At 38.5% G+C, this 144179-nt stretch overlaps 11 protein-coding genes across 12 annotated transcripts in view; 5 read left to right on the top strand and 6 right to left on the bottom strand.

Moving 5' to 3' along the window:
• kdm6ba (lysine (K)-specific demethylase 6B, a) overlaps window positions 1-1676 on the top strand; it is a gene marked incomplete at its 5' end in the record, with an annotated part of 12737 nt that extends 11061 nt beyond the window's left edge. The window contains 3 exons of the mRNA XM_083910405.1: window positions 1-125; window positions 1251-1421; window positions 1558-1676. The exon at window positions 1-125 is cut by the window's left edge and continues 2 nt beyond it. Coding sequence (XP_083766531.1) covers window positions 1-125; window positions 1251-1421; window positions 1558-1575 — 314 coding nt within the window. The 3' untranslated portion in view covers window positions 1576-1676. The remainder of the gene's footprint in view (window positions 126-1250; window positions 1422-1557) is intronic.
• Window positions 1677-24739: 23063 nt separating this feature from the next.
• On the top strand, window positions 24740-28293 carry tmem88b (transmembrane protein 88 b; the record flags this gene model as incomplete). Its single annotated transcript, XM_083885808.1, has 2 exons — window positions 24740-25153; window positions 28009-28293. The coding sequence occupies exons 1-2, from the start codon at window positions 24746-24748 to the stop codon at window positions 28291-28293; spliced, it is 693 nt and encodes a 230-aa protein (XP_083741934.1). The 5' UTR covers window positions 24740-24745.
• Window positions 28294-31158: 2865 nt separating this feature from the next.
• On the top strand, window positions 31159-33003 carry LOC310941785 (calcium-binding protein 2-like; the record flags this gene model as incomplete). The annotated part of the gene is made up of 6 exons (XM_083907028.1): window positions 31159-31287; window positions 31881-31911; window positions 32046-32189; window positions 32404-32513; window positions 32731-32878; window positions 32975-33003. 6 exons carry the CDS (start codon window positions 31159-31161, stop codon window positions 33001-33003), a joined length of 591 nt encoding a protein of 196 aa, XP_083763154.1.
• Window positions 33004-35037: 2034 nt separating this feature from the next.
• On the bottom strand, window positions 35038-46427 carry tdrd7b (tudor domain containing 7 b; the record flags this gene model as incomplete). The annotated part of the gene is made up of 19 exons (XM_083910635.1): window positions 35038-35258; window positions 35512-35672; window positions 35761-35944; window positions 36136-36368; window positions 36464-36612; window positions 37145-37255; window positions 37394-37528; window positions 37808-37891; window positions 38815-38949; window positions 39028-39230; window positions 39347-39458; window positions 39749-39941; window positions 40022-40329; window positions 40428-40808; window positions 40969-41177; window positions 41832-41914; window positions 43456-43663; window positions 45832-45976; window positions 46221-46427. 19 exons carry the CDS (start codon window positions 46425-46427, stop codon window positions 35038-35040), a joined length of 3462 nt encoding a protein of 1153 aa, XP_083766761.1.
• A 2101-nt stretch (window positions 46428-48528) lies between these two features.
• LOC310942796 (dynactin subunit 1-like) lies at window positions 48529-60029 on the top strand. Of its 2 annotated transcripts, none has more exons than XM_083908235.1 (30): window positions 48529-48655; window positions 50323-50388; window positions 50489-50683; window positions 51160-51241; window positions 51339-51370; window positions 51606-51626; window positions 53021-53164; window positions 53409-53432; window positions 53937-54134; window positions 54245-54449; window positions 54542-54620; window positions 54876-55035; window positions 55137-55241; window positions 55396-55587; window positions 55702-55818; window positions 55911-56063; window positions 56155-56315; window positions 56428-56596; window positions 56722-56790; window positions 56901-57113; window positions 57278-57439; window positions 57612-57743; window positions 57831-57956; window positions 58054-58196; window positions 58279-58442; window positions 58708-58826; window positions 58909-59104; window positions 59224-59297; window positions 59381-59470; window positions 59557-60029. In XM_083908235.1, the coding sequence occupies exons 2-30, from the start codon at window positions 50347-50349 to the stop codon at window positions 59692-59694; spliced, it is 3705 nt and encodes a 1234-aa protein (XP_083764361.1). In that variant the 5' UTR covers window positions 48529-48655; window positions 50323-50346; the 3' UTR covers window positions 59695-60029. The 2 variants fall into 2 exon arrangements, with proteins under 2 accessions (XP_083764361.1, XP_083764360.1); XM_083908234.1 differs by having other exon boundaries at window positions 58705-58826.
• Window positions 60030-60774: 745 nt separating this feature from the next.
• Window positions 60775-64526, bottom strand: fam113 (family with sequence similarity 113; the record flags this gene model as incomplete). Its single annotated transcript, XM_083907017.1, has 6 exons — window positions 60775-60923; window positions 62253-62499; window positions 63145-63295; window positions 63622-63854; window positions 64057-64136; window positions 64454-64526. 6 exons carry the CDS (start codon window positions 64524-64526, stop codon window positions 60775-60777), a joined length of 933 nt encoding a protein of 310 aa, XP_083763143.1.
• A 1261-nt stretch (window positions 64527-65787) lies between these two features.
• On the bottom strand, window positions 65788-74702 carry rpgrip1 (RPGR interacting protein 1; the record flags this gene model as incomplete). Its single annotated transcript, XM_083907006.1, has 29 exons — window positions 65788-66017; window positions 66581-66708; window positions 66812-66896; window positions 66982-67171; window positions 67371-67465; window positions 67581-67647; window positions 67722-67791; window positions 68261-68334; window positions 68490-68692; window positions 68878-68993; window positions 69300-69532; window positions 69650-69810; window positions 69904-70252; window positions 70331-70494; window positions 70589-70706; window positions 70791-70970; window positions 71054-71104; window positions 71219-71325; window positions 71465-71667; window positions 71891-71964; window positions 72065-72211; window positions 72323-72346; window positions 72437-72542; window positions 72709-72840; window positions 73009-73111; window positions 73368-73573; window positions 73814-73931; window positions 74084-74137; window positions 74615-74702. The coding sequence occupies 29 exons, from the start codon at window positions 74700-74702 to the stop codon at window positions 65788-65790; spliced, it is 3876 nt and encodes a 1291-aa protein (XP_083763132.1).
• A 1114-nt stretch (window positions 74703-75816) lies between these two features.
• On the bottom strand, window positions 75817-78842 carry LOC310938762 (E3 ubiquitin-protein ligase TRIM39-like; the record flags this gene model as incomplete). The annotated part of the gene is made up of 8 exons (XM_083903350.1): window positions 78750-78842; window positions 77818-78390; window positions 77632-77727; window positions 77287-77520; window positions 77059-77200; window positions 76899-76925; window positions 76336-76481; window positions 75817-76248 (listed from the first exon to the last, which is right to left on the bottom strand). The coding sequence occupies exons 2-8, from the start codon at window positions 78385-78387 to the stop codon at window positions 75817-75819; spliced, it is 1647 nt and encodes a 548-aa protein (XP_083759476.1). The 5' UTR covers window positions 78388-78390; window positions 78750-78842.
• A 7143-nt stretch (window positions 78843-85985) lies between these two features.
• LOC310938040 (protein O-GlcNAcase) lies at window positions 85986-97993 on the top strand (the record flags this gene model as incomplete). The annotated part of the gene is made up of 17 exons (XM_083902435.1): window positions 85986-86025; window positions 88059-88110; window positions 89391-89488; window positions 89897-90027; window positions 90118-90289; window positions 90398-90496; window positions 91437-91706; window positions 92886-92972; window positions 93397-93857; window positions 93956-94130; window positions 94590-94646; window positions 95030-95115; window positions 95245-95349; window positions 95609-95700; window positions 96185-96374; window positions 97562-97721; window positions 97857-97993. The coding sequence occupies 17 exons, from the start codon at window positions 85986-85988 to the stop codon at window positions 97991-97993; spliced, it is 2412 nt and encodes an 803-aa protein (XP_083758561.1).
• Window positions 97994-101442: 3449 nt separating this feature from the next.
• LOC310941756 (urea transporter 1) lies at window positions 101443-112163 on the bottom strand (the record flags this gene model as incomplete). Its single annotated transcript, XM_083906994.1, has 8 exons — window positions 101443-101631; window positions 102136-102185; window positions 103196-103330; window positions 107400-107547; window positions 109902-110091; window positions 110647-110775; window positions 111551-111740; window positions 112061-112163. 8 exons carry the CDS (start codon window positions 112161-112163, stop codon window positions 101443-101445), a joined length of 1134 nt encoding a protein of 377 aa, XP_083763120.1.
• A 13230-nt stretch (window positions 112164-125393) lies between these two features.
• On the bottom strand, window positions 125394-132139 carry syt4 (synaptotagmin IV; the record flags this gene model as incomplete). Its single annotated transcript, XM_083903703.1, has 5 exons — window positions 125394-125713; window positions 126511-126631; window positions 128975-129298; window positions 129404-130023; window positions 132106-132139. The coding sequence occupies 5 exons, from the start codon at window positions 132137-132139 to the stop codon at window positions 125394-125396; spliced, it is 1419 nt and encodes a 472-aa protein (XP_083759829.1).
• Window positions 132140-144179: the final 12040 nt, after the last annotated feature.

Raw genomic sequence — 144179 nt, 5'->3', positions numbered from 1 at the left:
ACTGCCTGCTGCAGTCCATGAAGCACATCCAGATCCTCAGAGACCAACTGGTGGCTGAAGGCAAGAAGATTTCATATCAGAGTCGGGTCAAGGACGAGCCTGCCTACTACTGCAATGAATGTGATGTAAGTTCATTAGGTACACTTTACACAGGAGACAGGCAGGCACACACAGTACAAATATGGCTGCCAGCTGGGAACATGAGGAAAGACTAATTTTAGCCATTTAACAAAAGTAATTCATTCCATTCAGGAGCTGCTGATCCCTCCATCAGTACGTTCAAATGTGTTCATTAGTGACCTTGGTGTTTTAAATCCTTTGGGTTCACCAAAGTCACATAATCCTACATAATCTTTACAGGTTATTTTTAATGCAGACAAAAGTTTGGGACAGGCTGTCTAACGGCAAGATAAAGTGGTGAATAATCGGGCTGAAATTATGTTCTCTCCAGTAGCCATGTTTTCACTGAGCATGTGCTTATCGGCTGCATCGTTTGAAGCGGCACCGTCTTGGTTTAAGTCCGCTGTGTGAGATCATTTAGGATTCAGTGTAGACTACGGTGAGAATGAGAAAATGAATGTCAACAAACAAACCACAGTGTGCAAGCATCTGTTATGCAGCACAGGGAAGTTGGATGTTCGACAGACACTCGCTCCCTGAGCGTGTGATGAGCAAGTGTCATCTCATGTCTCTTTCACTTGCATGGTGTATTTGTAGTTGTAGTTTCTGTGAGTGGGGTAAAATGTTGTTTATTTTTATTGGATAGCACTAAACTTTATCTATTTTTAATTTGTGTGGTTTCATGTTTGCCGTTTCATTTGATCTGATAGTGCACTATTGTTTAAATGAAGTTTGTGGTGTGATTATATCTGTGCTTTTAATTATTTTTACAATGTAATATTGCCTTTCCTAGCCTGAGCAGTTTTATATTAAGATATTGAAACCGTACCGTTAACGTGGCCCAAAAACCGTGATGTATACCAAGCCGTGGGAGAACTGTACCGTTGCATCCTTAAATGTAGTCTTAATATATGTATTAGGAAAGACTAATTACATACATTGAGAAATAGCCAAAGTCTGACTTAAGTATAGGATTGACTGTATGATCAGTAGTCAACCTACCGACAGGACTGTTTCAAGGAAATTTAGGGGTCGATGGCTCAAGAGGCAATGCAAATACTTAAACTTAGTGTCGTTATTTGTAACAAAAAAAAAAAAATTCTGAGAATGTTGTCTCCTCTGCTATATAGGTGGAGGTGTTCGATTTGTTGTTTGTGACGAGCGAGAGCAGCAGCAGGAAATCATATGTGGTTCACTGTGTGGACTGTGCACGTCAGCGTAGCCCCCACCTGACCAACGTCGTGGTGCTGGAGCAATACCGCATAGAAGAACTCATGAGTGCATACGACTCCTTCAGCCAGGTGAGGAAACACTTACCTCTTCCATTTGTTTGCAGTTGTCATTGAAGTTTTCTCTCCAACCTAAAACAAAAATGCTTTGTTAATCATGTAATTCACACATTAATTTAAAACCCTATTGTGTTTCTCATCTTACCAGGCCTCCTCCTCCCAGTGATGGAGCTACCCTCCTGCATCTTCTCAGCCATAACCAAAATTCCTGCAAGACAGGACAAAAAAGAGACAGTCTTCAACTTAACCATTCATTATTTAAGATCCTTTTTGCTACTACTGCTACTACTTGCTGAACAGCCAGTTGAATAAGTTTACTCATCCTTACTGTTTACAAAAAGGAAATACCAAGCCGCCAATACAATACCAGTTTACTCTCAGATGGTGCTTTCAAATTGAAACCCTGGCAGTGACAGTGATGTTGGGAACCAGGGGGCAGTTGGTGCTGCCATTGAACAAACTGTGGAGGCTCGGTGATGATTTCAATGGCGTGTTTCTGTCAGTACCAGAAAGAACTTTGTTGTTGTTGTTGTCTTGAATACTGAAATTTGTACAAGCTGTTTGCAATTTTTGTGAGGTGCTGTCCTTTTTTAAGTAATTTATTTTATTTTTTTTCTAAACTAGATCAGCCTAGATATATACCACATTGGCCTTGTATTTAGAAAAGAGACAAAATAAAAAAATACTAATAATAGAGATATGAACATTTTTCTAAAGCATTAAGAATTTTAAAAAAATAAAATAAAATTGTTTGGAAAGCTTCAAAACATACGGGTTTAATGACTTTGGTTGTTTTGGGGGGAATTGAGTTTTGTTCTTGTTGTAAAAATGTTTTTTATCAATTATACTTTTTTTTCCTTTGGAGATTAATTTTCACATGTCACACATCATCAGGTCTTTTAGTTCATTTCTTCAATCTCTGTATGAACTCTTGCTCTTTAAACAAAAAAAATCATCTGGTGTTAATGTGTTGTACCTCCGATTGTTTTTGTTCTAATATGCAGATTTTTTTTAAACTTTTTGGCATTGTACATTTAATTTAAAAAAAGTTTTCTCTATTTATTGGATATCAATGTTCTCCTTTTTTAAAAATAGGTTTGTACAAGTTTGCGACATTTTCCTTTTTTTATGGTGACTGATTGCTCTGCAAGAACTGAAGTGTGGGGGTTGTGTGTCAGCAGAAGTGGAGGCTGCTGTTTTTCTGGTGCTCGCCTTTCACAACTCTTGTCTTTTTCTCCTGATATATATTAAATGATATCTTTATCTTGAATATAACACCACCTTTCCTGTAGACGATAGGCACACTGCTCACGTAGACGAGATGACTAATGGAATGCTGTGTTTGTATGCTCATTAAGGAAAACAAAACTACTTTTTCCAAAGTGTTTTGAGAAATGGTGATTTTTTTTTATTATGATGTAGGGGGCTTTTTAACGAGATTTTAATGATTTTATGGTGTCTGTTAAATATGACGACGGGATAGATGGTGCTAAATGTTCTCTTTGAACAACCTTTTTTGTTTTTCTTCTTAAAATGAGAATTCTATTTTTCCTGTTGCAATATTACCTTAACCCTTTCCTTCTTTTGTGGTCATTTATTTATAACTGCACTGTTTAGAGGATTCACACATACTTGCAGACACACACACACACACACACACCAAACTGAGCCAGACATGTCTTAAACACTTGTGAATTTGTGTGACATTACTATGACTATTAATAAACGCTTTTTGATAAATCCAGAGGCAAAGTAGAATTTATTTTTGTTGCTGTATTGCTTTGTCACATCTCATCTGAACTTCTATTCTGTTGGAGGAGGATGTGGCCATCATAACCTCTATATTAGATTAATGTTAAAAACAACTAAACAATAAAAAGAGGTTTTACTAGAGCCTAGTATAGTGCATAGAGTGCCATCTGCTGGCAGGAATAAAATTATCAAATACAAAATGTTTATTGGGAGTTTAGAATGTGACAAATCCTTTAGTGCCCAGTGCTTGGTCGATAGTCCTACAACTTTACTTTTTAAACTTCAGCTGATAAGAAGAACTAGAAACCCAACATGTCATTTGTCATTTATTGTTATTTCGTGCCAAATGATTGAAATAAACTAGCTTTAAAAAGTCAGTTATCACTAAAAATAATGCTCAACTGTCTCCATCTCTCTTGATACAGGTGCTTGAGACTGGGAGTGAGACAGAGGCAGGGTCAGTATGTAGGGACAGGTGAGTGATGAAAGCTGCTGGGCAGCTATGAATAAAATGTGATGTGGATGGTCTCAATTTTAGGCAGCTTTCAAAACTCGCTCTCATCTAAAAATTTATCAATATTTATTTTGAGTGCATTGGAGTCGGTTGTATAAATGTTGTGAAAGCCACTAGTAACAAGTAAAATAATAAGTAAATTGCACAGTTGGCGATACATTAATAGCATCTTAGCCATGGCGGTGGGTTTAAGTTGAATGAGGACTTATTATTGAATCTGGAATACAAAAAGCCTTTACTATGTCATAGTAAAAATATAAAAGACTGTCAGTATATTTAGGCAAAAAACAAGGCATATCCTCAGTTTGGCACCACATAGTCATTCATACTGCCATCCCAGACTTTGCTATTGTAAGACGTGTGTGACAAAATAAGGCTCACATCAATAGAAACGTTTCCAGTTCGAGAACAGCATCCAGGTTCATACTAAGGAAGGAGATTGTTATTTCCTGCTCTGTTATCTGTGAAGTTCTGCTGCTTGAACAGAGAGCAGTACCAACACTGTCCACTCGCTATTTTCCACTGTGAAGTTTCAATGGACAAAGGTTGCAAGGGTACGAGTTAGTACACAACCACAGATTATTGGGTAAGAAATTAATTGGCAAAGGATTTCATTAAACAAAACATTAGGTGTTTTTTTTTGTCAGCATTAGCTACTCAATGCATGCTTCATGTCAAACTCTGTATTCAAAAGCCAAAACAATACCTGATAGTTTGGGATTATGTAAAGCATGCATTACTTAATCCTGTATTTTTTTATATTTAAAGTATGCATGCAAATGAAAGAATACTTTTGTTTACATTGTTTCCACTCCATCCGAGGTTTTTCTTGAGATTGTTCACTGAGCTATGTTGAGTTACTGACTGAACACATACAGTTGTCCTCAGGTCAAGCTGAAGACCATAAGGTCAGGAGAGGGACAAACTGAAGGAAATCCTGCTTCAAACCACACAGGAAGTCGACCTCCGTCTGCCTGTCTGTCTGTCGTCCACCCTGCTGTAAGTCAGGTGGCTGAGGAACGCTTTCCTTTGCCAAGACAAAACACGACAGCAGTCCAACCACAACCACATGGTGTAATCATGATGAAACCTTGAAGTGTATTTAAGCTGCACTTGCAGAGCCGACGATTGAGGTAACTATTTGATCAGGTCCTCAAAGGACAAGAAGATAGGAGTCCACATGAACTCTTCTGTCAACAGTGACAGAACAGCAACACATCAAAGTCTGCTGTGATGCCAATGACAAAATCATCACAAAACCATTTCATGAAAGACTTATATGTCATCGAGGTCTTCGTCCTTTATTGTAAACCATCATGTTATAATTTTAAAACCTGCATGCTGTGAGATGATGGAACAATCTGTTTAGTTTCTACACGTGTGCCTGGAAAAAAGAAAGAGCGCTGCATTGAGACGAAAGAAGGAATCGAAGTAAATAAACACTACAAGCTCAAAGCAGAGGAAAATGGGCAGAAAATCAGGATAAGACGAGACCAATTATTCAGCTTGTGCTCTGATCTTCTCTTATCATTAAACTGATAAACATCTTCCTTGGTCTTTGTTCTCCTTATTCATCCTGTTTTCCTGTATTCCAGAGGATGTAACCTTCTATCTCTTCACATGGCCTTATAATTCATGTTTATTTCCTCAAACGGTGTAAACAGAGCTGAACGACATCTCCCTGCTCAACATTACATCAATTTGTATAGAAATGATTTTGGTTGATTTTGGACGACATCTTATAATTTGACTTTTTGTCCAATCTTGGACCAATTTTTTTTTCTAACAAAATGGTCACATTTTCGATGATATGCATGACTTTTTGGTTACATTTTGGATGACATGCTATATTATGACTTTTTGGTCACATTTTGGACGACATGTTATAGTATGACTTTTGGTCACATTTCTGATGATATGTATAGTATGACTTTTTGTTCAAGTTTTGGATGACATGCTATACTATGACTTTTTGGTCCAATTTTAGACGACAAATTTTTTTTTCCAAAAAATGGTCACATGTTGGACGAAAGTATAGTATGACGTACTACATAGTATAGTATGACGTTTTTGTCAAGTTTTGGACCCAAAAATTTTTTTCAAAAATATTGTCCGATTTTGGACGACATAGTATAGTATGACGTTTTTGTCAAATTTTGGACCCCAATTTTTTTTTTTTTTAATGGTCACATTTTGGACGACATAGTATAGTATGATGTTTTTGTCAAGATTTGGACCAAAAAAATGTTTTTCAAAAAAATGGTCTGATTTTGGACGACATAGTATAGTATGATGTTTTTGTCAAATTTTGGACCCCAATTTTTAATTGTTTTAAATGGTCACATTTTGGATGACAGTATAGTATGACGTACTACATAGTTTAGTATGACGTTTTTGTCAAGTTTTGGACCAAAAAAATGTTATTCAAAAAAATGGTCTGATTTTGGACGACATAGTATAGTATGATGTTTTTGTCAAATTTTGGACCCCAATTTTTAATTGTTTTAAATGGTCACATTTTGGACAACATAGTATAGTATGACGTACTACATAGTTTAGTATGAAGTTTTTGTCAAGTTTTGGACCAAAAAAATGTTATTCAAAAAAATGGTCTGATTTTGGACGACATAGTATAGTATGATGTTTTTGTCAAATTTTGGACCCCAATTTTTAATTGTTTCAAATGATCACATTTTGGACGACATAGTATAGTATGACGTACTACATAGTTTAGTATGACGTTTTTGTCAAGTTTTGGACCAAAAAAATGTTATTCAAAAAAATGGTCTGATTTTGGACGACATAGTATAGTATGATGTTTTTGTCAAATTTTGGACCCCAATTTTTAATTGTTTTAAATGGTCACATTTTGGACAACATAGTATAGTATGACGTACTACATAGTTTAGTATGAAGTTTTTGTCAAGTTTTGGACCAAAAAAATGTTTTTCAAAAAAATGGTCTGATTTTGGACGACATAGTATAGTATGATGTTTTTGTCAAATTTTGGACCCCAATTTTTAATTGTTTCAAATGATCACATTTTGGACGACATAGTATAGTATGACGTACTACATAGTTTAGTATGACGTTTTTGTCAAGTTTTGGACCAAAAAAATGTTATTCAAAAAAATGGTCTGATTTTGGACGACATAGTATAGTATGATGTTTTTGTCAAATTTTGGACCCCAATTTTTTAATTGTTTCAAATGGTCACATTTTGGACGACATAGTATAGTATGACGTACTACATAGTAAAGTATGATGTTTTTGTCAAGATTTGGACCAAAAAAATGTTTTTCAAAAAAATGGTCTGATTTTGGACGACATAGTATAGTATGATGTTTTTGTCAAATTTTGGACCCCAATTTTTAATTGTATTAAATGTTCACATTTTGGACGACATAGTATAGTATGACGTACTACATAGTTTAGTATGACGTTTTTGTCAAGTTTTGGACCAAAAAAATGTTATAAAAAAAAATGGTCTGATTTTGGACGACATGTTATAGTATGACTTTTGGTCACATTTCTGATGATATGTATAGTATGACTTTTTGTTCAAGTTTTGGATGACATGCTATACTATGACTTTTTGGTCCAATTTTAGACGACAAATTTTTTTTTCCAAAAAATGGTCACATGTTGGACGAAAGTATAGTATGACGTACTACATAGTATAGTATGATGTTTTTGTCAAGTTTTGGACCAAAAAAATGGTTTTCAAAAATATTGTCCGATTTTGGACGACATAGTATAGTATGACGTTTTTGTCAAATTTTGGACCCCAATTTTTTTTTTTTTTAATGGTCACTTTTGGACAACATAGTATAGTATGACGTACTACATAGTATAGTATGATGTTTTTGTCAAGATTTGGACCAAAAAAATGTTTTTCAAAAAAATGGTCTGATTTTGGACGACATAGTATAGTATGATGTTTTTGTCAAATTTTGGACCCCGATTTTTAATTGTTTTAAATGGTCACATTTTGGACGACATAGTATAGTATGACGTACTACATAGTAAAGTATGATGTTTTTGTCAAGATTTGGACCAAAAAAATGTTTTTCAAAAAAATGGTCTGATTTTGGACGACATAGTATAGTATGATGTTTTTGTCAAATTTTGGACCCCAATTTTTAATTGTATTAAATGTTCACATTTTGGACGACATAGTATAGTATGACGTACTACATAGTTTAGTATGAAGTCTTTGTCAAGTTTTGGACCAAAAAAATGTTATTCAAAAAAATGGTCTGATTTTGGACGACATAGTATAGTATGATGTTTTTGTCAAATTTTGGACCCCAATTTTTAATTGTTTTAAATGGTCACATTTTGGACGACAGTATAGTATGACGTACTACATAGTTTAGTATGACGTTTTTGTCAAGTTTTGGACCAAAAAAATGTTATTCAAAAAAATTGTCTGATTTTGGACGACATAGTATATAGTATGATGTTTTTGTCAAATTTTGGACCCCAATTTTTAATTGTTTTAAATGGTCACATTTTGGACGACAGTATAGTATGACGTACTACATAGTTTAGTATGACGTTTTTGTCAAGTTTTGGACCAAAAAAAATGTATTCAAAAAAATGGTCTGATTTTGGACGACATAGTATAGTATGATGTTTTTGTCAAATTTTGGGCCCCAATTTTTAATTGTTTTAAATGGTCACATTTTGGACGACATAGTATAGTATGACGTACTACATAGTTTAGTATGAAGTTTTGTCAAGTTTTGGACCAAAAAAATGTTATTCAAAAAAATGGTCTGATTTTGGACGACATAGTATAGTATGATGTTTTTGTCAAATTTTGGACCCCAATTTTTAATTGTTTCAAATGGTCACATTTTGGACGACATAGTATAGTATGACGTACTACATAGTATAGTATGATGTTTTTGTCAAGTTTTGGACCAAAAAAATGTTATTCAAAAACATGGTCTGATTTTGGACGACATAGTATAGTATGATGTTTTTGTCAAATTTTGGACCCCAATTTTTAATTGTTTCAAATGATGACATTTTGGACGACATAGTATAGTATGACGTACTACATAGTTTAGTATGACGTTTTTGTCAAGTTTTGGACCAAAAAAATGTTATTCAAAAAAATGGTCTGATTTTGGACGACATAGTATAGTATGATGTTTTTGTCAAATTTTGGACCCCAATTTTTAATTGTTTTAAATGGTCACATTTTGGACGACAGTATAGTATGACGTACTACATAGTTTAGTATGACATTTTTGTCAAGTTTTGGACCAAAAAAATGTTATTCAAAAAAATGGTCTGATTTTGGACGACATAGTATAGTATGATGTTTTTGTCAAATTTTGGACCCCAATTTTTTAATTGTTTCAAATGGTCACATTTTGGACGACATAGTATAGTATTACGTACTACATAGTAAAGTATGATGTTTTTGTCAAGATTTGGACCAAAAAAATGTTTTTCAAAAAAATGGTCTGATTTTGGACGACAGTATAGTATGATGTTTTTGTCAAATTTTGGACCCCAATTTTTAATTGTATTAAATGTTCACATTTTGGACGACATAGTATAGTATGACGTACTACATAGTTTAGTATGACGTTTTTGTCAAGTTTTGGACCAAAAAAATTTTATAAAAAAAAATGGTCTGATTTTGGACGACATGTTATAGTATGACTTTTGGTCACATTTCTGATGATATGTATAGTATGACTTTTTGTTCAAGTTTTGGATGACATGCTATACTATGACTTTTTGGTCCAATTTTAGACGACAAATTTTTTTTTCCAAAAAATGGTCACATGTTGGACGAAAGTATAGTATGACGTACTACATAGTATAGTATGATGTTTTTGTCAAGTTTTGGACCAAAAAAATGGTTTTCAAAAATATTGTCCGATTTTGGACGACATAGTATAGTATGACGTTTTTGTCAAATTTTGGACCCCAATTTTTTTTTTTTTAATGGTCACTTTTGGACAACATAGTATAGTATGACGTACTACATAGTATAGTATGATGTTTTTGTCAAATTTTGGACCCCAATTTTTAATTGTTTTAAATGGTCACATTGTGGACGACATAGTATAGTATGACATACTACATAGTTTAGTATGACGTTTTTGTCAAGTTTTGGACCAAAAAAATGTTATTCAAAAAAATGGTCTGATTTTGGACGACATAGTATAGTATGATGTTTTTGTCAAATTTTGGACCCCAATTTTTAATTGTTTTAAATGGTCACATTTTGGACGACAGTATAGTATGACGTACTACATAGTTTAGTATGACGTTTTTGTAAAGTTTTGGACCAAAAAAAATTTATTCAAAAAAATGGTCTGATTTTGGACGACATAGTATAGTATGATGTTTTTGTCAAATTTTGGACCCCAATTTTTAATTGTTTTAAATGGTCACATTTTGGACGACATAGTATAGTATGACGTACTACATAGTTTAGTATGACGTTTTTGTCAAGTTTTGGACCAAAAAAATGTTATTCAAAAAAATGGTCTGATTTTGGACGACATAGTATAGTATGATGTTTTTGTCAAATTTTGGACCCCAATTTTTAATTGTTTTAAATGGTCACATTTTGGACGACAGTATAGTATGACGTACTACATAGTTTAGTATGACATTTTTGTCAAGTTTTGGACCAAAAAAATGTTATTCAAAAAAATGGTCTGATTTTGGACGACATAGTATAGTATGATGTTTTTGTCAAATTTTGGACCCCAATTTTTTAATTGTTTCAAATGGTCACATTTTGGACGACATAGTATAGTATTACGTACTACATAGTAAAGTATGATGTTTTTGTCAAGATTTGGACCAAAAAAATGTTTTTCAAAAAAATGGTCTGATTTTGGACGACAGTATAGTATGATGTTTTTGTCAAATTTTGGACCCCAATTTTTAATTGTATTAAATGTTCACATTTTGGACGACATAGTATAGTATGACGTACTACATAGTTTAGTATGACGTTTTTGTCAAGTTTTGGACCAAAAAAATTTTATAAAAAAAAATGGTCTGATTTTGGACGACATGTTATAGTATGACTTTTGGTCACATTTCTGATGATATGTATAGTATGACTTTTTGTTCAAGTTTTGGATGACATGCTATACTATGACTTTTTGGTCCAATTTTAGACGACAAATTTTTTTTTCCAAAAAATGGTCACATGTTGGACGAAAGTATAGTATGACGTACTACATAGTATAGTATGATGTTTTTGTCAAGTTTTGGACCAAAAAAATGGTTTTCAAAAATATTGTCCGATTTTGGACGACATAGTATAGTATGACGTTTTTGTCAAATTTTGGACCCCAATTTTTTTTTTTTTTAATGGTCACTTTTGGACAACATAGTATAGTATGACGTACTACATAGTATAGTATGATGTTTTTGTCAAATTTTGGACCCCAATTTTTAATTGTTTTAAATGGTCACATTGTGGACGACATAGTATAGTATGACATACTACATAGTTTAGTATGACGTTTTTGTCAAGTTTTGGACCAAAAAAATGTTATTCAAAAAAATGGTCTGATTTTGGACGACATAGTATAGTATGATGTTTTTGTCAAATTTTGGACCCCAATTTTTAATTGTTTTAAATGGTCACATTTTGGACGACATAGTATAGTATGACGTACTACATAGTTTAGTATGACGTTTTTGTAAAGTTTTGGACCAAAAAAAATTTATTCAAAAAAATGGTCTGATTTTGGACGACATAGTATAGTATGATGTTTTTGTCAAATTTTGGACCCCAATTTTTAATTGTTTTAAATGGTCACATTTTGGACGACATAGTATAGTATGACGTACTACATAGTTTAGTATGAAGTTTTGTCAAGTTTTGGACCAAAAAAATGTTATTCAAAAAAATGGTCTGATTTTGGACGACATAGTATAGTATGATGTTTTTGTCAAATTTTGGACCCCAATTTTTAATTGTTTCAAATGGTCACATTTTGGACGACATAGTATAGTATGACGTACTACATAGTATAGCATGATGTTTTTGTCAAGATTTGGACCAAAAAAATGTTTTTCAAAAAAATGGTCTGATTTTGGACGACATAGTATAGTCTGATGTTTTTGTCAAATTTTGGACCCCAATTTTTAATTGTTTTAAATGTTCACATTTTGGATGACATAGTATAGTATGACGTACTACATAGTTTAGTATGACGTTTTTGTCAAGTTTTGGACCAAAAAAATGTTATTCAAAAAATGGTCTGATTTTGGACGACATAGTATAGTATGATGTTTTTGTCAAATTTTGGACCCCAATTTTTAATTGTATTAAATGTTCACATTTTGGACAACATAGTATAGTATGACGTACTACATAGTTTAGTATGACGTTTTTGTCAAGTTTTGGACCAAAAAAATGTTATTCAAAAAAATGGTCTGATTTTGGACGACATAGTATAGTATGATGTTTTTGTCAAATTTTGGACCCCAATTTTTAATTGTTTTAAATGGTCACATTTTGGACGACAGTATAGTACGACGTACGACATAGTTTATTATGACGTTTTTGTCAAGTTTTGGACCAAAAAAATGTTATTCAAAAAAATTGTCTGATTTTGGACGACATAGTATAGTATGATGTTTTTGTCAAATTTTGGACCCCAATTTTTAATTGTTTCAAATGGTCACATTTTGGACGACATAGTATAGTATGACGTACTACATAGTATAGTATGATGTTTTTGTCAAGATTTGGACCAAAAAAATGTTTTTCAAAAAAATGGTCTGATTTTGGACGACATAGTATAGTATGATGTTTTTGTCAAATTTTGGACCCCAATTTTTAATTGTTTTAAATGTTCACATTTTGGATGACATAGTATAGTATGACGTACTACATAGTTTAGTATGACGTTTTTGTCAAGTTTTGGACCAAAAAAATGTTATTCAAAAAAATGGTCTGATTTTGGACGACATAGTATAGTATGATGTTTTTGTCAAATTTTGGACCCCAATTTTTAATTGTTTCAAATGATCACATTTTGGACGACATAGTATAGTATGACGTACTACATAGTTTAGTATGACGTTTTTGTCAAGTTTTGGACCAAAAAAATGTTATTCAAAAAAATGGTCTGATTTTGGACGACATAGTAAAGTATGATGTTTTTGTCAAATTTTGGACCCCAATTTTTAATTGTTTTAAATGGTCACATTTTGGACGACAGTATAGTACGACGTACTACATAGTTTATTATGACGTTTTTGTCAAGTTTTGGACCAAAAAAATGTTATTCAAAAAAATTGTCTGATTTTGGACGACATAGTATAGTATGATGTTTTTGTCAAATTTTGGACCCCAATTTTTAATTGTTTCAAATGATCACATTTTGGACGACATAGTATAGTATGACGTACTACATAGTTTAGTATGACGTTTTTGTCAAGTTTTGGACCAAAAAAATGTTATTCAAAAAAATGGTCTGATTTTGGACGACATAGTATAGTATGATGTTTTTGTCAAATTTTGGACCCCAATTTTTAATTGTTTTAAATGGTCACATTTTGGACGACAAAGTATAGTATGACGTACTACATAGTCTAGTATGACGTTTTTGTCAAGTTTTGGACCAAAAAAATGTTATTCAAAAAAATGGTCTGATTTTGGACGACATAGTATAGTATGATGTTTTTGTCAAGTTTTGGACCAAAAAAAAGTTTTTTCAAAAAAATTGTCAGATTTTGGACGACATAGTATAGTATGTCGTTTTTGTCAATTTTGGACCAAATTTTTTTCCCCAAAAATGGTCACATTGTGGACGACATAGCGTAGTATGACGTACTACATAGTATAGTATGATGTTTTTGTCAAGTTTTGGACCAAAAAAAAGTTTTTCAAAAAAAAATTCAGAATTTGGACGACATAGTATCGTATGTCGTTTTTGTCAAATTTTGGACCAAATTTGTTTCCCCAAAAATGGTCACATTTTGCACGACATAGTGTAGTATGACGTACTACATAGTATAGTATGACGTTTTTGTCTCATTTGGACCAAAAAAACGTTTTTCAATAAAATTATCAGATTTTGGACGACATAGTATAGTATGTCGTTTTTGTCAAATTTTGGACCAATTTTTTTTTCAAAAAATGGTCACATTGTGGACGACATAGTGTAGTATGACGTACTACATAGTATAGTATGATGTTTTTGTCAAGTTTTGGACCAAAAAAAAGTTTTTTCAAAAAAATTGTCAGATTTTGGACGACATAGTATAGTATGATGTTTTTGTCAAGTTTTGGACCAAAAAAAAGTTTTTTCAAAAAAATTGTCAGATTTTGGACGACATAGTATAGTATGTCGTTTTTGTCAAATTTTGGACAAAATTTTTTTCCCCAAAAATGGTCACATTGTGGACGACATAGTGTAGTATGACGTACTACATAGTATAGTATGATGTTTTTGTCAAGTTTTGGACCAAAAAAAAGTTTTTTCACAAAAATTGTCAGATTTTGGACGACATAGTATAGTATGTCGTTTTTGTCAAATTTTGGACAAAAATTTTTTCCCCAAAAATTGTCACATTTTGCACGACATAGTGTAGTATGACGGACTACATAGTATAGTATGACGTTTTTGTCTCATTTGGACCAAAAAAAGTTTTTCAAAAAAAAATTCAGATTTTGGACGACATAGTATAGTATGTCGTTTTTGTCAAATTTTGGACCAATTTTTTTTTTCAAAAAATGGTCACATTGTGGACGACATAGTGTAGTATGACGTACTACATAGTATAGTATGACGTTTTTGTCTGATTTCGACCAAAAAAAACGTTTTTAAAAAAAAAATTCAGAATTTGGACGACATAGTATAGTATGTCGTTTTTGTCAAATTTTGGACCAAATTTGTTTCCCCAAAAATGGTCACATTTTGCACGACATAGTGTAGTATGACGTACTACATAGTATAGTATGACGTTTTTGTCTCATTTGGACCAAAAAAACGTTTTTCAAAAAAAATTGTCAGATTTTGGACGACATAGTATAGTATGTCGTTTTTGTCAAATTTTGGACCAAATTTTTTTCCCCAAAAATGGTCACATTTTGCACGACATAGTGTAGTATGACGTACTACATAGTATAGTATGACGTTTTTGTCTCATTTGGACCAAAAAAAGTTTTTCAAAAAAATTGTCAGATTTTGGACGACATAGTATATAGTATGTCGTTTTTGTCAAATTTTGGACCAATTTTTTTTTCAAAAAATGGTCACATTGTGGACGACATAGTGTAGTATGACGTACTACATAGTATAGTATGACGTTTTTCTCTCATTTGGACCAAAAAAAAGTTTTTCAAAAAAAAATTCAGAATTTGGACGACATAGTATAGTATGTCGTTTTTGTCAAATTTTGGACCAATTTTTTTTTTCAAAAAATGGTCACATTGTGGACGACATAGTGTAGTATGACGTACTACATAGTATAGTATGATGTTTTTGTCAAGTTTTGGACCAAAAAAAAGTTTTTTCAAAAAAATTGTCAGATTTTGGACGACATAGTATAGTATGTCGTTTTTGTCAAATTTTGAACCAAATTTTTTTCCCCAAAAATGGTCACATTGTGGACGACATAGCGTAGTATGACGTACTACATAGTATAGTATGATGTTTTTGTCAAGTTTTGGACCAAAAAAAAGTTTTTCAAAAAAAAATTCAGAATTTGGACGACATAGTATCGTATGTCGTTTTTGTCAAATTTTGGACCAAATTTGTTTCCCCAAAAATGGTCACATTTTGCACGACATAGTGTAGTATGACGTACTACATAGTATAGTATGACGTTTTTGTCTCATTTGGACCAAAAAAACGTTTTTCAATAAAATTATCAGATTTTGGACGACATAGTATAGTATGTCGTTTTTGTCAAATTTTGGACCAATTTTTTTTTTCAAAAAATGGTCACATTGTGGACGACATAGTGTAGTATGACGTACTACATAGTATAGTATGATGTTTTTGTCAAGTTTTGGACCAAAAAAAAGTTTTTTCAAAAAAATTGTCAGATTTTGGACGACATAGTATAGTATGATGTTTTTGTCAAGTTTTGGACCAAAAAAAAGTTTTTTCAAAAAAATTGTCAGATTTTGGACGACATAGTATAGTATGTCGTTTTTGTCAAATTTTGGACAAAATTTTTTTCCCCAAAAATGGTCACATTGTGGACGACATAGTGTAGTATGACGTACTACATAGTATAGTATGATGTTTTTGTCAAGTTTTGGACCAAAAAAAAGTTTTTTCACAAAAATTGTCAGATTTTGGACGACATAGTATAGTATGTCGTTTTTGTCAAATTTGGACAAAAATTTTTCCCCCAAAAATGGTCACATTTTGCACGACATAGTGTAGTATGACGGACTACATAGTATAGTATGACGTTTTTGTCTCATTTCGACCAAAAAAAAACGTTTTTAAAAAAAAAATTCAGAATTTGGACGACATAGTATAGTATGTCGTTTTTGTCAAATTTTGGACCAAATTTGTTTCCCCAAAAATGGTCACATTTTGCACGACATAGTGTAGTATGACGTACTACATAGTATAGTATGACGTTTTTGTCTCATTTGGACCAAAAAAACGTTTTTCAAAAAAATTGTCAGATTTTGGACGACATAGTATAGTATGTCGTTTTTGTCAAATTTTGGACCAAATTTTTTTCCCCAAAAATGGTCACATTTTGCACGACATAGTGTAGTATGACGTACTACATAGTATAGTATGACGTTTTTGTCTCATTTGGACCAAAAAAAAGTTTTACAAAAAAAAACTTAAGAATTTGGACGACATAGTATAGTATGTCGTTTTTGTCAAATTTTGGACCAAATTTGTTTCCCCAAAAATGGTCACATTTTGCACGACATAGTGTAGTATGACGTACTACATAGTATAGTATGACGTTTTTGTCTCATTTGGACCAAAAAAACGTTTTTCAAAAAAATTGTCAGATTTTGGACGACATAGTATAGTATGTCGTTTTTGTCAAATTTTGGACCAAATTTTTTTCCCCAAAAATGGTCACATTTTGCACGACATAGTGTAGTATGACGTACTACATAGTATAGTATGACGTTTTTGTCTCATTTGGACCAAAAAAACGTTTTTCAAAAAAATTGTCAGATTTTGGACGACATAGTATAGTATGTCGTTTTTGTCAAATTTTGGACCAAATTTTTTTCCCCAAAAATGGTCACATTTTGCACGACATAGTGTAGTATGACGTACTACATAGTATAGTATGACGTTTTGTCTCATTTGGACCAAAAAAAGTTTTTCAAAAAAATTGTCAGATTTTGGACGACATAGTATAGTATGTCGTTTTTGTCAAATTTTGGACCAATTTTTTTTTTCAAAAAATGGTCACATTGTGGACGACATAGTGTAGTATGACGTACTACATAGTATAGTATGACGTTTTTGTCTCATTTGGACCAAAAAAAAGTTTTTCAAAAAAAAATTCAGAATTTGGACGACATAGTATAGTATGTCGTTTTTGTCAAATTTTGGACCAATTTTTTTTTTCAAAAAATGGTCACATTGTGGACGACAGTGTAGTATGACGTACTACATAGTATAGTATGATGTTTTTGTCAAGTTTTGGACCAAAAAAAAGTTTTTTCAAAAAAATTGTCAGATTTTGGACGACATAGTATAGTATGTCGTTTTTGTCAAATTTTGGACAAAAAATGTTTCCCCAAAAATGGTCACATTTTGCACGACATAGTGTAGTATGACGGACTACATAGTATAGTATGACGTTTTTGTCTCATTTCGACCAAAAAAAAACGTTTTTAAAAAAAAAATTCAGAATTTGGACGACATAGTATAGTATGTCGTTTTTGTCAAATTTTGGACCAAATTTGTTTCCCCAAAAATGGTCACATTTTGCACGACATAGTGTAGTATGACGTACTACATAGTATAGTATGACGTTTTTGTCTCATTTGGACCAAAAAAACGTTTTTCAAAAAAATTGTCAGATTTTGGACGACATAGTATAGTATGTCGTTTTTGTCAAATTTTGGACCAAATTTTTTTCCCCAAAAATGGTCACATTTTGCACGACATAGTGTAGTATGACGTACTACATAGTATAGTATGACGTTTTTGTCTCATTTGGACCAAAAAAAGTTTTTCAAAAAAATTGTCAGATTTTGGACGACATAGTATAGTATGTCGTTTTTGTCAAATTTTGGACCAATTTTTTTTTCAAAAAATGGTCACATTGTGGACGACATAGTGTAGTATGACGTACTACATAGTATAGTATGACGTTTTTGTCTCATTTGGACCAAAAAAAAGTTTTTCAAAAAAAAATTCAGAATTTGGACGACATAGTATAGTATGTCGTTTTTGTCAAATTTTGGACCAATTTTTTTTTTCAAAAAATGGTCACATTGTGGACGACATAGTGTAGTATGACGTACTACATAGTATAGTATGATGTTTTTGTCAAGTTTTGGACCAAAAAAAAGTTTTTTCAAAAAAATTGTCAGATTTTGGACGACATAGTATAGTATGTCGTTTTTGTCAAATTTTGGACCAAATTTGTTTCCCCAAAAATGGTCACATTTTGCACGACATAGTGTAGTATGACGTACTACATAGTATAGTATGATGTTTTTGTCAAGGTTTGGGCCAAAAAAAAGTTTTTTCAAAAAAATTGTCAGATTTTGGACGACATAGTATAGTATGTCGTTTTTGTCAAATTTTGGACCAAATTTTTTTCCCCAAAAATGGTCACATTGTGGACGACATAGCGTAGTATGACGTACTACATAGTATAGTATGATGTTTTTGTCAAGTTTTGGACCAAAAAACAGTTTTTCAAAAAAAAATTCAGAATTTGGACGACATAGTATCGTATGTCGTTTTTGTCAAATTTTGGACCAAATTTGTTTCCCAAAAATGGTCACATTTTGCACGACATAGTGTAGTATGACGTACTACATAGTATAGTATGACGTTTTTGTCTCATTTGGACCAAAAAAAGTTTTTCAATAAAATTGTCAGATTTTGGACGACATAGTACAGTATGTCGTTTTTGTCAAATTTTGGACCAATTTTTTTTTTCAAAAAATGGTCACATTGTGGACGACATAGTGTAGTATGACGTACTACATAGTATAGTATGACGTTTTTGTCTCATTTGGACCAAAAAAAAGTTTTTCAAAAAAATTGTCAGATTTTGGACGACATAGTATAGTATGTCGTTTTTGTCAAATTTTGGATCAAATTTTTTTCCCCAAAAATGGTCACATTTTGCACGACATAGTGTAGTATGACGTACTACATAGTATAGTATGACGTTTTTGTCTCATTTGGACAAAAAAAACGTTTTTAAAAAAAAATTGTCAGATTTTGGACGACATAGTATAGTATGTCGTTTTTGTCAAATTTTGGACCAAATTTTTTTCCCCAAAAATTGTCACATTTTGGACGACATAGTATAGTATGGCGTACTCTATAGTATAGTATGACGTTTTTGTCTCATTTGGACCAAAAAAAAAGAGTTTCTCAAAAAAAAATTCAGAATTTGGACGACATAGTATAGTATGTCGTTTTTGTCAAATTTTGGACCAAATTTTTTTCCCCAAAAATGGTCACATTTTGCACGACAGTGTAGTATGACGTACTACATAGTATAGTATGACGTTTTTGTCTCATTTGGACCAAAAAAAACGTTTTTCAATAAAATTGTCAGATTTTGGACGACATGGTATAGTATGTCGTTTTGGACGACATAGTGTAGTACGACGTACTCTATAGTATAGTATGACGTTTTTGTCTCATTTGGACCAAAAAAAACGTTTTTTCAAAAAAATTGTCAGATTTTGGACGACATAGTATAGTATGTCGTTTTTGTCAAATTTTGGACCAAATTTTTTTCCCCAAAAATGGTCACATTTTGGACGACATAGTGTAGTATGACGTACTACATAGTATAGTATGACGTTTTTGTCTCATTTGGACCAAAAAAAAGTTTTTCAAAAAAAATTCAGAATTTGGACGACATAGTATAGTATGTCGTTTTTGTCAAATTTTGGACCAAATTTTTTTCCCCAAAAATGGTCACATTTTGCACGACATAGTGTAGTATGACGTACTACATAGTATAGTATGACGTTTTTGTCTCATTTGGACCAAAAAAAAACGTTTTTCAAAAAAAAAATCAGAATTTGGACGACATAGTATAGTATGTCGTTTTTGTCAAATTTTGGACCAAATTTTTTTCCCCAAAAATGGTCACATTTTGCACGACAGTGTAGTATGACGTACTACATAGTATAGTATGACGTTTTTGTCTCATTTGGACCAAAAAAAAGTTTTTCAAAAAAATGGTCAGATTTTGGACGACATAGTATAGTATGTCGTTTTTGTCAAATTTTGGACCAATTTTTTTTTTCAAAAAATGGTCACATTTTGGACGACATAGTGTAGTATGACGTACTACATAGTATAGTATGACGTTTTTGTCTCATTTGGACCAAAAAAAAGTTTTTCAAAAAAATTGTCAGATTTTGGACGACATAGTATAGTATGTCGTTTTTGTCAAATTTTGGATCAAATTTTTTCCCCCAAAAATGGTCACATTTTGCACGACATAGTGTAGTATGACGTACTACATAGTATAGTATGACGTTTTTGTCTCATTTGGACAAAAAAAAACGTTTTTAAAAAAAAATTGTCAGATTTTGGACGACATAGTATAGTATGTCGTTTTTGTCAAATTTTGGACCAAATTTTTTTCCCCAAAAATTGTCACATTTTGGACGACATAGTATAGTATGGCGTACTCTATAGTATAGTATGACGTTTTTGTCTCATTTGGACCAAAAAAAAAAGTTTCTCAAAAAAAAATTCAGAATTTGGACGACATAGTATAGTATGTCGTTTTTGTCAAATTTTGGATCAAATTTTTTTTCCCCAAAAATGGTCACATTTTGCACGACAGTGTAGTATGACGTACTACATAGTATAGTATGACGTTTTTGTCTCATTTGGACCAAAAAAAAGTTTTTCAAAAAAATGGTCAGATTTTGGACGACATAGTATAGTATGTCGTTTTTGTCAAATTTTGGACCAATTTTTTTTTTCAAAAAATGGTCACATTTTGGACGACATAGTATAGTATGATGTACTACATAGTTTAGTATGACGTTTTTGTCAAGTTTTGGACCAAAAAAATGTTATTCAAAAAAATGGTCTGATTTTGGACGACATAGTATAGTATGATGTTTTTGTCAAATTTTGGACCCCAATTTTTAATTGTTTTAAATGGTCACATTTTGGACGACATAGTATAGTTTGACGTACTACATAGTTAAGTATGAAGTTTTTGTCAAGTTTTGGACCAAAAAATGTTATTCAAAAAAATGGTCTGATTTTGGACGACATAGTATAGTATGATGTTTTTGTCAAATTTTGGACCCCAATTTTTAATTGTTTTAAATGGTCACATTTTGGACGACATAGAATAGTATGACGTACTACATAGTTTAGTATGAAGTTTTTGTCAAGTTTTGGACCAAAAAAATGTTATTCAAAAAAATGGTCTGATTTTGGACAACATAGTATAGTATGATGTTTTTGTCAAATTTTGGACCCCAATTTTTAATTGTTTTAAATGGTCACATTTTGGACGACATAGTATAGTTTGACGTACTACATAGTTAAGTATGAAGTTTTTGTCAAGTTTTGGACCAAAAAATGTTATTCAAAAAAATGGTCTGATTTTGGACGACATAGTATAGTATGATGTTTTTGTCAAATTTTGGACCCCAATTTTTAATTGTTTTAAATGGTCACATTTTGGACGACATAGAATAGTATGACGTACTACATAGTTTAGTATGAAGTTTTTGTCAAGTTTTGGACCAAAAAAATGTTATTCAAAAAAATGGTCTGATTTTGGACGACATAGTATAGTATGATGTTTTTGTCAAATTTTGGACCCCAATTTTTAATTGTTTTAAATGGTCACATTTTGGACGACATAGTATAGTATGACGTACTACATAGTTTAGTATGAAGTTTTTGTCAAGTTTTGGACCAAAAAAATGTTATTCAAAAAAATGGTCTGATTTTGGACGACATAGTATAGTATGACGTTTTTGTCAAATTTTGGATGACATAGTATAGTATGACATGATTCTTTTGTGAAATTCAGTTTGTCTTCACGTTGTCTCTGAAGTTCACCCCAGATGGGACTCGAACCTACAATTCCTGGCTCTGGAGGCCATGCCTTCTCCATTAGGCCACTTGAGTTTTTGGTGTCTTTCAGGACAACATACTAAGGTATGACGTTTTTGTCAAATTTAGGACCAATATTTTTTTTAATTGTTCAGTTTTCAATGTTATAGTACGACTTTTTGGTCACATTTTGGATGACATTCTATACTATGACTTTTTGTTCAAATTTTGGACGACATGCTATACTATATATATTATGCTATAAAATTTCTCAGTATAGAAGCACAAAATATCACAGTATAGTAAGGTTTAAATGTCACAGTGTAGTAAATCATAAAAAATATCACAGTATAGTCAGGTATAAAAATATATTATATAGTATTTAAGTATTGAATTAGTATATTATGACTTGTTGTACTTCAACTGATCTGAATTTAGGATGATAAGTCAGAAATCTAACTCTTGCGTTTCCTGGAATTTCACTTTGAAAAGAGGAACTAAAAGACGGTATCACCAATATCCCCACAGTTCATGCCACGAGTGCAGGAGCCTATGTACATCAGAGCGTGCAGTGTGGCATCAGTTACTTCAAGTAAAATATGTTAGACTACTAAATAGTAGCAATTCACTGCATGTTTTACTCTGTAATCTCTGTGCATATGACAATAAAAATTCCAGAATCCTTATCCATTATTGACATGTATATGTCATGTTTGTTTGTTTAGTTTCAAAATGAAGCTTGAATGTCAAAAAAGGCATTCTGGACTCTTGTAAAATAAAATATAACAAAATAAACAACCTGTAAAATGTGTTCAACACCATATCAGTGGTCCGTTCCTTCAAACACATACCACGTGTTTCTGCTACCCTTCCCCCTCATTCTCTGCTCTCCTGAACCTCAACTTATCAGACAAACCGCCTCACTCTCTAACCCCTAACATGCAACACCCAGCCCCCACTGCAACCAGGACGGGGTGAACCGGGGTAGAACTTGCCTTGGATAAGAGCAGTGGAATTACTGAGAGTTGCTGGAGAAAGGTAGGGGGTGGAGAGAAAGTGGGATGGATGGAGGAGGGAGGGAGTTAGGGAGGGAAAGAGAGAACGCACTGAGGACACAGTTTGATGAAGGGGGTAAAAAGAGGAGGAGAGACAGGATTTTGACATACATAAGACAAAGACCACAAAAATTGCAAGTGGAATCGTCACCAGCAGCTGAGGAGAAACATCTTCTGTGCTACCACTTCCTCACACAAGGGCAGGAATTCAATGCTGCATGTGGGACAGACAAGTGAGACTATCAGTTCCACTGACAACTCTGGATAGTGGCGAGAAGAAGCAGGAGGAAAGCGGAGCTGCAGGAAGCCAACATACCAGCATACCACCACCACCAAATAGATAAGAGCTACAAAAACAGTGAAAGCTCTTTCAACTTCAGACAGGAAAAAATATTTATTTCTGCTCGACCAGCCGAGTTCTTTCTTTTAGTGTGAGGGGAGAACGTGTGTGTGTGGACAGGGTGGACAGGATTGTTCCTGAGAAGTGGTAAGAAAAGCAGCAACAATCTGGAGGAGGAACAGCAAGAGGTCCACCAGGCCCCACAACACAACGTGAGTAGAAGATGCAGCGGCATCACACACAAACTTTTAAAATATATTATATATAAAATTTCCAAAACACATGGACACCTTGCGCCATGCGCCTGACTACATTTAAAATGAGTTACAAGAGCTTATATTCAGGATGAATGAACACATTGATTTTCAAAGACGTCTGTCTGAGACACGGAACTAATTGCAGCTGCTGCTTTGTTCTAGACAACAGAGCAATAGAATGACAGAACAAAAGCATAATAACAATGTATGAACTAACTGAGCATGGACAATAGCATGAATTCTATAAGAGGAGTCTATAATGAATCAAGACAATGACCCGTTACATCTACATTTACTTCACAGTCCAACATTTGCTGATTTAAATTTAAGAATGTCTCAAGTAAGGACATGAGGTGCAATTTAAAAAAAGAAACAATGATGAGAACAGTGAGAAAAATGGGTGGGGCATGTATTGAATGTATTTTAGGTAAGGGTCTCGCCAAGACACACGCCATACACATACACTTTCCTGCCAGTCCTTCCTGTGTGACCTTCCACCTTAGAACAACACTTGTGACAACAATGGGAGACGCACACTAAAACAAACAACCAAGTAACAAAGTCATAAATCACGATTTGCACTGTTAATGTAGATTTCCAGCAACTGTAACATAGATTATTCAATGTCACCCCCGAGACCCAATAAATACAGATTGTTATAATTTAACCAGTGAAAGATCTACCACTAAAAGCAAAGACTGACATGTTGATCTCACTGGGATTTTTCCACTGCTGTAATTTTTTTAGCAGCTGACCTGGCCCCTGCTACTCATCGTTACTCACCCCGCACATCCCCGTCCCCCTGCAGCATCACTGTCACATGACCTTTGAGAAGCGAGGATATCCTGTACCAGACACAGCTGTGCACCACCTAATGTGGAAATCTGTCTGACACAGGATTATTAACTTATTTAACTGAACATATGTGAAGGAACTGGAATTTTGAAATTGTGAATTTGATGGTGTAAAGACACACTTTTAAATAGTTTGTTTTGTCAAGGCAGCTTTAAATATTATTCATATTTATTATTATAATTATAATAATAGACTGTATGCACTTAAATGCATCACATAGATAGAGATATTATCAAATAAAATGTGAGGAAAAGAAGTGTGGAAAAAAGGAATGTGAAGAAAAATAAATGTACCTTATTTTTCTGCCCACAGTTCACTATGAGTATGAGTGGTACTCTAGAGAAGGGGGCCCACCATCAGGCTTTAGACCTGTCTGAGGAACTGCCACCTCATCACCACCATCATCATCAACAACACGCCATTCACCCACACCATCTCCACCACTCCAACTCTCTGGCCTCCACCACTGCGGTGGGTGGAGGCAGAGAAACACCTTCACGTGTGGTCGTACCTCCTCCGTATTCTGCTGCAGAGACTGGTGGTGGTACCAGTGAGGCTGGGCTGGAGCTGAGGGGATCCCTGGACTGCTGGGCCTGCTCTGTACTGGTGACGGCTCAGAACCTGGTGATCGCTGCCATCAACGCGTGCCTGGCTGCACTGGTGTTTGGTACCATCCTGACGCCAGCCACCACCATGGTGGTGTTTGGCTTCCTCTGCCACTCTACAGTAAGATGGGCGAGAGAGAATGAGTGAGAGTGAGTGAGTGAGCGAGCGATGTATAATGTCGGACTTTTATGGAAGTAAATCTGTCTTGTCAGATTAAATATTTTAAACTTACTAGCAGTGGAAAGTTTTGCATTGAAATTATATACTAAAAAAAGGGAACATATCAAAACCTTTACTGATATAAAAGTTCAATAAAAATCACACAAAATAAAGCAAAGACAAATAAAGGATCAAGTGTACCCTTTCACTTCTATTTTCCAAAATAAAAATAAAAATATATATATAAAATATATAAAAAAAGAAATATATTCAGCATGCACAAATTTAGTAGTAGACAAAATGCACATTTTTATATCCGAATTTAGAATTAACATCTGGAATACCAAGGAGTAAATTGAGCACAGTGCATAAATATTATTTTAAAACCTTGAATCTCTAACTCCATATGTTTGACCCTGGAAAATAAAAGTGATAATAGCATATTGAACATATTATATTATATTATATTATTTTATATTGATCTCCACGGCTGTGAGAGAGTTGTTAACAAGACTAAATCTTTCTGCACACGTGTTTCTTCTACACACATGATGGACATGGAGATAACTGCATTCATCTTTCTATGAAAGACCTGAAAGTCCTAATCTCACAACTGTGATCAAAAAGTTTGAAAACGTGGAGCCTGGGGCTCTGGGTGGAGTTTGGCTCCATCGGTGATGAGAGGTTTCATAATCAGACAAATCTGATGTCTCTCAGATGTTGAGAGACGGATGATCTTAGGGGGGCGAGGGGTCAGGAGTCTACATAGTCCAACACTTTTAAAGGCTGATTTGTAGAGCACTCAGAAAGAGACGATCTGTGAAAGTGTACAGATGTGTGTGATGAAAACAACAAGGCACGTATACGTAATGAGTGCATGTGTACGTCAAACAGCGTGGGCCACTAAACATTATCCTGGACAAGCCCAAACAAAGTCATCATGGTTCACAGCCGTTTAATACATACCAATGGCATTTTCTCCTTAATGACCAGAGAGTTCAGGATTCTCTGTGTTCTCCTGCTCTCATGTGACAGCAGCTTAGAAAGGGATTAACCAGGACCTGGGAGCATCGACAAAGGGGGAGAAATCCAAAATGAAAAAGGGGATGACAAGAAAAGTAGAGACAGAAATGTGGGTAAAGCATTTCCACAACTTGAGCTGTCTACATTGTGAGCACCATATTTCTGTTCACATCCAACAAAACAGTTCACACTTCTTAAGGCGTGTTGTTGTAAAGCCTGGCTCAGAACTAGAGCCAAATACAAGGCCTCACTAAGTACAAACAAACACGCAAGTTTTCTATTACAACTCCCTCCACTCTGCACTCTCCTTTTTTCGACGCTTTATTTTTTTAAACCATGCATCTCTCCCCCCTTTACTCCCTCTGATGTTTTACTTTCTCTCTGTGGCTGGTATTTCTTCCTGAACAGCTGGAACTCTACATCTCTCAGGACATCTACAGACAACAGCTCTGTATTTGTGTAACTACGAAAAAATACAATTATTTTATCCCCAAAAAAAGTTCACAAATCAAAACATAGCTTTGACCTCATCTCAGCAATTCTTCAAAGATAATAGATATTTAGCTACATGCTTGTCAACATGCACCCTACTTTGATGAATTCACTTCTCCCTCTAGAGCTTTCTCAGTCCTGCAACCCCCTTTTTTAAATTATTTATTCCCTGTACTTTTCTTTTCTCATGCATTCGAATGTTCACTTCACCCTTCATGGGGAGATAAGGATGATTCAGGACTGCTGTCTCCCATTCCTCTCCTACACTCAAATCCTGACCCCTTCACCTCGTCTCCCACTCCCTCAGTGTTATTGCTCAGCAACAAATACAAATACCTTGACGATAATGACTGCATGTTTGATTCTGCTTGACAGTGCTAGAATTGAATGTTCCCTGCAGTTTCATTAAGTATTTAAGTATTCTAATGCTTACCCTGTCATTAAAAAAAAAAAAATCACATATCATAAATGTTGCTTTGCAAGATGAAAGTAAACTGTGAAAAACTAAATATTTGTACTGTGGAAGTAGAAACACTAGCTGTACCCCATACAACAGATAAAATTAATGATATTATATCACAGTTTCAGTGAATTCTTGTACTTCAGGCTCTGATTGTTTAAAACTGACTTATCTAGAATTTTTAAATATTTAATTATGGTAAAGCTAAATTAATATTTATTATAGGAACCCAAGATCCAGGTAGTTGTCTGTATATTAATACCATACTTTTGTAACATTTTTAAAATGTCAACATAATCTAATTGTTGGTTAATCCAATATAGCATTAATTTCTCAATGTACTAACTTGGTCTAGTCTTAGTTTAAGTTTTTTTTGAGATTTTATTCATATTGTGTTTTTTTGTTTTATTTTGTTTTGTAACTTTATTACATAGTGTTCTTATCATGCTTGTATTTCTTATATACGTGTGTGTGTGTGTGTGTGTGTGTGTGTGTTGGTGTGTTTCTACATTTTCTGTATGAAAATGCTATACAAATAAAGTTAATTAATATGACCAGCATGGATAATAATAATAATAATAATAATAATAATAATAATAATAGAAGTTTCAGTTTCAGGATTCCATATACGAAAAAGTCTGAATCCAAGGGTTTGTAACGGAACAGTTTGATACCTGATTTGTAAAATGAGGGAAATTGTCCGTCATTACTGAAGAGAGATGCACTTGAGCAACGTCTTCATTACAGGACTGGTGTTTATCTGGGCAACTCCCAGATGTGAGTGTGTGTAAGTGTGAATAAAAAGTGTTGACATACCAATCTCTGTGTCTGGTCTCTGCAGGTCCGCCCTCATGGAACAACCCCGTACTGTTCAGAGCTGCTGACTGATGGCGGCTGTGTGGCTCTTCTGGTCGTGGGCTTCCTCTTGGTGACCCCTCTGCTGGTCCTGGCTCTGGCAGCGTACTGTCGCCTGGCCCGACACCTGCAGCTGGGCCTGTGCTTCATTCCCTACAGCCGAGCTGTGTACAAGAACCTGCCCGCCACACAGCACCGCGGCCTGGGCACTGGCTGCTGCGGAGGCCGAGAGGGCGCTGATGGCAGCGGGAAGGGAAAGGTGTGGGTCTGAGAAGAAAAGTAATGCGAAGATGACCATTAGATGAAGTTTATACAGGGACTGGATACACTGTTGATTTTAGGGGGCGAGTATCACAGAGCAGACGATAAAAACACAAAAAAAGAGACGTTGTAAATGGCTGTAACTACAACAACTACCTTAATATTCAGGAAGACAAATTACATTTACAGTATATCATTACCATTTACTTATTCACATGTGAGTGAACTAAAGGATTTTATCTGCTGGTACATTCCACTGGACACATAATTCCACTGCACACAGTGGCCATTTCATTAACTCCTCAGTCAGACTGGAACAAGAATCAATGGTGTTTAACAAAGTTTTAAACAAAACAGCTCAGCTTATTTACTCAAGTTAACATGATGAAAAGAAAAAAACCTCATCGGCATTACTCAGCGAAGCAAATGGTAAAACTGAAAGCACAGCACACCTCACAAACGATTGTACTGACACTGAAAATAACTGTATCCTTACATGCATTTTATCGTTGAAAATATATTTTTCTAGCGTAGCTCTCTGTAAGGCAAACTGTAACTGAAATTTCTTGCAACGTTTTATTTTCTACAAATAAAGTTTTTTTTTTAAATTGCGCTGGAGTCACGTCTGCCCTGTTGTGAGGTTGAGAGCACAAGTGGAAGGAAGGAAATGATGAAGAGCAGCAACAGGCTGGCCTCACTGTGACTGTACACACAGTTACACACACACACACATACAAAAACATAGTGCCAGACAAACTACACACATTCTGACAATAGTGATTGTGTAGAGAATATGTCCCTGTTTATAATGGGTTTCAATTGGAACACATTATGCATGTAAATATTTGTTTTACAGTGTATTTTAGATATGTCAGTTATACCGGCTAATACCTCAAAGTGTTTATAATATATGAATATCACAAAACAAGAAAGATTGGCATGGCATTTGCATTAACACAGACAAATCATCCAAAAATAAAATATGTAAAGCTGTAGAAAAAAAAAAAAAATAGCCAATATATATTATATAAGTCAATAGGCAGTGTATAAGTCAGTAATAATATTCAATCACTAGTTGGTGATTGACTGTTTTACCACGCATGTCCTCACTGAGGTATTGTGCCATCTAGTGGACAAATACACCAATTGCACTGTTTCAATTCTTCACTCGTTTTCACTTTTCAACCAGCGACTGTTCTAGAAAATACTGGCTAACGTTACTTAAACAACCTCACATGTGGGATAAAAACTTTACTATATACGTCGCTTTATGTTTATACAGAGGGTTTTCATCGTTTAATTATTAACGGTCAGCATTATTTTCCCAAACCTGTCGGGGTTTGAAGAATATTTCAGAAGCGCTAATAAAGCGCTTTTTCACGTACGTTCATGTGCAACAGTGCGTCAATAGACAACTTGGTAACTTATCGGTGACACTAATTCGCTCTGAAAACGAATTTCAGCAGAAAAAAACAACACGTTTTTAGAGGGTGATTTCAGCAGAAACTTACCCGAGAGACGAACGGTTGACGTGACGTCACAGAAATACCACAGCAAGACAACTTAGTACAGTTATAAGTCATAAAACAGGCTATTTTCCCTACATATTACCCTCATATTCTATTAATGTTTAAATAAATCACAAATATTCATATTGTAGCGCTGCGGAGGACAGGAGACACAGTCAGGTGTGTTGATTGGGTAACTACCTGCAGGTGCGTCGTTGTACTGACAGACTGGAGTACCCGGATGTGAGTTAAACAACAGTTATAATATGACTGTATTCACAATAATAAACACATTTCCTGAAGAGGTTATAAACATATAATATTAACACTGGTGATGAAAGTGCATGTACATTGAAAATGAGTAGAAGTTAATAAATTAATAACAACATTATTTATGGTAAGTTATCAATTTTAAGATCTCTACAATGAGGAGTGCAGTCAACATGCATTAAGATGGTGAAACTTTGAATTGCAAACTTTATTAAATGATGTATTTGATTTAAAATGAAAACTATGAAAATAAAACATGTTATTTACAAAATAGAGGGGGGTGGGTGTGATCCAAACACCTTGGAGCTCTGGAGATTTGCTTACATCATTCATAATGAACATGTGCATCATTTCATTTCATAGGGTGGAAGTGACAACAAATAAGCAGGGGGGAAATATCTCGAATGAAAAATGCATTCAGTGAAATAGTGAATTATAAGATTTTATGGTTGACTAAGCCCAGAAGGTGAAAAGGGTTACAGAGTTGACTCGTTGGGATTGAACTAAATAAATAATGATTAAATTACCTCTCAGAGGTCACGTCAGGCACACTGCTTCTCCACGTTTTGCTTCCTAATCGCTGGCTGGCTTCTCACTGAGCTGGGCAGTTACCTGTTAAGCCTCTCTGATGGAAGAAGGTCAAGAGAGGAGAAGGAAACCAGAGAGTGAGCAACACAAGAAGAGGAAGCTCTGACCGAGGAGGACCAGACAGCAACTGTGGTTTTCTTTTCTCAACATTTAGGAGAATGTAAGTATAAGAAGTGGATTCACCTGGTAATACTGGTCAAAATAAGTTGGTTGTTACCTTTGGAAACACAGCGTCTGCCTCGTCAACAGCATGTCAACTTCAGGAGAGAGGACACCTTCTACAACCTCTGTCAACTCAACAGAAAGGTACACGTAAAAAAGTATTTCACTGTATTGTCTGGAAAAGTAATATATTATTATAATAATAAATATAAATACCGTAATAATAATATTCTAAATATGATATTCTCCTTTTTTATGGGTATTTTTATAATGCAATTGTGTGTCAGGGATTTTTGAGATTAGATGCATTATTGTTTGTTTTACCTGATTTCAGCAAAGATGTTGACATGGCTAATGATTCCCCATCGGGTTCAGTCTCTGAAAAACCCAAGAAGGCATCAAAGAAGTCGTCCAAGAAAAACACAGAGAGTAAGAACAAAGTCTACACCTCCGTGCTCAACAGTGTGTTTGGCGCTGTAAGTAGCTGACTGGTGCATTTGCATGTGAAATCTACACATACAGGTGAACAGGAATGTCTTTCTCCACGGTCATGTTGAAGCTGTAACTGAAAAAAAAAAAAGTATTGTCCATAACATTTGTTTTTGACAGTCTAACGCACCATGATGTTTTTCCCCACAGGCCCATATTTAGAGAAGCTTGAAGCTTGTTTTTTGTTTTTCCAACTGAAAATGTTCAAATCACTTTCACGAGGGAGGTGGAAGTCAGACAGTGAACTTAAAGTTTTGTTCCTGATCTTTCTACCGCTAAGCTCCGTGTGCACACAGTATTAGCAGCTGATTAGTTGGGCGTTAATGTCACGTTTCATTAGGGTCATCCAGTTAAAGAGCACCGACAAACCAATTGGCCAATTCAGCTTGAACGTGTTTTTCATTGTTTATAGTAGTGTGCGTACAAAGTGTACAGATTCTCCCCTGCACACTTGGGTTTTTGTCAAATAAATACTTTCTGATATTCAAAATTGTACCATGGGTAAAACAAAATATTTTTTTCTCATGTAAAAAAAAAAAAAAAAAAAAATATTAAATGTGTTCCATTACTGTTCCTGCAGGAGAGAGAATTGGCTCAGGCTGAATTAGATGGTAAGTGTCACTGTCACAGCAGAATCATATAGCCTTATAAATATTAACATGATAGTAGCTGCATCTCAAGTAAAAAAAGAATCATACTCCTGTAAAATTCTAATAATCAATGATATAAACAAACAATCTCACAGAGTTACAAGAGGCCTTCAAGGAGTTTGACTACGACCAAGATGGCTACCTGAACTACAAGGACGTGGCCGAGTGCATGAGGACGATGGGATACATGCCAACAGAAATGGAGCTGCTGGAGATCGTACAACAGATAAAGATGAGAAGTGAGCCCTCTTTTGAAACTTATGGAATACCAGACTATTCCAGTTAAAGGTTGTCTCAGTCCAGATGCTTTAGTGAAGTGAAGGCTATAGGTTCTCCAACACATGGAGGTGAGGGCTGATGTGAAGGATATTCAGCTGCAGCATGACATTTTACACACTGAACTTTTAATTAAAAATGTAAAATAACAAGGCACACTATCCTTCATGTCCACAGTGGGAGGATTGATGGACTTTGAGGACTTTACTGAACTGATGGGACCCAGGATGATGGGAGAAACCGCCGACATGCTGGGACTCAAAGAGCTCCAGTCTGCCTTTGTACAGGTCAGCCAGTTCATAATGAAACTGTTATTATTCAGTAGAACGTATAAATTGCGTGCGATTTATTTTGTTTCAGTCCACATGTGAAAAAAAGTGTTTGTCTTTTAAAAATTGCAATTCATAAAGGGGTAAATAAAATGTCTAATTTTGAGAACAAACAGAAGAGAATTTATCTTTCATGCACTGTGATAAGGTTCAATTTACTTTTTTTTTTGGACAGTTTGACCTGGATGGTGATGGAAAGATCACCCAGGAAGAGATGAAGGAGGCTGTCAAGACGCTGTTGGGAGAGAAACTGAAGAAAGGAGAGCTGGAGGAAATCCTGAAGGAGCTGGACATCAATGCAGACGGAAACATTGACTTTGAAGGTGGGGATGAGCAGTCTGTTTCACAGTGTGGATCTTGATATGGATAACATGTAAAGTGCTGACTGAACTTTCTTTGCTTTGTCTCCTTTTGCTCAGAGTTTGTGATGATGCTCTCCATTCACTAAAATACTGACCACATGGACAAACGCTGAATCCTGCAGCAGAGAACAAATACAATATTCACATTTTGGTAACAGCTACTGACAACAAGGATACTGTATGGTAGCACACACAGTTTAGATATATGCATATTTTGAATAAAAATTGTGTAAATAAGACTGAATTGCTTTGTTATTTTAATAAAATAATCAAATTGAAACCAAGTCTTGTCTTTCACAAAGAACATGAACACACAGACTCTATTCCAAAACCTTTTATTAACTCCTGGTCACTGTTAAATGAAATAGAAAGGATAAAGTGACTATTATCAACATGGAAATATAAGTTAAATATAAATTAAATTCATGTCACTTTTCATGTGTTAACAACAATGCAGCTGTGAGCTTTGTCAGGCTTTTTGTCACACGATTGGAGAAGGATTTGCACAAATCCAAAAATACGGTGTAGTTTCATCAGAAAAAAAGGTCACATTTTTAGAATCAAATCCCACATCAGAACAACATTTCATTTGAGGATGGAATGACAAGAACCAACCATGAGCAGAAAATCTAATAATCCTCTAAATGAAAATCTACTAGTATAACACTACTGGCAAGTTGACATTCTTATTACTGAAACATCAAATATAGGCGCACACAATTTAGATCTGCAACATGCAGCACAAATACTTTCTGAAATTTAAGCTTTGTTTTTGTGGAATAATTGACTTCAAAACACTTTAAATGCCACAATCACTGTGTCAGTGATTCACAGGTGAAGAGGAGATGCATGACATACTGCCTTCACAGGAGCCAGGGTCTGATTTTCAACACATGCCTTTCACTCTAGTGTTTAGTTTTACTTTTTTTTTTTTTTCATCAAAAAAACCCACACATTTGGTAAAGTCACAACCTTCATTTCAGTCTATGAGTTACCGGTAAAATCCTAAATCAGCATGTATTTAGATGAACCACTAAAAGAAAAATCAATGTTATGTATTAATATTAGTCCTCATTAACTTCTGTGTAAAAAGAGACTATATTAGCACACATCTGCTAAAAGAGCCAAGTAACCGTTTGTCATGACAATTAAGACACTGCCATCATTGCAAAAACCAAAAACGTATTCATTTCACTTTGTTTTCATATTTTAAATATATGTATTCCAAAATAAAAAAAATTTGTGTCAACTCCTTCTGCTCTCTCTATCTCTACACCTGTCTCACATAACTCCTCCATGTTATGTCTGTTTTAATCCAAAAAGCAGATTTTGTAAACAAACTTCACTTGGACATTTTATGCATCCTTTGCATAGCGGGCAGCCCATAGCCAAAGCCAGAAAGGGAACTTGGCTTGTAACTGAAGGGTTGTCTGTCAGAGTTCCTGCCAGGTCAAGGACCAGGTACCCAATCCCCATTGCACATTGTTAACTGAAGACTCTAAATTGACCCCACGGGGGATAAATGGAAGGGTTGTGTCAGAAAGGGCATCAGGTGTCAAAAACCCCTGTAGTGGGAGCGGCCGCAAAAAGCAAAAATCATTCTTTGCATGGTGCTCACATTGGCAGGGTTAAAGGTATTCAGGTATTCCAAGTATGACACTCACTTAAACTGAAGTAAAATTAGAGCTCATACCAAACCATGTGCGGCAAATCACTGCTGATTATGGATATAGATAAAAGTTTTTTTTTAAACTGCATTTGTATTTGTAGCAAGTTTGGACTTCAGCACAACATTGTATATGGGCGTATTAACCAATGGTCACACTGTGGTCGTTAGAAGTCACAGCACATTATTTAGTGAACACGCCAAACCTAACAAGCAAGTTGCTGCACCATCAGCACCTCTTATCTTTCTGCCAACGCCAGTCTCCTCATAATATTAAACCTCTCAGTTTCCTTTCACCTGACAGCTGCTCCTTGACTTATTCATCACTTTCTTCTTTCTACTTTTCGATTCCTGAAATGGTAGATAGATCAAGATTGATAAGCTTCTCCTTTCTTCATATATTCATATCCCAACTGCTTGCCTCGTATGATCTGCAAACAATCCTGCTTTTCACCTACAACTCATTGGTAAGCTCTTCAGCAAACTCAGCCATGATGTCATGCACCCAGATGTCTCTTTCTTCCTGTGAAGTGTCGACCAGGAAGACCATCAGCTTCCGGTCCCACGGGTTAGTGGCTTCATGGAGGCTCTCCAGCTGGGCCACTAGTGGTTTCTTCTCCACGTGGTTCCTGAAAACGATGGAAGCTTCCTCTGACCACTGCCTCGGTTTCACTCCTGTGGCGGGGGACACAGAGATAACAGAGATATATATATACAATATAAAGACAAAAATATTTGGACTCCTGAGCATTACACCTACAGGGAATGTAATGACGTATTTAAATTCATATACAGTACTCTAATGTTAAGATTTATGCCTTACACCTCACAGAGAGTTATGAGTAAATACAGCAATTCATAATTATTAGATTATTAGAAAATTGACATGCAATTATGGTCATCCATGTGTGGCTCCTGCTCCACTCACCAGCCAGCTGAGCAGTGATTCCCTGGAATGGCAGCTGTCTGAACTCCTTGATCAGAGGTCTGAGATGGGTGCAGCTGACCAGCTCATGCTTACCATAGTCCAACTCATAGACTGACACCAAACCATTGGTCAGCACCCCCTTCACTAACACACGGTACCAGCTGAAAGAAGAAGATAAATACCCTGTGCTGTGAGTCACCACAAATACTCGCAGTCAGAGTTTAAAAGCACAATCAACACTGAACTCACTTGTTCTCCACTTTAGCAGCATATATCTGATTCTTCTCAATGTTGAGTGTTTTCTCTTCAGTTTTGTTATAATACAGAATCATTTCTCCCATCAACACCACCAATTTGTACATGTCTCTCCAGGGTTGCAGCACAAAGTGGCCTGGATGGCACGCCACTGATACATATACGTCCATGTTGTTTCCTGAGAAGAGGCAGATTAAATTAATTTCTCAATTTACAGTTTAAGGGTTACAGTTAAATCAAATACTGGACTGACTTTGGATTTTTTTGGTCTTTAATATGACATATGACATGTAAAACAAAGAAAACTATACTTTAACTCACTTTAATGAATTTGGATTGGTTTGGACAACAGTTAAATAACAGCATTACCAGCTAGGGGCAGCTCCATCAATGGTGGCAGCTGGGGAAAAGATGAGGGGGAAGATGGTGTTTTTGGTTGAATGGTGCTGGCCAGGTTTCCTCCTCCACATCCTCTGTTTCCTGGCAGAGTCATTCTGGGATGAGGCTTGGCAGTGACAGTGGTAGATGTTGGGTTGTCATTAGTTGAGTCACTGGTACTGGGTGTTTTGGAGGATAAAGCGGCTGTGGAGATTTTAGCAGGGCTGTAAAGTGGAAAGAACAAGCAAGGAAATTTAGTGTTGGAAGTATAAGACTCGCTGTGAAGCAAACACTGAGGTAGACAGAAAGCCACAGAAACCTGTGGCTCGTCAGGAAAACATCTGGCTGCTGTTTTAAGAGGTTAGACTGTGCCATCTGGCGGTTGAGGCTGCGGGCCGGGTCTTGGAAGTTCTTATCAGTGAAAAGGTAGATGTAGATGCAGGATGTGGTTTCATCAACTTTGGCAACCTTGAGGGCAATAAAAAGATGAATACATGAGAAAAGATCGGCAGAAGGAGAGAAGAGAGCAAACACAAGGACATAAACTTTCCAACAATGTCTAACACATGTAAATCTGATAATGTTTGAAGATGTGGCCATTTAAATGTAGGCACTCCTCAAACTGCTTTAAGGATCAAACAACCCTTATTCAAATACAAAGGTTATGGTTTTAAGACCCACAATACTGTGATTTAAAGTATGTATTGGCTTCTTTGAAACTTCAACTTGCATGATTTAAAAATATAATATATATAAAATAACAATAATAATAATAATTAAACAATTGAACAATGAAATGAAAACAAAAAAACGATTAAACATATTTTATTTGTTTAATCGGTTTGCACTGGGCCGACTTGTTACTACTTTTCACATTTTGTTCTGAAGGAATAATTTGTTGATTTTGAAATTGAAATTGATTTGCGGGTGTTAGGTCAAAATCATGCTTTTGACAGTAGGAGTAAGTCACATTTAAAAAAAAAGTCTGACAGTCATTTACCTTCATGCTACAGTCAGGGATGTTGAGCACTTTCTCTCGAAGCCACTGGACAGCATCTGGAGTCCATGATCCAACACTGACAGTCAAGTCTGATAGACAGCACTTTACAGCCTGAACACAGGGTGTTGGGAGGATGTGCAGTTCCAGGAAGTACAGACAACTATGTTAGTACATAACTTAAAATGTTTGATTGGTTAACTGTCTCTTTAGACTTTTCAGCATGAGTCTGACAATGACACTGGTGCTGACCTGTGGTGGGATTGCCATTAGGTCACACAGGAATATCGGTGGGATCTCTCTCAGCTCAAACACTTCTACAGAAGCCTGGACACCCACATCGATAAAAATGATGTCCAGCACTCTACTGCCATGCAGGTTGGTGATCTATAGATCAAACATAAATGCAGAGAAAATAAAATATATAGCCAGGCAGTGAGATTTGTGGTTTTAAATGTTTTTACATAATTCACTGCATAAACTACTTCACAACAGTAGAGCACAGGATGATACAGGAGTTTATGTAGCACTTCATTTTGTTAAGTTACCCTTTTTATCTCAGCTCCAGGCAGTCTGCCTCTGCTGTGTGATAATTCATTCTGTTAGGCAAACATCAAGTAAATGTGGACAGTATTAGTATGCACAGTCTATGCTGTGGCATCTTACCTCCACACGAGACCATTTGCCTTTGTAGCGAGCCATGCATCGCTTGCCACAGAAGGGTCGAGATACCAGGAAGTCTGATGTCACCTAGAATAAAATCAAAATGGAATAAACATAATTTGTCAACCCACAGTTGGCATCAGTAATACATTTCACCATACTTCTGCTGAACTACTGAGGTTACAGAGTACAGTGAGTAATTAATTAGTTATGGCTTGCGATAAAAATTATATTGTTGAAGCTCACATAAAATTTTAACTAGTCTGCTGCAACAATGACCTAATTCAAAGAGCACATGTCTGAATAGTTAATTCAATGCTATTGCCACAGCTCTGTCTGCAGTGGATAAAACTTTGAATCTTTTTAAAAACATTTGTGTTACACTAGCAGGGCGGGTTTCCGTAAAAAAATAACAATAATAATACACATTTTTATGGTTCCAGCAATAAATTACCAAATGATTAAACTGATAAAACTGATTATTTTATCAGTTAACCGTGTTTCCCTCAGGTTGTTAAACAGTTAAGGGATGACACAGTTATTACTTGGCTGCACACTTAATGGTTGTTTCTTAAATAAGATCATCAGACTGGTAAATGGCCTTACACTGTGTCCTAAACTCAACCATGAAGTGTTACCGACTTCCAGCTCCAGGCTTTAAAGGACAACAGAGGCAGTCTAGAAAAAGCATGTGCTCCACTGTGCTGTCAACAGATTGAGAGGCTTGGCTTGTCTTAACTGCAGATTATCAACCTAATCTCAATCTGTCCACAACTCTACCTGACAGAAGTAACACAGACTACATTCGCAAAAGGCTTACTACGTTGACTTCTTTATAATGTGTCTAAAGTTACTTGTACAATACATAAGCACAGATATGTAAATACTCCAGTCAGGAGTATGCAACAATAAATTAGACAGAATACTGATGTAAATACTAAACCTAATGATGCATTATTTAGAAAAGGCTGACGAGAAAGAAGTCAAATATAGCATAGCATGGTGCTGACCTGTGAGTGGAAGTATGTTTCAATTTTCTCCAGTATCTCATTCAGCTTGGCAAGACCTCTGGAGGGCAGTTGACAGTAGATGGTCCCATCTGAGCAGACGCTGCAGACAGTCACATTCATATAAACACTGTTCACCTGAGGAGAAGGACAAACAGATGTTAAGATGTTAAGGCTCACACATGGAAACAGTGTACACAAACTTGTCTCCTGTACCTGCAATGGGCTTGCTAGCATCTTGTCCTGCAAAGCTTTCATGCAGGCTGCATTGATGTTGATGTCATCATCCTGCGACGTGTCGTACAGGACCACCAGAGGAGCCTGACCTCTCTCTAGGATTTCAGCCAGTAAGATCCTACCACTGGCCATCATCTCAAACTTCTTAAGCACTGCAGGCTCCTGACAGAACGGCTCCAGACCTAGACACATGTTAACTAAGTTACATCATATGAACTAGATACAAAATTATCTTGAAGGTAAAAGACAAAAATGGAGAAATAAGGAGGATTGGACTTTTGGATTGATTCAGACTCACCTGCTAGTTTACATTTTGTCGCCTGGAAAGGCAGTTTGAAAAACCTCTCGTGCAGCTCACACATTTTGGTTTTGGTGATCACTTCTGAGAACCCATGATCCACATAGTACACCTACAGAGGCAAAGGATAAGGACCTTAAAATCCTTAAAATGTTCCTTTCGCCAAAGAATATTATTATCATTATATATTTCACAGTGGAGGCCTGAAATGTGAAAGTTAGATGTAGCTGAATGGTGGTTGCTTAAATAGTTTGTGCATCACTGTTCATTAGTTCACTGCTAATCATTCCCATATCTGAAGTCATCCTCATCATTATATTTATTTGTGCACTTTAATGGCAAACATTTCTGTCCTGGATCATCACCGGTACCCTTAATTGTAGTCTGTTTTTGCAGTCTCACCTTGACCTTGTCCGCCATGACCTCACAAATCTGCGCTCTCAGAATCTCCTCTTCCTCTTCAGCTCTGACAGCAACAAGTTGTCCTGAACATGGAGATGCTAAAGGAGTTGGAGTGCTTTGGTCCAGACTGTAAAACTCCCTCATCTCATCCTCCATGGACTCCTGAGCCTGGGAATAATTTTCACCAACGTACCTGACAGAAGATGAGGGACAGTTTGAGATTGAAGAACTGTCATACCTCACAGCACTTTCATCCTCAAAACTCCCTCCTACCTGAGCACAACTGCATTGGTGTTGGTAGCCTCCACCACCAACACAGAGGGGTACTCCTCTTTGGGGATTTGCAGAGAAGGCACTGTTTGTTTACTGAGCCTCCTCTCCAGCTCCTGTCTCACCTTCAGCTCCTCTTCACTGATTGAAGAATCCCTCCTGTTGCAGTTCTCATCCTCTCCTCCTCCATCTCCTTTGCTGCTCCTCCTGTACAGGATGGCCCTCTTGGGGTTGTCAGGCATTGGGTAGTCAATAGTACAGATGTCAGAAAGGAGATGAAGGTTCTCCAGGACATGTTTGGGTAGTTTGGTCTTGAATGAATAAAAAAAAAGTAATTAAAAATATATTAAATGCACCTTGCTCCAAAATTGACACGTACTATATGACAGTGTTTTAAAGTGTTACTGACTTTGTAGGTGTCCTGAAAGAGTTTAGGCAGTGCATGTGCCCACAGGCCATTAGAGTACTTCACTAGCAACTCTTCCAATTTCATCCTCAGGTCGGGACTGAGGGAGGCAGGTGAGGAAGGTGGGCTGGGGGACGAGGAAGATGATGGAGTAGACTGAGGGGAGAGAGAGCCAGAGCGAGACAGAAGGGTAGTGCGTGGTTTCTGTTGGGCAGGAGAATGCAAGGCTTTTTCTGTCGTGGTGTCTGAATGTGGCACAGGGGTAGTGGGAGAGTCTGGGTTGAAGGTGGGTGAAGGGGTGGGTGAAGGGGAGGATGTGGGGCTCTGCTCCTTAGCTGGGTAGAGGAGCAACTCTGATGGGTTGCTGCTGCAGGTTTTCTCTACCTAAACAAAGAATCAGGAAAAATAACTATTACATACATTCATTATTTTATAAAAAATAATGAATTTAGTATCACTAAATTAAATTAAAATATTTTAGTGTATCAATATTTTCTTATTAAATAAGAATAAAAATAACCACTGTGACAGTGGGAGTCCATACAGTGCATATGTGTGTCCACGTCTCCAAGTCTTTGATGGCCTCAGCGGGCAGGTCCTGTGTGTAGAGCTCTCTGTAGATCTGAGGCAGCTTGGACACCCAGAACCCATTACTGTACTTCCCCAGGATCTCCTTGATTCGACCCTGGACCTGCTGAGGGTTGTAGGTTTTTCCTTTCCCGGAGCTGAGGCTCTCGTTCAGATTCATGGGTGCTGGAAAATCAGTGAAGAAAGAAAACAGACGAAAAATTATCCATGTGGAAGTGGGTACAAGTACCAAAAGAAAATAAAGTCCTTCTGTAACTAATGGACTGCGTTGAAGGACCATGATGATTTGTAGCGAAGAAAGGAAGATTTTAGAATGGCGATGATGACATATTCTTCTTTATGGTATTGAATATGCCTATACTAAGCCTGGAATTCCTCCTCATGTTCAAATGAGCAACATAATAGCAGGAGATCACAGGGTTGTAAACTAGTTGATGCTTCTAATCAAGGCTTCCAGTTGATGTTTTAATAGCTTCTACTCTATTTGATCCAGATAATCATTTTAAATGATGTGCCTCAAAACTGTACTTTTTCCCAGGCTATGGCCGTTCTTCAAACATGAAGAAAACAAGCACGTCTTCAGTAAAAGATTGATTACACAGGAAACACAGATACAAACAGGCTTAAATAACTTCAAAAATGAACAAAAAGCTGTTCCTCCCATGGTTAAATCTTTAATTTTAAGGTCTACTGATGGTGCAGTTGGTCAACACTCTTATTGTATATACAGGGCTTAGCAACATTTCAGTTTATTTAGAGAATGTAAAAGTAACATTGAATGTATTATGAGTGCAAGGAAGAGCAGCCTGTCCTACTTACAACCAGTCTGTTGGGAGTTTCTGGAAAGGTGAGTGAGCACCTCCTTATGAAACCGTGACGGCACCATCATTCTCTTGTCTGATCTGGAAACAAGAATAAGCAGAAGGAGTTTGGAAGAGAAGAGCATTTTAAAGAACACAATCAAAACATTCCAAATCCTGTGACATATTTAAGAACATTTACGTATTGGCTAAATTTGTCTTTGTGCAGCATGTCAGCATGGCCCCTTCTCCTTTTACTTTAAAGTCTAATAAGATAAAGTGCTAAAGGTCATAGTCTTTTTTGGTTTCGTCTTCATTAAAACATCCCATTAATCAAACTGTCTCCACCCCCCTTGGTTTAGAACAATGGATTGTGGAATACTGCATACTGGGTACAATATTACACTGTAGGTGCTATGGTATTATGCTCCTCCCCAAACATAGACAGCCAAAAAAATGGATCTTTATATTATGCAAAGTACCAGTCTATTTTTGTGCACTTAATTACGTGAATGCAAGTTTTAAACGTTTAGGTTAAAACTCAATCTGCTATCTTACAGTTTTGGCAGTTCTAACATTAGGGTCTTTATTTTTTTATTTTCAATTAGTTGTGCAGTGGTACACAAACTGTCAATATTATTCATTTAAAACCACAACAGGTGGTCATAAGAAACTGCTGCAGGATCAAAAAACACCACAAATGACTCCCTGGACTGAACATAAATGCATTATTGCTTATGTTACTTACTGTTAATCAATGTGACTAAATTAAATCATCACTAAGGCTTCCTATCTATTCTTCTAAACGTATATATCTATCTAATCATGTGCCTGTGCTGTATACACACAAACACATACAAAGTCCCATGGAAGTTTCAGAGGGAGGGACACAGAGAGATGTGCTGATTCACTCTGTGTCGGTTTAGAAACGTTAATCTACCAGAGAATAGAGCAGGGATTAGAAAGGGCTCATATCCCCCCTGCTTTGGGTTTGTGTCCTCTGCCAACACACCAGGCCTCCCACCTTGTTGCCATATTGTGCTGCAGTGAGCCAATGGACCACTGACACCCATGGTGACACAGACAGAGGACTGATGTCAGATATTTTCATAGCATGCAGGCAAACCAAGCCATGGACGGATGGACTTTAGAGAACAAGCTAATGAGTCAAACTAATCTTGATTCACTATTAAAGAAATTGGCCCATCTAATCATTTTCTCATAATGAATCACTATAACATCTAGTTTTCCCCAATGAAGCAGTGGTGTGCAGAGGTGTTTTACAACCTGTTTGCTTCACAAAACCCAACCCACTCCCACCAAAAAAACAGTAATTGTTTTGAACCCATGTTCCGTTACACTGGTACGAGAGCTGGCTTTTCTAAGGATGTGGATATTCTCCTTAACTTGGATTACCAAAGCAGTGTGGGAGCCTGGTCAGTGACTTCCACACATGATTGCACTGTAAAATTTTGAAAATGCAACATGTAGATTGACTTGTATATTCTTCAGCACCAAAAAATTGTATCCTGAAATAATTGACACTGTCCAAACCTAAACATCGTAAAAAACAAATACATATATGCTTTTAAATGAATGTCTCAAATTACAAATCTAAATTCTGAAACCTCTTCAACACTCACTTCTCCATCGGTGTGTTCCCTTTCTTGTTGGGTGTGTTTTGATTGAAGAGCTTGTTCTGTTGTGGCCCAGTTTTAGTCTCTGCCTGGCCATTCCTCATATCTCTGGCTTGTCGGAAGTCCCCATGTCCCGATCCTCGGCCGCCACCTCCTCCTCTACCCCCACCTCGTCCTCGGTAGTTTGGTTGCCTCAGTGAGGTTTGAGGTTTGGCTGCAGTGAGAGAAAGATAACAAACCTAAGGTCTTGGTCAGGATTCCACTGCACCCAGGTTTAGTAAAGCAAATAACTATGTTTATGTTATGGTTTTTGATTGGGTGAACATCATTAGAAGAGCTAGATTGATCATTAACCAGAAGATAACAATTGTGTTTTTGTGAGTGGATCTTCTATCATGCAGTCGATCAGATTACACAGCCATGTCTCTATATGGCCCAGAACAGACACACCAACTACTGGCTCTAGTGCAGTCACAAATATGGATTTATTTTGAGTCACCATGTAAGTTTGTATCAAAAACATATCTTGGAAGTGGCTGATTTAGCTATTTAAATAATATTAGGTGTTACAGAAATGGCAGTAAGAGCAAGGGTTGCAATGGTATCTCATCTCATCTAAAAAGTGGGTTGTCATAAATAAGATTTGGGAAACACTGGCTCTTGATAAGCGATATGCGGAAAGTTGTTGTTTACTACTGTCGCTAGGCAGCGAACGTTTATCCGGCAGCACAGGTTGAATATTTTGGTTGTACGCCCCCTGCCTCCATACATGCCTGTAGGTCGCACGCCGTCTGTGGAGCCCCGCGCCACGGGCGTTACGCGAGAGTATAAACAAGGCTGGAGTCTATTACCTGAAGGCACTGTAGAAAAGATGAAGTAAGTATTCCTCTGACTGCAATATGCATCTTCATCACTAAATGCTGCTAGGTCCTATAAACCTAACATTTCTGATTAGTTCTGTTTCAAAGGTGCCAGCAGATGCCGGTGGTATCAAATTTAACATTAAAACTTAGTAACCAAATAAGTGTTTCCCAAAAATGTTATATAATCTTATTTTTCTACACTTTCTTATATTTGTATATTCTAAATGTACGTCACCTTTATACCTTGTTGTGCAAAGTCCTTAGTCATTTAAACTCTCACTCCCTCATACATTATTTTTCAAATTCCCATCTTGCATCATTTCTCGTTTTCTCAGCAAGGTCTGGAACTTTCTCATGCCTCTCATCCTCTCTCTCCTTGTTGAATCTCCTTAACAACAAGAGGCTAACTCATCAGTCAAAGGCTTCAAGACTCAAACAAGGAATTTTAATTACTATGTTATGCTTTGCTTACCGAGTAGGTTTGCTATTTATGTCCTATGAGATACTGGCACTGGCTGTCAATGAAGTTAATATATCACTCCAGACAATTAATCAACAAATATTCCACAGACACAAATAAGTTACAGATGTTCAGCCGTTGCACACACAAACAGACACAAGCTTACATTGACAAGCAAATACAGGCAAGGACTAGTAGCCACGCACTCACACACACAGACATCAGAGCAGACGCCGCGTCACCTCACCGGCGGCGTGGATAAACAATCCCTGGTCTGTCTCTGCCTGAATAACAATATCCACAGACAGTGAAGGAGAGAACAAGGAGGAGTAAGGGGGAGAGCAATGGAGAGACTGATTTCCTAATCAGCTGCTTTTCGAGTCTCAGCTGCTATAGGCTTCTGTAGCCTGAAATGTCTGTACCCCACTCCACTTCCCCCTCTTTCTCTGTCATCTGTCCACTCCCTCCCTCCTTACCATTTCACCATCCCACTGCCTTTCTTTCCCTCTAGCCTTCTTACAGCTACTGTATCTCTTCTTTTCTCTCCTCTCTCTCTCTTCCTACCATCTCTCCTGCATCCTCTTCTGACTCTGAGAATATTCTGCAACGTCACAGTTCAGCAGAGGTGTATGCACTGCAGAGGAAATGTGTGTATAAACACATTTATATATGTGTGGAGGTGTGTGTATATGTGTGTGTGTGTGTGTGTGTGTGTGTGTGTGTGTGTGTGTTGACATATCTGAATACATAGCACTTTGTCTGCTTGTGTGAGAGAGATATTCCTAGTGCCAAATAAAATGCAGGTCTCCACAGAGCAACAGTTAAACCAGGTCAGCCATTTATCTCTTACAGCATTTTGCAAATGCTGCATTGTCACATCACAGATACACACACCGACTTGGACACTCTAAATCTCTCTAGCATCAGCTCCAACAGGAGCCTGGAAAAGGTTCTCAAAAAACTGAATGGTGTTTTGAATACCAGAGAAATTACTCTACTACAGCAGTGTCGCTGTGCTACTGCTTCCACATTATCTATGATGGTGCCTTAAAATCTTACCATTCAGGACAAATGGTGCTGCTGGTTTGACTCTCATCTGGGTGTTGACCAGGTGGGGTCGACCTGTCTTCTTGGATGTGCGCTGGCGGGCCACCACCTTGGCTACATGGGCTGTCTCGTTGGCTCCTGAGGCTAAATAGACCACCTGAACAAGGACAGGTGATTACAAACTAAAAAATACTGTGAATAAAGACTGAGGAGATGAGAGAGAATATGACTGACTGGGTAGTGTAGGAGTTTTCTAATTCTAAAACATAGCAGTCAAGCAACATCATGGATGCAAGCTGCTGTCATTACTCTCGGGATTTAATCTGGATTTCATATATTTAGTTATGTCAGCTATTTATCTCTGAAACACTAAATGTGAAAGGGATAACACAGACACACACCTCTCCAGAGCGATTGCGCTCCATGCGTACAACAGCGGTCATGCTCCCAAGCAGTGAGTCCAGGTGGTTGTGTCCCAGTTGTTTATGTGGTATCTGCTCCCCAGTGAGCTCCCTGTACTCTGATTGTAGACGTGACAGTGACACTCCACTCTTGTTGGCCAGGAGTATGGCCCAGAGCATCTTCTTCACCAGCTCCCTGTCAGCCATCTGGAAAAATACACATGCACATAAAATAAACTTAAATGGCTACAGAAATAAAACAGTTTACAAGTGGAAAATAGAGAGAGTCACATTTGGCTTTAAGATATACTACATAGAGCAAAAAACAACAACAAATTGAACAAAAATTAATTTCAAAATAAGGTGATCATTTGAACAATGCTGAGAGTTAAAAGAACATTTAACACTACACAAAGCATGTAAAATATATATATATATATATATATATAAAAATGCATGAAACAAACAAAATAATTTCCAGAATCTAACTTTATCTTCCATCAGCTTGCACTTTCAGAAGATTAAGACCGACAGCTAACTGGAGTTTTTACTAACTGTTACAAGCCCAAATATGACCACAGGGCAACAAGTGATACAGAAATTTAAGATCCATTGTGCAGGAAATGACATTCAACCATATTTCCAGTTTAACACTTTCAGTTTTGATTCTGCCAAAAAAACACACACAAGGGAATTAGTAAGGATAGTGAATAGTAAGGTACAAATCCGACTCATTATTAAAAATACCCAAGTCTGTGCACATTTTTTCTCTTTTTGAAGACAATTTTGTATTCAGTCGATGTTTTGAACGTGACCATTAAAGTTGATAAGTTATCATGTAGTTCTGCGCACAATGAAAACAACTTTGGCATAATGTTTGCACTAGATACCTGTTTTTTTTAAGGCTCCAACTGAGTTGAAGTTTGGGGCCACTTTGGTTGATTTGACAGTCCCTGTCGACAGCTCGGCGGAAGTGTGAATGACGTAACACGTCACACTTCGACTCCACACCCTCCATCGGCTCTAAACTAGTTGTATTTCCACTCCCCTTTTTCTTTTCTTCAAAACCTGTCACTAAATGGGCCCGAGGGATACAATAACTCCTACAGACGGCACCGGACTCTATGTGACACGCATGGTGAAACGATACCGCGTGTGTCATCGAGTTAAATCCCCTTGGCACCACCGAAGCTGCGGGTCATTAAGCTAGCAACAGAACGGGCATCAGCGGACCGGAAGTACTTGCACCTTACCTACACAGTAAAAGCACAGCTACTCCACAAATTATGGTTCAATACAACACGTAGCGGTCCCAATTTTAATCTTGAATGTCCCACAGGAAGTAAAGGGCTGTGTCCTCTCTAGCTTGAGTGTTTTCGAGTCATTCCATCTTGGGAATAATGAAAGAAAGAAGATATAATCACCCGGCAAAACTTTGCTAGCTCTGAAAAGTCAAAGTAAACACTTTAAAGACATTCTACCTTGCTCTGAATAGACGGGATGGTGGAATTGGGGTCTGGTCCAACTGCTTTCGGTGCTGTCACCGCCCGCGGCAGGGTTGGGCTGAGACCGGAGCTCTGTCCCCGGTGCGTCTGTCTACCAGCCGGTTCAGAGACAGCCTCTCCTCCGCCACCTGATTGGTCAACTGTGCGTGGGCCTCTGCTTAATTACACGCTTATATGAATACAGAGGACACGTCTCCTTTCCAACCCAACACAATATTTATTATCTCTTTTGACATTTTTAATATGCACGAGTTCACATGTTGCATTCTCAGTCTTTAATTAATAATTGACTAATTTAAGTCCAACAAGCAACTACTGGACTGCTTAGAGACTAACATTCTGTTTTTATCTGAATATTATTACATGTATAATTTATACTATATATTTGTCATCGTCAGGTTATTGCACGACACCCATCACAGCTGTAACAATAGTAAGCCAAAAGAAAACAACTTCCAATGTTGTATTTTCTTTCAGAGGAATAATACGGCTAAATGAAATGAAATCATAAATAATATAAACCAAATCTGTATAAACTGATGTGAATATGGCTCTTTACTAATATGTACGTGTACAAATACACATGCATGAATTGATATTTTGTTGAAAAGTATCAAAAGTGCAACTCAAACGGGAGGAAACGAAAGTCAAAAACGTTGTAGTATGTATAAATGTTCTCTCATTGTGTATGTTGTTGGTGGGTCCCCACGTAAAGGTTTGGTAAACACTTAAAGTAAAACCATCCACTAGGGGCGCAAACGTTATTGTTCCTCTTATATTTGGGCTGTCAGGTCACCGGAAGTGACTTGTCAAAACGGAATAAGCCAGAGGAGCTAGGTAGCCCAAAAATAACAACAGAAAAAATAGCGTTTGTCTGCATGATCACCTCAAGGATCTGTACTTAAAGACAGGAGCCTCTGTATATGCCAGGTACGCTAAATAACGAACCGCTGCTTTTTTGTTAGCTTTTCATTATACGATTCCTCCTTACTTTAGCATTTTTGCTAACAGTCTAAGCCCAGTTGGCCAGTTGTTAAGCGTTAATTCCAGCCACAATGTTAATCTTGCTGTTGACTAAATGCTGATGTTAATCTAAACGTACAAGGTAAAGTAAAGAAAAGCGCAAGCCGAATTTATTCCGTGTTTCGATGGTCGCTATATCTCATGTCATTGTATACTGCTCACTATTTACTAGTTTTGTTTACCTTCTTCTGCCATGAAGCTGCTATAAACTAGTGGCACATTATGAACATGTCTTGTTTCATGAATGAAATATAACAATATATTTATTAGTTCCCAGTCTTCTAATATCGGTGTAGGGAAGGAAACATTGGCCAACGAAAGCCATTATTTGTTTGACAGTAACCGTATGTTTAGTGGTTCAGTATTAATATAATTTTAAACACAGCAAGCTGTATAAACATAGCTAGCTGTAGGATATAACTGAAAGATATCAGTAATTATTAGTTAATCTATTGTTGTTTGTCATTTGTACTTCGTGCAGCCCCTCTAGTAGGTTATTAGAAGTCTCTATTGTTAGCTGTGGAGCTAACATCCATCTGTAGGTATTATGGGAGAGGCATCGACGAGATTACCCCTCCCTCCCCTTTCACTTTCTTGTCAGATGTGACGTTGATGATGATAATAAACCACTAGGATCCCTCCCCAAAATCATACTCCTGTACTTTTGCTAAGTCAGAAAAGAGGAATGAATGTCAGAGTGGATGAAAAGTAGCATTTGGGTTCTGTCTTTGTCCTGGAGGTGAAATCGAAGTAATTTTTTAAAATTATGGCTTTAAATAGGCGACACTCCTATACCCCCAGGGTGAGTAACTTATTAACATTAAACATGTACTAAATAACTAATATTTAATTTTTATTGACAAAATGTAAAGAGTAGGGTTTTGTTACGCTCACCATGAAGTGGATGTTGAGTTGACCATGTTGCATTTTCCAGCTCCATTAGGAAAAAAACCTGTAAGAACACAGTTACGATAAGCCTCAATTATCCTTTATTGAAAGTAAATTGGCTGAGGCAAGATGTTGCTTCCATTAATCAAATTGTATTTATTCTAAAGGAGGATTCTGCTAAACTATATCTGCTTCTCTCGAACGAACAAACTCTTTTGTGACAGCTTCCATTATAAGAGCCGTTATAAACCTGTTCTGTCCTGTTTTCTGCCTTGTAGTTTGAAACTCTGAGCCAGCATGAATTCACATGATTCTGCTGCAGTCTTTGTTTATCCTGAATGAGCATCTTTGTGCGAACCAGGCAGAGATATGGTTTGTTTATTAGAATATCAGTTGTGGTTCAGGACATATGACTGGGCGAATGAATGTGTTTTTGTGCTATGTGGCCTTAGGAAACTCACTGAATGTTGTTGAAAGTGCTCTTAATAACTTGAGGTGGGATACTTATGCATATTGTGGCATTCACATAAAATAACGCCGTTTAGTAATTTTGCAAGATTAATTAAGATGTAAAACCATAAACAATTAGGTATTTGATATTTTATGACTTTATCTTTGTCTCTCCCAGTCCTCCACCATTCATTGTTCTCAGTGATAAGTAACCTTCTACTTTGTCCTCACTCCAGCTGACCAGCCCACTGATCAGCAAAATGAGCAGTGCAGGAACAGTGGAGAGTGGTAAACCTCCAAAGGTAGGTCACCTTTCAATACAGAGACTATACGTTAAATGAATAAAGAAGTACATCAGTAATCACCCACAAGCATCACCTCTTGTATCCTTCCCTCTTCTAGATTGGCTCTATAGTAGAGGTGACAGGTAAGGGTCAGCGTGGCACTGTTGCCTACATTGGAGCCACACTCTTTGCCTCCGGGAAATGGGTGGGTGTCATACTAGATGAACCTAAAGGCAAAAATGATGGCACCGTGCAGGGAAAACGCTACTTCACCTGTCCGGAAAATCATGGGATATTTGTCAGACAGTCACAGGTAAGTCCTACATAATACAAGATTTATATATGTTCAAATGAAAAGTATTTATTATAAAACAAACAATGTAGATGAATTTAGGGTAAAGAATGACAATGGTACTGTACACTACCAGTTTTTTGATCTATTGAAACAATGTTGCAATTTTCCACTGTTAATGTTGTGAATGTTAATTTATGTACTGTACCTTTTAGAGAAAATGAGCACTGTTAATTATGGTCTAGATTCATTCACTTATAAATAACACAAATATGAGATCTATAAATGTAAAGTTATTTAAAATTATTAGTACTGTCAAAAACATTTTTCTATTTGTATTTAATGCCAGTGATGAAGGTACAGCAGTTTCATACTATATTTTGAGAATATATTTATTCAGTAATTCCTCCTAATTTCAAAGGAACATGTTCTTGTTTCTGCCTCCACCCTTGTAAAAAATATTACCTGATCGAACTCCTGTGTGTCTATGTGTACAGATTCAAGTGGTGGAAGAAGGCTCAAGTGCCACCTCACCAGATATTCCTGAGTCTGGCGCTGCCAAGACACTCAGGCAAAGAGGTGAGTCTCAACCACAGCAGAAAGTAGCAACTCAAAGTAAATAATAGCAACCATAAATAATAATAAAGATTATTAACACAGAATTTGTTTCCTGCAGACATTCAAGAGACTCCTAAAACATCCAAGCAGGTAACAACCAACACTTGCATCCGGCTTTGTTAAATTTCAGTATAATCATTTTACACTGGTCCACTTAATAATGTTTGGATTCCTTTGGAACACTTGAAGCTCACACCATAAACACTGACATGATATACTTTGTGTCTGAACTTTAATCATTCTCTTTTTACAGAACTAGAATTAATGTATTTTTTGGTTCTCATTGTTTGGTTTGATGCCTCTGTTTCTGAATAATTTTTTGCAGACTCCAATGACTATTAAGAAGGTAGACGTATTTAAATTTAAAAAAAGTTCAGCTTTGGTTGTTGCTAATCATACTAATGTGTCAACTCATCCCTTTGCTTTTAAATTACCCTTTCACATGTTGCACGTCACTTCTGTTTTTTTTTTTTCGTTTTGTAGATGAGATGATCTTTCACTTACATTTTCACTTTTTTATTTGGGTGAGGTCAATCCTCTGTTAACATTAGGACACCAATGCTGTGACAGTTTTAAGGTCATTATAATGGTGTCTTTGACATTTCACTCACAACTCACTGACATTTAGCCATGGTTTTGACATTGTTGCATGAACCTACACTTGTCCTGCATCTTTGGTCATTAAGAATAACCTTAAACATGTATATGAAATGGTGCATGCAGCTATCAAACCTATGCTAAATGGATTATAAACTAACAGTGAGTTTGCTTCTTTTGTGCTGCTTATCTCTTATCTCACGTCATCACTGGATGCGTGTGTGTTTATCTGTGTGCGTGTTCTGTGTGCGTGTCTGCGTTCATCCCTCTCTCTGCAACTCACCTCCTCCTCTCCTCCAGTCTTCTACCCGCCGCTCTACCAAGGTGAGCTTACCTGCAGTGGACAGGGATCTGATGGGATCAAAACAGAACCATTTAAAACCGTTGTTCATTCAGAATTTATTTATGTTTCAAACTATTGAGGGAGTCAATGACACACTTTTACATGTCTTGAATGCTTCATGCACTTGTATCTATAATGATTAGTTTGTACTTAATAGAAGACTGTCACTCAATAGTAATTTTTTTTAGCTTTTTAGGTCACTTTTCTTTCAAGCTGGTGATTGTAGAGTATTTGTATAAATGACACGTACTGCATATTATGAGAGTAATCCAAACACTGAATCAGTAATATTCAAGTAAACCGTGCCACAGGATTGTAATTTGAATCCTAACACATTCTTGATGATCACACTGGCAGTGGAGTACACCACGCCTTGCACCTGCCACCTCCCTCCCCTCCCTCTTGGTACGTCCCTCCGGCCGCTACAGCCTTCCAATGATGGTACACGGTTATATTTGAGTACTTTACCTATTGCCTTACAGGGAGTGGTGAAATGTTTGGGCACTGAAAATGGGTGACTCTTTTGTCCGTCCTTGCACAAATACTGTATAAGGCAGCACCAGTTCTGCAAACTTGGTTTTGTCTTTCTGACTTTCTTGGAGACCAATTCCTGTGGTGGACTATGGGGTTACAGTTGTGTGGTGGTTACTGTTGTAGAAATTCTAATGTAAACTTGAATGTGAATTAACATCCTTAACACTTGCATTTATTTAACTCGCTCCTCCAACTCTTTTCCTTCCTCTCTTCTTTTATCTGTCAATTGTAACTAGTGTCTGACTCTTACCATCATTTGTCAATAGGCATCTCGAGAGAGCCTGTCGACCTCTCTGTCTGATATCAGTGAGGTGAGCCTGTCCTCCCACCAGGGTGCACTGGGAGCTCCCGTCGTGCCTCAGCTCAGTGGGTCACCTGCGGCAGGCCCAGTCCCAGCTACTCACAGTAAGGTAGGTCACTGTCGATGAGAAGAGGTAATTTTAATGCCAGCACAATTGGAATGATAAAGTCCTAAAAGCAAACATTTCATATTTGAAAGGGTAGTTATTATTGCCATGAAAAAAACCACCATGTGTGCTCTTTTAAAGATTACTTTCAGTATTGCCAGGATGTTACATCTCCATCATTTTGTTTCTATTTTCCGTTATATAATGAACTTGTCCCATTTCATCTATGTTGTCATTGTTTGACCAGGAGGAACCTGCCATTTCAAAACAGGTAGAGTGCCTTAATGCATGCTGGTGATACCAGGCATGAGTTTACTAACAAACTCACTGCAGTGTGCAAAAGGACCCTTGGTTAAATTTTTCAATAATTTATGTCTTTTTGTTTTTGTAATCTCCTCACAGTGAATTATATGGTGATGATGCTGCATGGTTGGTTTAACCTCAGGATACACTAAATTAAATATTAAATTCTACCGTTGTGTTTGTAGGGAATAAGTAAAAATTTACACATTGTGCATCACTTTCGTTTTACGACATTTAATTCCTAATTTATTTGAGGGAATATATGCAAGTAATTTGGGAAAGTAAATTTTGCATTTGTCATCTTGTCCTGAGTTTTTGGTGATGGGACTTGATCACGTGATCACTTTTTTTTTACTACTTCCAAAAACAAAATCTTGGGAAATGAATGAAACCCTTTTAAACTTCATGAAGGCAGCACATTGAGCTCTGACCACCCCGCTGTTCCACTCTCCTCTCCTGTGTTTCCACTCAGGAGGAGGAATCACTGCGAGCTCAGGTCAAAGACCTGGAGGAGAAACTGGAGACACTGAAGATGAAGCGGACAGAGGACAAAGCCAAACTAAAGGAGCTTGAAAAACACAAAATTCAGCTGGAGCAGCTTCAGGAATGGAAGAACAAAATGCAGGAACAGCAGACTGAGCTGCAGAAACAACTCAAAGAAGCCAAGAAGGTACCGTGTCTGCAATATGTTGTGATCGGTATTAAATTAAGTCATATTTGTCGAATGCAGGTCCACTGTCATCAGGGATTCATAAGCTTCTTTTAAACTTTCAACTCCAGGAAGCCCGTGAAGCACAGGAGGCCAAGGACCACTACATGGAAGAAATGTCAGACACAGCAGATGCCATTGAGATGGCAACACTGGACAAAGAGATGGCTGAGGAGCGAGCAGAATCGCTGCAAGTAGAGGTGGAAACACTGAAAGAGAAAGTGGAGGAGCTTTCCATGGACCTGGAGATCCTCAGACATGAGATTTCAGAAAAAGGTTTAAACAGTATTCAAATCAAAAAGGCATTTTTTGCAAATCAACCCTCCCACCATTGACATGTCCCTGTATTTCCCGGTTTTTTCTTCCAGGTTCAGATGGAGCTGCCTCAAGCTACCATGTCAAACAGCTGGAGGAGCAGAACAGTAGACTGAAGGAGGCGCTAGTCAGGTTTGTCTAATTATTCTCTAGTAGTACATTTTGGTGACAGATGACATACTCCTAGTATTCAGCCTCACCAGTTTGCTATAATTGTAAAAATGATGTACAGAAATCATGGAACTTCACATGTAATTAATATTATTAATTACATGTGAAGTTCCATGATTTCTGTACATCATTTTTACAATTATAGCATGATATATATGATCTCTTATAAATCTGTTAGTGCTGCACCCAATTAAAAAAAAATGATTTCCTCTCCAGGATGCGTGACCTGTCTGCTTCAGAGAAACAGGAACATGTGAAGCTACAGAAGCAGATGGAGAAGAAGAACACAGAGCTGGAGACTATCAGGACTCAGAAGGAAAAACTGCAGGATGAAGTCAAGCAGGCAGAGGCCACTATCGATGAACTGAAAGAGCAGGTTTGTTGAGAAGATCTTCCCTCCATTAAGGCTTTTTTCAGTGTTGCCCTCTTAGTATCCACCTTTACACCCATGTGTGTCTGTGTGTGCACTGATATCAGGTGGATGCTGCTCTGGGTTCAGAGGAGATGGTGGAGACACTGACTGAGAGGAACCTCGACTTGGAAGAGAAAGTCAGAGAGCTGAGAGAAACAGTCACAGATTTGGTCAGTGGATTTGGTCACACTTCAGTTCACTGTTCTCTCAACATGCTAGTAATCACATTAAAAGAAAATCCAGATTGAAAATTCAACTTTTTAAGCAAATCTTCAAAGCTTCTTAGTCATTTAAAGAAAGACTGTTTTTTTCCTCTGTCAATAGGAGGCAATCAATGAGATGAATGATGAGCTGCAGGAGAACGCCAGGGAGACTGAAATGGAGCTGAGAGAACAGGTGGATATGAGCAGTGCAAAGGTCAGGGAGGCTGACAAGAGAGTTGAGGCTGCTCAAGAGACTGTTGCTGATTACCAGCAGACGATCAACAAATACAGAGAGCTCACCACCAGGCTGCAGGTGAGTGGGAAGATGACAAAAAAACTCACAAGAAGTGAGCTTCATGTAGGCATAGATGCCCTTCATTTTGTGCAAGTGTATGCTCTAACACCATATTTTCATTCCTGTATGTAGGATGCTAATAGGGAGCTGATCAGTCAGCAGAATACCAATGCTGAACAAGTTCAGCAACCACCTGCAGAACTATTTGACTTTAAGATCAAATTTGCAGAGACCAAGGCCTACGCCAAGGTAGGAGGGCTTCATTTTGACTGATAAAGAGACTAGTTTACTCATTGTTGATCATTTTCTTAATTACAAAAAGTACAAATTTGTGTTTCCAGGCCATTGAGATGGAGCTGAGGAAAATGGAAGTGGCTCAGTCTAGCAGACAGGTTTCCCTCCTCACCTCCTTCATGCCAGACTCCTTTCTCCGTCATGGTGGAGATCATGACTGCATTCTGGTTCTTCTTCTCATCCCCAGGCTCATCTGCAAGGTATGACCCTGAATGAGACTTGTTTTTCTTGTTATATTCAGTCCAATTATGTAATTGTTATTGAAGTTGTTTGTATCCTTGAACCTGACAGGCTGATCTCATCAGTAAACAAGCCCAAGAGAAGTTTGATTTGAATGGGAACCTGGTGCAAGGGACAGGGCTGAGAGGTCCTCCAGGAGAACAGCGCAGTTTTGCTGCAGGACTGGTGTACTCACTCAACCTACTGCAGGCCACACTGCACAAATATGAACAGTAAGCTTTGCAGTCTCATCAATTAAGAAACAATATTTTCACAAGTATTTTTTAAATTTGAATATTTACTGTGTTAAACTTCACTCATCTCTGTTTCCCACCTTGTTTCTAGGTCGCTAAATACCTGCAGTGTAGAGGTTTTTAAGCGCATGGGTACACTGTACTCTGAAATGACCTTCCATGAGCGTTCCCTGGATTATTTCATTGACCTGCTGTATAAAGACCAGCTGGATGAGACCGTTCAGGTGGAGCCCCTGACTAAAGCCATCAAGTACTATCAGGTATGATCATAGCTAGTGGTTTTACATTTATGCCAGCATACAGTATTTTGACATTATATAACAGTATTCAATAAATATTTAAGTTATAATTATACATCTAATTTGTAACATGGTTTTGTTTCCAGCAACTGTACAGTGTCCATCTGGCAGATCATACCGAGGACTGCACAGTGCAGCTGGCTGACCATATCAAGGTACTAAAAGCTTATTTTGTAGTAAAACCTTTCGATATAAGTTTGTCTAAAAAGAGAAGAAAACAGTAAAACAGAACAGTAGGATTTCCTAACTGTACTCTCACCTCCAGTTTACCCAGAGTGCCCTGGACTGTATGGGAGTGGAAGTTGCTCGCCTCCGGGCTTTCCTGGCAGCGGGTCAGGAGAGCTCCAACCTTGCCGTGCTTCTGAAGGACCTGGACACTTCCTGCTCTGACATCAGACAGTTCTGTAAGAAGATACGCCGTCGCATGCCTGGAACAGAAGTAGTTGGAGTACCTGCTGCTCTCAATTATGGACCAGAGGTATGTATGGGGAATAAAAACAAAATAAATTTTACAAAGAAATCATGGCTATATGAAGCTTGAGCTTATGTAGTTTTGACCTGTTTGTTCCCTTTTTCACATTTTATTGTAGTATTTAAGTGAGACACAGTCTAATGCTTGCCATGTCTTATCTTACCTGGCAGGTGTCGGAGACGCTGACAGAGAGCAGGCGCCAGCTGACCCGTGTCGTGGCCGTGCTGCAGGAGGTGGCAGCAGCTGGGGCTCAGATGGCTGCCCCGCTGCCAGAACAGGAAGGTCTCAATGCTCTCAAAATGGATGATATCACCTGCAAGGCAGTGGAGCAGGTACTGTGTAATAATAAATTGTCCAGGGTTACTCTGCTCTGCTCTGTAGCAGTTGTAATATAAAAAAATTGCTTTGGCAGACAATAAAGTGCTGGACGTGGAAAGCTGGTGCTTGGTTGCTGCTGAGTTTTTAGTTGTTTTTTTTTTAACTGACTTATTCTCTCTATCAAAGGTTTATGGCTCCCATGGGCAGAGTGACCCAGAATGTCTGCGTCAATCCTGCAGTTCTGTCATATCTACCATGAACAAGATGGCTACTGCCATGCAAGAAGGAGAGTATGATGGTGACAAACCTCAGTGCAAGGTACTTCCATCACACTATACAGACACTTAAATCCTGTGTCTTTTTATATTAAAATTCTCACCTTATCACATTTGCTCATGTCCTCAGACCACCCCTGTTGAGATGAGAGCAGCCACCGTCAGGGCCGAGATGACCGACGCTGAGGGTCTAGGAGTTAAACTAGAAGACAGAGAGACCGTAATTAAGGAGGTCAAAAAGTCTCTCAAGATCAAGGTAACGTAAACAAAAAAGGACAACAATTTCCTCTGAGAAACCATGTTTTGTAAATAAGTTCACCATTGTGAGAGAAAAATAACCTTATGTCCTCCAGGGTGAGGAGCTGAGTGAAGCCAATGTTCGCCTGAGTCTGCTGGAGAAGAAGCTGGACACCTCTACCAAAGATGCAGATGAACGAGTGGAGAAGATTCAGACCAAACTCAACGACAATCTCGCACTGTTGAAGAAGAAAGAAAAGTAAGAACCACATGAAGCAAACGCAGTAAATGCTGGAGGTTCTTTATGCGAACTTGAAACATTATTTTCCTCTTCACTTCAGGGAATTTGAGGAAACAATGGATGCCCTGCAGGCTGATATCGACCAGCTGGAGGCAGAGAAGGCAGAACTGAAGCAACGCATCACAAACCAATCAAAGATGACCATCGAAGGCCTGAGAGGGTCACCTGCCTCTGGAATCGCCTCACTTGTTCAGGGTGTTGGAGGTAAATTATTCTGTGGTTAGGTTTGTGTTGCAAACAGATCAAATTGTTTTAATTTGTTGTTTGACATAAACCCACTTAGAAGCAGTTCCAATCACCACATAATGACATATTACTACAAATGTTATTCTTACCAGACCAAGCTGATTTGGTTAATCACAAAAATAGGCAAACATTTTGAGCCCCCAAAAAACATACCGCTCTCTAGTCAGAGAAAGGTGCATGTCAATACTTGAGTATGGTCATCCTCTCTTCCTCCGTCCAGCAGGTGTTCCTCCATCCATAACCGGACCAATGGAGGTGGTGGACTCTCCTCTCCTTAGACAGCAGGTTGAAGTTCAGAGACTGGGCATTAAATGCCTCAAGAATGAAAACAACAGACTCAAGGTACACTGGTTTGACTTTATTTTTGATAGTTGCTGCCTTTATCAAACATGTTAATACTGACCCAGAGTTAATTAAATTGCAGTCAGAGAAGATGAGAGCCCAGCTGGCCTCTCTGCCTCCACTCTGCCCCTCCAAACTGCCACAAGTGTCCAAAGAAAGTTCAATGCCTCCAGAGGGTCTGAACACTGGCATCTATCGTAGAACTGACCAACTGCTGGCAACGCTGCTAAAGTGCAGTGCAGAGTTTAAGGTGGTCGACATCACTGGGAAAACAGCAGGTGTGCTCAAAGTTCTTTAACAAGTTAGTCTTCAAAGGCAGCTAGCTCTGTCAGTTTTCTCCTGGGTGTTGCTGTGGTTTCTACATGTTTGACTTCATTCCCTCTCATGCGTCTTCCAGTTAGTGCCAGTGCCCAGCTGCTGGAGCAGACGGCTCGGCTGCAGAACCTCAGTGATGCTCTGGACAAACTCAAGGTGACAACTTTAGAATCAAACATCTTCTTCCTTGTCCACAAGCTGTAACAAGACTAAAACCAAACTGCAAACTTCTGTTTCAGGGAGAAGTAGCTGAACATGTTGTTTCATATCAGCCTGGAGCAAAGGCTTCCTCTGACTTTGCCACCTTCCCAGTGTCCTCCTTTGTTAAGGTAAAAGCATACAATGCCTGCTTACACCATGCAAGCAAATGTAAAAAATTTAAAATTCCATCATACGCACCTGTGTTGTTTCTTAGGCTAAGCAAGAGAAGCAAGGAAAAACAGTGTTCGTAGGTCGTGTTTCCGTTCCATGCGCACGTGGACAGGAACAGGTCCACCGTCTCGTCCTATCACAGCAGCAGCTGCAGCAAGTGCACTCCCTCCTTATGGCATAAGGACACACCATGGATCTACAGCCAAGACTGATGCCACATCAAGAAAAACTTTTGTTCTTTCTCATTCCAGCTTCCAACCTTCCTCTTATTTTCCGCTTAGCTTTTTACTTCTCTCAGGAAACTGTATCCTACGTTTGCGAAGTTAACACAGCACTAATAAAACTAAGTATGTAAAACCTACTAGTGTTTCATTTGGAAGACATCCAAAGTGGAGTTGACTTTTGTAGACACCGGCTTTACCAACTATTTGTGGAAATGGAAAACTAAGTAGTCATTTATACTGTACTTGCACCTCTTTAGTTTCTTTGTATCTTTTGTATTTGTAGTAATTAAAAGACGTCACACCAAGAGCCAGAGCTTGGTATAGTAATGTATTTGTAGTAATTCAGACAATAAAGCAAATTAACAAGAAATCCATAATGTGTTCGTGTTTGATTTTGGTGTAATATGGTATTGACATTAACTGCTTTAACATCAGGGTTCATGCCAGCTTTGGTTGTAGAAATGGTGAAGCAAGGTTCACAACCACTTTATTTAAGGTTCAGCACGTGTAGATTAGAACGATCATTGAGGAATCTGCATATGTATTGGACATTTGATAACTACATGCAGATTCACTCTCATGATGCAAAAAAGACTTTAATCTGCTACTATCCGTTCAAACATTGTAAACACTGTTTTGAGCAAGCATCCAATTTAGACCTTAAGTAAAAAAATCTTGGCACTATGTGTGCCTTGGTTGGGCTCAGACAATTGACTAAAAATTACTGAATTGATTTTTAATGAACCAATTAAGTAATTTGAACTTGGCTTTAACAAAGTGACAAAGCGCCATATACATTTTAAGTGCAAAATTAAAAGATGCTTTCAAATGAAAATACTTCGAACAAAGAACATGTAGCAAATGGCATAGGGGGAAAAAAAAAAAGTCTACCCCTGTGTGAACTATTCAGGACTGGGAATTGACTAGACAGCATGAAGACTTTGCTTAAGAGACTCAGTGTGGAAACATCTAAACATCTACTAATCCCTGTGACTTACAGTCTTCTTATAACTCTGAATCTTGTGTGTGAAAACACCTCAGTAGTAACTGTCGTAGCGAGCATGCTGATGAGGTCTGTGATGACTGTATGGAGCATGGCGTCTGTGTTGTCGACTCCTCATCACATACTGATGGTGGTGCTCATTGTAAGGCTCAGGATGGTGGGGGTAAGGTCTGTAGTTGAAGCCTGTAAAAAATATTTGAATAGATCAGAGGACCCACAGATACCTTACCTCTAAATAAATACAAGCATGAAATACTTCTATCTGTACACACACCATTTCCACTGTGTCCATGTTTATTTTTGTGGCCATGCACTGGAGAGTAAGGCTGTGGTGGCCAGTCAGATCTGAAGGTTCCATCTGTGTCATGCCAGTGTCTCTGCAACTGCATGTTGTTGTCCTCAAAGCTCAAGAATTGTGAAAAATGTACGGAATCATTGTAGAACATCTCCCTGCAGTTGTCGTTTCTCATCAATGGATTTCTCTCTGAAGGAGAATTTTTTTTTTTAAAATACATTCATATATTTGTATGTAGCAATAGAGATTGATAATCCCAAACTGCTTTAACCACCAATCAAATAATCTGGTGCATTAGATATTCTACAAAATCAGGCAGCAAAATGGCTGTGGCTACATGCATATACGCCAAATGTTTCTGTGGTGTCTGCATCCATATAATAATTATTTTACGTGCTTTAAACACGAGGGGCGGAATCTGAAAATTACAGACATGAAACAAAACTGGGGAAACTAGGCATTATTCATGGGGCCGCTGGTGCCGAAATGAGGCATTCAATGAAAAACAAAGCAGACATTAAAGAGAATCAAATAGCGTTGCGAGTAAATACAGTTACATAGTTATTGAGTCTTTTGGTTATTGTGACGCATGATCCTTCATCTTTAAAAACAGATCATAACCACCCGACATCTTACCTGCATTGTTGGAAGGATCCTTCCTGACTGGCTGCCTAACAGTCACCTCTGTATTTTCTACAACAAACAAACTCATGTTAACTAATAAACAAACAAATCACTACAAATTACAAAATAACACATTTAAATAAATAAGAGAAACAGAAACCGTCACATTTGTGAGGCCATTTAGTATTGAAGCAGTAGATGGCGCTTTAGCAGGTCAAATTCCAAAAAGAGAGCCAACAAATTTAAATTTGTGGGTGAAATGTATCTCTTGGGAAAAATTGTCTATTGTTTGAATTTGCAAAAAAAAAAAATGCATTCTTAAATGACCATTATTATTATCACAGGGCCACATATCAGATATGCATCCCTTTTCCACTATGGTCCCAGCTTGCGTCACCACAGCACAGGCTGGTTTTCCACTACAAAAATAGTACCTACTCGGTTAGTACCTCGCCAGAGCAGGTACTAAAAAAAAGGACTTGGTATGTAACTTAACGGTGCTGAGGCGAGGCAGTGGAAACATGGTGATATGTAATCATGGGTGTCAGATGTGGTGGGAGTGTATATCCCTATGTGGGTGGTCACCTACTCACCTACAGCTGTCACTGGACAGGGCATATAGACACCCCAGGCCTGTGCAGCGTGCTGTAACAACAGTGAGGTTATCCTGCGGTGGGCAAGAGCGTTCCAATGGACACCATCATTCATTCGATGGTGCATAGAGGTGCGGAACTGAAAGTGAAAATCCAATATGTCCAATCCATATGCGTCAGCCAGGGTTGCGCTGAAGAAATTTGCTTCCACTACATCGGATCGCAGGTGGGGGGCCTTGTGCTCAACCTGAGGTGTGGGGGGGGGGGGAGAAAAAAAAAGTTTAAAAGCATAATCCTCCAGGCAAATTAAAGCTCTGCCCGAAAACGTATTGTATTTGCATGATGTGACCACACACTAGAGTACAGCAAGTAGCATTTCTTCATGAAAAGCATTTTAATTACCATTTTTCATATTTATAAAACAATGTCATAGTCCCACCTTTCTTACGCTGTTATTCACAGTCTTCATCTTCATTATGGTTGTTGTCATACTCATGTGGAGATTGTGTGGCAGTGTAGCCAACTACCATAAATTAAAAGTAACTAAAGTCACCATGAAAAACTCACCGATATCACCAGAACACGCCCCGTCCTTAGTGACATTGAGTGTGTTTTCTTAAGTGTATTATGTTCACATATCCGAAAGCTTACAAATCTATAATGACATGTTCTCCATGTTTAACTTTTAACTCAATGACAACAAAAAAAAATGGGCAGGTCCATTCACTTGCTCTTTTAATTAATTAGCATCAGTACTGCTGAGATAGTGTGGGTTGAAGGAATGTGAGCTAGTAGGAGCAAAATAACAGTACAGTCTTCATCTGTTGTGAATTCCCAGGCTAAAACCAGATTTTCACGTCTCCTCGCAATACAGTCGTTTGATTCATCATACCTCAGGGACAAGAAAACCTCCTCCGATCTTCTCAGCCAAGGGCATGGTGAGGCTCCAAATGACCAAAGTTTCCTCAGGCAGAATCTCACTCAACTGGTCAAAGAAGGAGATCAGGTTGTCCTTATAGTTGCTGATCCAACTCGACTCGTATCTGTAAACCAAACACAGATGCACACATATTCATAGTAAGTGACTTATCAAAAACACCTTCAAATGTTCATCAGTGTTCAGGGCAATTTGATGCATTAAAGCCTACTGCATCTCCTGAGGATGCTTGCCACTTCAGCCCCAGTGCAAACTGTTTTTGTGATCAAATTTGAAAAAGCATTCAGGATGGTCTGCACACATTCAGACCCGGTCTGCACAGGGTTTCACTATGATTTGAATGTCGTACACAATAATAAACAAGTCACATTTAACAATAAATGAATTGCTTGATAGAGAACATTAGAAACACAAATGAACAAGTCTAACCACCTTGATACATCCCACACACAGGAGTTCACAATGACGACATCTGGTTTCAAACCACGACGGAAATCATCCAGGATGCTTTTCATGTAGCTGGAGTAGATTCGGGTCACAAAATAAAAACGGACCATGTGGTGGGCAGACTGGAACTGTCTAACCTCCCGGTACTGTGTCCCATTATGCATTTGACCAAGACATCCCCCCTCTATGAGACAGTCCAGCTCGAAGCTCATTTGACCCTGATAAAAAAAAAAAAGAGATTTAAGAATGAGTAATGATACACTGAACTCCTTTAGATTACAATAATACTAAACATTCATGTCAGGATTGCAGGGTGATTAGTTACTCGTTGGCAGATGCTTTTGCATCAACAACACTAAAATGCCAGTTCTTCCTCCTCCTTTAAATCAGTATGTGCACATAGTAAATGTTAGTCCTTGCCTTGCTTTTCAATTGCTTGGACGTCAAATATTTGTCCCTCTGAAGCAGCAGAACAAGGTCTTTGTATACAGACCGCTGAACTGAAGAGGAAACAGAATAATAAAATGACAGCGCGATACAACCCAAGATGGTACACAGAGAAGGGCTGAACAGTTTAGGGGAAAATACCTCACTGGGATTTTTCAGACAAATATTGCAATTTGATTTGAAATATACATTTATCAGATTTGAAACCGACTGTGATACACAATTAGAAATATTACATTACATACTCCATTGAAAAAATAAGAACTAAGATATGATATACGTTTACATCTGGTGCAAAAAATTTGAGCTGAACATTGAACACATACACTGGAAAAACAAACAAATGGATAAAAGGGTGAATTTAACTTACTTGAGTCTCCCAGTACAACAATATACTTGTTGTGAAGCAGCTTGCAGGCCTGTTCATGGCTCACACACTTCATCATCTCCCTCTTGTCATGACAAAGCACATTTCAGTGAAAAATACAATAAAACATTTGGGGTCCATTTGGCTTTTTAAAACAACATATCCATGTGACAGGATATTCAGGTGCTTCAAGGAGAGAGACGAGACAAGACACAACGAGGCTAGAAATTAGTCAAAACTCGCAAAAAACACGCGGCTTAAACTCACATTTGTACTACTCCATTACCTTTAGGACATTAATAACCTTAATTTTCGCAAGTTCGCTTGAGTTTTCTTAAATAAAGAGAGGAACTTATCACTGCTGCTGAATGTAGGGAATTAAAAGTGTTAGCAAGTGATCGTTGCTACCCTCAAAGTTACTTTGCTGTGATTTATTCAATTAACTCCAGAATTAAATAATTTGAATGAGTTCTGCTTCAAACTTGTTAAAAGCTGTTTTTGACATACATTTTTTTGTCGTCAAAACAAAAAATCCGTTGAACTTACCTTTTGCGACTCAGCCATTTTTGTGCACAGCTGCATGCAATCATCTGACGATGATGATGATGGGTTTTAGTAGCGCTCGTGACCAAACTGCAGGCAAAATGGCGGACCTCCACCAGGGTTGCCAGGTTTAGTCGAGAGACAAACGGTCAAACTCAAACAACCCAGTTAAAAGTGCTGCTACCTGTAATAGCACCTTGGAAATTGGACCAAAATTGGAAAATAAATTCACTTTAATGAGTAAAATGCTTAAATTATTAGGTCAGGTTTTGAGATTAATTGTAAAGATATAGGTTGAGGTGTTTCAGTTTCTCTAGTAAAGTAAGACCATTTCAGATTCAAACAAAAAACAAACACCAACAAAAACAGTAATTTAAAAAAATGAGATGTTCTCCACTGTACAGTAGACTTGGCCGATGATGTTGTCACATTGTTTTATTAAATGTAAATAGGCTAAATTCTTAGATACATTAATTTTATTTAAACACTAAACACAATCACAAAAAAAACAATTGATTAAATTAACTTAATTCTAACGTAAACTGAATAAATTTTAAGAGTCAGTTTTATAAATTATATATATTTCTTTTTTTAAAAAAAACAAACATTGGTAAGCACAATGCCTCAGGTCACATGATACCTGTCAACTTCAGAAGTGCAAGTGGCAGGGATCTGACAGACAGGAGGTGAATAAAGATAAATATTGAAATACTAACTTAATCATAATTGCTGAATTGTTTTACTTGTTTTCCATGAACATCGAAAAAACTGTGATCTCAACCTTTTTTCTTTCACTAGAAGTCACTGTCAATGTCATAATCTGTCACTTGTATCTGATCTTCTTTCTTCCTCTCTTCTCGCTTCTCCTCCTCTTCCTCCTCCTCCTCTTCTCCGTCTGTGTTGTCTTCTTTCTCAGTCTCATCTTTTGGGTGAAACTCCTGGTATATCCTCGTCAGTGCTTGTGCTGCTTCAAGAGAAACTTTCAGATTTCCTATCACCTCCTTGTCTTCGTCCACACTGAAGACTGGAAGGAACATAAACACACAGAGCTCCATGGTTTTTGTTTACACATCATCTGTACCATAAAAAAAAGCATCCTCCACAGTCTTAATCTGATGTAGGTCAACAATAAAAGGACTTAATTACATTAATCATATTTCCCTATGGTATCAGGTACACTTTCTTGTTTTCGGTGTCTGTACTTGTATTTGTGCTAAAAAATCAAGTTTCATAAATTACCAGTTATAAAATAATTAAAGATAACCTTCAAAATAATGAACATGGCGTGGAGTGGTGAAAGTGCTATCACCTTTTTGCTGGCACAGGTCAATCACTTTCGCTTCAGTTAGTTCTAAGATGCTTGAAGTGAAAGCTTACTATGCAAACAAGGAACGGCTCTGCCAACATAAACCTGATCCATCAACCAACAAAGAACAAAGAGGAAACCACAGAGAGTGGACAGAGTTGTGAAAGAGTGTTTACATTCTCTCTAAAGCCACCACAGGTCTCTGTTGTGCTTAGGGAAAGGGTGGAGGATGAGTGACTGTGCGGGATTTTTTTGCTTTGCAAAGACTGTATAATACTTACTGTCAATCTGCTGTTCAACAACATTATTTCCTGTGAGCAGCAGTTCTTGTAGGTCAAGAAATGCTTGTCCGATGTCAACGCACTCCTCATCCTCGTCCATCGGCTCACTGACGACTGTGAACTTTAACCTTACACACACACACACACATGCGTACAGCACACTGATAAATATTGTGGTTTGGTTGTGAGGAGACCAAAAGATGGAGATGTTGATTATGATGATGATGTTACCTGCCCTGGTTGGGGTCATTGCCCTCCAGCATGGTGTAAAGATAGTGTCTGAGTGGACCTGACTGTGAACCATCCACATAGATCACTGTGGAAGACATTTGGGAGAAGTAAAAAACAACAACTACCAAAACAATTCATAACAGAACCACAAAAAGCTCAGCATCTCTCACCTCGAGTAAAGTTGTAGTAAATCTCCTCCCCCTTTGTGGGTTTGCGGAGGGACATCGGTGTTTCTGTTGTCTCCATGGCAACGCCCAGCAGCCGATATTCCACGTACACTTGCTGCACCGATTTATCCAGGGCCGCGTGTGATGATGGCTCAAACGCCAGGGACAGAATCTCGACTTTCAGCTTGTCTCTCTGAAACGCAGCAAAAGTCAGTTTGTTTATCTGAATTGGATGAAACACTCACATCTGACTGATGTTTTTATAAATCTATATTTATTTATCTATATATTATTATATGGCAGAACATTTGTCCACTCAGTTTGAGATGAGAAGTCAAGTTTATGCTAGATGAAAAGATGTACACATTAACATTTCCCTTTGTTTCTTGTACCTTTCTCATTTTCTGTTTAGGTGAAATGATGACTATGTCACTTTGTGAGGACCTTGTATCTGAAGAATCAGTGGCATCAGTGTCTTCTGCAGTCGCTGTATGGTTAAAAAAAAAAGTATTTTAAATAGTGTTTTTACAAAACTGGCAGAATCGGGTTTGAAATTCTCTGGAGAAACTCAGGTATTCAGACGTGTGGGTGTGAATTGTTACCATTCTCACTTCTCTCTTCTTCTTCCTCCTCTTCATCCTCTGATACTGGATCTGCAGAGAGTAGTTCCTGAGAAGAAATGAAACAGTGTCTTTTCATTTCTAGTTTTTCTCAATAGTAATATTTCTAATGTTCCTCCGTACCTGAGTCCTGGCAGAGCTTCCTCTCGACAACATGGCTGGTGATTGTTTAGGAGACATTCCCTCTGAAGAGCTTAAATGAGATTTGTTTTCTTAACGCTCATAAGTTAATTTACCAAAATATGTTGTTTTCAAATCTCACAAAAGCAACCGTGTATTATGAACAAATCTGCTTATTCATCCTCCTTAATATATAAAGCAACTCTCCTACAACATCAGCACAGTAACAAGAAAAAAGTATGGATTAAAAAAACAAAAAAAAGCAACTCACTCCGGATCAGGTGAATGTGAGGGTGAGGTCAGTGGCTCAGGTGTCACATGGGATTTGCCTCGGTCCAGGTCAGCTGATCTCTTTGTGGATGTCTTCCTGTCTGTGGACCTGACATACTTGTTTTGCTCTGCTTGTTTGTTGTGTGAGATTTTCTGTTTTACAGATGGCAGCTGGAGCTGTTAAGAGATTAATGTACTAGTAAATAAAACTATCATATATATATATATAAAACATGAATAAACTGCTTTTTTAAAGGTGGTTTGAAGCTTACTTTCTGCACTGCTTTGGTTTCTCTTGGCTGAATCTGTGGTAAAGGCAGAGAAAATCTGGAGTTGAGTTCATGAACTGAGGTTTTAAACAAATGACATTTAAACATTTAATTACATTTTACACATTATTTTTGAGGACTATTTTTGAGGGAGATGTCAATAAACGTGTCTCAAAAACATGTTTGTTATATAGGGGAAGGGTTAGAACACACGCAGCAGATTAACCTTTACTCTGGGCTTGGCTATGGGCTTCTGCGACACCGCAGCCTCCTGTGTCCTCCTCTCCTCCCTCCCAGCATTTTCCATTGGTCTGTCCTGTCTTCCTTGTCTACCCAGCGTGCCGTCCACCGCCGGGTGGAAAGGGTACTTCCATTTTACCATGACCCTAACCATACCCCGAGGTCCACCAGCTGGATCCCTCAGAACATAGTCACCTGGCAGGACAGAGAGACAAATGGTTGACCAGGTCCTCTGACTCTTTCGTATTTTTTTTCCTCAGAAGCATCAGTTCGATTATGATATACTGTATTTCAATCTGTATTCTCTGGGCGTAGATATAGATATGTACAGTGCAATAATTTCCTGGTATATAGTTATTCTATTTTGCTCTCTGCCTCACCTCTGATCTCTCTGCCTGTAGCCAAGGATCGCAGTGGGACTGGGGTCTTGGCCAGATAAGCTTGTGGCGTCTGGTCATCGCTGTCATCAAACACATACACCCAAAGACTACTAGACCTGGACAGAAGTGCATTATACGGCATTATAATAATTGGTGACATTATAAGAATTAAAGCTGCAGTGTGTGACTGTTAAATATAAACAAATGCCTGTTACATTTAAATTGTTGTCAAATGTGTTCTCACAGAACTCCACAAGACTCTCTATATGTCTCAGTATCACAGTAAGTAAATCTCATGTCTCTCATGTGACATTCACACGCTGCACACAGGAAGTCATTTGTTTTATGTCAAGGCAGATGAAGGAAACCATAACATTGCACTAGTAAAGTGAGGCAGCAGCAATCAAATTTGTCCACCATACCTTAAGTAGTGCAACACATCAGCTGTAACTGCCAGTGGGTAGCTGGTGGTATCATAGAACACTGGGTCAGCGGTACACTGGACTATTTGAGAGACATGAGGCGGCAGGTCGTAGAACCTGTAAGTCAGGTAGGCGTCAGGAAGGAGACCTGGCCAGCGAGTGCTGAGGCCCACACAGCACTCCAACATAACCACCAACTCATTGGGGATTCCACCACCATAATCGAGCAACTCCTGTCATAGTTAAACAAACAAACAAACAAAAAAGTCATAAACAGAGGACAACAAGTAACTTTTACTGCAAAATACAGTTGGGCTTAAGTGAAAAAAAACCTCCTGTCTATGTCTTACTTCAAAACCTGTGTCTTGCCAGCCGTGAGGGATTTGAGGAGGACCTCTATGTACTGCTGTCCTCCTTTCAGCTGGTTTCTCGACCGCAGTGTCCATGGGCTCAGCAGGAGGGAAAAGACGTACCCAAAAATCCACAACACCAATACTTTCAGCTTCTGGTCCTTGTAATGAGAGACAGAGAAGGACAGACACATTTTAAAAAATTTGAAAGTATCGGTTTTCGTATTATTGATAAAGTGTGCAAAAACTCTTACCTGTGATTACGACACGTCCATTGACACGCTCGCCTCTTCTCTCTATGGCACTCATGAGAGACATCTGCCCACTTGCATGTGTCACAAAGTTGACCCCTCCTAATGCCTGGTGGAGCTCCACTCTGACCCTTGAGCCTTGACCTCCCAGTCTACCCAGATCCCGGGCTGTTAGAGCATAGCGGGATGTGAAGCAATAGTTGGGCTGACTGCCCGACACAAGTGGGGTGGAGTGCACCTCAAAATCCAAGAGGCTGTAGGTGCAGAAGGTCACAAAGTCTTCACTTGCAGTGTCCACTCCTGCACCTATTCTGCTCATGATCCGAAGTCCTGCTGGAGTGAAGGTGGCAGCCTGAGGTGCAATCACAGCAGCTATAAATATTCAGGATAAAATCAATGTCTGGTTCAGGTACAAAGAATACGTTTTCACCTTAAGGTGGATCTCCAGCAGTGATTCGCCAGCTCTCAGCTGAGAAAAAGACATGTCATCGTCAATGGGCTGTACCACCTCCTGATCCCCAGCTGGCCAGGTGTACTGTACTGGAATGGACCGTTTGTAGCTTCTGGGGCTGTAAGCTAACTCTTTCAACTGGGCTTTTGAGGGCAAAGACAAAAAAAACAAATGCTGAAATTGATCCAGATCCCCACCTGATGCTCTAAGGATAAACCAGGATACTACTGTTGATACCTTGCAATGTGTTGATCTGAAGAACTCTTTTTGATAAGAGCTTGTTTTTCTCTGCCATCATCATACTGCTCTCCTCCCTCTCTCTGTCCATCCTCTGACTGACTGTGTTTAGTTCTTCCTTTGGGGTTTGAATATGAATGGTAAAATGTTTCACTCTCTTGCTCAATTAAATGAAATGTGTTTAAATGAGATGTACATTTACCTTCAGGTCTTTACAGATTTGGTGCTCCACCAGTAGAAGGTTTCTAGTTTTCTGTAACTCCAGCACAGTCTCAGCGAGTGTTGCCTGGATGTTTACCAGTTCATGGGGCAAATTTTCCACCTTCCCATCAGAACATAGGAATCGTAGACCTTCACTGCTCTCCTGCTGCATCCTAAACACCTGTGTTTTGAAAGAGAACATTGCACAATGTTTAAAATGTATTTATTAATTGTTTGACTGTAGTGAGGCACAAGAGTACAAACCTTGATCTGTAAAAGAGTTTCACTGAGCTCTTCGACACTCATATCAAACCCCTAGAAGAGAGGTAAACTGTGTCAGGAAATATACCAAAAGCCAAGATAACATACAGAAAACAGGCAGATGTGTGTGCTGTTAAGGAGTATATTACTTAGTTCATAATTTCTTACCTTAGTGACAGAGTCCAGTCGGCCCTGTAGAGCAGAGACTTGCTCTCTGTGCTGGAGAACCTCTCGTTCTAGTTGTTCTTGTTTGTCTCGCATCATCTCAGACAACTCTAAAGAAAACAACACAAGATACAACATGATATAGATGTGTAAGTGCGTGATCATCTATTTGTGGTCCAAAGTTTCTCTGGAGGAAATTTTCTAGGTGTTCAGGTGTCAAAATGTATGTATAAGGCTCAAGACGCTGACCTCTTTCGCGGTCTCTTTGCTCTTCTGTCGTCTCCTTCTCTTGTCTCAGTTTTTCTTTCTCCAGCTCCAGTCTGCCTCTCTTCTCCCTCTCTGTCTGCAGGATTTCCTCCAGCCTCTGGATGTCCAGCCTCACATGACTCTTCTGGTCCACTACACTACGTTTTTCCACACCGTTATCATGGCTGATTTGGGCAGACAACGTACTAGAAGAGAGAACAGGCATGTACATACAAAAAGGTTTACAACGTAGACTGTGATTTAGATTCTCTGGTTAACTGACTGACCGATTTGAAACAATCAAAAGACAACAGTAACTCAAATAAACATTTGTGACATTCATTTTTATCAGATGCACATTTGCATCCTTTCATATGAAATTCTCAAAGAAGCTGTTTTATCTTTAAAGTCTCCTAATTTATTTCATACTTCTCTAGTAGAGAGTCATAGTTTTCTTTGATCATGTCCCGCTCGGTCTCCAGGTCTGATATCCTCTCCTGTAGCTGTAAGAAAAAAAGCATTTAATCTGAAGACACTAAATGATCATGGTCTCTCATGATGACATGTCTGAGGTCTTGTCAGATGCAGGTACAAATGCAGCACCTTATCCAGGTTCTGCATAGACATGGAGGCAGTGGTGAGCTGATCCTGCAGTGCCAGCGCTCTCTGTTTCTCCTGCTTCAGCTGTTCAGTCAGCTCTTCCACTTTCTCCAGCAGAGCTCCTAGACTTTCCCTCAGTGAGCTCTGACTCTGCAGTAAAAAGATGACGAAATGTCTTTAAAAAATAAATAAATGACCAGAAACAAATCCAGTTCCAAATATATTTGGAAAATATAGTGTTGTTTCTGTCCAGGATTTTACCTCTTCAAGCTGATTCTCATATCCCTTCAAAGAAAAAAAGAAAGAAAGAAAGAAAGAAAGAAATATTTGTCAACACCAATTTGATAACAGAAGAACAGTTGATAGCTGTCTTACTTTTTGCAGGTTGTCTAACTTCATCTGTGTGACTCTCAGCGCAGTGTTCTTGTTTGAAAGTTCCTTTTGTAGACGAATCAGATCCACATTCTCTCTGATAGTTATTCTGACGGGAACAGACAATGTTCAATGTGCAAGCTGAAGAAGTAGCCGAAGAAGTAGCTGTACAACTACAACCAGTATAATGCCATCTATACATAGAGAAGGTGCTACTTCACAGATCTTTTAAGAGGTACTTGCAGCAGCAGAAACATTAGTGGTAGTTTCTCCACCTGTGTCTATCGGACTGCTGCTTCCTCATGGTTCCCTCCATCTCCTTCTCCTTCTCTCTCAGTGTGTCTCTGAGGGCCTGGGTAGTCACTTCAAGCTCTGTCACCCTCACCGGCTCTGTCACACAGGACCTGCTGGAACGGAAAGGTGGCGACATTAGGATGGAAGCGGTCACTATGTTCTCAGTTCTGTCTAATACTGGGGGCACTAAAATTTACACTAATACTAAGAGACCTGATCAGAGAGTGTCATTTCTTCCATTTCTGTTTTGGTTATTCAGCATATTACCGACAGATACTTACAATCCTTCCATCTCTACCCTGTTGTCGTCTAGCATGGGACCGTAGCGGGACGGGGCCGTCTGGGCTGCTCTCCTCACTGTGCCCTCCACTTCCATACTTTTACCTGCCAAAAACATGATAAGATGGGAGGGGGAGAAGTTCACAGATGAAATAAAACAGCCATTATAGTCAGTCAATTTATATATAAGAGACCATAAAACCGGTTTGATTTGACCCAGCTCAAGTAAAAGAAGTGATTTCAGAGCTTTTTAATACTGCACAAAATGTGCTCGCAGACAATTCTTCAACTTGAAATGTCAGTAAATAAGGTTGAACTGTGAATGTGAAGTTCGGGATGGGAGAAGTCTAAGTCGGCACACCTTTGCTGATCTTGTATGGTGTGCGTCTCCCCAGGTCCATGATGTTCTGCTTGGCCAGGCCAAGTTTGTTCTGCAGCACCTCCTTCTGGCTCTCCAGCATAGATACACGTGCTTCCAGCTCCTGTATGGTTTCCTCCATGTCCCTCTCCTTCACGCCACCTGACCCTGGATGGGCCTGACGAAGGCGCATCAGTCTGGTGGACATCCTGGACACAAAGGAGGAAGAACATCAGTCACTTATCTTCATTACTTATATCCTACAAAGAACATGCCATGGATGCAAACTTTTCCATCCATCCATCTTCTACTATTTTATCCTCCAAATGAAGGTCGCGGAGGGCACTGGTGCCAATCCCAGCTAACATAGGGTGAAAGGTGGGGTATACCCTGAACAGGTCTTCACTCATGATGGTACATGTTAATGTTTCTGATTGAATGTGTGTTACCTGCGTAGCCTCTGCTCCTGTGCACGTGCATGTTGCCTGAGCACACTGTTCTCCTCTTGCAGTCGCAGACATAGGTCCTCAAGGTGCTCTCTGGGAAAACGAAACAGCCGATGAGGATCTGTTTGAAAGAAAGAGACAGAAAAAGCATCCAAAAACACAGCAAAGGTGACTGATATGAATGATGTGAAAACAACAGTTAAAATACATTTTATCAAAGAATCTTTGAAGGTCTTAATATCTGGTTGAGAGCTGACAGAAAGGTGGTTTTACCTTTCATCTTTATTATATGATGTTTCTTCGATGGCTTCCCATCACGTAGAGTATCTGAGGAAAATGACAAGAGGAACATTTACAAAACTTGCATTTGGATTCAGAAATGTAAATGAACATACTTTCAACTGACTTACAGAGACCAGTCAATCCTCACCTCCACTCTCTGTATTAATTCCTCGTCTGAATACTGACTAAAAGCAACTAAAGATAATTGTTATTTTACAAGGGTTTTTGTAGAGAAACTTCAAGTCTGTAGTAGAGCACCAGCTTCATCTCTATATTAAAATGTTTGGATTAGTATGTTGATTATCACAACCATGATCTAAGCATTTGAAAGATTCTAACCAACGATTGAAAGCAGATAAACAAACTTAAACCACACACTGTCAATAAAATCCCATGACCAAATAATGTTAATTTTGTCTTTCTTATAATTACACCCAAATTGTGTTATTTGTTTGTCCTTTTACCAATGAACTTCAATGATACTTCATTGAACATTACATTATTTCTTCTAAGTAAACGGACCTGGGACAGCTGGCATGAGCCCCCCTCTCATTAGCCCCACATCTCGGACTGGGAGGTCTGCAGCGGTCTCATCAACTGTGGGCGACATCACACCTCTCCAGTCTGACTCAGCCAATCACAAAGCTCCAGTCTTCCATCCAGGTGATGTTACAAAACTGGAGGGTGGATTTATAGAAGGAGCAACAAAGAAACAAAAGAAAAGTAGGATTCAATTGTGTGACAATGACTTGATACAGTTACACATAACGGTTGTGTAATGAGGGAGCCTTAAACCGTCAAAGAGTCACTACCTCAATACTCATGAACACACTCTGTATTAATATCGAAAAGCAGCAGTATTTTAGTATCATAGTACCATAGTTTATAAGACGTAAGATGACTGTATCTGACTGACATCAGCATCAGTATACACTCAGGGTTGTCATATCAGTATGTGTATCTAACCCAGAGCCATATCCATAACATTCTAATGACATCTTAAAGATAGTGGGACATTCCTACACTATCATACACAAACACTGAAAACAACATCAATTCAATATTTGACTTACCCTTGTTTGCTGTCCATCCAAAGTACTTTACATCGACTGAAGTGATGTGAAGTGTTCCTGCTTCAACCTGATCTCCGTTGTAATCTGTGCATGTGTCTCCACCCCGTGCTCGGATGATATCAGTCCTAATCCCCCCTCATCCCTTCTACTCTCACAGCCCCCTTTCAGCTCAGTCTTTGTTGTTAAACTTTGCTCAGAAATTACGACCAGTGTTACAAATATCTTGCAATGAGTGTGTGTGTTTTTGCATGAATGTTCACCTGTGAGTGAACAGGGGTGTGCATAATTCCTTTCGTCAAAAATAAAAATGCAGTCTGTCTGAGTGCTCCATCTGCCTTGAGGCTAATCTCATCGCTGTGCTAATCTGATTAGCAACAGGTTGTGCAAATTCAGTTTGTAGCCTGTAATACCTTTGAACAATTATTATTTTCAGGGGTTATTATCTGAAATGTACTGTGTATTGCTACAGAATGAAAGGAGAAAAACATGACATTCACCAAAATAACAGTTTTCATCTGTGAAAGTATTTATTGTTTTGAATGAAGATAATTATTTATCAGAAAACAATTTGTGTGACAGTTGTGAAGGAAAAACGACAGGGGGCTGCTTTCAAGACAAAAACCTTGTGATACACTAATTCTAGATTTTACTTCATATTGTAATGCCATCTAAATCCAAGCCACCATTGACTCCACTAATAGGATGGATGATCAGTGGGGACTGGTTGGACATGCTGTCACTCATTTCAGGGTTAAAAAAAGGAAAAACGGCCTCAGTGAAATTGAACTGTGTAAAGGAATAGATGTGTGACCGGGCCTCTGCATCATAGAAAGACACCGTCCCATCCTCATAGTCCAGAAACACCCCAAGAACCTGTGGCTTCTGAGGGACGCTCAGCAGCTCGGCCTGCCCTGCACATGCCCGGTACTCACTGCCCTGCCGCAGACAAACAGTCCAATACCCGTCCTCTGGGCTCAGTGTCACAACACCTTTCCTGTCCACTGACTCCTGAGCTACACCCAAGTCCCATGCTGTTTTGTTTCCCACATCCACCTCCCAGTAGTGCCTCCCTGTGGTAAAACCCTGCACAGCAAGAGCATGTGTAATTAAAAAGTGACATGCAAAGTTGTTACATTCCAGTAAGCTTACAAAAACCATTCCTTTATTTACCTGGGTGCCAAGGACACATGGTGCTGTGTCAAAACGTTCTGGTATGTCCACCAAACTCTGTTCAACGTCTCCATCCCAGACTTGTCTACCATCCTCTGATAGTACCAGCCAAGGGTTAGCTGTCCTCTGGTCCAGATGAACATCAGCTGGTAGACAAACACAGTTAAATTAAACTTTGTAATGGTGTAAAATGTTGTTGAATTTATTATTTAAAATGACTGCTAATTAGGGAATTGGTATCGGTCAGTATCAATGGTAAACATGTAAATACAAATACTGGGCTGTTTATTTATTCTTTTTGGGAGAAGGATATTTTTTTTCACAGCTGCCTTGAAATGGCTCAGCACAAAATGTGTTGTCACAGCTTCATAGTTCATAAATGGTCTAAAATGACTGTATCAGACTAATATCGGTATCAGTATTAGACACAAAAAAGTATTTGAGAATGAAAACAGTTACTCTTTTCAGAACTACAATAATTGCCAAAATGCCACATTTCCAGGTGTCCACCCGTTAAGACAGCCTTTATAAAAATATGTGATTTTTAAGAAGTTGAACTGCACCTGCATACTGCTGCATCTTCTCATGCTCTGTAAGTTAATGAGACCATATGAGCCAAAATATAATATAAATAAGACAAACAACATCCATGTATTAAAGCTGTGACAGTCACTACTCTGGTGCAGAGTAATGATGCAATGATGCTTTTCTCGAGAAGGTGACCTTGAATGGAGAGCTTTTTCAAAGCTGACTGAAGCTGCTTTTCAGTTTTGGCTAATGTTCTCCTTACGATCCCCAAACATGTGTGAGGATGGACAATGATGTCAGAGCAGGCCTTGGCAGATGGAGGAAAAGCTGGAAACCTCTGACACAAAATAGAGAAATGTCTTTAAAATCTCCAAATATTTAATCAGGCTGCCAATGATAATTCAACTGACTGTGACTCCTGACCTGTAGAAGGTGGAGGTGGTCCTCAGAGTAAAAGAGCTCCTCCATCTCACTTCCCTTCTTCTCCAGCTCAGCTATTTCGAGCTCCAGCTCTGCGATGAGCCTTGCTGCCCTCTGTTCTGCTGCTGTCTGCTTCCTCTGGATCACATCCACAAGCTCGGCCTGGCTTCTCTCCATGCAGCGAACCAAAGCTGAGAAGATCTCCATGCTTTCTCTAATGTCTTGCGTTGCGTTTTCCTGGACAATGAATGAGAGAAACAAGTCACAACATGCAGTGCATATGCTATTTTAACAGCTGCTACAGTTGCCCAGGTTTGTCTACTTTCTGTAAAACTGATATCAACTCACTTTGCTCAGCTCAACAGAGTGTTGGATCTCCTCCACTTTCTGTCGCCTGTCATGGATCATCTGCTGAACATCAGCCTCAATGCTTTTCATCTGAGCCTGACAACAAGACAACAAGAACCAAAACAATAACTGGAAGCACAGTCCAAAGACTGAAGTAAAACGATGATGAGGTGTTTAAGATCTCACCTTCTTATCCCGACTCTCTCGCTCTACTGGGACAGTGTCATGACCATGGTGGTCAGTTTCAGTGCACAACACACACACAGGCCTCTGGTCGCTCCTGCAATACAGCTCCAGCAGCCGCTGATGCCTTTTACACATCCTGTTCTCGAGCATTGCAACAGGCTCTATCAGCTTGTGAATCTTCAAGGTGGGAACTCTCAGGTGAGGTTCAAGGTGACTCTCGCAGTATGAGGTCAAACACACTAGGCAGGACTTCAAGGCCTTTGTTAGTCTCTCAACACACACATCGCAATATATGGTCTTTCCAACCAATGACATGACACCATTTTGTCTTCTTGCTCGAATCTGCTCAGACATTTCCTTGGCAAAATAGTTTTCACAAAGCTCTGGGAAACCCTCAAACACCGTTTGGCATTTTGGACAGCTGATAACATCACTGTTGTCCCAGTGTGATGTGATGCAGGTGAAGCAGAAGCTGTGACCGCAGGGGATGGAGACTGGCTCGGAGAATACATCCCGACAGACGGAACACTGAAACTGCACGTCTGACAGGAAAATGCTGGAGGTAGCCATGAACTACGAAATTAAATAAAGATAAATATTACATGTGTTGTTAACATTCTGACATCAGAAAAAAGCATGGTACAAGCCACAATTTCTGTCCTTTTAGACTTTTACTTGTCCTTTTATTACAACAATAACGACCAACGTGCATTTCCTTATCATTAACTTTAAACAAATCACTGCTGCCGAGTGGACAAAGTCCAGCTGCATTCTCGTGAACCAAATGAAACCAAATGAATTAAATTTCCACCCAACACCTTCAAACATCTCCCTTCCTTATATCCTATTAAACCTGAATAACACAAGAAAAAGCAGAAACATCAATAAAATAAATACTTAGTGTAATCAAACAATACTTACCTTGATGTTACCTTGTGGATCTGTGTGAAACTTGACCTCTGAGGTAGTGAAAACAAACACCGGGACAGAGCCAAAGTCCTCCTCGGTTCGCTGTCACCACTCCCTCTGGGGAGGGAGTGTAGGGATTTTCTCCCTCTAGGGCATTATAACTTCCCTGTTGTTCCAGGGTGGGAGGAGTCTTACCTCTTAGTTGTACCTATTCTGGATTTGAACTGCACAGCTTTGTACTGCACAATAGTATTTTGTATTTGTAGTGCTTTGAAATGTGTTGAGTGACAAGGAAATACATGAATAAAGCTTTGGCACAATTGTCCCATTACCTTTCCTTTATTTCAGCTAGACAGGAACAAAGTGCAGTGTGAAGATTCACACACATTAAGAAGAAATTCAAACACTATAACCACTTTCTAGCAGGGATATTTTGTGTATAAAAAAGATGAGGCAAGGTGAAAAGTAAAAAGGAAAGAGTTTAAAATACAAATAGCAATAATGGAGATTTTGAGTGTCTTTAAAGTGATACAATAACACATGTACAGGGAATAAAGTACATCCCTTCCACTCCGCCACAGGATGCCGATAATTTTAAAATAATTTGTGAACTGACATTTAGAAAAAGTATGTTACCATTCACCATCTCGTCTTTCCTCCACTGGTCTCATGGCTTCACATACTTAATCTTCACAGACAATACCTGTGGTGTCAGTCCATATAGACTGCCGAGCTACAAACACACACACAAACAAACACACATTATTATTTGAATTCAAAGACAATGTAATTGCATGACATTGACAACAACTGAACAGCATCTCACCTCTAACAATGCTCTCTCTATGTCTGAGTGTGACAGCTTAACAAGTGACTTTAATTCCAAGTTCACGCCAACAACGTGATCTGGTGACATAAATATATAACATGTTATCAAACACACTACAGTAAAAAATACAACACAATCGACAATGTGAAATTGAAAAAATACTGCACTTGAATCAGAAGTCTCTTTACTGCTATGAGAAATACGTTTAACAATTGATGAAAAATACCTGAAACAGTGATGAAAATAACATGGACAAGTCTGTACACAATAGTATATTTTAATTAAGTAATTAATTAATTAATTCATTATTTGGTTAAGTAAATAGCCAAGGAATACAAGGATAGTTCCAAATGAGGAAATATTACAAGAAGCACAATATAAACAGAATAAGAGTGAGCACAATCTAATATATGAAAAAAATATATACTTACAAGGCCCTTTTCTTGTAGCTTTTGGATTGGACAGAAATAAATATTTTCAGGTGAAATGATGTTGTTAGAAACAGATACACATATAAAATATAGAAGTGAATTAAGAAACATCTCACCAGTGACTGCAGTGACATTTACGCCACTGCTTCTGACATTAGCAAACACAGAGAAGAGATTGAATGTGTATGTAGTTCCAGCGGTGAGACCTGACACTGTGTAAGTCACTGGTCCGTCTCTCTCTGGTGCTGCGATGTCTATCTCTTCACCATTAAACTGGAGAACAAAGCTGATGGTGTTGTTCACGTTATTCCACTGCAGAGTGATACTGGTCTCATCTTGTCCTGTTGATCTGAAGCGGTCTGTGTTTGGAGGAGCTGTGTCGCAACAAAGAGCCACAATGTCAGTTAATCAAAACAACAATTTTGCTGTACAGTATGCTACATGGGAATTTCCCGATTGTGGGTCAATAAAGGTATATTGTATCGTATATGGTTTCTGTATTCTCTTACTGTAATTAAATGTCTCAGCAGTTGTGTTCATTCTTCCAGATTCAAACAGTGCTAATGTTTTTAGGTTTCCACACCTTATGATTTTGTGGGACTGTCCTGGCTAGTAACTAACCATCCTAAATAATGAAACTGCTGAGGTAGTTGACAATTTGAAATACCTTGGACTCACAATAGACAATAACCTTAGATTTGACACATACATGAAGGACATTAAACATTAAAAAACGAAGCAACCAGACTTGTTTGTCACCCACAAACTAAAAGGACTCAGTGTCACATGCTCCTTGGATGATGTCAGTGTCCAGAAAAACCTCAGAGCCTCCACACGCATCGCAGACACAATATCACCCATAAGACCACACCCACCCACTACACTGCTACTTCAAAATCCTTCCCTCAGGACACAGGTACAGAACACAAACATGCAACAAGGCAGGTTTTAGAAACAGCCAGCCAGATCCCCTCTGCTAAAGCCGTTTTAAACAAAAACTAATAAAAAACATATAGAGAGACAACAGCTTTTCACAATTTGTTTTGTCTAAATGTATGTACTGTATGTGATGTTCTAAATGTTGCATACGTGAACAGACCTGTAAACATGAAGTTCAATAAATAAACTAACTAACTAACTAACTAACTAACTAATGTATCTCATTTTACAATGCAGACTGGTTTCACCCACAGTTTGTGTGAACTGCTGTTGTGTTGTGCAGTTTGTGTGCACTGTTAATAGAAGCTGATTTGAAAGTCATAACACCGACTAGTTCCTGGATTTTACAATCAGGTGTTTTCTGTACATATGGATCTACTTAGTAAGGGGAACAGAAGTGTTGACATCACATGAATGACACTTGGAAAAACCTGAAATATCTCACCAGTGACTGCAGTGACGTTTACTCCACTGCTTCTGACTCTCGCAAACACAGAGAAGAGAGTGAATTTGTACTTAGTTCCAGCAGTGAGAGATGAGACTGTGTAAGCCACTGGCCCGTCTCCCTCTGGTGCAGGGATCTTTATCTTAGTACCATCAAACTGGAGAATAAAATCGACATTCTTCAGCGTATTCCACAACAGAGTGATACTGGTCTCATCTTGTTCTATTGATGTGAAGCTGTCTGCAACTGAGAGAAATTGAGCTTATTGTATTGGACAGAAAATGTATAGAATGATATTTACCAATACATTAGGTTGAAATACTCAAGAATAGCTACAATTCCCAACAATGACCGATTTCCTATTGTATTTCAGTTCAATTGATTATGTAGATACATTATATATAAAAAGTCATAGTGTCTTTAAAAGTTTGTCAGATCAAACACGGCACTGAATATTCAGGTAATTTAAGCATTCATTACTTGTTGAATGACAGATGAAAGGGTAACTTAGGGAGCAGTTTTCATTTGACCACTCTCCTGAGCCATGGAGTCTTGTGGTGATACATTCTTCTCCAACAGAGTCTGGTTCTCTGAACGCCCAGTGTCGAAACAGAGAAGTGCTCCCATCAGACCACAGTTTTTCCCGGTGCAGACCGACCCACACCGACTCCCCAGAGGAAATATTTGTCACGATGGCATTGTCTAATTTATTGCGTACACTGAAAACAAACAGTGGAATATAAAGTACACAAAATGAGAACAACTAGTTAGAACACGACAAACACACTAAAATCCACTTAAATGCATTGTTACTGATTGGTAATATACAGCACTTTATGTCATTGTGTAAGGATTGGATAATATGTTATCACATGCCTACATAATTAAAATAATTACCTCACATTGCAGGTATACTACTACTACTGTGCCTCTGATAATCATTATCGTTATCATCACCATATTAATCCTTAGTGGTCACACGGCACAGATCAGTGCCGCAGGTGCACCCATGCTAAATTGCTGTGCGAAACACAACTATCAAAAAATATCTGCTGTAAACTATATTACACCAGGTTTATCCAAGACATGCTTGAGCATTACATAAGCATGTAATATGAGTGAACTCAACAACAGTTTGCTTATATATAAGACCAACTTTCAGTCACATCTTTCTAATCCAAATGTCAATGGTCACAGAATTATTAAATTAAACATAAAAAACCAAAACTGTCCATGCCCTGATACTTTTGCACAGTATTATGTAAACAAAAATTACCTTGCCATTGCTGTGAACTAAATTAAACTGTCATGCAGTGCTAATAAATAATCCTGGTTTTATAAACTAAGCAGCCCAAATTCAAGTAGTTGTTTCAGTGTCCATGGTGTCTCCATTAGTGCATACTGTACCTGGCTAGATCGACATAGTTCTCCCTGCAGTGTGTCTGGGCTCTGGTCCAATTCAAGTGTTTGTTAATCTTGACAAACAGCTGTGTGCCATCAACCATTCCTACATATACAAGGATACAGAACATATAATGGGCTATAATATTGCTGATTCCAGATAACAAATACTTCTGAAAAAAATATTTCTGAAAATACTGTGAAGTTATTAATGAGTGTTCTAATTTAAAATGACTCACCAGCGTAGCATATGAAGGGTTGTCTGAGGCTGCAATTCACATTCCCCCATGTACCCCTGCCACCAAATAAGACAGTACAGTTCTTTTGTCCTCTGACTGGGTATCCAGTCTTCCAGTTTGTAAAATCACTGTCTCCTCGACCATCATTTAGGGACCATCTCCAGCCGTGTATCAAATCATCATAGAGACCTATCCAAGCTCGGCCTGTTAACAAAAACAAAATCTTCCTTATTACACTAAATAATTGTTTTTTTTTTACAATGTCCTGTTTCTTAGGTAAAGTTGCCAAAAGGGCTGAATTGGAAGCATGTCCAATACCAGTATTTAGAACTTGCCTGGGTAAGCTGATGTGGTGGTGAGAACAGCACTGATATTAGCAGTGTTTTCTATGGTAGCCAGGTCAGTGAAGGTCTCTCTGCAGAAGTGCTGAGCTTTGGTCCAGTTCAGTGGCATGCTGACAAAGTGGTACTGATGAGTTTGGACAACACCTACAAGTGCTCCTACCAAGAAACAAGTACAGGCATATATATTCAGAAAGAGCAGAAACAGCAATGTTTTTTTAGATGGTGAAGCCAAATGAATCAATTATGTACCTTTACAGAGTTCTAATTTATTCATACAGTCAAATATTTATCCCTGCTACACAATACATCTGCTGTGTCACTGACTGGGTTGTTAAGCAGGGGAGACTTTAACCTCTGAGGTTTCAGTCTTTACATTTTCTTTTTTAATTTACCATGAACAGAATGGCCAGATGTGAATGAGAAGATGAGAATATAATAATACAGGAATTAAATGGTATTTGTTTTGTTTTTTGAGAAAAAAATCATTTCCTTGAGTTTGAAGCCTGCTCAACTTGCCATTCTGCATGCCTAACTCCTCTCTATGTAACCCCCTGCCTTTTCCAGCCTTCTGGCCTTTTAGACCTGCTTATTTTTGTATTTTTTACATAATTTAAAACTAAATTTAAAACACCATAAAAGGCACACAAAATAAACAAGAGTCACCAACCTGTGAGCAAAAATACAACTGGTACATAATCCATGGGATAAACCTGCGGGAAATGTTTTCAAAATTTCAGTTGTTAATTCCTGTTTTTCTTTTGAGATGACATTCCCTGTGTGTATCTAGTGCTGATATCACCTCTGTGATAGACATGACATTACATTACATTCAAACTGAGGGTTTCAAAAAACACTTTAAATTATTAGTTTTACTCACCTGTATCCTTTTAACCTCTCCTTACTCAACACTATAGGACTTCACACCAGAGACGGAGTATGTGTTTGATGTCGTCACTGCTCAGCTGCTGTGACTGCTCAGTAGATTCTTTAAGGGGAAAAAAAGGGGACTCTCACTGCCAAGACAGACCCAACCCATCACAAGTGTAAATAAAGTGTCTACAATAACTTAGCAATCACTTACATTTAATGTAATAACTAGCCTGTATTATTGTTGCCATATTCAACAGCAAATCTATCTATCTATCTATCTATCTATCTATCTATCTATCTATCTATCTATCTATCTATCTATCTATCTATCTATCTATCTATCTATCTATCTATCAACCCACAATATGCTGGATATGTGTCTACTTTTTTTTCTGTGTAGACATTTTCAGATAAACATACATTCACATTTAGGTTTCAAGGAAGAAATACCCCATTCTTCTTTGCTGAGGTCCATTGTTAAAATAGTTCTGAAGCTAGCGAGAGGTCATGAGGTTAGCCAACAGGTTTGTCAAGTCGATTGGGAATAGTTTTGGTTCATCTTTCAACCAAATCAATACTATGTATGTACACTCGTCTGTGCTGTACAGCTCAACTTTAAAAATAGAAAACTTGAGTTACCAATGCCAACTTGTAAGCTAAGTTGTTGGCTCTACCTAGAGCAAATCTTGGTACAACTTATTGTTGGCTTTTCGGGCCACACCCAAATGAGCTCACACACAAGGGACTCAATTGAATTCAATACCAGCAAGGGAATAGCTCACACTCACACATTCATGCAGTTGTCCATTTACACCAGTCACAAATACATAAAATATATATTAAAGCTGTAAAAAAAAGGGGGCATAAATTAGGTGAGCATATTTGGAATGGATACTAAATAGTTATACTTGTAATCCTAATAGTGCAGTCTTCTGGTATTGTGCAACATCAACACTCTTTTGTAAGGATTCTCTGTGTGTGTGTGTGTGTGTGTGTGTGTGTGTGTGTGTGTGTGTGTGTGTGTGAGAGAGAGAGGAGGTCTTGTACTTCATCCATGACTCACACACCTTGGTCTTCTCCACTAGAAGGAGCCTGTGCGCCTGTGCTGCAGGACACTGAAAGCAGAGGCAGATGCTGCCTTCATGGACACTAGGAAAAAGACAGAGATAGATGATTAATATTTAATTGACAAATGAATTAAAATTCACAGTCACAGCTAATAATGGACAATATAACAATAACAGTAAAAACGACAATGATTGCAAGCTGCTGAAATGCTCTTCAATCTACAGTAGTGTTAAAAACAAAAATGTTAAAACAGAATATAATGACATGCAAACAAAAAGCTAAAGTGGTTACAAAAGGGCTGAGAGTCAGTCTGAAGTGCATTTATCAAGGGAAAACGGTATATTAGTATGGTGGAAACTGGTCTGTATATACAGTATATTGAAGTGATTATGTAACTTTATATATGTCTAATAAGCATTAAGATATGCCACACCTGTGAGGTGGGATGGATTAAGAAGTGCTCACTAACACAGATTTAGACAGATGTGAATATTTGCGCATTTTCTGGTGAGCACCTGAACGCAGCACGAGAACTCCGTAGAAGGAGTAGAAGAGAGAGGGAGAAAGAAGGAGAGAAGGAGGAGGCGGCGGCATCATGAAGACTATAGTCGGTATCTAAGCTGTCGGACGGGGAGAGCATCTCGTCTTCCTTCGCTCTTCTAGGAGACGTCTGTAAGTGGGCCTGAGAAGAGGATGGAGAAGACGAGTCCGTTTCTTTGTGGTGTGGTGGAAGGTAAGAGCAGCCGAATAAAGAGCTGACCTCCTGTCACGTCATGTGTTTTTTTTTCTTCTTTCCTCCTCCTCTTCCTCACCTCGGGGAGTTGATTTTGAATTGACCTACATTTGGAAGTCCATGTTTTGTCAGCTACTGTAAGGGGGCGTGGAAGTGGTCTAACGCGTGTATGTGATGAAGAGCGACATTGTTGCGACGTGAAGGTCTAAATGAGAGGATGGTGATGATCAGTCAGGCTTGATGTGACGATCAAAGAGCAGCCGCTGAAAGGCAGTGATGTTGATTTGGCTCAAAGAGCTGGAGGAAGGAAATACAGACTGGTGCTGATGCTGATCATAATAATAAAGGCAACAGTGAAAAAAGAGAAGATGGAAGTCAATTTGTTTGAATAGATTTAGAATAATTTTTTTTACATTTCTGAATGTTTTCCTCTGAATTCTACCTGTCAAAATTTGTAATTCCCCATTTTCACGTATATATTTTGAAAGTAATATAAATAGGGCAATGTTTAAAATATTCAAATAGGAATATTTATTCAGCATGCTCAATTTTAATGGACTAAATTCACATCCTAAATTTTTAAATTGGGCAAGCAATCGATTCTGTCCCAAAAGCACTCACATGAAGATTTATCAGAGCAATTTCAATCAACCATTATATTTAATTAATTTGACATCGTGACCACCAGCGAGTCGATACTCGTAATCTTGAGTTGATTGTGGATCCAACAACCTGCAGTAGATTTGCAAGTGCATTTAGATTGATTTGTCAGCATGACCCACTTACAATACAAATACTGACACACACACACACACACAGACTGCAGACTTATTCAATATCACAATGGTGGGAGCGGGACCTTGCAGGTGCTCCCATTTCTAAAAGAATGCAGCTGGTGATGAATTATGACTCTGACAAACACAGACAGCATGTGACCATATGACCATGTGACCATTCGAGCTCTGGAAAAGCATTCTTTGCTTTATCCTGTGCACTATATCCATACACACAGTGCTGTAGCTGCATGAAGCTGATAAATGTCCAGTTTGTGAATAAATGCTGCAGTGTTACATTATGAGCTAAAAAAAAAGAAAGTACATGTTTCTGCAGTGTGTGTGTATATATATATATATATATTGAATTGTGGAAATATGAGAGTTTATTAATTAGTCAATAATATCGATTCAGACAATTTTATTTAAATATTTTAGTGCTGCAGCAATTTTTTTTCTTCAAATAATTAAAACAAGCTTTTTAAATGTGAATATTTGCTGGTTCCAATCATTCAATTCAAGACGAAAAACGTTGGTTTGCTTTAAAAGAATTAAACAATGAATATTGAAGCTTGATTTATAAAGATTATATGTCAAATCAAACTACAATTACAATTCCTGTCAGAAAAATCACAATGAGATATTTTCCCCAAATCATTCAGCCCTACTGAGCAATCATACGATAGCTTGTGTTCAGGACAGACACAACATTGCGTCTCGGCGCTGTCCATGGTGCTGCTGCATTTATTACATGACCTGAACTGTAAGGGTATTAATAAAACACAGTGAGCGCTGTATGGATTATTTCCATAGTGATTTTATCAAATGTTGGGAAATACTATGATCAGTATAGATTATGAGAAACTATTCTAAATTTCGAACGGTCCAGGGTGTACCCCGCCTATTGCCAAATGTCAGCTGAGATAGGCACAGCACCCCCCGTGACCCTCCGGTGGAGGATAAAGCGGTAGATAATGGATGGCTTTACAACATAAAGAAATAAGAAACAACTTTAAACTTAATCACTTTTAGAATCTAATCTGCAGACGTACAACACAGGGAGTTGTGTGTGCTACTTATGCCAAGCCAGTCATTTTTCGACTCTTTGCAAAAGTTAACCGCCTAATTTCCGGGGGCATTAAAAGCCCCCGTAATGTAAATTTCGAGGACAGCTTCAGATATTTCAAGGGCAAATTGCACTGAGCCCCGGCTTATGTCATACCCTGGTATCCACTCATGCTTTCTTTTTTCCCTCTCCAGGATTCTATGGGAGACCATGGTCGATGGACCAGAGAAAAGTTCTCTTCCATTGGTAAGTCTGTAGCAAATCTTTCATTCCGCATCAGGCATTTCTATCACACTGAACCGCTGTAGAACATTTAAATCCTCTGTCATCTGTTCGTGGAAGTCAACACGCACACCACAACAAAAAACCACAACACTTTTAAGTATGAATTATATTATTTAGGGTTGTGTAATACTACTATTTCCTGAATTGATCAATTTGATCAGTCATTTTTGAGATGTTTTAGTTCTAATGCTGCAAATTGTACACAATGTGGATCACCCTAACCGAGTGTATCATTAAAAATATTAATGCTAATTCAAATATTCAAATAAACAGAGTAAGTGCATCAGACACAATAATATGTCATGCACAGAGGCAGCCACACTTTGGTGAACAGCCCATCCCATGCTCTATGACGAAACCAGAAGGATGAATGTGACTTAAAAAACGTTGTCAGTGTAGCAGCAGCTGAGTGAGCGAGTGTGTGCGCTCCAGGGTTATTTTTAGATTTTCTTTTTTAGACTCAAGTGTGAGGGGGGCAGGCAAAATTTGTACATTGTGTGAGTATTGCATAAGTTTTGGCAGCGTGGGGCTTTTGGATGCATCTACAGTAGTGTGTGTTTGTGTAAGCTTGAGAGAGGTATGCTGCATCATTGTGGAGGCGACTTACAGGCCATCTGTCCAGGAAGAGAAGCAGAGAGAGAGAATAATAACCCACCCATCCACCCACTGAGTCTTTAATTAAGAAAAACAACTTTCTTGATGGCAGAACAATAGACATACATACAAACTAACCTATTATTCTGGTTTGAAAGATGAAATAGGATGAAAGACACAGTTAGACACCAGGGGGCAACTCAACTGGTTGCAAAAAACCCTCAGTTTGAATGTAATGTAATGTCATGTCTATCACAGAGGTTATATCGGCACCAGATACACACAGGGAATTTCATCTCAAAAGAAAAACAGGAATTAAAAACTAACCAATGAGTTCATGTCCAATGTCCCTAAAAGTAAAATAAATCAGGAAGTCCAAATAAGGAAAACCCACAAATGACAACAAGGACTGGCCCATGTATTTTATCTGTTACTGTGTGTATGATGAAAACAAGCTGATGTTGCACAATTTTCCATCCTAGTACTATGCACTATTTATAATTCAAGAGGTCATTTCCTGTAACTGAGATGGCCATGATCGATACCCAGTGGATCTATTTTCTTTATTATTTATTTTCTGTTTGTTCCTGATTCCCAGATTTAGCACATTAACCTGTTTCCTGCTAATAACCTTGTCCCCCCCTCAGGATGCAACAGTGGGGGCTGAACACCTACTTGTATGGTCCCAAAGACGACTTAAAACACAGACTGTTGTGGAGGGAAGTCTATTCTCCTGAAGAGGAGGGTGAGAACTATGAATTTCAGTCACTACTTTCCTTGTCTTTTTAAGTCTGTTAAGTCTATTTTTGAGTTTGACATTGATGGGGGAGAAAAGTCATTTTTACAACTTTGAAATTGAATATTGTAACTTTATTTTTCTTTGCCGTCATACTTTTGAACTGTTTTAGTTTATTTATTTATTGCACTCTGGAAGATGATGTCAGTCATGAGATATTAAAGCCAAACATAATTTACTAAGTGGTAAAAAATACATATTTACTGTAATAAATGACTGAAAAAATGTAGCCCTCTCACTTTAATATACCAAATCTTTCTCATTTACTCATTTTCTGTGAGATAAAATAATAGTTTTATTTTATTACTTTTATTTTTGGTCATTTATAAATTTCAAACTTGGCACTCCTCCTCTCAGCTCAGCTGCGTACTCTCATAGCGGAGGCCCAGTCAAGAGGCCTGAGGTTTGTTTACGCCCTCTCTCCTGGTCAGGACATCGTCTTCTCTTCTTCCTGTGACCTGACACTGCTCAAACGCAAACTGAGACAAGTATGGAACATGCCATAAGAGGATAAATACAACACTCATGTAATTGTTTCAAGGGTTGACCCTCATCTATCTCGCTCTCTCTCTCTGTAGGTTTCGGACCTGGGTTGCCAGGCATTTGCCATTCTGTTTGATGACATTGATCACTCCCTGTGTCAGGCTGACAGTGAGGCCTTCTCTTCATTTGCCCATGCTCAGGTCACTGTAACCAATGAGATCTATCGTTTTTTGGGCGAACCACCCGTCTTCCTCTTTTGCCCAACAGGTAGGATTGGAGGTGGAAATGTGTGGTCCACAGGTTTATATAAAATACTTTACACTTAATTTTAATAAGCAAACATCTCTCTCTCTCTCTCTCTCTCTGTCCCTGTAGAATACTGTGGTTCTCTGTGTTCTCCCAGTGTATCCAAGTCTCCCTACCTGCAGACTGTTGGAGAAGACCTGCTTCCCAACATCACCGTAATATGGACAGGTCAGAAATAAACACAAACCCTCATTCTTGTAGAACAGTTTCTTCTTGTCTTATCTCTTGCTTCCTGTTGTCACATTCACTGACAGCTTCCACACACAACCTCCTCTGCAGACCAAAACCACAAATTAAAGTTGGGTGTTCATACACCCACATGCATCAGAAAGTGCAGCAGCAGTTGTACACCCACACTCGCTCTTGTCTCTCCCTCTATAGCAAATTGCAGCTTAAATTATCAATCATGTATTGTTCACTCTGGTGTTAAACGTGTCATAATTAGAAAAGAATTGCATGTTTAGTGCTGTAGTTTGCCGGCGTTGCCGTTTCAATTTCAACAAACAACTGCTTGTGCATTGTTTTCTTTTCTTCTCTTTTCAGGTAGTCGTTTAAAACATAAACGGTTTCCACCCAATTATATTTATGTATAAATTATTTGAATATGTGCATCCTACATGGAAACCTTTTTAATTGCATTAAATCTGAATTTTGAATTTAAATGTTTGTGGTTTGCAGAAGTTGTTTAAATGGTGATTTCTATTCTTTTTTGGATGATAAAAAAAAACCATAATAATAATAAAAATAAAATCATAATAATAATATATATATATATACACATATATATGTATATATATTTTCTCCCCCAGAATTGTGATATTTCTTCTAGCTTGATGAACAGTTGCCAGTATTAGTATTAGTACTAGTAGTATCTTTGTTTTCTTCATTCCAGTGATAAAAGCATCGCATCGCAGACCTTGTGGTCACATATATTTTCAAGTAATCCCAGTGTGTGCCTTAGATTCATTACTCTTTTAAAAACAATTTTTTCTTGTTCTGTAGGCACCTGACAAACAGTGAGAGAACAATTCATTCACATCGGTACCTTGTTGTTGCTCTCTGATTTCTCCGTTTCTCAAATCTTTTTCCTTCACTCTCCGTCCAACAGGCAGCAAGGTCATCTCTCGGAAACTGTCTGTAGACTGCCTGGCCGAGCTGGAGTCTGTCCTCCAGCGCCCGCCGCTCATCTGGGACAACCTGCACGCTAATGACTATGACTCCAGACGTCTCTTCCTGGGTCCATTCAAGGGCCGAGAGCCCCAGCTGAGGAGCCATCTGAGGGGCTTGTTGTTGAACCCAAACTGCGAGTTTGAAGCCAACTACATCCCACTGCACACACTGGGGAGCTGGTACAGATCTGGAGAAGAGGAGAGGAAAGGTGAGGGCATTGGACAAAGGAATGGAAAGGATGGATGGGAGAATATGAGACTGGAGATGTCCCGAGTTAATTAATGAAAATTGTATCTGCCAGACATTGGTTTTACAAGGTTAGTCTCATTGTTTCTGCAGAAATGTTTAAGAAGCTAGTGTTGCACACTTTTAAGCACCAGACAGAAATTTTGCCTGATATTAACGGATGAAGAGCTCAATCTCTTGTCCAGGACAACACCACTCAATGTCTTTTCAGCCAAATTTTCACAGACAATACATTCTGGCCCCAGTTGAAGAAATGTTCATTATGCAGTTGCTTTTGCTCTATTAATTTGACATAAAATTTACCCTGACAGTCAAAAACACACGAGAATACAGCCAGGGCTAGACAGAGGCAACAAGGGAGTTGGATGGAAATGAGCAAGAAAGAAACCACTGTTGCGTGTGATGTTTTCCCATAGACTAAGTGGGGGGAGGGAGAGATAGCGATGGAGAAGTAATTGCGATGTGTGATGAAGAAAGAAATGAGAAGAGAGGAATATCCCTCTGTGGAGGAGAGGTCAGGCTGAGTCTTTAAGGAAGAGAAAGTAAATAGATGAAGGACAGACTGTAACCTGTGACATGAAAGGAAATTATTTTTAAGGATTGCGTAAGATTTGTGTTAAGGAATAATTACTGCACATTCCCGTTTGTGGTAGGATTTTAAGTGTCTGACTTTGAGTGTGGTCAATTAAAAACAAACAAACATCCAAAAGTAATAGTAATATATAAAACAAGACTGATATCATCTTACAATGAGGGGTTAGGTTAGGTATGTGATCTTTTTATGGTGAGCCTCTAAACACTGAGCTTAACTTTTGTTACTCTAACAAGTGTTTTCTGCTGCTGTGGTGGAGCAAATTGCTCATTACTGCTATTACCACCATAGTAAACAAATTACACACACTGTATTTTTACATTTTTAGTGAAGAATAACTTCAACAGCAAAGACAGGACAAGCTGTGCTTTAGGTGTGCGTCTCCTTTTCTTCTTGTGGATAAATATGACATGAAGTAACCGTGTGTGTGTGTCTGGGTAGTACTGCCCACATGACTAATAATGACCAGTGTTCCTTGTTGTGTAATATTTGAATAAAATGTATTTTAGTATCATCTTATGTAATAGCACCATGTTGTATGTGTTGTAGATGAAGAATGTGAGTACTGTCCAGACAGAGCTCTGTCTGCTGCACTACATGATTGGATGGAGGAACTTAACCAACCACTGCAAGCAGGTATGTGTCTGTGAAGGTTCCCAGTCATCCAGGTCACTGTATCTTCAAATATAGGCATCTGGACTTTATTTAATTAAACTGAAGATGTTCCCCCTCACATCCAAGAGGCTCTACAGTTCAGGTAGAAAAGTCCAGGTAATTTAGCCTCTGTAGGCTGTAATCTGTCTATACATTTTTGTTACGTTAAACAATGCAGGTTCTTCACTCCCCGACCCAGTTTAAAGTTGTTGCTTTGATCGGAGTCAAGGTGTGTATTCACACCGTAACTAAACTCTGGTTCTCTGCTTGTGCCTGATGAATCGTGAACTTCCCAAGTTGCTTTGTGACTATAACAATCTTTGAATGAACCACTAAAATCAATGTATACATTTACTGCATCATATGTATCTTCTGTTAACCTCTTAAAATATACTTTATATTTTAGGTCGGCAGAGCACAAGAGCAGACCACCGTTCCTCTGCTCTTTCGTCTCGCTGCAAAACACCTGACCGATCTGATGGCCCCTCCTCATTCAGAGGGACCTCAGCTGTGGCTAAACTCCCCGTCTTCCCCCTGAACTCCAGCTCGCCTCCATCCTCACCTACTAAGGTCAAGGTGGAGAGGGAGGGCCGAGATGGGGAGATGAAGAGGTCAAACCAGCCTAGTCAACCACTTGGATCCAGACTTGGAGGACCCTCAGGTGGGAGCCGAGGACAGAAGGCCCACGATCGAGGGCTCTGCGGAGGGAAGGGCCTACTAAGTGAATCCCAAGTGCGGCTGTTGGTTGGTCTTCACTATCTTCCTCATGAACATGGCGCATCTGCACAGAAATTACTACAGGATCTGACCTGGCTTAAATCAAACTGCCAAGCGATCAGTGCGAACAGCAAAAAGGCGCCTCAGAAAGTAGGTGTTTGTTCTCTGTGCATATCTCTTCATGACATTTGCTGTGGTGTATGTAAGAGCACAATACTCACAATATCATTGACCGCGTGTATCCTCAGGTCGATGAGTGGCGTGGTCGGGCCTCTGGGTTCTTGTCTCTGTGCGATGAAATTGCACAGCTCCACTACAGCGTGGTGGGCGGGGCCAACAGGGCTGTGCTCTATGACCTTTACCCTTATGTGTGGGACCTTAGGAACATGGCTCTGGTGGCAAAGGCCTTCGTATACTGGCTGGGTACGGACACAAATCAAATCAATTTAGTTTCTATAGTACCAAATCACAATATACAGTACATTATCTCAAGTTAACTCAAGCACGTCTAGTTGCCTATTTATATTTACCTTTTTTTTATCCATTTGATAACCCATCCACTTCAAACTGACAAAAAACATTTCACTTTGATGCAGATATTTAAATGTTATTTAACCAGCAACACTTGTTGACATTATGAACTTCTGAACCTCGGCATGAGTAAATTTTCTCTATCTGGACGTCTTGGGATTTGACTACCCCTGCAATAGAATATTGTAGTTCAACATAGAAATATCAATATATCTTAGTATCAAATATGTTTTTCTTTACCATGTGTGTATTTTACCCTTTAATAATACTACACTTTGTCGTAAAAGAAAGAGAAATGTGGAATAATGTGAATTTCAGTGTTTATTTTAAATACTCTTTTTCCTCACTTAGATGGCCGCGTGTTGAGTGACAGTTCCACCCTGGGCTCCTGGAGGAACTGCTTCCACTGTGAGTTGGCAAGACCTTTAAAATCTTTGTTTGCCAATCTGTGCCTGAAATAACCTGCCACCACTAGCCTCTGCTGCACAAATCATCCTCACCTTGAGGTAAATGGTGTATTATTGCCAACCAAAACACAAGAAGATACAAGTGCCGTGGGGACTTAACCACCAGTTACACTTGAAATATTAATAGAAGCAACATAAATAAGTTATGGAAAATGTGAATTAATAGCCTCAATATCTGTTGTAATAGCTGTGGTATACGATTTATGCTGGAATAAATAAAGCAAATTTAACAGATTATTATTTTCCATCTCTGCTAATAACTGTCCTGTATAACAATAATAACTGTAACCCCCCCCCCGGACATTTGGTTCTCGACTGTGACAGGGTGCGGGAAGACAACTGGAGCTGACCTACTGGGAGTAGAGTCAGAGCCATGGGTGTTCAAAGGGGGCGTTTCAGGGGAAGTGCAGGTAAAACTGTTTTTTATTTGCTACAGCTTATTTGTCACAGCTATTTTATTATGCTATGTAGTCCTAGTATTCCCTTATTATCAGTGAGTTCAATCACTCTTTGACTGCAAAATGTGTGTGTGTGTTTAGATGCTTCTCCCTGTGGGTAGCAACAGTGAGCTCTTCAGTCATCCTCCGCCGCTCTTCCCTACCTCTCGTCTTTATAACATCAGACCCTACCACTGCAAGGACAAGGCATGTACTCTCTCACACACAACATTTATCATCTACAGTAGCAGCCATAAACCTGATGGATACATTGAAAACTGGGAAAATTAGGGAGAGATTGGGAGAAATTAAAAGGGAGTGGAGGGAGTTGTGAAATAGTGTTTGAATAGGCCATCATAGTTCTCTTACAAACCTTTGAATTTTGTCTAACTGGTGTGGGGGAAACTGAGACATAAAAGCACAACCATGCCTCAAAGTGATGTGATTTCTGTGTAAATGTGTGCAGGTGGAGTTGTACCGTATGGTCCGCCAGCTTCACCTGAGGACTCAGGGTGGCCAAGAATCCAGTTTTGCTCACCCAGATGTCGTAGGAGACAGGTAATTGTTTGTGAGAGAAAGAAAGATGAGACATAAGGCAGAGTGATACTCTACATTCCACATCAATGACAACTATATTCACACGTTGTATGCTTATGCAAGAGCTGTCTGCCTCACTCTTTCAGGTGTACTTAAGAAATATCATAAAGGGGTAACATAAATGGGCTCAATGAACTCAAAAATGTATCAGGAATGCAACAAGGGATTTCTTTTAAAACTTTGTGTGCAATATTAACTTAGGGGCCATTCACATGCCGTTTTAAAACTCTTACTAAAATCCAAATGAAAGATATTGGAGAGTGCTCTGCTCCTCCTCCTCCTAATGTCAAGTAGTTTGAACCAATCCTGCACAAACTGAAATACCATATTTACAAATTGTAAGTATAATTTGAAGGCTGTAAATTCAGTCTGTACACACTTGTATAAAACACACTTGACTGGTTGGTAATTCTGCTTTTATAGTTACACCTTTTCATTTCCATAGATGTCTTGGGCCGTGCCTGGCGTTGTGCCCAGAGTACAGCTTCATCCTGGAGGATGAGCTGGGTGTGTGTGGCTGTGTGTTGGGCATCTTTGATGTTCGGTCGTTTGCCAAGCGATGCCAGGCCAGCTGGATACCTGCCATGAGGGACAAGTACCCCCGCAAAGGAGGCACAACACACCCCAACACACAGGTGAATATGAGGAGATGAAAAGGCTAAAAATGACTTAAATAGCACAATTCATCTCACCTTATATCTTATATCTAGAGAACAGCACATTCAAATGTTTAGACATATCAGCAACTCCAGCCGCACCATCTGGATCCCTGTGATGGAAATAATAAGGCACTGAGAGGTAGATGGAAGACAGATAAACAACACATACACAAAGACTGCACTTTTAACAAATTGTAGAATTGACTTCTACAGGAGGCTTTCAGTGAACTGTATGTATCACCACTGCTCTACATACGTGTCAGGATGCAACACACTTGGTGACTGTGTGTTGATCTCAGGCAAAGAGCCAAACAGAGCTGGTGGTGAGCAACACAAATGGTCCCTCGCTGACTCGTGGGGGATTTATCAGCCCACTCTGTGCGTCATGATGTGCACGGACAGTCACATTTTAGTTGACTGTTGTTCATATTTACACAGTTGTGCAAACGTCACTGTTGAAAGGTTTACTGTTATTGAAATCCAAAACCAAACAGAGTTAGTGTTTAAATGGAGTATGTTGTTAGATGCAGGGAAATAACTTCTGTGTTTTATTTAAATACTGGAACAGAAATTATTTTGAGACTCACACATTTAATTGCCTTCGTCAGACCAATCATGGGTCTGTGTTTCCAAAAAAATAATGCTGTGTAACACCAAAACACCCTGATCTACTGAATTTGTAAGGAGCAGTCTTTCAAATAGGACTCATTGGTAGCATCTAGTGGCAGCTGTGTGTGTCCAAATAACAGTTTCCACCACCTAAATAGGACTAAAAACCAAAAAAAACAATTGTTTTCCAATTGAATTCACAATGAGAAACAAATTGCAAAGATTTCAATTGAATTCACTTTTTGATTGTTAAATCTGCAGTGAATTATCGATTCATAATCGATTCAATGATTGCAGAATTGTCAACAATTTTGGTAACCGACTAATCAGTTTAAATGTTTAGTTTTCTAAAATTGAACTTGTAACTTCATGTTCAGTCACAACTTATATTACTTCAATTCAATACAATTAGATACTTTATCCAAGTCATTCAGCCCTACATTCTACTATTGTTTAAATGGCACAGGACAAAGTGAAGTTGCAGGACAACTTTCTAACATTAGAAACACATTGTGAGGACAGACGTCCTTGTGTCTCTGCTCTTCTCTGTGCAGGACTTGATCCAGCTGATGGAAGAGGACCAGGGTGAGTACCCAGACTCGCTCCTCTATCACTTCCCCTCCCAGCTGCGACTGGATGCCCTGCCGGAGCTCGTGGACATCAGCATCAGCCGCACCCTGCTCATCGCCCTCCTCACTGCACTCAAGGCAAATGGTAAAGACAAAGAGCACTGAGGCATTGTAATCAACCACGTCTGCATCGCTCTGTTTTTTTCATCTGACCAGTGTGAGAGTCACGTGTCGTGCATTTTTATATTCAGTCAAATTTATCTTAAATTTGTGTGTGTAGGTTCTCAGGGCGTGTTCTGTGAAGTGCAGCCGACTGACCGTCAGAGGCTGGAGTTCCTGACGAAACTGGGCTTCCTGGAGATCCTCAGAGGAGAAGCCAGGAGCAGAGAGGGAGTGGTGCTGGGGAGGCTGCTCTGAACGTTAAACACAAACACACACAAGCACTCACATAGTTTCTCTCTCACACACAAACAAACAAACAAACAAACACACACTAGCACCCATGCAGTAGATACACAAAGTCAGATACATACAGTACACTCAGAAAATGTATCTTTTCCAAGTCTGTGTGACACTGATGGAGATGAACACAGATATTTCTGAGGGATTTACACAATATAAATCAAGCCTTTAGCAGAGCTGTGCTAATCCTTCTGGGATTTTACCCCTGGCTGAAGATTACAAGGTTTAGTCAAATTTCAAGGCAGCAACACATTGGGTTGATATGAAAGCAGAGCGCTTAAACAGAGCAACAACAAAAAAAGGATCTCTGTGGGCCATTAGTCATTCATAACCATCCCTTATGTGACTATAATCACAATTCTAACAATGACACATTTTTAACAAATGGATGGCCTCAAGCATCAAATGCACTGAAGTGTCTGTAAGGATCAACTGATTCAACAGTAGTTGAGGCATGGACATTTTGAAAGCAGATTCATCGGGAAATAGCCCCATATCCCCCAATCCTCGAGGAACTACAACAAAAGAAATGGCAATAACAATATTTAAGATTTAAAAAAAAAAAGGGAAAAAAATAGTTTTTTATAAAGGATAGCACAGACACAAATTAAGTGCATTTCCAAACTTATCCAATGACCTAACGTCATTGTGCATCTATTACCACAAGGTGGCAGCAGCAGCAAGTGTTTGTTCAGTGGACTAAAGAAGTGATGACATTTAAAAGTTTTCTTGAATGCATCAGCAAAAAGTGTTTGGTTCATGGGTTGCAAGTGTGTTTGCAGAGGTTAAGGGATTTACGAGGTTCACTGAATGTACCTCAACATGCTGTGGAATCTGCATCATGTGATTTCATGGTATGTTTAAAGAGTTGTTATGTTAACGATCATCAGGAGAAAATCACACAGCAAATGTGGCCTTTAAATGAGCAAATATGGTATTTGTTCCATCATTTGTTCTGGACATGCTACTAACCAGTGGCAACCATGGCTGTGGAGCCTACATGCAGGGTGATAATCTATGTGGATCTCCACAGGACAAGTGGAGGCAGCACAGCCACTATGGGGATAGAGTGTAAAATGGTCTTATTGGAGCAGATTAATGGGTGAAAGCAATTAATTGGTCGACCTCTAGAACAAACAGCTACTGTTCGTCACGCCTGACCTGCTCTGACCCACCTACACGAACCATGTGAAAGAAGCGTTTTATCAGGGGCTATCAAATGCTCCTTTGACCATCTTAAGTTTCTCACAGTTTCGGTTAGGTAATTTAATGAGCTTCATAGGTGCACATAGGTTGATATTGTTCATTTTGGACAAAGCCAGACACTCATACACCCAACCCCTCCACTTGTTCTAACTAAGCTCCATTTAGACATGACATTGGCAGCAAACTTAATTCTGTAAAGAGAACAAGGCTATTTCTCAAAATGCAAAACTATCCCTTTAAGCTGACATAATATAATCCACTTCAGAAGAAGACCACAGTCAATCTTTGTGCTCTGCTCCCTCTGCTTCATATTAACAATTCTTTTTTCTTGAAAGTTAAAATGTTTTTTTTTATATACCACAGCGTCACTGTTTACACCTGCTTAGTTTAGATGTTTACATGCATGATGAACAAAACATTGTGTGGCTATTCAAGAAAGATTATGACTTTGATTATGACCGACAACACCACATACACACATATCATCTCAATGGAATGATCCAACATGGCATTATGAATAAAGATTTTACTGAGATTTTCTCAGTCGTCGTAGCTAAAAATGTCTGAAGAGAAATTAATGCAATTGCATGCACGCTTTAATTCATAAGATACTTCTCTGTGCATGAAATCATTAAGATACATTAAACACACGCATAGACAGACACAAAACACACGCTGTCAGATACTCCACCAGTGTGTATGATGCGAGTATTCTTTGTATGAGGTGTGTATGTGTGCATGCATGTGCCAAATACACCAACTAAAAATAGCCATGTCATTCTGCCTTTATTCCAAACCATAATGAACAAGCACACACACAAACACCGTCACGACAAAAGAAGCACAATAGCACTCACAATCAGATCTTCAACGGAAAGTATGTAAAAAAAAAAAAAACTATGAATGTTCATGTTTTTATAATGTAGCTTAAAAACAACACAACTTCATTTGGGCAAGTATTTCTACTTCTACTTTAGATTTATTAGAATTTTTTTCTATTGCTTGATCAATCCCAGACTGAAAGTCACTTTTGTATGTCTCTTCTCGTTACCAATCTCATCACCATTGTCTGTGAAGTTCTTCATTGTAAGATTCTAGTCCCAGAAATTAGAAGAAAAAAACTCAAAGTTCTGAGATAGAAATGCATGAGGTAAAGAATCATTTTAGAAAAGATGTCATTGTTTTAAGGTCGTACACCACACGAGTTACAGTCTCATTTAAAGATGTGTGTTTGGTGAAGGGGAATAACTATAATCTTGACACACAGGCAACGTGAAGCACTGTGAAAACAGAGACTCAACAATGGATGGTTACCAATAATAATAATAATGCCTTCAAATTCCAGGCTTAAAAAGCCTAACACTCTGTACCATTTTAGAGACACATTACTTGTCGATTGTGTTTACTCACTGCCTGCCAGCAATGAGATAAATGTTTGTTTTTACAGTGAGTTCCAGTCGAGTGCTATTTCGTTATGTCTATGCAGAATAATGGAAAGGTTCATATTAATAAATGTCGAATTCGTCGTGTTTTTATTGATTATAGTAACGTTTTGACAATTAATGATTTTATTGATCTGATTTGTTAATTTCATGCAAATTAAAATGTTTTCTTTCCCTTTAACTTGATCGTTTGCTTTTGCTGTTTTTCATTACGCTGGCAAACGGATGCAGAGATGCATGCTACAATGGATAGAAACAGATATCACTTAACCAAAAAAACTGTTTTGTTTTCATAGATATTAGTAGCATTTAATCTTGCCCATGCTACACTGTCACCTGGTGTGATGTTGATTTCACGTGAATGTGCATTTGGCCTGTGCCTCCTGGTGTCACCTGCAACAAAGCACCTTTGGGATGATACCAGCTGTCAATCACACCGGTGTCTTCTCATATGTGCTATGCTTTATCACCCATTATCATCTAAATGGAAACATTATTTACCCAATCAACATCATGGACTATTAGAGAAGACCTGAAACTAGGGTCGAGACCATTAACTCAAGGGAAAAAGTTTGCCAACACTATAAATACATTTTTGGTATTAGTGATTGTAGTTGACATCAACTACAGACCTAAGACTATTTAGAAAACATTTTTGATTAAATACGTGTATATACTGTAGTTGAAATTAGAGGAAATTAAGTCTCCAGGAAGTGAATGTAAATCTGTGAAATGTGTAGTGTGCGTTGTGTGTCCTCACACTTTGCAGTCAGTGCTTTCTCTGTCTGTGATGTTTGCAGCTGCCCACTGACTGCGAGACTGCAGGTTGTGTTCAGGAGCCATGACTTGACCAGCTGGGATGCGGTTTTCAGCTAAACTGCCGGTCAGCATCAACATCAGTGTGGCTGTAAGAGTAGCAGCCCAACTGCATGCTGGGAGTCCCACCTGGACAAGAAGAACAGAGTTTTTTTCAGTGTAACTGTATAGGAGCGTATTTTCTTACAGATGTCTCGATACCAAATTCAGTTCAGAATTCTCAAACTTAACCTGTAACTTAAATAGAAAGATTTGGAATTTTATATCATGAACTTACATATAATAGTCCAAGTTCTTCAAGTGAAATGAAATAAGTATAAGCGCTATATATGTGCTTCTATACTGTATGTGAATGTGTGTATACATGTGTATGCACAAGTTCACTTTTTTGATGAATTTCTGAATTGGAATTTTCTACTCACTCCTAAGTAATGTGGAAATACACTAAATATCTTAACTAGTAATTACTGTTCATTGATCAATGCAAGTGAATTTGTCACCCATGATAGGTCACAGTTCAGCTCAGCATCAACTTTATGTTATAGAATAGACTATAGAATTAATAGACTGTTAATTTAGAATTTAACAGAGTTTCAGCTTCATACACACAGAGCTTGAATTGCTAAAACTTACAGTTCCTAACAGGTTTCCCAGAGCAATGTCAGCATATGCAGACAGGAAGGCTACAGGCAGAAAAGAGGCAAGTTACATAAAACAAAAATACATCCTCCACACTCACTTCATTTCTTTTGCCTGGATGGTCGTGTACATCCAGCGACATAAAAACAAAGACAGATTGGCTGCAGTGCATATAATACACTTCATCAAAAAGCTGCAATTAAGACCAATTTACTTAATATGAGCAGTTTAGCCAAATCTGTCAGCACTCTAATGTTAATGATACTCAAGCTGCACTTGGTCCATGTACTTATGTCCACAATTTTACTCTTTTTTACTATATAATTAATCGAGTCACTCTTAAGTAAACAGTCCCTGCCAGTTTCACTTGCCAGATGTCACTACTTCATGTCTCATCGCGGTGGCGCTGCTAAATGAATGGAGGGAAACTTGGGCAGAAGTTATCTGGCCGGAGAAGAGGGAGTTTACAGCGGGTTAATGGCAGAAAAATCTACAGTAAGAGATGCCCCACCCACTTTCAACACATAGACTTTATGCACTTTGCTCTCCATGCTCTAATTTCTTCAGTTAGATGGATAGTGTGATATATCTCTATATGATTGTATTGTAACATATTGATTATCACAAAATATTTGTTTCTCATTATTATTGGTATCGTGGACCGTGTATCGCATGTCATATCGTATTACCACCCCTAAGCACAACTGAGTTTAACTTGACAGTAAGAGAATGCACCCACGTCTTTACCTCAAGCCCTTCCTCTCCTTCAAGAGGCATGATTCAGCAGAAAAAACAAGTTCATGATTAACTGGGGAGATAGAACATGGTGGCACCTTGGTAAATCAAAAGACTCAAATTCAATGATTCACAGGTAAATTAAATGATTCACAGCATGAATAGCAGATAGAAGTTGGAAGATTCAATGACAAAATGCTGAGACTTTAAAAAAAGATACAGGCTACTTATTCTATCTAAACCATTCCTTTTACTGTCCAAATGATATGTACTATCGCATCTGATATCTGTTTAAGTATGTGTAGTTTTTTTTTGTCACCGCTGGCAATAGCAAAGAGGTGCGTCCTCCAGCTGAAGGTGAAGAAGAGTCCTCCAACAGCCATGCAGCCCAGAGCTCCATTAAAACCAGATAGACCCGAGTACAAGTAACCATGACGCACGGCCATGGATAAACCTGCCAAACACAAATACAAAGAATTACTTCCAGCAGAATCTGCAGTACTGAAATCATCCACAGGGTGGTGGTAGACACATATTGTTGTATATTTTGTGTTTATTTATTTTTGAAACCTTATAAGGAAATATCTTTGTTTTTCATTTCTGTTGACATTTAAATACAGACGGGACCCAAATACAGTATCTGATCCAAAACAGATTATAATGCACAGTATGGATTAGGTTAGTGGGTGAACACTGGGTCATGGTCTTAAAGGAGCTGGGGAAGAGGAGTAAAACGGGCAATGCTTTTCAATATTTTTTTTAATTTCAATTGCAGTACCTGCGCGTGCATATGTTACAAATACCCCCTTCAACAAACAGCACCAAAAGCCCACAGTATCATTGTGAAGCTGTGAGCTGACAGCACAAGAAGCATAATGACCCAGATAAATCTCAGTAAAGCCAGAAGCATTGACCTTTTCTTTGCTGGCCTTCAGCAGGAGCTGCACTCTATCTTTCAGCTCACACAGAAAGAGCATAACAGTCAAGTCTCAATTATATCAGAAAGAGTTACAGGATATCGAGTCCCCCTGCAAAGGCCAACAAACTTCATCAAGAATGAACAAAACAAAAATTGTACAAGCGTCATGTAGGATAAACAAAACAAAAAAATGCAGACTCTCCACTGACTCTCATTCATTAGGACAGCCTAATTAAAGCATTACGCCTAACCTTAACCTGACAACAATTCAGTACCTCAAAAAATTAGGTTCTGCCTCATTCAAACCAGGTTTTGGTCTCCAGAAAAGTGCCAGAAAAGGTCCTGAAGAGGTAACAGATAAAAGTATATACACACACACGTTGTGTGACACAACCTCATACACAGATTTGAGCAAAATGTGAACATTTTGAGGAAGTATCCACTCTACCCTGCATCTATACTGTGTTTTTCTGCAGGGTTTTCCAGAGTTCATCTGCAGTAACTGTGAATTTTTACAAGCTCTTCTGCAGTTACCTGATCCTCAGGCTGTGTCAAGATTGATTTCCTCATTACCAGAGCTCAGTGAGCTGCAGTTTAGCAGTCTGGTCCTGAAGCAGACTGACCACTCCCCGCTACTGCCTCCTCACTGATGAGTCTGCTGGCCTGCTCTGCCGTCTACTCCCTTTTTATTATTCCACTTTTGCAGCCACCCTGTGTCCTGACCAATGGTCCATCCTTAAATGCTTAAGCTCCCTAAGTTGCACTAATCATGTCTGTTCGTCATTCCACACTTCATTATCCTCTCTTCTTTTTTACACCCACAAATTCCATCTTTGCATTCCTTGCTCTTTTCACATCACTCTGGTCTCACCATTACCTCCTCATGTGTACGTGTGTGTGCGCATGTGCGTGAGTCACTGCCAGTGTTGATGAGTGTGGAATGAGTCAGAGAGCCATTACATCAAACTCAGTATCTCCTGCACCACACTAACCAACAGTAAAGTAGGTTTCAGTCAACTGTTCTTTCGTTTCCAGTGGTTGCTTTACATGGTTTTGATTGCATTTATACGACATAATAAAAAATATATAAACACAGTACACAGCACTGCATCTCATATTTTAAAATGCTGAGGATAAACACACACACGTTACACAGAAAGATATTTCTTGTGTAGTCCCCTACAGGAAATCAAGTAATTCATAACTATAACCAGCAGAAACCAGCATTCCACAACATAAAAAAAACTATAATTTCCAGGACAAACTCATTTTTTTTTTTAGTTTCCAGACATTCGTAATGTCACATGCTAAATAATATACATACTTAGATAAATACAGGCAAATGAAACATTGCCAACAGACAAAAAAACTTGTCTGTAGGTCTGTATTTATGTAGACATTTTTCAGAGATTAGTGTTAACATACAAACATTAGCCAATTATAATACAAAACGAAGTCAAGTTGACATTGTTGAGAATGCCATTAGTTTTGAATAAATAAACAAATTAAAATATTTGACTGATGATTGGTTTCAAAGGAAAAATTATTTTAATAAAGTTAATAAAATCTATCCAGTCTGTACCAGATTGCATGTTGATTTAACGGTTACAGACATTCATTAGGTGTTTGATGGACCACCATGGTGAAAAGGCATAACCATCACAACAGCTACACCACCAGCATTTTTAGCTTTCTTAAGAGATAGCTCACTTCAAACCTTTATGCCGAGTCATTTTAAAAGATCTTCCATTCATGTCCCAGACAGTTCACAGACGTAAGCTCTTCTCAAGGCCAAGATGTCTGACTCAAGGCTATTAGTGCACGGTTATGAAAAGGACTACATTTTATCTTATTATTGAATACCAACACAGTATGACATTGCCATGTAGCACATAAACCCTATATTCTTCCTTCTCTCTCCTTTTTTGGCAAATATGCAGTGCTTTAGGCAATGTGTAATCAATAATAGTAATAATAAATATGGCCCAAATATCTTCAGACAAATGCACAAATGTGATTGATATGGCTATGGTGTGGCCACCTTGTGGGCCAGATCTGGTGAACAGGAGCAGATCGCCCAAGCACCATCATTCCATGCGGCATGTGGGTTAGATGAGTGTCGGATATGGGCCACATAAAATTACAATCTGGGCTTTAACAGTGACAAGAAATGGACTTATCAAGCTGCCTTACTTCCTCTTACCTCATGATTCCCATCCCCCTCTGAAGCATTTATAATAAGTTATTCTCCTACAACATGAATGTAGCAGACGTTAGAGACTCTGGCTTACATACAGCCCACACTCCCCTCCTCCGGAAACCGCTTTTGGGAAAAGTTAACACCACAAAGGCTTGAATGTGGTCTCACGCCTCTGCTGCTGTATCTCTCCTAGATTCCTGTTTCTTCACACAGACAAAGTAAGCATTAAGGTGATGAAGCCGATTTCTCATACAGCTCCAGTGGTTTCCCTTGCATTTTGTCAGGGGAGAAGCTCAGATATTTGTTTATTGTATATGTTTATTATCTATTTCCAGCAGCAGTGCATCTTTTGGAGCTTATCTTCTGCCCACGGGCTACTGCTGCAGAGATTACAGTTTCATATTTACATGCACTTCTACCATAGACGGAGAGATCACTACTTGTTTGCCACTTGGCTACTACTGACATTTGTCTTATTGTGAGAAAAAATGATAAGCTTTAACCTCTACTGTATTTCAACAACTGCCATGCAATGAAGCTGAGCCTGGAATCTATTTGAGTTCCTGGAAGATGGTTTAAAAAACTAAAAGCATTCTGTCAAGAAAATACTGCATTCTGCTATGGGCACAGGTATGATACTTGCAACTAATATATGAGGGCAAGCCAAAAAGGTTACTAATCTCTCATGTAACCAATGCCATCTTCCTGTGGGGGTTTGAAAAGAAAGCCTGGATAAAAAGCCCTCACTCACACTGGATACCTATGCAGTTGTGATTATAATGTGAGGTAACATAAGAACCTCAGTCTCCAATAAATACAAGATAAAAGATGTGCCATAAAGGCTTTAATAGTTAGTGACTCTGAGAAAATAAGGAAAAGTTCTATCTAAAAGTAACTATCTGTAGAACTGCATCGTCCTTTACAAAATGTTACCCCTAATTATGCTAGAACTACTGTAATAACGTCTTACTTTGAAAAACCTTCGTCTTAGACCTTGTCTACATGATTTAAACATCCGTCAAACGCTTTGTGCAGTGTATTTTTCATTGTAATCGTCATCTCTGAGGCCATGCTGATATAACACCGACAACATCATGGGGTGGTAACTTTCTCAAATGTGACAAAGGGTGGTGATGTTGCATTATAATCAGTCTTTTCACAGAATGTGAAACATGAACATCAAAGTCAGGTTTCCATTCAAGTAATGACCTCGCACAAAAGTGTTACAATGAGGAATGCTGGTACTGACACTATTGGCGAAATCTCAGAATGAAACAACAGCACTGATGAGTTCAACACTAAAAATGTTAATAAGATTTTTGTTTGCATACCACTGTTAAGTATGACCTATTAACGGATCCATTATTATTCGGCACTACTGCTTCAACTCAGAGAGCTACTCACCAGCCAGTGTGCCAACTGCTGATCCCAGCAGAGCATGAACAGCCAGCAGTGGAGAGTAGAGCACAAGTGCTCCAAGGATGAGGAGGGAGGGTCCCATTGCTTCACAGGCAAAGATCTGACCGACACCGAGAAGGACACCACGCACCATCTGCATGGTCAAAAAAAGTAGTTAGAAGATGGTATAAAGAAAAGAAAAGAAAAAGAAAATACGGCAACAAAATGCATTATAGTAAAATAACAATATGGTAATAATGGTCAGAAGGGGGGTTTTCGTTCTGGATATACAGTATGAAATGTCACAAAAGAGGACTTTCATTTAATTGTAAGGGGTTGGCACTCATGATAAAATATGTGAAAAATACTCGCATACACACAGACAGAAACACACACACAGTCGAAACAGAGAAATGAATGGTGACCGCACATGCCCACATTTAACGTGTCATAGATTCTCATCAATTTTATCTCATATGTGACTATATTTGTGCATGTGTGTTTTTAAAAGACTGCTGTGTGGCAGTGCAGCCAGAGCAGAGCACCATCCTCAGCACAGTGAACGCTGAAGACATGAAATATAAATAGGACCAACGTCACTATCGTCTCTAGAGACAACCATGGGAAGAGAAGAGCAACAGAGAAGAACAACTGGATTTAAAGGACAAAAATAAAACATAGGAAGAGAGAGGGGTTAATTATGTGGTAATATAAGCAGAAAAAAGGGGTGATTAAAAAAGGAGGGAGATTCTGAAAGTGGGTGAAGCAAAAAAAAGAAAAGAGATGCATAGCAGACATGATTTGAGAAAGGGGAAAGGAGAACCACAGGGATGAAAATAAGATTTAGAGGTTGCAAGCCTGCAACATTATAAGCAAGGGAATTTACAACATGAACAAGACATCATGTACAAGGTGAGAGAAAAACAGATGGATGAAAATATATGTACAATAATACAAAAAAAGGAAAGAAAAAGGGAATTTGAAGGACAAAAATAAAAAAAATGATGAGGGGGTGATTCTGAAACAAAATGAGATCAGAGAGGATAAATCTAAAATAACATCACAGAGTGTGATGCTAAAAAAGTCTCTGCTCTACATTCAGGTAGATAATTCAGATGATCTCACAACAAATCTCAAAAACACTTGTATAACATCCTTTTACACCCCTGAATCTTACTGTGTCTCCAAATCAAACAAATGCTCACTCAAGTCACTGTTCTTCAATCACAAATTAATACCGGTCGGCATCTAAAGGTCTAATCAATTAGAGGTCTAATATTCACCATATAAGTTGGTATAACCATGTATCCCAATATATGGTGAGCGGTAAGCCTTTGGGTTCTGCCTGTAAAATCCCAATTCAATTAATCATTCCTCAAAGTCTGATTGACACTGCTGACATTTAAACCGGAACAGCAGTGTGCATTAATATTGCAAACAATCTCAGTCCACAGAAAATGAATAAAATATAATGAACACACTGTATCGCAGATGTAAAGCTTTTCCAAAAATGAGTTCCAATCACAAGAATTAAAACAGATTGGGCTGATTATAATTTCATAACAGGAGCTCCACCAGTGACTGTTGCTAAGTAACTGGTGAGTCATAGCCAGCTGATTTTATGCATACTGTGTTATTATCCATGGCTCACACTGGAGACAGTGCTGCAACACGGCAGCTGCACACCTGGCCTTGGTTTTGCTAACTTTTTGACATTCCTTAAGACATCTAACATTTCCCTTTGAGACTGCTAATGAACGGCACCTGTTGTACTTGTCATGTGACTTGATGGGTTGCCAATGCATAAAAACCATTGCAAATGCTAATGTACCAGATACCCTGTTAAGATACTGACAAAGACAAAATGCAAATGAAGTCTTTTGCTTTACCACCCACTAGGAAAATTACCTATCATAAGTGGTCAAATATTAAGTGAATATTAATGTTGTTTTTTGATGAGAAGTTTTTACCAACTGCTCCTCTCGAGTGTCACCACAGCAGGTGATCTGCATATTATGATTTGGCATAGATTTCTTACACTGAGTGCTCAATTAACAATGGGCAATGGGGATTAGGTATCTTGTGCAGGGGTACCCCAGCCATTGACCTGACAGGATTTGAACTGGCAACCCTCTGGTTACAAGCCCATATTCCTTCCACTTGTGAGCTCTAGCTCAATCCAGTTAGCATTTTATGCAAAACTAGAGAAAGCACTCTGAGACTTCTGCAAAGCCTGCTTAGTTTCCTACTCTGTTAATACGGATCAAGACAGGGATTTTGGCTAAACTACACAGTCACTTCTAAGGTACATTTGCATGACATTTTCAGGGGGACATAACCTACATCGCCCACAACCCACAGAAATTCAGCCAAATTAAAACACTGCCAGTTAAACTTTGGATAAAAGTAGGTTCTAGCTCAATAATGTTAACCAATCCACCTTTTGGAATTTGAGAATCATCTTTTGAACTCAGCCTTTACACAAACGTTTCATCAAACATTAGCTACCTCTAATGCAATGACATCTGTGCCATTAGGATCCAGTGCCCCTGGTGGCACAGTTCTGTGGTGTGGAAAATATGGACTGTCTGGGCCCGTACAAAGGAGGTAAATGATGATGATGATGTTGAAGGGAAACACAGCCGCAGGCAAGTCCCAGTGGACAAACAGAGAGGACAGACCACTGAAGAGAAAGACACTGAGGAAAGCGAAGGGGGACAAACAGTTATTAAAATGAACATTGCTTCCATGTTACAATTAAATTCAGACATGTTTTACTGCCCAATTGGGGGGAGAGCAGCCACTGACATATTTTTTGAAATGTGTATGAAAAATTTATAGAATATTTTAACTTAAATATTTGCACAGGCACGGGATAATTCTCTGCTGCTCGGAGCAAACACACTTTCACTTTAATCTCCATCTGTTATTGACATGTACAAAATAGGTTTAACGTATATGAAAAAAAAACAGATGATGAGGTTATGTATGTGTATGCACATTAATTCAATGTAACTAACAAAGGCTATAAATACAGCTTCTTGTGTCATTCGCAAACAAGCTTCCAACCCACAAGGACCTTGTGTCTGGGGAGGAGGCAGCAAAGCTGTCCAATATTTTAAATCTAGACTGCAGTAGCAGTTTTGATTGTTGATGGCCATATAGCTCATCTATATATAGCTTATTTAAATTCCCACAATGTATGGAAATATGTGCAGTGTCCTAATAAAGGATCACTTGTGTGTGCACATACCAGGTCGCTGAGCCGAAGCAGACAGGCAACAGCAGCCACCAGTACCAGTCTCCAGCCGAGCTAAACACTCCCATCAGCAGAGAGACCAACATGCCGTTAAAACCATGGTGACCTCCTGAAACCTCAGCTCTACACACACACAAATAGAGACAACCATATCACTATAATGACCTGGAGAATAAAATAGCCAAATTGTACATTTATGAGCATTAAATAAAAACATTTCTTTTCACATATTAGCATGGTTTTTTTTGGGCCCTCATGAAACTAACTAAATAATGGAAAAAGATTTCAATAAATATATTCAACATGTCAGACATAAAACATTAGCAGTCACAGTTCAGCTGCAATTATTTTTAAATGATTAAAAGATTACATATTTGCACATTACACTATGTGACATAAATATTGGGACATGGTAAGTATTTTAGTGCATTTTGAATATAAACAAATGTCCCTTACATTCAAGCCATTGTCAAATAAGGCCATATCATGTCGATTAAGCCTATCAGCTCCACAGGACTCTCTTTTTTCAGTATAGTGGTATTTGGCTCTCCTGTCACCTAGCAACACGTCAAGACAGACATAATAAACACTCCTTATCCTCGCTCATCCCTGCCAGTGTAACACACAGATAATTTCAGATTTCAGATGAAGGCCGTAGCATACAAATTATGTAACACGTTGTTGCATGCTTTCATGAAGACCAAAACAGACGCAGAGTAATAACATGAACAACAACAGAAATCACCAAAAGTTGCGCAGTGATGCTTTAAATAGAGGCCCCATATAAATTCAAAATGCAAAATAGATGCTACAATACATGATGAGATTCCAACCAATGAACATGAGGCATGTACATATAACCCAGTGTAATTTTGTTCTATACTCTGTGTATTTCCACCTGTCTTGTCCCATGATTACAGCTGTAAGCGTTGAGACCAGTGTACCAACAGTTCCCAGCAGGCCTTGCCAGGGGGAAGCCCAGTACAGTGCAGCCATAATGAGAGCACCACACAGCGGGTTGTTTGCTAGAATCACCCTGGTCACCCCTCTGAGGCCCCACACAGCCAGCTGCAGCACAAATGACTTGTCTGAGGACAAGAACAAAACAGTCTATGAAAAAACAAGTTATTTGTTTAAACTGTTTTCTTTTCCAAGGATCTTGAGGAAGTGGAACTAAAGTAAATTGTAAAAACACATTTAAGCTTATTCAGTAATTTAATAGGGATCATACAGGGGCTTGATTGAGTTTCATGTCTTCTGAAAGTTCTGTCATTTATCACTTCCATGAATAATTCTTTTTTTTTTTTTTTACATTTTCTTTTTTTATGAAGGTCATACTAAATTAAAACATAAAACTTAAAGTTTAGTCTAAAAGTTTTCTAGTGTAGCCATAAAGAGTTTTTACTACCTTGCATGTACTTATTCAGATGCTCCATGTCCCCACTACATAGAAGCAGAGTGTTTAAGACACGACGGCCGAAGCTGGCGTGACTCCTGCCGACCTCCTCCATCTCTGTTTTGGTTTCCGTCCACATCACAGCAGCTGCTGCAACACTATTCTACAAAAGTTGTTGTATTGGAAAATATTGGAAAAACTCAAAGCTTGTCTTTACTTAGTTGCAAGATTTGTTCTCTTCAATCCCCCGTTTGTTCTGATGTAGTTTATTTCCCTCTTTCCACCTCATCTCTTCTCCACTTCTCTCCTCTTCCTCTCTTGCTTCTTCTTAAGTGATGTAAAAACTGGTGACTTGGGTAATTATTTCACCAAGCCTTTGAGGAAAAACAAAGTCCACCCACCTGTCAAAAGAATTGTCAAAAAAGGAAGATTGGGTGAATGGTCCCTTCCTCCTTCCTTGTCCCTTTCACAATCACCTTGTTTCACCGCCAACCCTCTTCCCTAAACTTCACTGTGAAATCTGTTTAATTATTGTTTGTCCATTTAAGCTAGGGGTCACTTTTTATTGCTACAAGACCACGTTTGTCTTTTCTCAAATTGTTAAGCCATTGTTTCGCTCCCATTAAGTCCAGTGGATGCGGGGAGGGTGTAACAAGTTACAAAACAAAAACCTAGTAATGTATTTCCCTAAGGTGTACTTCTGTGCAGCAACCATCGACTCTGCTATAATTTAAGGTGATATGTATTGGTAATCATGCATTTATGAATAAATTAGCTTTAAGCCTTTCTCTACTTTGTGTGTAAATAGTTTGTGTTCTTAATACATTTAATGACATCAAGAACGGTGCTGAGGCAAACTTAACTGATAGATTGCTGTGCAAATGATCTATTAATGCTGGTATAAAGTATTCGAGAGGCTTTGTGAACACAATTAACTACAAACCCCTTAATGAGGACAAAACTATTATCAGTGTTGAAGTGATTGAACCAACTGATTAAATCAGGTTGCAATGTAAATTAGCCAGTCAATGATTTCCTGAGTCATACTCATGTTTATGTAGGTGCCTTGATTAGTACAAGCCTCTGCATATTGTTTGTGATTAGCCTCAGTATGGCATAACATCTTGCTCTGATCTCTGACTCTCAGACAGAATTGTACTGCCGTGTTGTGTTCTTCTGTCTCCAATGTAAATCAAACTTACCTGATCCAGCTAGAGAACTTGACCTGAACAAAACTACTTTTCTACTGCCACAAACCTTTATCATGATAGATATAAATCTCACAAAAGGTGGAGTATTTCTCATTCATGTGTGTATTGTGCAGAGAGAGTCCAGACAGTCCACAGCCACAGAAAAATAACCTGGGTTGGGAGACCATGAAAGGGGTATTAAATATAGCCCTCCCTCACACTGTACTTTCACAATTATGTCCTTCTTTGGTCTGTGCAGAAATGACAGCAACCTAGCGAATCCAATCAAATTCATACACGAAATATGAGGGAAAAGGAGGATGCATGGAGGTGGTGAGTGACGGCTGTGCTTGTGACTCACCAACTTGAAGCTCCTCAACAGAATGTAATACACCAGCTGTGTGTCCTGCACACAACTACCACCATTAACTGGATGCATTAAATGAGCATGAACATGTTAAACTATGATAATAAGCAAGTACAGATTTAATTTCGATTGAATTTCAATTTAAAAGGAACTGCTTTTAAAGCAAGGCCTATCTGATGTTACATTGAGCTACACCAGATGTACATCAATTTCACTTCCACAGTTTAAACTCACAGCAGGCATACTAAAGTAACGGCAAGGCTCTTTGAACTTTGCAGTTTCAACAATAAAGCAGTGATAAACATAAACATGAGTGAAAGCAGGATGCATAAACTGGTTAATCCAGAGTAGGGAATGTAATATCTACAACGTAATCTGGTAGATCTTGCTGAATTCCCTCATTAGAGAAGCCCAGAGTGATGTCATGTAAAACAATGTCACAACATGACTCATATATTTTCAGCACTTACTTAAATAAACCTGCCTTCTCCCTTTCTGATCTCTGATTATATTCGATTATCTTCAGTGTGCTATTCTATGCGCATAACCTCACTTAAGAGCAGATGTCAAATAACTAAAAGAAACATGATCTCCTTTTATTATTTTCATGTAATGTCATGTTTTTATATTTTACTGATCTAAAAATATGACATGGTTAATAAAAGTGTGACCCTATTATAGCATAGCTCTACCCTAGATAACCGTGTCAATATCTTTAGAACAGAAACCGTTTTTAATCTTGCAGCGTTTGCCTGCCTGAGGAAGACATGCGACTGTGAGGAGTGACATGGTTGTTTGAAGACAGTCGATAATATCTCCTCCTTCTTCCCTCCAGCAGCTGAGCTAATTTAACCAGCAGTGGCTGAATAGGACAAGTGATCGTTACAGAGTCTGTAACGATCAAATCTGTGTGTGTGTGTTTATGTCTGCTTGTTGCCCGTGTTTGTGCATCTCTTCCTGTGTCAGGAAATGTGTAGGTTGTGTTGCATTTGACAGAGAAAATCATTACGAGTCAGCTCTGCCTCTCTGACTATACCCTGGCCCTCATTTTCACCACATCCCTTCAACAAATCTTACTGAACACAAAACTGGATACCAAGCAAAGTCAAGCATGAAATTTGTTTATGGCAGCTTCAGGAAAGAAGACTTGTCGAATTTGGCCTTGTGTCCACAAGGTTTATGCTGCAGCATTTTAATGTCGAAGGGATGCAGCATCAGCAAATTCACACAGTTGTGATGCGACAGCCTGTCTGTCTAACTCTTTCTATGCCAAGCCAGTGGGTTCATGTCTGCACTGAGAATGAGATGTCCACACTAGAAGAACCAGTGTACACCATCCACAGATGATCTGTTTCTCTGGGTTTTTGGCCTTAGACTTTCAATTCTATGACTCTTCTGCTAAATCTAAAGAACTTGGAGGATACTGGATTAGTGACATCATAGTAAAATGGATGTCAAAGGAAGTAAAGTGGCATTCATTTGTAGCCTATTAAGTTTAGTTTGAAAGCACACCAACTTTGTTGACTTTAATTTTATGCAAATAGTGTTGCAGCACAAACCACACCGTGCAAGTAAATGGCCTCTTTAACAACATCTTGGCTGCAATAAAATGTTTCAGCTGGTAATCCACAGAGCCTTGCAACAGCCTTTTATAACTAAACAGTACTAAGGATCTGACCACTGTCCAATTGGTTTAACAAACACAATGACGAAAGGAGCAGTAGCACTGCTGTATGTTGAGAAGCTCTTAAAAAGTAAATAGGGCCATCACGCTTTCCTCTACAAATACATACATTACTGTATAGAGAAGGAGGATAAATCATAATGTCAGCGAAACAGGAATAGAATCATGAACTTCAGGAAGTACGACATCATATGAAGAATTAGACAGTTCATAATAAAGGAACAGGACATCTATATGTCAGTGGAAACGGTCACTTTTTACCTATGGTTATCATTTGAACTTTGGTCGGGAAGGTCAAACTCAAACCTTAAAAACCTGTTGAAGTTCAAGACAGGCATACAACGAATATTACATTTCTGTTCACAAAAGACCAAACAAATAATGACATCAACAAAAATCACCAAAAGTTACGCACTGCCACATTAAATATTAAAAGTTTACATTTATTTGAATTCAGCAACAGTAATAAAAAAAAGTAATTAAAATAAATGTCAGTGTATTTAAATATTTAAATAACACTAATGCACAAAGAGCCAATGATTATAGGGAGTCAGCAAAAGGTTAGAATGTGATTATGCTAAGCATACCCTTAAACACAAAGATAATTCAATTTGTGTGGCGAAATAAATGCGTGCGTGTGAGCTTCTGCATGACTAGCTGAGTATTCTGTATGTTCTTAAGGTCATTCCGCACATTAAAGATTCAGTACGTGCAGATTCCATGTTGCCGTCCAGCATGTTACGGAGTGTGTTGGCTAAATGAGTCATTATTTAGAATCCAATGTCAGTGTGTCAGTATTTTCCCCGTGTTACATCAAGCAGAGATTCAGATGGGGAAAACATTTCATTTAAAAATACTAGGAGAATGTCAAAGAAAGGATGGTTGGAGATCAGTGTGTGTGTATAAAACCAAAACCTGGTCCTAATGATGCTTTGTTTAGGCTGTCCTAAGAAAATAGCGGCACCACCCTATGCACAGTATGTGTTTGCAGCTCTCCTTGCATGCTACCATTTACCACAGGAGGGATGTGGTGAGAAGGGCAGAGAGAGCATGCAGTATGGTGGGTAATATGAGCGGTGTCTGAAAAATGATGTGGTGAGGCAGAGGACAGGACGTGTTCTGAGAATTGCACAGGGGGGCAATACATTTAAAAAATGAAGAAACGTGGACGAGTTGAGAGATGAGGTTGGAGGAAAAGCAGAAATGAGAGAGTGGAAGGTAAGAGAGTGATCAAAAGGAGGTTGTTTACTGCCTTCATCTGCCTTAGGCTATAAAACCAATCACACCTAATCATTCCAGTCGCACATCAATTTAACATGCTTACCCAGAGTCACAGACGCATGTGTTCAGATTTGGTTGTCACTTTGAGCCTCCTCCTCTTCCTCTCCACAGACCATTTTGCCAAATCACTGATCCGTCTCCACAAGCAGCTGAGAAAACACAAGACAATGAGGATGATAATGGTCTCAGTCTGGAGAAGAAAAAAAAATAAGCTTTACATTTTGCTTAGAGGTAAAAGTCACAGGCATATGATTCCAAACTATTTAGAGTTTCCTCCAAAACATAACTATACTGCAACAACCATTCACTCTAACCAAGCACCACAGCCCACAAATAATTGAACCAATAACACCATATGAAACGATCCAAAACAATGTAATATGATTTTATATGATACAAAATCAGACCAATGTTACAGCTAATGCAAGTGCCAACTTAATGGTCAAATGTTTATGGCCAATGCCAAGCTTTAGAAACCAGTTCAGTCAATGGCCTATATACAATTATATCATATATTGTCTTTTTCCCTGCCCATCTGTTAAAATATAACACTTTTATTATCATAAAACGATGCCAAAATTGTACTTTTATTGAACAACACATAAACTGTGAAATATTGCAATATTTTGTGTGCTAATCTTCACGATTTTTAAGCATTTAAATAACATTCAACATTTCGCAGATTAGCATAAAAAAAGCAAATCACGTTTCAGTCCACTAGATGGTGACAAATGCTCCCTCTCACTAGAGTTGTTGCGTGAGTATATCGTATACACGGTATGATTTCTGTTGTGGAAATGTTCGTGTTTCCCTGGATGAGAGAAGAAATGACGAGGTGCAAGAGTTGTCTTTGTAGATTTTATTAAGCAGAGTGGACGTTTTACAGAGTGCAAGTCTGCAAAAGAGTTAGACTGAGCTCAGCAGCAGCGTTACAAGTTCTTATAGTAGACGTAGGATGCACAGGAAATGCCGCGCTCAGCCCATGTTCGTGTGTTGCTACTCGTGCCCTTTGTTATGAGAGTTCATTGTGGTAAGGGGACGAGAGGCACTGTTAGTTAGGAGAAATTATATACTGTATGTGTCTGCTCTAAGAAAAGTGTGACTTGAGTGTGAGTAACAGACTGTGCGTTCCTGTGAGTTGCCGTTTCTGAGGATGTGTGCTTATGCCCGACATTTGTCAGGCTTCTCTTTCAACCCCTCCTTCATATGCTATGTTCTCCCTTGATAGCCCAGTCTCTCCTACTCTCTCCAACCTCGTAACCACTACAGTTCTCTGTTGCTATGACAGCAAAGGTGATGTGGAAACAAGAGATCGGTGGACCTGTTTTTAACCTTTTGTTTGTGTGTAAGCAGAAAATAGCTCTCTCACACACTGACACAGGCACACAGGACTGCGCAGCTATTCTTTTTACGGCCTTGCAATAAATTTGGACAGCCTGGACAAAGCCTTATCCCCAATCTTAACCATGACCAGTTAATGAGCAGCCCTAACCTTGTCCCTGCCACAACTCAAATCTTAGCTCTAAACTTAACTAGTTCCTCAGAAATTAGGTTATGCCTCAGGAGGACCAGGTTTTGGTCTTCATGAGGACTACTGGTCCTGACAAGGTCAGTGTTTGTCCTAAAGAGATAACGAATACAATAAAACACACACACACTGGGATGGCTGAAGCTTCACGAGCTCCATTTCATGAACTCAGCAGGATCTTGTTGTCTGACTCAAACATTGCTTCTGTCAATGATGGACACTTCTTCACTACATGCCGTTGCTATGGAAACTCATCAGGATCATTTATTTGACCTCTGATTAGTTGCAATGCTCCAGACGGTGTCTTGGGGGATGGAGTGTGCATTTTATTATTAAATAGCTCTAAAGATAATTCGTAAAAGTGGATTTATTTTTTTGTCAATTTTATTGTCCATCTGTTTGCAAAATGAATCATACACTATTGAAGCGATTTCCATTAAATTTTGCTCGGGGAAGAACCAGTTCAATTTTGAAGCAGATCCATTAAGAGAGTGGATATAAGAGTGAGTAAGTGACAAAGTAGATGGTGATGAGTTGTCTTAAAATATGACATAAACCTCATGAAACACATGTATGAAATTAGCAATTACTTGAAGGTGACATTATTGTGTTTGTCTTAGACATGTCGAATTGAAAACAGCAGCTACTTATACTGTGCATTGAAAACTGGCAGAAGAATATGTTGCATTGTACAGAATGTGTAGCCATCCATGGTGCGTCAACTGCCCACATTCTATACAATTTAATTTCAACAAAACACAACACTTCTCCCTACAGGGCTGTTAATCAGTGCCTGTTTTGGGGAATGAAAGCCGGAAGACAGTCAGTTCTGCACAATGGCAGAGTTTTTGGCAACCAAAATAATGGTGCATCCAAATGAAGCTGTTCAATTCAGGAGTTATCACATACTGAATAATTAAAAAACGTTCAATGAAAGAATAATTGAAGCAATAGGCACACTAACTTTTAGGGCTGTCAGTGTTAAGGCATTGATCAAGATGAATTAAGGGTCAACATTAACACATTATGGTTTTTTTTTTAAATCACATTAATCGTGTGCAGCGTCATGCACCACGTTAACTCAGCAAGTCAGAGCTGCTAAATTGGAGAAAAAACGTCAATCACTTAGTCTGGAAGTATAAATGAATGAATAAATGAAGCTGCTGCAGCTGAATCACTCTGCCTGCATCATTTTAGACATACAGTGCGTTGACACTGCAGCCTGGTTTGTTCATCTGCCCAACCCTAATGCATAGTATGATTGAAATATGAAATAATTATATAAATCTAAATGTCAAGTTCATAAAACGCCTGTCTTTAACCATTCAAGACGCATTGGTTAGAGATGTTTTACATTATGAACACAATTACAAAATAATAAAATTTTAATCATGTTATAAAAATGCAATGCAAAACTACTTAAAAAAAATGATAATTTAACAGCCGCAACATTCTTTTTGCCCCATGTTCTGATCCCATCACTTAACCAACTACTCTCCAACAGCAGCCACTGTTTGCCTCTTATTTAAAAATGCAAGCCTTTTTCTCTCTAATGGTTTCAACTTCTTACTAATTTTTTTCTCTGCGCTCTCACAGCGTGTCTAAAAGGCTACTTTCAATAGCCCTTAAAATTAAGTAATTTGTGTGTGACACAAATGTATTTTAGTTATTGTGGCATTCTATGACTGATCAGTATGTGTAGCATTATGCACGGGTATGTGCTGAATGTTCCTGTGTGTGTGTGTTTGTGTGAAACTGTCTGTCTGGGTGAAGGTAATTTACATGATGACTCATCCCCTTCATCCCACAATGCACTGGAGACACACTGTTTTAAAGAGGAACACACTGACCGATTAGAATGGCTCTGGAGGAGGTAATGACTGTGACTCATGACAAACCACCTTCAGCACTTTAAATCACTGGAGTAGTCTAAAATCAGTGTAAATAAAAAAATCAATTAAGAATGTGTATTACATACATATTGGAAGCGAGTTATATTTCTGCATTAGTAGTTCATAATCTGATGCTTTCTTGTGGTAATGCTCGAGAGGGGAATCATTATTCAGACAAAAACTCAGAACAAAAAACATAATAGTAGAAATTTGATAATTTTTTACCTCATAGATCAATGATCTTGGGGCTGTGTCGACTCTTGCACCTGCATGGATTTCTTCATGACTTGCAGATCAAGTGATATGTTGACTCTGACAGATGTTTTGTCTCAGGCGTGTGACAGACCCAGATGAGAGTGAACTCTCACAATGCTTTGGTGACCCATAGCCTTTAGGAAAAAGATAAATATTAATTTGCACTTGGTATCATTTGTCCCGCCAAAAAATGTTCATATTAATATTAAAAGCTCACACACATCCCACTATTATGCCATATAAATTATTCATGTTCATCTCTCTCATCTCAGCCCCTTCTCACTCCTCTGCTTTATACCTCAATTTAGGAGTTTGTAATTTCTCACCAGAACTACCTCCACTCCTATCAGTCTGTTTGACTCTCGTCCCACCTCCTCCACCTCCCTCCAGCCATCTATCCACTTCCACCTCCTCTTCTCTCTCATCTCTGAAAACGTTCATCTTCCACCACTTCTCTCTGCAGATAAATCTCTTCCAGGTGTGATTTAGACAAGATGAGTATTGCACTCAAAGCCTTGGATCTGATTTACAATCTGGTCCATGCTTCACGAGCTGGAGTTCTCACTATAAAAATAACATTAACTAAGTTAAGGGAAATGAGTTTCTGTGGAATGACCACTTTAGATTGAAGACAAAAAGAGGCACTTGGATTAAAGTGTCAAGATTTGAAAATGAAGCGACACAAACTTTCAAATCAAAGTTGCCGAAAAGAAAAAAAAACAGTTTACAGGCTTTTGTACTTTCCCCTCACATGATTCTTGTATAGACAAAGAGGATAAGTCATATGTCTGCAATACTAAAATAAAACCATGCACTTATAAGTCATGGGTTATATGTTTAACAAAAGGTTAGTGTATGATAGCTCAACAGTTCATAGGACAGTGGAAAACAGGCAGTATGGATATCAATATATCAGTTCTACTTGGTCAACATGAACATTCACCTTCTGAGGACAAATTGCGTCCCTTTTCCGTTCATGTGAATGGAGCTGGATAAAACAATCTTTAATTTAAGTGCAGGTACATGCACTGTGAATTATGGATATAAACAACTAAATAATGAGTATACACAGTTACAGTTTGAGATATCACCAAATTAAATTCAGGCTCTCCCAGTGGAATTGAAGATATCTTTAATTAAGTGGAATTATAACTACTCCAGAATAAAATGTAAATGTCTCAAACTAGAATTATGGAGAGAAAATGTTCCTTTTGCAGTGTAAGTTTGTAGAACCGTTTGGATAATGAAATCAAACCAACGTATATGCAACGTTATTCTCGTCAAAAGCAGTTACAGATATATGCCATTCAGTTTTAGTCAAAATGACGCCAGCAGGAGAAGTTGATTTATTATACCAATGAGTTGAGTTGTATTTATTGTAGTTGACCATTATCAAGTTTTTCGATTGAGTTGTAGATCTCTACAATGACAAACCCCATACACAGGAATGGCAAAGGTGACGTCATTCCAACAGGTCAAAACCGAACGTCTGTGAATTGGAGATTGTCGGAAACTAGTTTTGACTAGTAAGAATGACGACATGTATATATACACAACTAGTCACAATGAATTTACGACGAGTCAAAAATTACGTCACATATATCTGTAACGGCCAGTTGACGTCTTCAAACTTTTAACGATTAAAATGGGAAAAGGGCTAGCCCTGCAAGCTAGCAGGCGGCTAACAAAGTACAAAACAGATATGACTGTTGGGCATATCAACATTTCCTGAAAAGTGTTAGAAAGTTTTCAACACAAACTCTTTACGACTTAAATGTGAACGTGAACTTACCATGGATGTACATTCACGGGACTTACCTTCGAAACAAACAAATCGACTTCTTCTTCCTGTTTCAATTTAAAGGTGGTTGGCAAACAAACCAGCTTGTTGGCACATTAGCGCCATCTACTGGGCCGGAGAACGGAGCGGTGGATTGGCAGGGAGAAAGGCGGGGTACACCAGTCTCCCTGTTGATATAAAGGCACAGAAGACATTATATTGACAGACCTATTATCTTATTTTAATTTGTTTGATATATCCAGCTCTTGTAGTGGGAATTAGCCACAGGCTACAATCTGGCAAGTTTACATGTGGATTTTCATTGACGATGGCCCTATTTGAAATAACAAAATGAATAAATAAAGGCTTCGGTTAGATGTTGGATGTGCTATTCTTCTATAGCAAGCATGATCACATTTGAGGGCAACTGTCTTGTCTTTCTTTCATTACCCCCCGTTGTCTATACTTTCTTATTAAAAATAAAGTGTGTTACTGCTGTTTTGGTAAATAAGAACAATGTCTCTTTTATCACTAAAATGAAGAGAGTGTGGAAGCGTTAAAAGAGCAAAGTTGGTGATGGGAGGCATTCATAGGAACAAAGACATAGTTTATATGCTCTCCCAGAGATGTCCTATTTTTCCTTCTTCACAGACAATGTAACTGCTGGTGGAAAGTGGCCTCTTGATTCATTTTGTTATGTTCATTTTCGATTGAGTGTTGTTCATCCCAGAGGAGCTGAGGGGAACAAGCTTTTACTTAAGTGATATCTCTCAGGGTTCATGAAGACTCACTACTACATTGAGAATCATTGATCTCAGTGGCTTTGAATAAATATACCAAATGATGATTTTTAGTCTTTTTATTAGTTAATTCATGGTGTGGATTTTATAATCTTGAAATATCACTGTAGCAGCAGATAAATTGAGGTTTAGGTCACAGATAACACACTTATTTCTGCCTGCAAAAGATGAGAAACTACATACAATATCGGTTACAGTTACAATATCCCTGATATGGAGGGATGTCGCATATTGTACTCTACCTGATCTTCAGAGGAAGACGGTGGAGGATTAATATAGAAGCTACTGTTTCAGATAGATCGTGACCTTGCAGGTCAAAACCACAGAGAGAGTACAGAGTGACATCTTGCATCTCCAGAGACTCCACCACCAAACACATGATGTAACCTGGCAGTAGACGACAGTGGAGGAAGGAGGGTAAAGAGAGGCAGCAGAGGGAGAATGCAGAGTGGGAAAATAAAAAGTAACGTTTCAGATCTAGGGGAGGGAGGCAGAACGTGGGGGGAGGGGTGGCATTGGCCTGCTGAGCCAGCTGAACTCCCTCACTGAACCACTTAGCTGATATTAAATTCCAACATGATGACTTCATCCCTGAGCACATATCCATTTAGCAGTGATTACATCATCACGTTAAGTAAAGCGCCCAATGATGTCATCCCAAGGCCGAGGAGGACACAGGTCATTGCACAGACTTTGTACTGTTAGATTTTAAACGTCCCATGTATACGATATCTGTCAGGCACCTTGACAGAAACACAAATAAACGCCTGTTTATATGAGTTCACACAAAGCTGATTAAGTCAACTCGACAAGACTCTCCTTGTGTTTTTCAGACAACAATGTTTAAATCACATGTTGCCCGGCATCATTCCCAGGCTGCGCACGGGAAGTGATTCTATTTATGTCAAGACAGGAATGGTAGAACAGCAACATTGCACAAGTACAGAAGTGAGACTGCAAATAGGTTAGAGTATGACTGAAAACACAAACAGTTTCAGAAGTGGATTCTACTGTTAAACCTGGTCACAGCAGCCATTGCACTGCTGCTGTATACTTACAAATGCTCCCTCAGTCAGGTCTGAGAGCATGACCGAGCCCGTTGTCAGATGGAGGACACAGCATAGAAAAAATATCACATAGTTTCTGTTCATGAAACTTATATATTATATTATATATACTTTCGGTAAGGGCCTTGCCTTATGGATGCTACCATCTTGTGCTGCCATGTTTTTACAGCAGATACTTATTATATCCTTTCTGGTCCCTGACATGCTATGTGATGTTTAAAAAAGGCCTTTACCTCCGATAGAACACTCATATACTGTAGGTGGTTTCTGCTGCTTACAAAGTTTACAAACCTCAAAAAATACCATGTGAAATATGGTTTTCTTAACGGATGCATCCTGAACAGCCAGTAGCAGTGCAAATGTTTCATTCTGAAATGTAGAGATTTAGAGTTTTTGAACATGAATATTGTTAATTCAACTGTGCCAACAGTGAACGTCTGATCACATGTCACATTTCATGCGAAATTAAAGACTGCACATTCTTTTCTTTCTTTCTTTTTTGGAACTTGCCATGTTTTATAGTAAGGTACATACATTTACATTTCAGCTGTCTTTGTGCTCACAGTAAGGGGGACAAAACATCTAAAGTAAACATTATGTGGCAGAGCCGACATACATGCCCACCCACACGCTTCAAAAGCACTCTTATGAACAAAACTCACACCAAAATGCATCCATGTTACTGTCCCCAATGCACTTCAGTCTGTTCCAGCCTTACCTCACACCACCTAATTTAGGCTTTCTTGTAATGTTTATGAAATACCACTTACACTTACAAAAAATGTTCAACAGATCAACCAGAAGAGTACAAAACAAAAAGATAAATAAAAACAATCTACATTGTTATGAAGAAAACATTGTCATTATAAAATAAATTTGAATAATCAACATTTTTACAGCGTCGTCAGATTGGGTTTATTCTGGTTCTCTTTCAAACCTCCCTCAGTATCTCACTATGGGAAACGCCCTCTGGCGTGATCGGACTACATGGGGGGCGGGGGGGCATTTCCCAGAGAACCGGGGTTACGTAAGTAACCTAAAGTTTTCATATAATGGACTTGGATACTATATATAGAGGGAAGAGCTCAAGAAAGAGAAGAAGAAGCAAAGGAAGAAAGAAGTGACAATAGTGATATTTAAGACATTCTGCACTGCACTTGGTTGCTGCGACAATTGGTTGTTGACATTGAGATGAAGTTGCATGATACCAGGTGATTTTCAGTGACAGTCTTTGGGATCATTTAAAGCTACAGGGTTCCTTTTTGTCTCCTACTTCCTCCAGTGAACCCTGATAACTTCAAAGATAAGTAATAAATGAATGACTGAATGATGACTTTGCGCCAAACTACCCTCCCTGCAACACCAAAGTCCCCTCCCCCTTGTTTCCCTCCTGCCCTCACTGAAAGTCCAAAGGGTATTGGCTAGCAAGACATGATTTCCTGCACATCGTTGTTGGACTTGATTGGGGATGGACGTCAGAATCCACCAACACCCCGGAGCTCTATTCCTCTGACATGGCGTGCCACTTTGCAATCTGGCGGCGCGGATGGTCGCAGATCTCCCTCCAGTGCTCGCCGGGAGTGCCAGGTGATGATGTGCCCAGCACCAGGCGCCCGAGGACAGTGTTGGGGCTGCGTGACCTGCCTGTATCAGAGTCCATCAGCAGCAGCTCCACACTGGTGTCTCTCAGGCCCTCTTCGGAGGACAGAGCAAAGACAAAGAGCTCATTGAAGACTGGGTTGGGTGTGCACTTCTTCACGTGTGTCTTCTTCTTGAACACACGTTTCTTTCCATGGTACATATTCACCTTGACATACGGATCTAGAGAAGAGGAATGATGAGAGCAGATGAAGAATGGAAAAAGAGAAAAAAGACAGTTTGTCACATTATTCCTGAGACAGATCAACACAGTGAACAATGGTACAGGAAAGATAGATGTGACAAATGAGGACAAAAGAGGCTGATTGTGTACAACACTTATCATTTTCGTCTTTTGTTTGTATGCATGTGTGTGTTCGTGTATGGGCATCTTTGTGAGGAAAAGTGAGGACATTTTGGCTGGTTGTCACGCCTTAAAAGGGCTTTTTGAGGGTTAAGACCTGGTTTTAGTGTCAGGGTTACAATTGTGTTTAGGTTAGGGTTCTTAATGAGGCTGAACCTCATTTGTGTGGGACGGTTAAGTTTAGGGTGAATATTTGAATTGTGGTGAGGTAAAGGTTAAAGTTATTGTGAGGCATTAATTGGTTATGGTTATGGTTAAGGTTAGGGATAACGCTGTTCAAATGAATGGAGATCAGTGCAGTGTCCTACTAAGAAGAGCTGCACATACCTGTGTGTGTGTGTATGTGTTGTAGCATCAATACAGCTACAGACAGCAAAATAAATAAGATATTTACCTGTGTGTAAACATGTAATTGTTACACATAACTTAAATTGTTCGGTAAAATTAGGAGCATTCATTTTGGGGTTTTTTCTATCACGGCCTTGGTATATGGGTATTTCTACATGACTCTCTGCAGCATCTAGGGCTGAGTTCGACTCCATTCATGCTGACTGTTCTGTCCACAATAAGGACATAAGGGCATAAGAAATGATCTCATGGGTAGAATTTTCTATACCTGTGGGTCCATTGTTTTCAGTCTTAGGCAGATGGCGAGCCTTGAGGACGACCACAGTCAGAGTGTTAGTGGTGGACTGGTAACACAGGGAGAGCAGTAACTCACCTCGGCCTGAGGGCTTCTGTAAGACAAAAGGGCGCAGGGTCAGAAAGATGAAACTAGAAACCACAGGACAGCACTGTTGATATTCCAGGCCATGAATACACATAAACACTATGCGGTCTTCATTTATTACTACATTTTCTAAATGGTAAACTTTTCTTGGTTTCATCTTGTTAAGTCCTGCAAGACCTGAAACTGGCATCCAAGCACAAATCATGCAATCATGTAAATGATGTGTGTGCTGATGATTAAATGGCTGTCAACAATGTTAATGAAAAGTTCCCCAATTTCCTCGACATTTGAGCTTTTTTAATTGTGTCATTGTGCAACAGCATGTGTCCACCACATCTCTGAGCACACACCCAGGAGAGTCAGTCACAGCAAACAGGATATTCATGCCCGTGTTCCATGGTTGCCATGGTAATGACAAATACGACAGAGACACAGGCAAGTTCTACCCCCTCGCAATGTTCTGATTACACACGCGCATACACACAACTGCAGTACGCCTTGCAGACAAAGATAGCCACCACCCTGTTATCAGAGGTGTATTCAGAAGAGGCAAGACAAATCTTATTGGGAAGATTCAACTATTCAAGTGAAACACAGCAAGAGTCAGAGTTTGACGAACCTGTTTGTATTTGTGTACCAACCTACATCACATCAGATAAAAGAATAAAATATAACCCTCTGCAAATTCTTGTTTCTCAAACGATTTTTCTATTGATTGCACAAAACAAAAGGTCCAGACAATGCAGACTCCTCCCTTCAGCTGTGGTTCATTAGATCCTCTGACCCAAATGAGATATTAAATAAAACAAAATCTGGTTATTGTAGCTGTGCAGAGGGCCAGTAAAACAGATTTATAGTTATATGGTTAAGGAATATTGTCCTCTTGATGACAAAATACAGAGCAAGCACTGTCGAGAGGGAATGAACCTTTTATATATCTCTGAACTGGAGCTGAGTTTCCCAGCACTTCTCTGATAAGCATATTGTCTCAGAGATCTTTACTGTGTCTCATGTTCCTTCGGGGAAGGTACTTATGTGCAAATATCCGCTTCCCCCATTGTGGAGACACAGCTTCCATTTTAGCAAAGCCCTGCAAAATACCATATCAGCCCACACATCTCTAAATACATCAGTATCATCTCGCGTTCCATTTGAAAATGGGCCGATGCTCATGGAGCCAGCCCATCTGTAAACAATCTGCAAAGCTGCATACTGGACCACAGAGAAGTAGATGCAGATATCATCTATCTTTTAAATTCAACACCACAACCATAGCTGCTGCTGCCACTCCACCCAGTGCATTTACAAAAACACAGCTATACTGTATTGTGGATACTTCCACTAACAGGAAAGATGACCCATGGGAAATGAGCTCCAGTAGATTTGTGGCCCTCATGGTTGCCAGGAACGGCTGGTATGGAGTGGATTATTGACCACAAGCCCACAGATCCATACACGTTTGGTTTCATTTCATTCACTCCACTACTGTAAAATTTGTGTTTCAAGTTTAAATTATGTAATTCCTAAAATGTAAAAATAAATATGATTATTATGACATTGCTAACTGGTGCAGAAATACACCTCCTTTGTGCTTTCTGATTTGGCTTAGTTTAATCATTTTCCTGACTTGTCCAGAACAAATACAAAGAAATATAATTCCTTATATGTATTTAGATCCAAGATACTACCTATTAAAACAATATTTTTGATATAATTTGGATGTGATGCATTTTCATTCCGATGATTATCTCTTTGGTTCACTGTATGTTTAATGTCTCATAACAAACAAATGACTTTGTAAATTTGCTGAGTGATATTTTAACAAGGAAGGAATGTCAGTTTTATTATTATTATATCTAGACATATTGCTTTTAGAAATTGGTGGTGGAGACAGTGATGTTAATATAAGTTATTCATCATGGTTGTTGTGGCAAAGAAACCTGAACCTAAAGTGAATTCCAGCTTTACTCGGAGGTTGTTATTTCCCAGTTACAGTTGGAACATCTGCTGAAGTTGTCTAATCATTTGAACCCCTCATGCACCAATGGTCACAATGGCTCATTGCACATTTTGACAGTAGAAAAATCAGTGATTTTATGAATGAAAATGTGTTCATCAGATAATAATTTATAACACTAATTTTAATAACACTAACAATGACCACTTTTTTCCAAACTGTGAGTTCTGTGGAATGATAGGATCTTTTCTCACCATTCATCGCGAAGGCATGTTGGTTTTAGTTCCACTCTCAATCATTCAGTGTCTTTACACTGAACGTGATTTGATTTCTTACGTCATTTGATATTTTGTGTTTACTTTGCTTTGAAGATGACTGATCTTAGACTCTTACCTTTACATTTTTCCTGATTATCTCTCGGCTCATCAGAACACGGCCCTGTGACAAGTCCATGCCGGACAAAGGGACAAGGGTCTCTCCTATGACCTCATCGCGGGAGAACCTGTCGAAGCTGAGCACCATGAAGTGAAGGGCCAACTCCGACACTCGGGCCAACGGGATCCCGTAAAAGTTGAAGGTCTCGTCAAAGGCAGGGTCGAGGGTCTTCTTCAGGACTCTGGTCTTCACCCGATGCTTTTTCTCTGGCAGCAAGGTCAGCTTTATGTAGGGGTCAGATGTCATTGACTGCTCATCAGTTGGAGTCAGGCCATGGGCTTCCTGAAACGTTAAATCAAATCCATCATTAACCATTGACTGGAACCGTTTGCAAACTCTACCGAAAAACTGATAAGCACACGTAAAAACAGGAGCCTAAATGCAAACCTTGATATTGACAATGAATGCCTTCTTCTCCGGTTGGTACTCCAGGGAGAAGTGGAGTGTCCCTAGCCCACCCTCCCTCTCCTCTCCATGGGGCTTGTCTACAGCTGGGGTGGGTGCCTGGCTGGAGAGAGTGCTGGACGGTGAAGGGAGGTCACGGCGGTCCACTAAACCAGGTTGGGTGAACCCTGCATGAGGAGACGGCAGCTCCAGGTCCGGAGAGCTCCGCACAGTCTGATGGTGGTGGTGAAATGGTTTGGTGGTGATGTTGCCATTCAGATCCCGTTTCTCGAGATCCAGATGCAGGGCTGGTCTGGAACCATTTGGACTTGATGTCAATTTGATTGATTGAGTCTGGCTCAGTGGTGCTGCAGTGTGGCAATTTCCATTAATGTCGGTTTTAGTGGTGTCATTTGTTGTGGTGTTGGCAGGCTCAGCAAACTTCTTTTTGCCACTGAGGCTCTCTGGGTAGATGTCGACCCCTTTGAGCATGTGCACAAACTTGTAGGGAGGTGTCTTCTGGGACTTGGTGTTTTTACGTTGGCAACAGATCCACGCAAACGCAGACACAGCAAATACAAGGCCAAAGACACTCACCACAGCCACACCTACTGGCACTGCCACTGTTTTAGGGGGACAGAAAGAATGGAGGGAGGGAGAAAGAGATGAGGGAAGAAAGGGAAAATATATGATCAAACAATCACACATAACGGAATGTGTTTTTTTTTTTTATTGAGCTATGGACCTTCTTTTGAGATGTGTCTAAGATCAATAAAAAAACAACAGATTTTGTCTGTTCTGTGTTTCTGATTGGTGGAAGCTGTCTCAACTCAGACAGAGATGAATACAACAATTCATCTGCTCAAACTTGATGAAGAATAATTATCACTAGGTTCCAATTCAATGGTTGACTTCCAGTTGGCAGTTTTATAAAAATGACTGAACACAGATGCACAAAAAGATAAATGCACTCCTGTACCCATTCACTCCATTCATTTTGAATACGGTGAGTACCATCACCATAATCTATGATATGCAGCCCTCTGGGGAAATCATGTTAGGGAGTGACAAGCAGACTTTTAAATTGAATTCACTGGAAACCAACAAATAGAGGCTCATAAGTTAGGTTTTCAATAGAACAGAGTAATTCCAATCTGAAATCCCCAACTGTACCTGTGTTCCATCCATGTATTGTCATCCTATACACAAAGGATTCACCAAAACATAATTTCTTTTCAAAACCTACAGGGAGCCACTCCCTTTTCCAAGGTGTATTTGTCTCCTAAAGTATGATTTAAATGTTATTATGGAGACAAACCTGAGCCTTAATACTCAATAGTCTTTGTGTTGAACGATGACTCAACAATTATGCTGCCTTCTAATGCAGTCTAATAGGTTTCTTTCAGGCCATTTCCTACAGCTACAAGCCCGGTGGAAAAGCATGCAGGTTAACACCCTTTGAGAGAGATGGAAAGAGAGAGAGAGACAGACAGACAGACAGAGAGGGTGGGGTTGGTTGGGATGGGAATATTTCATGTCATCACATAACCATTATGAACCATTTATTTTCACTTTTTTCACTTAAAAGCCAGGCCAATTCTATGTAAATAGTGAATATATTTCATTTTACATGTAAAAAGTGGCATTACATGAGAGCTTGATTACATTGCTGCTAGATCTGTTCATAAAGGTCTTTTTAATTTGCATTCCTTGTTCTTTCTCCCCTCATGTCGTGACATTGTGTATATTTGAAGAATTTTTCCCTACGCCTGTTTTGCTGTGGTATGAGAAGGTGTGGCATCCATCTAAAAGACGTAACTGCTCTGAAGATGCAGGCTCAATTAGACTCTGGTAAACACAAAGGAGGCACAGTCGTCTCAGGTCTTGCTGATGTGAAATCACGTCACTTATTACCCGCTTTCTCTCCTCTTATTAATATTTCAAGCTATGATGTCTCAGGTTTCAAGGCAGCAACAACAACAACAACATACAGGCAGATGCAGCAGCAGGGGGTTGGTGATGGAGCTGCTGAACTCCTGCCTCCAGTTTAATTCTGAATATTAATAATAAAAAAATTATAAACCCGCCTGTCTTTCAGCATTCGTAACATGAAATATAAACATCCAGCAACACAAAGCAACGGAAAACAAAATGGAGGTTATCCAGTAAAAGGTCTCTTGAGTGTCTCTCTTGAAAACTGCATTATTATCAACAGGATTTGATCCTCATTTGAAAAACAGTCAAAATTCAGACTGGATATTGAAAGGTTGCCACTCATGGTTTGAGATTACTTTTGATCAGTAACGCATTACACTGTGAGGAGTACACATGTACTTCTATCTAGGGCTACATCTCGCGATTATTTTCATAACTGATTAATATGTTGATTATTTACTCAATTAACTGATTTGTTGTTTTCGTGATTTTTCTCAAATCTTGTTATGCCCAGAAACCAAAATGATTATTTTTTGATGATGCATGTGTTATATGGAGGAAGGAAACCAGAACATATTCACATTTAAGTGAATATGTTGAAGTGAAGTGAAACAAATCAGTCAAGAAAACACTCAAACAAATGAATTGATTATCAAAATTTTTGACAAATAATTTAGCAATCAATAAAAAAAATTGATTAATCATTGAAGCCCTACTCCAATCCCACCTGTAGGTGAATGGGAGTGTTCAGTGTCAGGAATTTGACTCACCAAACTGAGCTCCATCCTCCACCACTGGAGCCATGGTCGCTGTCCAAGGTGCTGAAGCGCTGCGTCTATCCGTTTGTCTGCTTTCACACCACTCTCTCCGTCGCTCCTCCTGATATCTAGGGACAGTGTATCTCCGTGATCCCTTGGCTTTAACGATGTTTAGTAAGGAAAGGGTTTTTTTGTGGCTTCAATGATTCAAAAAAGAGGTATTTTCTCTCTCACAGAGGGATGCTCTCTTCTCACTCCGCTGCTGTTACTCAGTGATGCGTGAGTGTGTCTCAGAGGCGGCAACACCCTTAATTCTCTCTCTCTTTCTCTGCCTCTCTCTCGCACCCCTCCTTGTTTTTTTTCTCTCTCGCTCTCTCTCTCTCTATCTCACACCAGCTGCTCACGAGCTCCTTACCCCTCCCTACTGGAAGCACTGTGCTGACGCAGACGTGACGGAGGCTGCCTGTGAAATCAGGACCCCCGGTGAAGCAACACATTTGGTAAATCCCTGTTTAGAGACAATATCACCATCTGGAGGAAAGTGTGAAGAGCCTTGGCTCACACTGTCCCGTAAGCAGATGAGAAAGGTCTAATGTTTGACCATCTTTTGACAGTTATTACTGCTGCTTGTAAATTCATAGAAGCAACTGTAACTTACAAACTCACAGCACTGCTTATTATGTCTGGGAAAGTAGATGATAAGACAGGAACTATGCACTGCCAAGGTTGTCTCGATAGCAACCAATAGGGAGCAGTTCTCCACTGTTGACACTCAGACAGATAAGGGAAATGCCATATTCCCTGCATTCATGAGAACTGCATGCATCTGACTGAAGCGGAGCCCAACATATATATATATATATATATATGTATATATGTATATATATATACATACATCTGTGTGTGTAATTAAAAATGGGGCATGCAAACTCGGCAGCTGTAAAACCAGTTTATTTATGTGTGTGTTTGTATACAGTATATCCATATATATATGAGGTGGAAAGTAACGAAATACATTTACTCAAGTTTCTGTATTGAATACTTTTTTGGTGTATTTTGTATTTTTTAAGTACAATTTAAATGATTTTACTTGAGTATGTATTGACTCAAGTATTGTACTCAGTTACTTTATAAATCCTATCCGTTACTGAGTAAAAATAAAAATTCAGCACAATGAAGACAGAGGGAAAATATACACCAGAACCAGAGGAATGATGATGTGATTATCACCAGCACTGGCGCGTGCACAACGCCAACATTTGGCGTGGCCAAAAGTGACGTAATATCCTGTGTGTGTGTATATATATATATATATTTATATATATATACATATATATATATATATATATATATATATACACACATATATAATTGTAAAGCACATTACTATTTCTTGATTAAGATGTCAAATTATAGTTATTTACTTGCATTCCTGAACATAAAAACTTTAGTGTTTGAATGCTATGTTTAATTGCTGACTTCTCAGAGAAGTCTGGCTGAAATTTGGGTATAAAAAGGTGAATCCAGTTTGTTATTTGCCAACGAAACAACAATAACATTTGTTACTTTCACTGTGGCAATACAATACAACGAAAATAGGGAATGTACATCTCTAAAGCACTGTAAACCATTATAGGCTTAATCATTTTAATTTCACATGTGCAAAAATCAGTTGTTATCTGGACCCAGTACATTGTCTTGGATTGGTGTGACTTTATGTGTCGATCCTGGCAAGTTGCTGGTCACAATCTGAGATCATGCCCTGAAAGACAAGGTTGTCTTTTGTGTGTTTTAGTTGTTTCACCAAAGTGTGTAATTCAGTCCGGAAGCTGAACGCATCACTGGGTCATGGGTTAGGGGTATTTAAGCAGTGTAATCGTGTAATCGTGTAATCTGCACTGTTCTGCAAGTTGCTTGGCACAAGACTTCCTGTGTCTGCAAAAGTGAGATGCTCCTATGTGCGTAGCAGTTCAAGTTACCGACTGGTAAGAGGAGTTTTTTTTTTTTTTTGAAGAGCAAACAAATGCCTGTGAGGTGCAAATGTGTGTGAGTTGAGAACCAGTTCTCAATTTCTCCACTCGACTGAGTTGTTTGTGACAGTGTAGATTAAATAGCATACGTCGTCCTGTGGGGGGCGGCATTGGGCGTACATCCAGTAATTTACAGGAAGCAGGACGGATAAGGAAAAGGAAGAAGAAAACACCAAGAAGGCAAAGAAGAAAGAGGAAGAGAAGAAGACAATTGCAAACATAAGAACAAGGTGAGATAGAACAAGGTGAGATAGAACAAGGTGAGATAGAACAAGGTGAGATAGAACAAGGTGAGATAGAACAAGGTGAGATAGAACAAGGTGAGATAGAACAAGGTGAGATAGAACAAGGTGAGATAGAACGGCAGCAAGCGACACTATTTCGGCGCCTACAATAACCTGGTCCCGAATCTACAGAGACTTTAAAAGGCAATGAGGCAGAAAAAAAAACGGCGCTGTAACGACAATCTAGGTTCCTGGTGCTATTATTACGCCCACTTGTAACGGGACGGTTCAGACAAGGCAGCAGTTATTTCTGTTACTTGCGTCTTATGTGGATTGAACACATTTTTTTGCCACAGGACATGTTGTTCTCAATGTTTGTTACTATTGTCATTACCGCTTGATAACTCAGTGTACGTAGCAAGCTGCCGCTACATGCACCCAGACGTTATTATCTTATACAGTGTTCGTGGTATTGTTCTTCTTTTCTGTTGGCAAGGTAGCATGAGCTCGCTAGTTGGTGTGTGTGTGCGTGCGCGCGTGTGTGTGTGTCTCAACTACAATAGCCCACCGGGTAGCTCTATACTGCTCCCTGCTGGATAACACATTTACTTTATATTTGACCGTCTGCAACAGGGATAACAAGTGCCTATTTCACAATCATGATAATAGTTTTAGTTATTATTGTTATAATTAAAGCTAAGCAGAGGAGTAGGCTGGGATGTGCCAGTCAACTCTGTAGGGTAAAACCTGTGAACTAAGGGAATATTAGGGTTATATAGATTGTATCATAGATAGTATTTAAATTCTGATGCATTAGATAGATTACTGTGAAAATGATCTCGGCTCATGGCTCATTTGCTTAGCTCGTATATTATAAAAATGCAGAAATGTTGTTACTGCTGAGTAACCAGAAGTGGGACTGACATTTCATTGCCGTATAACCAGTAGTTCCTGTATTATGGGACCTGTTTCCATGCTTGCACAATTATCATGTGATGTGCCAAAGTGAGAATCAACTTTGGGGAAAATAGACGCCCACAGGATTTATTATTGTCTGGTGTGATTGGAACAAATTGTACAAGATTGTCTGCTGAGTATTGGAGAGTAGGATAAAAGGAGACTTCAGACTGCAATATTCTGAGCACTTCTCTGTGACATTCAAACTGTGTAACTCTGTAACCTCTACATCTTGGAAGATTAAAACTTTGTTAAACTTGAAATTTTGTCTCTTGATCATTGGCAACCTTTTCATTCGGGCCCTTTTCTATACTGTAACTACGTAATTGACTCCGATATAGACCTTGCCCTACTAAGCCACTGAGGTTTAATGGAGATACTGTCCCACCACCATTTAACTTTCTGTTACCTTTCTCTGTATTCCTACAGTTGAAGCAAGAAACTATGGTGGCAGCAACCTTGACAAGCAGCACCAGACTCCTGTACTCTACAATCTGCCTGATATATCTGGTTTGCTTAGCAAACTCGCACAAAGAGAAGGAAATGCTGGTAAATATATTGTTGGATTCTGCTGTGAGTCTCAGTGAGCATATATTATTATTTCTTTTAGAAGAAAAGCACATATTTTAGTGAAGAATTATTTAATAAGGTCACCGGTGATGAATGAATGAATAATACGTCATGAGGAAAGATGCAGCTCCCCATAGGCACATTAAGAAAAAGATCACAGGCACTGTACGCTGGTGAGTTAGACAGGATTTTCTTTTTTCACCACAGTTAACTTATTCTAAGTGCTTTCAATCCCGATAAGCAATAATATCATACATTGTCCCATCGCTACAACCCCTGAGCTTCAGTCCTACAGAATTGCCACCACACAGATCATGCCCTTTGTGACAGTCCATATTCAGAATTGTTTGTGTAACTTATTCTGTGACTTGCTGGACTTGTGTCAGTATGATTATACCTTAAATGTCAGAAATTGTGACATTTACATTTCAGAATGTGATGAAGGAGCAGCTCCGGGAACTTGAGACAAAAATTGCATCTGAACGGGCGAGTCATTAAAATCCTTTTATCAAATTCAGTTCGTAAATGGGTGAAAAGAACAAGTGCCGCTACATCATGTGATTAATCATTTTAACTCTCTTTCCTGCAGGCACTCGTTGAGTCTGAACGCCAAAGCACTTTTAAGATCATGACCGGAAACACCGCCAGAGTGAAATGTCTGAAAACAATTTCAAGTTCGTCTGCACCTGAATTGGAAAGTGTCGAGAGATACACTGAGAACACAAATGCCTTTGTAAGACGCTCATTTGAAGACATTGCTAAAAGGTTGAACGACCATGAATTGAAACTGGAGGAAATGAAAGCAATTGTACAATATGCAGAGATAATGAGTGACATGCAGCCTCTTGCACTCCAGATGTAGGCCTGTAAATACAACCTCTATGTTCATGAACGCAGAGGTTCAGTAGAAATGACACATGATAACGTTGTCATCCCAAGGTTAACAAGAGGTTTCGATCAATTATTTTGTAGTTCAAAATAATCACAGAAGAGGTTCCAGACCTCTTTGGCATGACTTTGGTCCAAACTGGTCTATGTTTTACTTCCTGTGTATTTTTTTCCAGCCAGTGACTTTTTGTCAATCAGTCATCTGTACGTATGTAAATTGTCGTACGTACACGTTACAGTCCATACACTCTGAGCTTTCTAGCTAACATTGATAGTTTGATTCCTATGATGGCTCAATATCACCTTTTCCTGTCCAATATCGAAATGAAAACATGCAGTTCCCACTTGCTGTTAGATTTAGTTGCACTTTTTCAGTCTGTACATAGTGAAGCCTGTTACTTTTTTATCTGTCCAACATTCGATCTAGTAATTTTGACCAGTATAGGACCGATACAAGTATCGTCTGAGCTCATCTCTAATTGCTATGTTTGCCTTGTCTATCGCAGTTGCCTTAAAATTTGCCTAATTTCTTCTGTCAACCATTTTGAGTATTGATTCATTGATTTGAGTATTTAACTATTTTTTTTTTTTCAATAATTAAAACAAGTTTTCAGATTTTTAAATGTCTCAATCAGTGAATGAGTTTAACTCATACAGCACATGCATATAATGCCTCAGCCTTATGTCTTATGTATTGAATAAACCTGGCATAATAGACCCTTTTCACAGCATTAAACGGAAGAATAGGTTTTAACAATAACAATTCCAAAGAGTTCCAAAGTGAGCCACAGGGTGGTGCTACTGCTCAAGTGTAAGGGTGGGTCACACTGAATACTTGCAAAGGCAGTTTTCTTTTTCTTTTCTGAAAATGTTGTTATTTTAAAACTGATTTCATGTTTACTGCATTTGTAAGAGGTGTCCCAATAAAACCTGACCTTTTGAATAATAATTGGTTTATTATTTTGTTAATTATTACAAAAATTAAAAATGTTGTTCTTGGAAACTTGACAAATGAGGCTTAGTCTGGAAAGCTGAAAATACTGAATATGATTGGAGTGCAATGAAGACATTAAGTTTAGAACATTGTATCATTTGTTAAAATTAGATGGAAAAAGAGAAAATCCAGCCAATTCCTGCACATATAGGCCCAAAACATCAGCATCAAATATGAGTCATCAGCTGCCCTGGTAGCTATTATCATTATGATTATTTTTCCCTCCTACACAGTGGTATGATCTGCCTCTGCACATTAGACAGGCCCCTTCATTGTCTGTTTTTAAATCTCTACTCGTTGGACTTGGACACTATTTAAGTTGTTGACGTTCTTTGATTTTGTCTTTTTTGTTTGTTGTTTGTTACTTTTACCCAGCATTTTGTCTTTTAATTTAATTTATGGATGTATTTTATTGCCTCCTGTGAGATTTTATGTCTTGTATTTATACACTTTTTCTCAAGATAAAGATTGCCCACTTCAAAGCAGAGTAACAATGAATGCAGCTTCCATCCATCCATCCTCTACCACTTTATCCTGCGGTTCCACATGCTGATTACATTCCTCCATCAGCTGATGCAGGTGCAAACAGGAGATATTTGAGGACATGGTGGAGAGGAGCACACAGAACAAACTCAATAATCATAATCACTCATTACCTGGATCACCGTGACCACACACTGGACAAACAGCGAAGCACCTTCTTAAACAGAAGGTTTAAGAAGACTTAAAAGTGCGTCAGTGTCACAAGGAAGACAAACTTTCTCACCTCAAGCAGTAAAACTACCTGACAGAGAACATTCTAGACCATTAGTTCTCAAAGTGCAGCCCTCGAGCCAATGGCGGCCCGCAGAAACATTTCTGGCGGCCCGCAATGAATTTCAGTTGATAGTTTTAATCCAGGAGCTGCTAAACTTGTTAAATGTTTATTAGACATTACTGGATACAGACCAATAAGTGTAAACTGTACAACTGCAATCTGGTCATTAAAATTATTACAAATGGGATTTCTTTCTGTTTTTTTCCTTTGGTGGCCCTCAGTCCAATGTTGGGTTCCTAAATTGGCCCTCAGGTATCAAAACTTTGAGAACCCCTGTCCTAGACTCTCTGTTATGTACAGAATACACACATTCCTGCACCACTTTCATCACCTTGCACAAACTACATACAGTACCTGTACTAACCACAAGGTCACCAGTCCAGTGCAAGGCAAACATGTAGAGACTAACAACCATTCAGTCTCACACTCACATCTTCGGTCCGATTTACCTAATCCCCATATTGCATGTTATATGGGCACAAACTTTGCACATACTGTAAGATTCCACTACGTTTCCATTTCAATATTATATTTTCATATAACAAATGTAGGCCCTGCCCTGCACTGGTGTGAAAACCTTCATCTTATTATTCTTCCCTGGTGCTTGACATCAGCACAATAAAGTAATTCTGGTAAGTGAGTTCTTGCCCAGTCTTACAGAGTGCAAATCAGGCTCTGACAGTCAATATGCTTCCCTGTGGGAGTAGATGAACAGTGTAATAATGAACAAGTAAGAAAAGAAGGGTGAAACCAGCCTACTGGGGAAAGGAGAACCATCTATGGTTTCACAAAATAATAGTGAAACAACATCCTCGGAGACAATGAGGGTACTGAATGACTCAACTCACAACTCATATACAATTGGTAGAAACACAAAGGATCTTCTACAAATAGATTTTCATATCTTGGCTAATGTAATGTGGTCATTCCACATTTTCTTGTAATATTCAGGTTCCCTGGACAAACCTGTTCAGTGACCTCATTGTAGCACTTCTCGTATTTCCAGGCCTGGCACATATTTTTCTTCTTTAACCCTGAGAACACAGAGCATTTAGGCTGCTTTTTCCATAAATGTACAAAATATACAGAGGCTTTAAGAATGTGCAATATAGAATTTGCTCAATCCTTTTTTCAGCACAACCGTTAGGTTTTAATTTTCACCAACTAAATAAACACACCTGAGTAAAAAGTTCTCAAAATGTTAAATTCAGATTGAATTTGTGAAATTTGGAAATGTGTGTATTTTGGGACTTCTGCAAAAGTATCGCTAGTTTATATCACTACTAAAAATGTGATATAAAATAAATCATAACTTTGACTCAACAACACATAAGAAGATGAAAACCCCCCACACATTTTTTAAAGCCTGAATATGTGACCTACACACACCCAGGATGTCAATATAAGGAGTTGTGTATTATTCCAATGGCTATTTACCATGGATGCACCTGTAGCATAGATCTGTGCAGTGTGAGCACTAAAGGTTAAGTATTCAAAAAACTTGATTTGACATTAATTTGTCTGTACCAGAGGTAAGATCTCAACCAGCAGTGATTAAAATAATAATTTGGGCTAAATAGTTCCACGCTTCATCACATCTGTCTTTGAGGTAATGTTATTGAGTAAGATTCTGAAAGTCAAAATCTGCATTGTCATGAATTAGCGCTCAGACAAAGCAACTCTGTTTTTTAATGTTGTGTAACTGGCTTCATGCACAAAGCTTCAGCCCTGTCTCTGACATAATGGGCAGAGAGATTGCTTCTCAAAAAGTGCTCTACTTCATCCACCAAGAATCAGAACAGGTGTCTCAATGTGGATTTCCTTAAACTAAGAAAACACTATACAACAGTCAAAGTTAGGCATATACAGTACTGTGCAGAAATCTTAGATTTGTTGTTTTAGCAATGGTATAACGACAATAGAGGATGAGTGTTTCTATTTCACTTTACTGGAACACATCCAGAAAATATGTATGCAGTTTTATGTTTTTTTCTTCTTTTTTTTAAAAAAAATACAACAACAACAAAAAACATCCTCTATCGGTGTCATGTATTTAGCGTGATCTACCCTTACGCTTAAACAATAACACAGCTCTGTTAATACTGGAGTGGAACCTAAATTAATGTTACTGGTAAATCCTTTGTTTGTTCTACTATTTAATTGAAAGAAATATCTGCTTTAAAAAACGTCTTTTACACCAGGTTTATTCAAGACATGCTTGAGCATTACATACACATGTTGCATGAGTTAAACTCACTGACAGCTCGCTAAGACCAGTCACATCACTACATTCCAACATTTGCATATACATCATTCAGGTTCCCTGGACTGACCTGTTCAGTGACCTCATTGTAGCACTTTTTATATTTCCAGGCCTGGCACATATTTTTCTTCTTTAACCCTGAGAACACAGAGCATTTCGGCTGCTTTTTTCCATTACTATGTTTAAACGTACAATATAGACAGAGGCTATAAGAATGTGCAATATAGAGTGTGCTCTATCCTTTTTTTTTTAGCACAACCTAGAGGCAATCTGATGAAAAAGTGTTTTAATTTTCACCAACTAAATAAACACACCTGAGAAAAAAGTTCTCAAAATGTTAAATTCGGGTTGAATTTGTGAAATTTGGAAATACATGTATTTTGGGACTTCTACAAAATTATCACTAGTTTATATCACTACTAAAGATGTGATATAAAATTAATCATAACTTTGACTCAACAACAAATAGGAAGATGAAAACCCCCCACACATTTTTTAAAGCCTGAATATGTGACCTATAATTTTTATGAATTTGAAAATGACAGTTTTTTGCATCAGTTGGGGTACTTTCTAAAAATGCAGTAAAACTAAATTCTGTAATTTGTTGAATGACATGAACCTTCAGTTGACAGATAAAATTACAAAGACAAGATTTTCAGTGTATTCACCTTCCTGTTCTGGCAGGTTACACAATTAACAGGTTAACAGGTTACAGGTGAGTGTATCATAACCATCTCTTGACTCTTGCCCTTTCCTATTTTATTCCACCCTGTGTTGTGTTTTACTGTTGGACTTGCTTTTTAAATTCTATTTTCCTTTTACTGTGAAGCACTTTGAGCTGCAATCCTTGTATGGAAGGTGCTATACAAATAAAGTTTTTTTTGTAATTATTATTATTGTTATCATCACTAGGTATGAAAGGTGCAGCCTCCAAAGGCTTACTCTCTGTGAGCAAAGTTGGGTTGTGGCACTTTGTGCCAAACTTTGTGAGATAATTGCTCAGGGACACGCCCAAGCTATCAGGATGTGTGGCTTCAAAAGTACTTTAGAACTAAGACACACTGATTAAACTGCTAAACAGTGATTAAACAGGGATTTCTATCTCCAAACTCTGAAACAAAGTGTACAGAAGGTTTTTCAACTTATCATAACAGATTAAGCACACTGCTCTGTTTTACGTAGGTATATTGTTTTAATTAAAATAAAAACCAGAGTTTTAAACATACAGAGGCTATGACTGTGCAATAGAGTGTCGTATATCCTTTTTATCCCAGCACAAGCTATAGGGGTTATCTGATGATAAATTGTTTTAACTCTCCAACTAAATAAACACACTTGAGCAAAAAGTACTCAAAATGTTAAATTTGGATTGAATTTGTGAAATTTGGATATGTACGTCACATCCTAACTCTGACTCAACAACACATAAGGAGGCAAACCCCACTGCTTTTTTAAAGCCTGAATATGTGACCAATAAACACACAACCCCAGGATGTCCATATAAGGAGTTGTGTATTATTCCAAGGGCAATTTACCATGGGTGCACCTGCGGCATAGATCTGTGCCGTGTGAGCACGAAGTATTCAAAAAACTTGATTTGACATTAATGTGTCTGTACCAGAGGTAAGATCTCAAACAGCAGAGTAAAACCATCAACAGTTAAGAACAGTGATGCCCAAGGCCAACAATAGCAACCTCCCTTAAAGCTCACAATCTTCGTGCACCTGTGTAACCGTGACCCCAACTTTGTGATATTGTAAATATTCATATTTAAGATAAATATGCTTATCTGTATGTTTTGTGATTAGGTCTCACCCAGAAAAAAATGCCCAGTAGACAGAACTCTGTATAATTTATATTTTATAAAATACTAAAAATGGCACCCAAAGTAAATGTAAAGCTTTTCTTATAAACCATTTGGAGTATAGGCATGTTTTGAAAAATAACACAGAAAATGAGTACTTTACAGAGGCTTTTCTAAGCTTAAGACCAGGTGAGCCAGAAGTGTACCAAAAGTGTGCCATTTGGAGACTCTTGGACCACATGGTCGCAGACTTTGGAAAAAAAGGCTGCTTTTCTTCAAATGCTTCAACGTGCAGTCATGATCTTGGGCTCTAATGAAAGGTCACACTTGGGCCTGTCCTATCCCACATCCAGATTCACTCTCAGAATTATTGACAAAGACTAAATGAAGCATAAACACATTTTGGGGGACTCGCAATAAAAATGAGTCCAAACAAGTGGTATGGTATTATATATAACAAAATGTCTTTATGGATGTAAGGCTTGGTATGGACTAACTATTTGACTGGACTACATTTAATAGACCCTAAGAAAATGCAAATTACCATCTTCACCTGATGTCAGGTGGTGATGTTGTAACGAGAGATTGGTGTAGGTGAAGAGGCGATTAGGGATTAGCCGAGGCTCCGGATAGCATGTAGCTCAGAGAGTCAACAGACAGAGGAGTGGGGGATTTCTGCACAATATTAAACATCGACCATACAATGCCAAGTCTCTACGGCTCTACGTTCTCTAAATCATACATGAAGTAGTAAAAGTAGATGCTTCAACCAGCTCCAACAAACTCGTTACTGGGAGATCTTTAGGGAAGTTCATGGGACCAGAAGCTTGGCGAACTCTCAGGCAGCTCTGTGTGCAACCAAACAAAAAGGGAGTATTCTGTACTGCAGCAGTCAACAGTCACATCCAGACTCTGACTATTACAACGTGCCTTATCAGTTGTTGATGCAGAGGCCAGATCAGATTTGACTGCCAAATCTGACAGAAAGTTTAATGGCGAAAATTGGTTAACAAGGTAAAGAAAAACTTCCTTTTGTCTAAAAGACTAACAAAAAAACTAAGTTCAATCAGTAGACTTAATGAACTTTCACAACATATGGTGATAGTATTTTGTAATAGGGTAGCATTATAACGGTAATACCATCTTATTTCTATAACCACTGAATAACAGCTTAGAAATGTGTGTGGGACATACAGAAAATATTCATTTGGATTCACAAATGAGTCAAGGTATTACACTGACTCTCATTTGTATCAGTATCAGTCAGTGTAATACTACCTCCTTGTGAATACACGGTTACTCTCACACTCCCTTCTGTGTAACATGCCTTAAGCCAGGTGGAAAAAAAGTAGGCACTCATCCGTAATAATGACAGCCCTAACAAGGATGAGCTCTTGTTTTGGACATCACCGTTAAATCTCCCATCATTTTAGGGAGGGGTGGTAACATTTAACAAGTACATTTCTTCTTCAATAGTACACGCTGACACGATATAAATCCAGTAGCCATGAAACCATGCAGACGACTACTGGGGCTGCT

The sequence above is a fragment of the Microchirus variegatus genome, assembly GCF_963457635.1.
Source record: "Microchirus variegatus genome assembly, chromosome: 2".
NCBI lineage: Eukaryota > Metazoa > Chordata > Actinopteri > Pleuronectiformes > Soleidae > Microchirus > Microchirus variegatus.
This window is presented reverse-complemented; position numbering and strand designations above follow the sequence as displayed.

What these genes read in the sequence shown, in the direction of transcription:
- LOC310942796 (XM_083908234.1), top strand. Translation starts at nt 50,347, where the DNA reads ATGAGCAGTGCAGGAACAGTGGAGAGTGGTAAACCTCCAAAG. An exon ending in ATGAAAACAACAGACTCAAG is followed by an intron (nt 58,827 to 58,908) that starts GTACACTGGTTT and finishes ATTAAATTGCAG; the next exon opens with TCAGAGAAGATGAGAGCCCA. An exon ending in ATGCTCTGGACAAACTCAAG is followed by an intron (nt 59,298 to 59,380) that starts GTGACAACTTTA and finishes CTTCTGTTTCAG; the next exon opens with GGAGAAGTAGCTGAACATGT.